The sequence below is a fragment of the Bufo gargarizans genome, chromosome 1 (assembly GCF_014858855.1).
Source record: "Bufo gargarizans isolate SCDJY-AF-19 chromosome 1, ASM1485885v1, whole genome shotgun sequence".
Taxonomy (NCBI): domain Eukaryota; kingdom Metazoa; phylum Chordata; class Amphibia; order Anura; family Bufonidae; genus Bufo; species Bufo gargarizans.
In genome coordinates, this window is record NC_058080.1 from 578,572,365 (window position 1) to 578,694,260 (window position 121,896).

General features: G+C 46.6%; 1 protein-coding gene across 1 annotated transcript; it reads right to left on the bottom strand.

The window, feature by feature from the left end:
• Positions 1–51,968: 51,968 nt before the first annotated feature.
• ALDH2 (aldehyde dehydrogenase 2 family member) lies at positions 51,969–119,200 on the bottom strand. The gene is made up of 13 exons (XM_044275778.1): positions 118,941–119,200; positions 93,881–93,985; positions 75,761–75,901; positions 73,964–74,043; positions 72,965–73,076; positions 72,668–72,796; positions 71,866–71,979; positions 67,829–67,931; positions 58,919–59,103; positions 56,887–57,051; positions 54,393–54,550; positions 53,186–53,300; positions 51,969–52,544 (listed from the first exon to the last, which is right to left on the bottom strand). The coding sequence occupies exons 1-13, from the start codon at positions 119,067–119,069 to the stop codon at positions 52,512–52,514; spliced, it is 1,569 nt and encodes a 522-aa protein (XP_044131713.1). The 5' UTR covers positions 119,070–119,200; the 3' UTR covers positions 51,969–52,511.
• Between the last annotated feature and the right edge of the window lie 2,696 nt (positions 119,201–121,896).

Consider the following 121,896-nt stretch of genomic DNA (forward strand, 5'->3'; position numbering starts at 1 on the left):
CCGAAGACAATCCAATTATCTCTCAGGACAAAGGGGAGATCACCAATACACATGTGGAGACAACAGGACAGACATCACCATTTAAACACACAATGGGACAATGGGACAATGGGACAATAGAACCACACCCAGCATATTCCTCCCAAGCTGACAAGTTACACTTATTATAAGTTGTTACAACTTTGTGAGGTTACATTGTCCATACATATAACTTACATCAATTTAAACAGTATAACTTGGGGGACAAACCTATCCAAAATTCCCTGGAATAGGTTCAGGGGTTTAAAAGTTACTATGGGCCATAATCCTGAGGCAAGAGGCTTTTAAACAGCCCCCTCCAAAACCCAGTGGCGAGGTTGGTTTCGCCACACCGAGGTCATCAGGTGGTTAGATAAAAGTATATAATCCAGACGCTGGTAGGTATCATGCGTCCGTGAGTGGAAGGTGTAGTCATTGTCTTCAGGATGCAGAAGACGCCAAGCGTCCGAGACCCCTAAATCCCTGAAGGAGATGAGTAGTCTCCTCATCTGCCTCTTGGAGTGTGGCCGATTCCTGGATGTTGAGTCTCTGGAGGGATCGAGCGTGAGGTTAAGGTCCCCTCCTATAATGAGATAACCTTCTCTAAAGGTCTTGAGGATCTCCAGGGTGCTGATCAGCCAGGAGATCTGTCTGCTGTTTGGTGCATATAGATTCACCAGAGTATACATAGTATTTGCCACTTTTCCTTTCAAAAACAGGTAGCACCCATCAGGATCAGTCAATTTAGACGTCAGTGTGAAAGGGAAATTCTGGCCTAACGCTATTGAAACCCCTCTTGCCGCTGAGGAGTAAGAGGCATGGTACCATTCAGGGAAGTGTTTGCTCATAGTTTTAGGTATGTGCAAATGCCTAAAATGGGTCTCCTGAATAAGCCCCATGTCCGCACACTCCCTCCTAAGCAATTGGTAAATCTGGCTCCTTTTCTGCGGAGTGTTCATACCATTCACATTACAAGACAAAATCTTCAAATCAGACATGATAGTAGTCTGTAAGTCTGAGCAAACAGGCTAGAGAATCAGATACAGATTGACACAGGGGAACAACATAAAAGAACAGAACATAAACATTGCTGTTATATAGAGCATAAAGATTCATACTGAAAGGGTAATATCTACCTAATGGGTTATAGAACCCGATGTGGGGGATTAGTGTGAAAGCACCCGGAGGCCAGGTCTCACACACTAGGCCCAGCGACACTGCAACAGACAGTAGAAAAACATTGTGAAAAGTGAACATGTAGACGGAGATAAACCCTCTAGGATACCGTGCATTACACCCGCCACCATTTTAAATAAAAACATAACTGGATCTTGCACGCAGTTTTAGAAAAATGGTCGAGTACAACTTTTCTCACTACTGAGAGAGTGCAGCGGCAAAATGAGAGGGGGAGAGAATAGGAGGGATGAGATGATGCGAGAAAAAATGGGAAAGGGTAAGAATGATGAATGCAAAAAGATGCAAGTCTCCCTTTCCGCTAACTTGGGACAAAAAGTTCAATCTTTCATGGACTCAATATGCCCCTCAGCGAATACCTTGGGGTGTCTTCTTTCCAAAATGGGGTCATTTGTGGGGTGTTTGTACTGCCCTGGCATTTGAGGATCTCCACAATCATTACATGTATGGCCAGCATTAGGAGTTTCTGCTATTCTCCTTATATTGAGCATACGGGTAATGAGATTATTATTTTTTTCATTCAGCCTCTGGGCTGAAAGAAAAAATGAACGGCACAGATTTCTTCATTCGCATCGATCATTGTGGATGAAAAAATCTCTGCCAAAAAATGTGCAAAAAAAAAAAAAGAGGGGAAAGGCGTCTGCCAGGACATAGGAGCTCCGCCCAACATCCAAACCCACTCAGCCCGTATGCCCTGGCAAACCCGATTTCTCCATTCACATCAATCGATGTGGATGAATAAATCATTGCCGGAATTATTTAATTTTTTTATATACAAAGTGTTTGCCAAAGCATATGAACACCGCCCCTCAGCTCATAAGCCTCGGCAAACGTATCTTTTTTACTGGAGGAGAAATCTCGTCTTGCAGCGCCGCATACACCGACTTTTGTGTAATCTGACAGCAGCGCAATGCTTCTGTCAGAATGCACATCAGTGCTGCAGCTGGTCGATCGGTTGGTCCACCTAGAAGGTAAAAAAAAAAACCAGGCTGCAACGCAATAAATTCATTAACATTAACTTTATATAACATTTGAAACAGAACATTAACTTTTATAAACTTTATTGAACTTTTGGAACATTAACTTTTTTGCTTACCTGTGATTTTTTATTTATTTTTTACCTTTTTATAGGACAAACCTCTCTTCCCCATGGGACAATGTGCAAAGCGCAAATCACCCAGAAATGTGGCGAAGTACATTATGCACTTTGTCCCAGGTGAAAGGAGAGGTTTGCAGCAGCTCTGTGTGAAAGGGCCCTAAGAGCCCTGTGTGCCTGTCCTGTGTAACGCAATCCCTATACTAAGTGTTCCTGTGTGTGGTACTTCCGGAAATACTCCCCTAAGCATAGGGCAGAGTGGTCAGGGCAGTAAGGACAGAAATAGCGGGTGTCACGCCTTATTCCACTCCTGCTACAGACACATTTTTTTTCGGGGTGACGCTTGGGTTGAGGTACCAGCAACGACATTGGGGAAATGTCGCTTGTGTAGACGACTCACTACACTGGTGGTTGGGGCCACGGAACCTCCTGGATACAGGAGGTTCTCGATGATCTCTTCCTGAAATTTGAGGAAGGATCTTGTTCTCCCAGCCTTACTGTAGAGAACAAAACTATTGTACATCGCCAATTGAATTAGGTATACAGACACCTTCTTATACCAGCATCTGGTCCTGCGGGAAAGTAAATAAGGAGCCAACATCTGGTCATTGAAGTCCACCCCTCCCATGAGCAAATTATAGTTGTGGACACAGAGGGGCTTTTCAATGTTTTCAGTTGCTCCTTTAATTTGTATTGTCGTGTCTGCGTGAATGGAGGAGAGCATGTAAACGTCACACTTGTCTCTCCATTTCACCGCGAGCAGTTCTTCGTTACACAAGGCAGCCCTCTCCCCCCTTGCAAGACGGGTGGTAACGAGCCATTGGGGGAAGCCCCAGCGACTAGGTCGCACGGTGCCACAGTAGCCAATCTGTTCTAGAAACAAATGCCTGAAGAGGGGCACACTTGTGTAGAAATTGTCCACATAAAGATGGTACCCCTTGCCAAATAAGGGTGACACCAAGTCTTAGACTGTCTTCCCACTGCTTCCCAGGTAGTCAGGGCAACCGACCGGCTCCAGGGTCTGATCTTTACCCTCATAGACACGAAATTTGTGCGTATAGCCTGTGGCCCTTTCACAGAGCTTATACAATTTGACCCCATACCGGGCGAGCTTGCTTGGGATGTATTGTTTGAAGCCAAGGCGCCCGGTAAAATGTACAAGGGACTCGTCTATGCAGATGTTTTGCCTAGGGGTATACAAATCTGCAAATTTGGTGTTAAAGTAGTCTATGAGGGGCCGAATTTTGTGGAGCCGGTCAAAAGCTGGGTGGCCTCTGGGACGAGAGGTGCTGTTGTCACTAAAGTGCAGGAAACGCAGGATGGTCTCAAATCGTGTCCTGGACATGGCAGCAGAGAACATGGGCATGTGATGAATTTGGTTAGTAGACCAATATGACCGCAATTCATGCTTTTTTGTCAGGCCCATGTTGAGGAGAAGGCCCAGAAAAGTTTTAAATTCGGAAACTTGGACGGGTTTCCACCGGAAAGGCTGGGCATAAAAGCTTCCCGGGTTGGCGGCTATAAATTGAGTGGCATACCGGTTTGTTTCTGTCACGACTAAGTCAAAGAGCTGCGCAGTAAAGAACAGCTCAAAAAACCCTAGTGCCAATCCGATCTGAGCTGTCGCAACCCGAACTCCAGACTGGGCGGTGAAAGGGGGAACTACTGGTGCGGCTGAAGATGGGGGCTGCCAATCAGGGTTTGCCAGCACCTCAGGGACTCTAGGGGCTCTACTGTGGCTGCGACGGGGCAAATACTGCACGTGCCACCGTACCAGCTTCAGCTGCCCTCCTGGTGCTCGCCACTTGACCATGTTCTACGGCAGTGCTGGTACTAGGTCCAGGATGGGCTGCGCTGCTGGTGTATGCCTCACCACGTAATCCGACAGCGCCGGCTTCACTCTGCTGCCCTTGAAGCGGATCCTGCACAACCTGTGGTCTAGCAACACGGGGCCGGGTACGCCTGGTGGTATCAGGGACCTCAACCTTCTCGTCCGAACTTTGGGTCAGACTGCCACTGCTTTCTACAGGTTCGTATTCTGACCCGCTGGATTTGTCAGATGAGGGTTCCCATTCCTCATCCGACTGGGTCAGAAGCCTGTAGGCCTCTTCAGAAGAATACCCTTTACTTGCCATTTGGTCAACTAAATTTAAGGGGTATTCCCTGAGACTACCCAAGAAAAAAAGCAAGCCTGTCTTACAAATGGGAGGCTAGCGAAGTACAGGAAGACGCTGCGATTGATAAAAAATATCAAAACAGATTTTTTTTTTTATCGCTGCAGCGCTTGTGTAGTGATTGCGCAGTGATAAAAAAAAGAAAGAAAATTTGGCACTGTGGTGGGGCGGGCGTGGGTGAACGCACGTGTGGGTGACCGATCAGGCCTGATCGGGCAAACACTGCGTTTTGGGTGGAGGGCGAACTAAGGTGACATTAATATTATTTATAGATCTGACTGTGATCAGTGTTCTTTTCTTCCGGCATAGAGTTCCGTCGTCGGGGCTCTATGCCAGAAGAATCCTGATCAGTTTTATCCTAATGCATTCTGAATAGAGTGAAATCCGTTCAGGATGCATCAGGATGTCTTCAGTTCCGGAACGGAATGTTTTTGGGCCGGAGAAAATACCGCAGCATGCTGCGCTTTTTGCTCCGGCCAAAAATCCGGAAGACTGGCCTTAAGCTAAACGTTGTTTCGGCGCATTGCCGGATCCGACGTTTAGCTTTTTCTCAATGGTTACCATGGCTGCCGGGACGCTAAAGTCCTGGCAGCCATGGTAAAGTGTAGCGGGGAGCGGGGGAGCAGCATACTTACCGTCCGTGCGGCTCCCGGGGCGCTCCAGAGTGACGTCAGGGCGCCCCAAGCGCATGGATCACGTGATCACATGGCACGTCATCCATGCGCATGGGGCGCTCTGACGTCACTCTGGAGCGCCCCGGGAGCCGCGCGGACTGTAAGTATACCGCTCCCTCGCTCCCCGCTCCTACTATGGCAACCAGGACTTTAATAGCGTCCTGGCTGCCATGTTAACACTGAAAGCATTTTGAAGACGGATCCGTCTTCAAATGCTTTCAGTACACTTGCGTTTTTCCGGATCTGGCGTGTAATTCCGGCAAGTGGAGTACACGCCGGATCCGGACAACGCAAGTGTGAAAGAGGCCTTACAGATACTATAAAAGTACCAATGCTGATCAGCGATACGCTAATCAGCGAATCAGTGACTGCGGTGCGGTGGGCTGGGCGCTAACCAACGCTAACTACCTACCAAAGGTGCCTAAACTAACCTAAAACCTAACAGTCAATACTGGTGGAAAAAAAAAAGTGACAGTTTACACTGATCACTATTTTCCCTTTCACTAGTGATTGACAGGGGTGATCAAGGGGTTAATTGGGGTGATGGGGGGTGATCTGGGGCTAAATGTGTAGTGTTTTGTGCACTTACAGTTATCTGTGCTCTCTGCTGGGACCAACCGACGAAAAGGACCCAACAGAGAGCACAGAAGCCATTTAACACATTATATTTATAAATATAGTGTGTTATATGGCTTGTGACTTGTTTTTTTAAAAGTCACCAACCTGCCAGCGATGATCATTGACTGGCAGGCTGGTGGCGAACTTGTGCTGCGGCTTGGCGCGTCCACGAGGAATAACCTGGCTGCCCACAGGACGCAATCCTGCATTAGGCGGTCGGGTAGTGGTTAAAGAAGTGCTTTAATGTACTAAAAAGGGTATAGTACTTAGTTACAAAAATTAAAAGAAATAAGAGATATACATAAACGTGCACAAAACGGTTATAAAAATAAAAGGAAAAAAACAGAAAGGTTCTTACTACTCAACTAATTGCGTGATAAGAGTCCGTTCTGGTTCTGGAGAGGAGGACGTGGAACACAACCCAATGTTCATCCCCAAATTGTGTCAACGAGAGGTTCAATACGCCTCATTTTTATCCCCCTTCGGCAGAGGGTGGCGCTGAGAGGAGTCTCTCCCCCACCTTTGGCCCAGCCTTCTGGGAAGGCCTTTATTATGGGTGCGTGCTCCACCTTTATCCCCAGCTGGCAGGCAAAAAAAATATTAATAAATGGCTTCCCGCCCACACTAATGGATATTTAGGCCCGACCTGTTTTAATAACACATATTTGAATAGGCTGATCATTCTAATACCAAATATGGTATTTGGTAGGGGTCCTGGAATAGGAGATTCTCATTAAGCGGGAATGCTGTCTGTCAGGAGTGGAATGTTTGGACTCCCTACGATGCCCACATTATACAGAATGCAATTAGTGATGATCAGAGCGAGCTTCGATCGTAGATCCAAAGTTGCTTCCTTAAAAATTTTGGATTAATGTTTTAAAATGGTTTTCCACTTTAATAATCAAATACCAAAGTTATTCAACCAAGTCTCTTGCGACTTTGCGAATAACTAACTTCGCCTCATCGGAGGCTGTACATTTTAATGCTGTACGGAGATGGATCTCCATACAGCATTAATCCGAAGTCTTGAACGAAGTGACTTCCGATCTATGATCGGAAGCTCGCTTCGCTCATCACGAATTACAATTACTATGTGCGTTGTACCAGAGATGAGTTATCACTTATGATATATTTTCTTCCTCTTGTGGTACTCCAGTTGAAAAGCACCTAGATGTCTGCTGTGCACCGACGCCAATATGTCTGACGTGGAAACCTTGGTAACACTACTTTGTTAGCAGGAGGATGCTAATTTTAATCCTGCCAAAAGGTGTTTGCATAATCTCCCCTACAGGTCAAGACTGCAGGGCATCGTACCGACAGTATTAAAGAAAGGCATAAAAATATATAAAATCAGACAACATCGACATAGAACCATGCACAGATAATATGAGCTACGAGAAAGGTTGTCCCTTTCTTACAAGGCCACACAAGTGTTTTGTTTTTTTAGCCACTGGTGTTTTTGTTCATTAGGTAGTGTAGTGTTTTTTTTTATCTTTAATTGCCTCTTTTTCAAAAAATGCAGCATGCTATTTCACGTGTTTCCAAGTGTTTGACAGCATCTTCTCTATAGGGGAAAAACACCATGAAGAAAATGCTGGTGGTCAAACAGACTGGGGGAGATTTATCCAGACTGGAGTACGATATGCCAGTCTTGATCTCCCTGCACTGGCAGGAGATGCGCCTTGTATATTAGGCGGCAGCATAGACTTCAGCTATAACTTCTGCATGTATGCAATGAGGGACAATGATCTAACCCTTTGCGCCATTATATGGTGTAAAAAAGCTTCTTGGCACTTTAGAAAAGGGGGGCTTAGCGTCGCCCACCAGATTTACTATAACCTTCTCCAGAGAGTGGGATAAGTTATATCGCACAGATGCCACAAACACTATTGATCACAGCACCTAAGGGGTTAGATGACTGGGATTGGTGTCATCACCAATCATAGTCATTGCGACTGGGTGCTTGCTGTACACAGCTGGCACCCACCGCGTATGTAGAGGGCTCAGCACATGACCATGCTCCATACTCTTTACACCGCACCATGATGTAACTGTATGTTGTGGTGCACATAGGGGTAAACCTCTTCAGTGTCGGCAGCTTGGTTGTGTTCTAGGCTGGTTCACATATAACAGTGCTGTTGGAAAAAACTAATGACAAAGTTGTGCACCTGGAATCCATCGGGAAATAATCATGCTCAGGAAGACATCTGGCATTAAACTAGTGTCACAAAGATATAGAAAACTAGTCTGAAATCTGTTTTGTGATACTATTCCCTCCCAGGGAAACAAGACTGGAGGTCAGGACTAACTAGGGAGGAGCTACTGGCCATATGCCACAAATGCTGGTTACCAGGGAAGGAAGAGGGGGCACCAACAAGCCACATTGACTAGGCCAGGGTATGCAGATACAAGGTAAAGGCATTAATTTTACGTTTTTACCCAGGTGAAGGAAAGCCTAGCTACTGCAGGAGATCTGAACATATGTGAACGAGCCCTACAATACTCTGTAAGAGCTCATCTATGATCACTGACTGGAGATTCACTGGTGTCTAATAGAAACGACAGGTAGTTAAATCATAAGCCCAGGCTGTCTCCACATGTATGTATTAGAGAAAATCTACCACAAGTTCACCACAAAGGCGTAGAGTGCTTACTACCATTACAAGAAGGGTAGAATGATTATAGTCTACAAGCAACTAAACCAAGATGACACTGATCACTGCTTAGATCTATGACAAAGTCTCATATATGTGTAATACCCCAGAGTGGCATTACCGCCTCTTTTGTACCCCCACTATCTTTGTTGGTGCATCCTGTGTCATCTTGTATATTCATTTCCTGCAATATGTGTGTATCTATTTCCTTGAAAATGAATGTTTAAGTGTAATGTGCCTGGTTCACCAGTAGTTGGCGGGCAGTCTGTGCAGAGCTAGTTTCCCCGGAGAGGAACCGTCTTGTTCTATTCCAGCCCTCTCTAGAAAGGAAGTTAGTTAGTTAGGAGTCAATTGAGAGCAGCCCCTGTAAGGGGAAAGCTGTGTGTCGGTCAGCAGATCGCCGCCTGCTCTGCTGGGCCCGCAGGCCCTGCCTGTGAGTTCTACGTGGTTGCATGTCCCCTCCTGGGCTTGCATTACCTAAAAGACAAGCTAAGTAAGCTTGAAGCCAGGAAGAAGTTCCTAGGATTAAAGTAAGAGACAGACTACTGACAGTTAAGATACAGTTCCAGCAGAAGAGGAAAGGTTCCTATTTAAGCCAGCCAACATAGCAGTGCTGAGAGAGTACAGATGTGGCAAAGCTGAGAGAGTTTGCCTGCCAGAACTACATGTCAAGACCTGCTGATGACCAAGATAAAGTCTGGAAATTGTTTGGATTACCGTTTATTCAAGTAAAGCTGTTAACTACGTTAATAGCGTATCCAATACAATTAAACAACCAATAATAATTGGGTGTGTTTCTGCTGCACTCCTGGTCTGTATGACACTCCAGCATTATGTTATACTGATTATATGATTATTTGGTTGCGGTTATAACATCAGATATTGTATAATTATATGTGTAAGATGTAGGTTCCTTTGTGTACCTGGATCAGTTCGGATGAACCATATGGGCACCAATACTATTATTGTGTATTAGCTGGGTTAGGACATTGTGTTGTTCATTAGATTAGTGAATTTTATGCCGGTAATTTGTCACAATATATGTCCCTGTTGTGTCCCTGTTGCGTCCCTTGTGGGTTCAGGGGGAACATCTAGTGTAATAACACCTCTAACATTGATGCTAATTTTTGTATTTTTGTATATTTGCTTTATGTGTTGTGAAATTTGTGTAATAAAAATTTCTACACCTGGGTACCATCACAACCATCTACAAAGCAGTGGCGGATCCAGGGGGGGGCAATGGGGCAATTGACCCCCCCCCCCCCCGAGCTGGCGGCGGCGGCGGCTGGGCACAGGGAGATGAGCGCTTCCATTGTGAAGCGCTCATCTCCAGTCATCTGTATCGCCGTCCTCAGGACAGCGATACAGATGCCTGCCTGTGCTGCGGTAGGGGAGGGAGAGGCGTGTCCCTTTCCCTTCCTCTGATAGGCTGCCAGCCTAGTGCCTGCAGCCTATCAGAGGCCGGCGCAGGCGGCGCGATGACGTCATCGCTCCGCCTGAGCCATACAGCGTGGGACACAGGCCAGAAGAGGCCTGCATCGCATCGCTGACATGGAGGTAAGTATGTGTTTTTTTTTATTTTATTATATACAATACTTTTACTGGCGGGGGGCTGTTAATACTGGCACCTGGGGGCTGTAATTACTGGCACCTGGGGGCTGTTATTACTGGCAAAGGGGGGGGCTGTTATTACTCGCAAAGGGGGGGGGCTGTTATTACTGGCAAAGGGGGGGCTGTTATTACTCGCAAAGGGGGGGCTGTTATTACTGGCAAAGGGGGGCTGTTATTACTGGCAAAGGGGGGCTGTTATTACTGGCAAAGGGGGGCTGTTATTACTGGCAAAGGGGGGCTGTTATTACTGGTGGGGGTTGTTATTACTAGCAAAGGGGGGCTGTTATTACTGGCAAAGGGGGGCTGTTATTACTGGCAAAGGGGGGGCTGTTATTACTGGCACCTGGGGGCTGTTATTACTGTCAAAGGGGGGCTGTTATTACTGGCAAAGGGGGGCTGTTATTACTGGCAAAGGGGGGCTTTTATTACTGGGGGCTGTTATTACTGGCAAAGGGGGGCTGTTATTACTGGCACAGAGGGGCTCTTATTACTGGGGGCTGTTATTACTGGCACAGGGGGGCTGTTATTACTGGGGGCTGCTATTACTGGCATAGGGGGCTATTATTACTGGCGGGGGGGCTGTTAATACTGGCACATGATTGGGGGCACTATAGGGGCATCTACTGAGGCCACAAAGAAGGGGTATTTTATATGGGCTCTCTGTACAGTACAATTTTATACTGGACACATTATGGTGGGTACTATGGGGAAGGGGGAGAGGAGTACTATGGGGTAATCTACGGGGGCACTAAGAAGGGGTATTTTATACTTGCAAATTATGGGGGACACTGAGGGCATCTATTGGAGCATTTTATACTGGTACATTATGGGGGGCACTAGGAGGAAGGAGGGTGTGGAGCAGTATGGGGTCATTTACTAGGGGCACTATATAGGGGTATTTTATACTGGCACATTATGGGGGCACTATGGGGACATTAGCTCAACTGGGGGCATTACAAGGGGGTATTTTTTGCACTGTCACATTATAAGGAGAATTATTACTACTGGGGGGGGCATTATGGTGGGCTTTATTACTCCCCCATGGTATGACCCCCTAGTAGCAGCACCAGCCTCTCCCTGCTCTGCTATCCCTCTGCCCCTTCTCCAAATCCTTATTACGAAATCTTTCTCATTAGGATAAAACAGAACATCAGCTCCGCCGAGCCCCCGGCCAAAGTGTGGAAGTGGCATCCGAGATCCCCAAGGGCCAAGCCAAGTAACTGTAAGTTTTCATGTGAAATATGTTTGTTATACACATATAGCATACACTGTGCCCCACAATATACAGTATACCGCTACACTGTGGAGTCTGTTCTATAAGCACCATTGTTTTGTGGCGGCGGACAGAAAATAATCTGAAAGTGCCCCTCCCGAGACCAGGCTCTGGATCCGCCATTGCTACAAAGGGGACTCTATGTCCTTGTTGCTTCAATGCAACTGGCATCACGACTACTTGCTCTGTAAGGCTAGGTCTACACGACGACATTTGTCGCGCTACAAAAAGTCGCGCGACAGATAGGGCGCAACAGTTGTCGCGCGACATTTTGTTGCATCAATGTCGCGCGACAATTTTTATAATGGCAGTCTACTGTGTCGCACTGCAACATGCGACATGTTGCGACTGCGACGCGACAGTCGCAGAAAAATCCATCTTGAATGGATTTTCTGCGACTGTCGCGTCGCAGTCGCAGCATGTCGCATGTTGCAGTGCGACACCATAGACTGCCATTATAAAAATTGTCGCGCGACATTGGTGCAACAAAATGTCGCGCGACAAATGTCGTCGTGTAGACCTAGCCTAAGAGGGACATATATCGTAAAAACCTCTTAAAGGGTAAGGGATACCCCAGACGCCGGTATAAGGGAGTTGCATAGCATATGCATGCACAAAGGATTTGGGGAAGGGGTCGTCATAACCAGACAACCCTTTTCAGTATGAGGCTGCTATAAGAAAATCGGAATTGTATTTTGACTGTGCAATCTCCGCATCAACACATGGAGGATGAAGCCGTGTCAATCATCTGCAACATTAACCAGTTATCTGGGGGTGCTTTATAAAACTTAGTAATTTCACGTATTGTTTTCAGGTATAAAGGAGCATGAATAAAAACTAAAATATTAGCAGAAATGTATGGCAATGTGTGCATTATGACAGAATGCTGATGGAAAGTAGTGGAAGTAGGAAAAATGGTGAACAGAGGTTCATTATACAGTGCGATATGATCATCATGTTATAATTGTATAAATGCTTTGTATAAGTTGATATGCAGCTCCACTTTTTCTGGCTCCAGTTCTGACTAATGTACTCTGGCTCTGCATCAAATTTCTATGGCAATGAAAAGTGTTGGGGCCGAGTAGATTGGTTTTTCTTATAACTCCCATTGCATGCTCAAAAGAAATATCTATAATAAATGTAAAGCGATGTAATGACTGGTGTTCCTTCTTAATTTCCAGGCAGGTGGCATTGGGAGGAACATTTGAGTAATTTCCATTGTTGGGACCCTCTATGATCAGTCCCTATTATTGCAGTCATTTCCAAATGCTCATTTTGCCTCAATCATCAGATTAGCTGGATCACTTTGAAGCGAGTAGTCCATGTATTGCAAGCATACCAGCAGTCCTCTAGGGTGTGAGCTGCTCTTGGTGTAGTTCTCTGCTCTCTTTAAGAAAGTTGGGTCCCAAATGGATCCAGTTTCATCACCACTGTGATCAGTGCTTTGCTATCAGTTCTGCTGACATGTCATGTCAGCTCTATGAGCGCGGAGCAGTTTGAATGGAGCTACACTTGGCTGTTTCTGTAGAGTTTCAAAGGAGAGACCATCACTCCATTCAAATCCCCCTCACTGTGGTTGCTGGGTTAAGGAGGAACAGGGGACGTGGGACCTTCATTATTGTGATTGCTGATGTTCCACCGGTTGTACTCCCAGTCAGTGGCGTAAGTAGAAATTACTGGGCCCCACAGCAAATTCTTAAAAGGGCCTCAACCCAGCAGCAACTTCTTTGTAACCCCCTCCTTCTGTGCAACCCCCACACCTGTGGCTAGTCCAGATTGTTCTCTTAGACGAGGCCCGGCAGTCACTCTGTCAGTTTCCTACTGCATCTCTGTATATTATCTAATTAAAAAATAATGTTGAGGGGGCCTTGACAATACAATCTTTAAGTCCTCCTCCTGGGTGGGCCTCTTGAGTTTGGGTCACAAAAAAGCTGCTTCCCCTATTGCTACGCCCCTGCTCCCAGTGATCAATCATTTAGAGAAAGAGACACTTGAGAGTCAAATCAGAGGACCAATTTGGCCCAAAATCGAATTTTAAGAAATTTGCTCATCTCTGTTCAGCTTCCTTTCCACTTGGCTTTTCAATATTGTCCTGGAAAATCCCTTTGACCTTCCATCTGAGGCACCCACAAACCAGACTTTTAGGCTACATGCACACAAACGTAAGGGCTCCGTGCCCGTGCTGCGGACCTTTAAAAATGTGAAAAAGATAAATACCAGATCCATTTTTCCGGATGACAACTGGAAAGACGGATCCGGTATTGCAATGCATTTGTGAGACGGAACTGCCTGACGGAATCCTCTGCTGCAAGTGTGAAAGTACCCTAATGCATGTAGGTGAATCTTTTTCCCAGGTGAAGGAACTTCATGGATCACAGCCTCTTGTTATAGAATTCATTACTTTTTATAAGGTTGAGCATCGTTTTTTTTTTCCCTATGTAGCGCAGCTTTCTCTAATTTTGGTTGATGATGCTAAAATTAAGTCACATTTTAATCCAACAGTGTAGGCGCTGACTAAAATTATAGTCTGCATGACAGGAATGTGCAAGAGCCTCTGGCAGGGCAGGTGTTAATGGGATGCTGGCTTGTCCTTTTCATGCTGGCAGAGGGGTGGGTAGGAGAGAAGGGCATCTTTTGCTTGTGGGTGACTGTGTGCTGCTTTCTAGAGACATCACTGCGCAGAAAGATGCGCCCACTCAGTGTAACTGTGAGCCAAAAACATGATTCACACTGTATGTGAGAACTATTTTGGGGACCTGTTTCAAGCAGATAATTGCCGACAAACGGCTAAACACAAGATGATTTTCTGAGCTATTAACATTACGTCTATTTACCCAGAACTAACCTATCGCACAACCCTCTGCAAATACTGGGGAATTAGCTTTATCCAATTGTAATGCCAATAATTATAGAATGACTAAGAGCATGGAGAGAGAAGGGAGGCCACACGCCACACATCTCATAACATCTGATGTGTGGGTCATTGAACAATAACTATATATAATAATTTGTTGTTTTCATAGATATTAATAAAAGAGGTTTTGCATGATTCAAAACAGACTTTTAAACAGAAATACAGAAATCCCTTAACTTACAAAATTAATTGGTTCCCGGACAACCATTGTAACTTGAATCTATACCTCTACGGAGAACTAATAACTGGTTCCAAAGTCGCAAAATGTCAACCCAAGATAAGAGAAAATGAAGATTTAAGCATAATAAGTAAATATGTAAGACAGATAAATCAAGTCCTTACCTATAACAGTATCAGTAATAGATTTTGGAAGCTGTAAATCACTTTCTATGGTGAGGACAGGAGCTTCTTCAGGAGGGTCCTGTATCAGCTCATCCTGGCACAGACAGAGGGCAGTACAGCAGGCATCCTCAAACTGCGACCCTCCAGCTGTTGCAAAACTACAACTCCCAGCATGCCCAAACAGCCTACAGGTATCAGCCTACAGCAGGGCATTGTGGGAGTTGTAGTTTTACAACAGCTGGAGGGCCGCAGTTGGAGGATGCCTGTAGTAGAGTTAACACACATGCTTTTTGAGACGTGTTATCTAAACTAAATGCGTTAAGCAAACACCTTCAATTGCTTTTCAATGGCTTTTCTTTCAAGATAACGTGATGAGTTGAGTTAGGGTACTTTCACACTTGCGGCAGGACGGATCCGACAGGCTGTTCACCATGTCCGATCCGTCCTGCGGCTATTTCGCTGTGCCGCCGGACCGCCACTCCGTTCCCATTGACTATAATGGGGCGGGGGCGGAGCTCCGGCGCAGCACGGCGGTGCACGGCGAAAGGCCGCCGGACTAAAATTACTGCATGTCAGGCTTTTTAGTCCGGCGGCTTTCGCCGTGCACCGCCGTGCTGCGCCGGAGCTCCGCCCCGTCCCCATTATAGTCAATGGGGACGGAGCGGCAGTCCAGCGGCACGGCGAAATAGCCGCAGGACGGATCCGACATGGTGAACAGCCTGTTGGATCCGTCCTGCCGCAAGTGTGAAAGTAGCCTTAACAGTTTGTGTGTTAACCCTGCTACATCTGTAATGCTGCAAAATATTGTAAAGATGAGCTATCAGAACAATCATACAATACCTATTGCACCACTTCCTGTAGTCCATGTATAACATGAATGGTCTATCAACTGTGTAACTTCTGTAAATGGAAAATCCAGGATACCATAGATGAATAAAATACAGTTTATTCAATTCTTCATTAAAAATGTCAGCTTCAGTGACTGTAAAGAGGAGCTACTAGACACCAATACGAGTGTTTTACCGGAGACGTGGCCATGACAGTTGGTTGGATCTGAGTCTGAGGCTTTGTATGTTAAGTCTAGTTTCATCTTAAAGGGATTCTGTCACCAAGTTTTGGGCTATAGAGCTGCGGACATGCACGGCTAGATCGCCGCTAGCATGTCCGCAATATACCTGTCCTATAGTGCTGTGTGCTTTTATTTTCTTTAAAAAAGGATTTTAGAGATTTGTAAATTAGTCTTGTAAGGTGCCCAAGGGGCTATACGAACCTTCCTGGTGCCCAGCCACACCCGCCAGTGAAGGAGCCCATGCGCAGTGCCGGTATAGTGTTCCTTCCCTGTGCTGGCATCAGCCTCAGCGAAGGAACTGCGCATGCGTGAGCTCGCGCATCGCGAGATTACAGCAATCTATCGGGGACGAAAAGAGGAGATTCGGAGGACATAGGCGGTACTGGGCTCCTTCACAGGCGGGCGTGGCTGGGCACCAGGAAGGTTCGTACAGACCCTTGGGCACCTTACAAGACTACATATCTCTAAAATCCTTTTTAAAAGAAAATAAAAGCACACAGCCCTATAAGACGGGTATATTTTGCGGACAGGCTAGCGGCGATCTAGCCATGCATGTCCATATCTCTATAGCCTAAAACTTGGTGACAGAATCCCTTTAAGTTGGCCCATTGTACTGTACATCCTCTCTCTTACATTAAAAATGTTGTCTGATTCCAAGATCCGAGATGCAGTCAGGTGAACTTGATGTCTGAAACGGCATCACTTCCAATGATGTTTCACATACAAATTCATTGATGACAGAGCCAGGCAAAATGACTATGCAGGAGCCTGGGTCAATCAAGAAGGAGTGGGAGAGGCTGGCAGAGGATGCAGGATGAGCAAGGGTTGACAGAGTGGGCCCACCCTCAGTGCACTTAACTGCTCATTTGCATATGGATTAAAAGTGTTTTTTCTCCAGAATGAAGTAATAGATCTCAAATTAAAAGGCATCATTACACTCAGTTGAGCTAGCTCTACAAAGCACTGTGTGGGTATTGATAGCACCAAAATAGACTCCTAGATGACACACATTGTCTTCCTTACAGAACTCAAAACATATTGTCAGAAAGTTGCTTGATGACTATAGTAATGATTTTACAGTTTGATTCATAATTTACCACCCCTGCATTTATTCTGTATTCATTGGATTATTATCAGTTTACAACGGTTACATAATATTATTCTTATTCAGGAACATCTATACGAGCAGTGTTGGTGATCTCACCCATGGAGCTGCGTACTGTTTGCCCAAGAAGGGATTTAATTTCATATAATTTACATAAGAAAAACACATTTGTGAGGAGCAACACCACAGCCGAGAGCAGTAAGAGGTAAAAGATTGTCCTTATGGGCGGTTAATATGCTCTCTTCAATTATTCAGTTATATCCATATGTCAGGAAGGAGCTATTAGTAGCCCTGGGTATAAGAATAGTCACTTATAATTTCTTGGGCACATGAACCATGTAGAGCGTTCATCTTTACAAACAAGAATAATACAGTAAAATTAGATCATCATTTCAGCTGTACTTGGGTTACAGCAGTTACATGCTTGACATTTTTCTCACCATGTTTATGAAGAGGTAAATCACATTGTACACTCTTTGCATTACTTTCTATTCATTTTTATTGTATTATACTAATGATTACAGTTGGGTTAAAGGGGTAGTCAAGTATTTGGGGACCTTTTGGCCAGACACCCCCATGTTTCTGAACCTGCGGGGGGGGGGGGGGGAGGAAGCATACTTACCTGCTCCCCGCCGCTGGGTTCCAGCTCCTTTGGCCCACTGTCGCTGCTGACACTCTCTGGTTCCCACTGCTTGACGCAGGTCACATTGTCATTGCAGCCAATGAAGGAGCTGGTACCCAGTGGCAGGAAACAAGAACATTGCATTCAGAAAATCTTCTGACCCACAAGGTTTGCAGATTTTGGAGAATGTCTGCTATTCTTCTCTGCAGATCCTCTCAGGTTGGATGGGGACCATCATTGGACAGCCATTTTCAGGTCTCTACATTTTCAGGTCTCTACAGAGATGTCCTAAAGCCAATCCTGTGTTGTCTTGGCTAGGTGCTTATGGTCACTGCCTTGTTAGAAGCTGAACCTTCAGCCCAGTCTGAGGTCCAGAGCACTCTGGATCAGGTTTTAATTACGAATATCTCTGTACTTTGCTCCATTCATCTTTTCTTCAACTCGGACCAGTCTCCCTGTCCCAGCTGCTGAAAAAACATCATGATGCAGCCACCACCATGCTTCACTGTAGGGATGATATTGGACAGGTGATGAGCAGTGGATGCTTAGAATCCAGTGGATGCTTAGAATCAAAACCAAAAAGTTCAATCTTGGTTTCACCAGACTAGAGCAGGCATGGCCAACCTGCGGCTCTCCAGCTGTTGTAAAACTACAACTCCAACTATGCCCTGCTGTAGGCTGATAGCTGTAGGTAGTCTGGGCATGCTGGGAGTTGTAGTTTTGCAACAGCTGGAGAGCCTCAGATTGGCCATTCCTGGACTAGAGAATCTTGTTTTTCACAATCAGAGTCCTTTAGATGTGTTGTTGCAAACGTTCTTCTACTGAGGAGAAGCTTCTTTCTGGCCTCTCTGCCATGAAACCCAGATTGGTAGAATGCTGCAGTGATGGTTGACCTTCTGGAAGTTTTTCCCATCTGCATACAGGATCCTACCCCTCTGTACCAGTCTGTTAATAGTTTCTTGTTTACTGTGTAAACCCAGCTGGATGTACAGTGCCATGAAATTAATGATGCTTTAAAATAAATAAATAACATTAATAACTCGGCTAGAGGAACCATCAGGTTTTTAGTGACCTCTCTTAGCAATGCCCTTTTCCCCCAATTACTTAGTTTGGATGGTTGGCCAGCTCTAGGAAGAGTCCTGGTTGTTCCAAACTTCTTCCATTTAATAATTATGGACACCACCGTGCTCTTGGAAACTCTCAGTGCAGCAATTTTTTGTACCCCTCTGTAGATCTGTGCCTCCACACAATCCTGTATCTGAGCTCTACAGGCAGTTCTTTCCTCCTGATACCTTGGTTTTTGCTCTGATATGCATTGTCAGCTGTGAGACCTATAGACAGGGCTGTGTCTTTCCAAAGAATGTCCAACCAACTGAATTTACCACAGGTGGACTCCAATCAAGGTGTAGAAACATCTCAAAGGTGATTAAGAGAAATGGGAGGTCCCCAGAACAAAATTTCACGTGCCATGGCAAAGGATCTGAATTTTACTTTTTAATAAATTTGAAAACATTCCTAAAATTCTGTTTTCACTTTCTCATTAAGGGGGATGGGGGGAGGGGGTAAGTGCAGATTAATGGGGAAAACATGATTTTTATTTTATTTTAGCACAAGAGTGCAACATAACAAAATGTGAAAAAAGTGAAAGGGTCTGAACACTTTCTGAATGCGCTATACTGTGCACTGTCCATATATACAGAAGTCTTCGATGAAAAACGGACGCAAAACGGATGCCTTAGGCAGAGCCGGTTTTAGACAAAGTGTGGCCCTGGGCAAAATTGAAAGTGGGGCCCAAAATCTTGAAATATTGGACCATAAGGGCCCTTGCACACAACCGTATGCCCTCCAAAACATACGGTCTGTGAGCGGGCCATATGTCCCGGAGCGGCATTGATCGTACGCACGGTACTACACAGCATCATAGATTACAATTACGCTGTGCACGTCGGGCCGCCCGCGGGACTATTGCCCTGCACTGATATAATCTTGTGGGACAATAGCCCAGCGGGTGGCCCAACATGCACAGCGTCATTGTAATCTATGATGCTGTGTACTCCTGTGCGGACGATCAATACCGCTCGGGGACATATGGCCCGCTCACGGACCGTATGTCTCCGAGGGCATACGGTTGTGTGCAAGAGGCCTAAGTCTGACAGGACTTTGTAGGCACAGATAGCGGTTGCAACCACAGCGGCGGAGTGTAGAATGCCACATTATCTCGCTTTAGCCTTTCCACTGTAAGCTGCTGATCCTGCAGCCTCTTTGGGTATGTTAACACAGAGTATTTTCTGTGCTTAAAAAAACCTAATGCAGAATCTGCATTAGTTTTTTTGGGATGTTTTTTTTTCGGACGCATTTTATAACACAATTTTTTAAGCAGTTTTGCTGTGGATTTTCATTCCTGCCTATTTTCAATGGGAATTCTGGACATGGAACCCGCATGAAGAATGGCCAGGGCACTTATTTTTTTCCATGGTGCAGTTTATAAAACCACAAGTTAAAAAAAAGGGGCTGTCCCATCCAGGCCCCTGAAGTGAAGGGAGAGCACAATGTGCATGCATGGCTCTGTAAATAGCTGATCACTGGCAATTCCATAGCAGTGAATGGAGATAATGCTGCACATGCACACTGTTATGGGGGACCTGTGGATGACACACTGTTATGGGGGACCTGTGGATGACACGCTGTTATGGGGGACCTGTGGATGACACGCTGTTATGGGGGACATGTGGATGACACGCTGTTATGGGGGACCTGTGGATGACACGCTGTTATGGGGGACCTGTGGATGACACGCTGTTATGGGGGACCTGTGGATGACACGCTGTTAGGGGGGACCTGTGGATGACACACTGTTATGGGGGATCTGTGGATGACACACTGTTAGGGGGGATCTGTGGATGACACACTGTTAGGGGGGATCTGTGGATGACACACTGTTAGGGGGGATCTGTGGATGACACACTGTTAGGGGGGATCTGTGGATGACACACTCTTATGGGGGATCTGTGGATTACACACTCTTATGGGGATCTGTGGATGACACACTCTTATGGGGGATCTGTGGATGACACACTCTTATGGGGGATCTGTGGATGACACACTCTTATGGGGGATCTGTGGATGACACACTGTTATGGGGGATCTGTGGATGACACTGTTATGGGGGTATCTGTGGATGACACTGTTATGGGGGTATCTGTGGATGACACTTATGGGGGGATCTGTGGATGACACTGTTATGGGAGATCTGTGGATGACACTGTTTTGGGGGATCTGTGGATGACACTGTTATGGGGGGATCTGTGGATGACACTGTTATGGGGGGATCTTTGGATGACACTGTTATGGGGATCTGTGGATGACACTGTTATGAGGGATCTGTGGATGACACTGTTATGGGGATCTGTGGATGACACTGCTATGAGGGATCTGTGGATGACACTGCTAGGGGGGGATCTGTGGATGACACTGTTATGGGGGTATCTGTGGATGACACTGTTATGGGAGATCTGTGGATGACACTGTTTTGGGGGATCTGTGGATGACACTGTTATGGGGGATCTGTGGATGACACGGTTATGGGGGATCTGTGGATGACACTGTTATGGGGGGGATCTGTGGATGACACTGTTATAGGGGGGATCTTTGGATGACACTGTTATGGGGATCTGTGGATGACACTGTTATGAGGGATCTGTGGATGACACTGTTATGAGGGATCTGTGGATGACACTGTTATGGGGGATCTGTGGATGAGACACTGTAATGGGGGATCTGGCTCCAATACTGCCGCAATATGTGACTTGGCTCTACAGATGCCATTATTAGCAGCCCTGTTCTGCTCCGCCCCAAGTACAAAAAGAAAAAAAAGACACTGCTAATTTGGATTCAGATGTGGATCTCAGATTCTTAATCTATACGCCAACGCCCCGCCCCCATTAACAATGCAGACCACCTAAACAATGCCGTCTTCATCAGTTTCAAGGAGCTGCCCGGGTTCAGAGCTGAACCCGGACACATCCTCATCTTCAGCATTTCATGCTCCGATGCGTTCCCTTGCCCTGTACTAAATCACACAGGGCAAGAGCTTGTTTGTTTACCTCCGCACACTGCTAGGCAGAGACTTCCACCCAGCAGTGTGTTCAGTGACGTTACCCGCTCTGATGGGCTGGCTTTGGTGCTGCCCTAGCCACTTTACAGGCTAGGGCAGCACTAAATAATAATATTTATTTATTTATTTATTTATATATGCAGTATGCAGACCTGCAGGGTATTGCGAGTGTGAGGTCACGGTTAATAGGCAAACGAGGGTTGCTCTTGGTTAGTCACAGTTTGTAGGGGGACCCTGGGCAGGCATACAGCAGTGATGGGGAGGCTGGAAAATGGTTCCTCTGGGGCACTCTCTGTATGTAGGGACCAGGCCTGATGTTGGGTGAGGTGCCCTGGAAACGATTAACTTTATACAGTCGTTTGTAAAGTTCCAGGTACAGCAGTAGTAATAAGCAGGTTTTAAATATATGGCAGGTACAATGTTCTTTGCAAGATACTCAGAGGGTAAAACAACACTTACAGACCAGGCTGCACTATTCCTCAGAACTCCTGGCTGTCTCAATCCCAAGGCCCGTATGCCCTAATGCTGGCTTTATCCTTGGTAGCAAACTTCCTCAGATATTTATCCTTGCTTTGGGTAAATCCTTCTGCCCTTCAGCTTACTTGTCTAGCTGGAATAATGACTCTGCTCTGCTTGGTGGGAACTTGGTTCCTCTCAGGAGGCAAACCCTTCTCATGGGGCGAATCTTCTGAGCTAACTCTGGCTCAAGAACTTCAAGCAGGCTAGACTACACTTACTAGCCTCCTGGACTACACTACCCCTTCCTGTCTGGGCCTAACTATATATATTAGGGGTTCCCTAGCTCCCTCTAGCGTCTAGGAGGAGGAACTACACCCTAACAGGCCTGATATACAGATAACACAGGGAAATACACATAAAACATCATATCCCTTACAATGGTCATATTAACCCTTGTGTAGTGCCCACATTTACCTAGTGGGACACTACATACCCCATTGATGTGACGTTGCCCGTCCTCAGCGCAACATAAGGGGCCCGCCCAGCTGGAAACTGCAACCTGAAAGACAAAAACGAAAAAAGCAGGCATACACAATAGTCACCACTTTTGCAGTACAAATATATCAAGCATTTCCACTATAAAGTGCGGTGAAAAGGGGTGTCATTCTCTTCACTCAGGATAGTATAGGAAACAGGGGGCGCTGACCTGGTACAGCGTATCAAGGATAACCAGGATAGTCCATAATGATAATGATATAAAATGCAAATATAACATAAGTTCCTGGAGGCTCAAAGAACAAAATGAGTCCGTACCCGGGTCTTGTAAATAGTTAAACACGGGTTTCCCGGGAGGGGCTACCTGGGCCCATAATGTAGTCTCCAAATCTCACAGGTGGGTGCCCCTTAGTAGACCACGTGGACCTTCTTACTGGCAGAGGTTCTTCCTGCCTTGGTTCAGGAGGGTCAGAGGAGTCCACAGGCTCTGGAGCTCTTTCAGGTAGACTCTGGGACAGGTCATCCTGGGGTTGAGGACTAGCAGGAACTGGAGCTGGTACCACCAAGTTCAACCAGGGTGTGAGGAACCAATTAAGTGGCTCTTCGTCATGTATCAGGTTCTCAACAGCCTGCATAGGATCAGCAGGTTGGGCTGGCAACTCAGATTCTGGGGACTCCGGCTCAATGTCCTCTCCTTCTATGCAGAGTTTTAATCGATTCCTGTGTACAATTTGGGAGCCTTTACGTTCTCTGAAAATTTGATAAATGTGGGCCTAAGCATTAGAGAGAAGAAATGACGTAGGGAGTCCTTTCCCACTTACTGTCCAATTTACTGGTTCGGTGGTTATTTTTCAACCACATCATCTCTCCTAAAGCTAGAGGTTCCGCATGAGCAGCGCCAGGTCATAGTCTCTCTGCTGTCAATCTCGGGCATTTTCCATGCGCTCCTGAACAATCTCCTTAGCATTAAGGAGACGTCTTTGATGCTCCACCACCCAATCAGTCTTTGGTAGTGCATTGATGACCTCAGGCACCTGTACATCCAGGGAGTGGGCAGCAGGTAGCCTCCCTTGACAGCCGAACATCAGATAGAAGGGCGTGTACCCTGGTGGAGCAGTGAATTGTGTTGTTATAGGTGTACATGAGTTGTGGCAGCAGAGTAGTAATTACCCCTTGTCTCAGGGGGTACTGCTCTCAGCATTTCAATGAGAGTTTGATTCATCTTTTCACAGAGTCCGTTACCTTGCGGATGATAGGCCTTTTTGAAAGGAAAAGTTGGTGGAGGTGTCTCCACAGTCTCAATAGTTCTGGGTCTGCACTCTTCCTGCGGACTCTCTCAGTAGTTCTCCCACTAGTAAGGAAGTCGAGCAGTTCACCGAGGACTCTACTTTCGGACTGGAGCTTAATCCACCTTTCTTGTTCGCCCCTGGACTCAGGAATATTTGATGAAGAAGAATCAACAGCTGAGTGATTTTCAGTGCGAATATTATCTTGCTGAGCAAATTTATTGTAAGACGCCGGCATCTTCACTTCTCTCCAGGCATCCTTTGGCTCATCTGGTGCTTCTGTAGTGGGGAGCCGAGACAAGGCATCAGCATTATCATTGGAGCGGCCTGCCCGGTATTTCACAGTGAAGTCATAGTTGGCAAGGCAAGAGGCCCATCTTTGCTCCAGCGCCCCTAACTTGGCTGTATTCAGGTGCGACAGAGGGTTGTTGTCCGGGAAGGCGACAAATGGGGTGGCAGCAAGATAGTCTTTGAAATTTTCAGTTACAGCCCACACTAAAGCAAGGAACTCCAGCTTGAAAGAGCTATAATTCTGATCGTTTTTCTCAGCTCCCCTCAGGGATCTACTGGAGTAGGCAATCACCCTCTCTTTGTTGTCTTGCACCTGAGCCAACACAGCTCCGAGGCCTCTTATACTGGCATCCATGTAGAGGTGAAACGACTTCTGATAATCCGGGTAACCCAGAACAGGGGGTTCAGTCAGCTTCTTCTTTAGGAGCTGGAAGGCAATCTCCCGTTCTTCTTTCAATTCAACGGGGATAGGAGTCTTTGGACTCTTCTTGGGATGCCCCCGTGTGCGCGCGTTCACAGGAAATCTCGGCTATCGCGAGATGATGCACGGATGCGTCCAGGAGGAGTAAATCAACCACCTTCCGGACACATCCGTGCGTTAGGCGGTCCGGAGGTGGTTAAAGTCCTTCATCTCCTGTATCATCTCTTTTACGGACTGATAGGTAGTAGGTGGTATGGGTCTGTATCTCTCCTTGATAGGAGGATGAGAGCCAGTGGGTATGATGTGTTTGATTACACTGACCTCTCCGTAGTCCGCAGAGTGCTTGCTAAAGGCCTTGTGGTGTTCTTTCACCAGCTTCAGGACTCCCTCTATTTGCTCCTTCGGGGTGGATTCGTTCCCTACATGAAGTTCCTTCCACCAGGATACTGAAGAGGCGCTGGCAAGGGCGCTGCTGCTCTGTGCGGTCTGGAACGTCTCCGTGGCAGGTAGACGGACCACATCCTGGAAGGATACCTGGAAAAGCTGAGCAACGGGGCAGCGCTTAAAAATAGTAACGGGGTGATCACCAAAATTAATCAAACGGACAGGCACTTTACCTTGAGATACGGTCACCAGACTCTTGGCTGTTCAAACGAAGGGGTGATTCTCAATTTGGATAGGTTCCACTAGGGCTTGATAGTCCTGGCCCTGGATCCCTAGCACAACACGGCACCACAGGATGATTTGTGAATTCGGAGGCAGAATTACCGTCCGGTTATCCCGGATCCGGACCGTACAGATTTCTCCTTTTCCATTTGCGAACCTTTGCTGAGCACACAGCACACTGATAGTCTTTTGAATGACCCTTTTAGAAGCAAGTGAAGCTGAGGGTATGGATTGATTCAGTGCCTCAAGTACCTCGGAGTAGCAATTTTTAAAGACATTAGTCCCTAAGATCACGGGGTGTCCCCCTTTATCTCCGGCTTGTACCACAATCACACCTTGCTGCGGTAAGGTGGCTTCTCCCACCTGAAGGGGGCTTTCATCTTCCAGTAACAATGGTCTCTCCCATTCCTCTATTTTAATGCACACCTTCTCCAGGCTCTTAGTGAGATGGTTTACCTGCTCCATTAGTGCCGCCACCACATCTGTTACTGGAGCCTGCGTGGCTTGACTGACTCCAGACGGCCTCACATTGACAGTTTTTGACTGACAGGCCTGAAGTTAAAGGGAGGCCGCTGGCCCCGTGGGCGGGTTTTGGCTTAGAATACTGATGGCCAGCTCTTTAAAGTCCAAAACGCAAAATTGGGGTGTTGGGCCGACAGCATCCTCAGCTGGCCTTTTAAGTGTTCAGTGTTTATACCCACAATGAACTGCTCTCTCAGAGTCCGGTCCTGATCCTCGGCCTCCTTGGGGTCCACCTGGACCACAGCCCTCAGGGTCTCTTGCAGGGACAGAGAAAAATCACGGAGTGACTCACCAGGCTGTTGCTTCCTGCTGAAAAATCGCATCTTAACTTTGGACATCGTTCTGGCCTCAAACGTGGTGCCCAGGCGATCAAAAATCTGTTCCAGGCTACTCTTTTCAGAATGGGGCCACGACATGACTTCCCTGCGGGCGGCCCCTTCTAACTGGGCTAGGAGGATCTCCATTTGTTGTTCAGCAGAGATAGGGTAGAGCCGGAACAGGGCCAGGATCTGGTCCCTAAAGTCCTTCAGTTTATGGGCTTCCCCGGAATATTGCGAGAACCAGGGGGCTCCAAAATAATATGGCATGGTCAGTGGCATCAGGCTTGATGCTGCCACAGCGGCTGGCGCCCTATTATACGCTGCGTGCACTTCAAAAGGCACATCTGGGGCCGCCTGCCCCGCTTCTTCAGGTGCGGACATAGCGTTGCTAAGGGGGCTATGGAGTGAGTATGGCCCTTTAAGAAACGATGGAGCAGACCGGAGCTAAGGTGGACGCATTTCTCCCCCAGGTCAAGTCTCTTTTTACTAGTCTCCTGGCAAGGATCGGGACCTCCCCGGTGCGGATATATGAAGAGGACTGTGAATAGGAAAGTTTATACTTACTCCGGCGATGCTCAGTCCAAATCTCGCGAGGTGCGTGGTTACGTAGTACGGGAGTCCCACGCGCAGCGTCAGAAGGTAGGCGTGGCCTCTTGGAGCTCCGGGGTTCAAGGTAGGCGGTATCTTCTTTATAGACCGAGCTGCGTTTTTCCTTCTTGCAGGCTGGGCGGTACCTTCTCTTTGCCTTTTTCGCGCCAAACGGACACTACGAGGCGCACAAATAATCCAGTCCAACTTAGGCGGCCATCTTTGAGCACATCGCTGTCTATTCACTGACAGCAAGCGGTGGCTTAAACAAACGGCAAACAGTCCACAGCAACACAATCTTCACACCGCGATTATTACAGTTCTTTGGCCCAGCAATTTTTCAAATACACAGTTAGGGCTTTTCACTTTATGGGCAAATAACGGCACACCGTTTATATTCCACAATGGCGCAGGAATGATCGGTTCCTGTTCGTGACGCCAAAATATGCAGTACACAGACCTGCAGGGTATTGCGATTGTGAGGTCACGGTTAATAGGCAAATGAGGGTTGCTCTTAGTTACTCACAGTTTGTAGGGGGACCCTGGGCAGGCATACAGCAGTGATGGAGAGGCTGGCACAGGGGTCCTCTAGGGCACTCTCTGTATGTAGGGACCAGGCCTGATGTTGGGTGAGGTGCCCTGGATGTTGCAGGTGTTTAATGTGCCTGGGGCAAGGTCCCTTTAAGATTCGTGACACCAGTGCCTGTAACGGTGGCACACCGATTTATAGTAGTAATAAGTAAGGAACACGTTGTTGTGGTGAACCAAAACTTCTTTTACTGGAAACAATTAACTTTATACAGTCTTTTGTAAAGTTCCAGGTACAGCAGTAGTAATAAGCAGGTTTTAAATATATGGCAGGTACAATGTTCTTTGCAAGATACTTAAAACAACACTTACAGACCAGGCTGCACTCTTCCTCAGAAATCCTGTGCACTATTCCTCAGAACTCCTGGCTGTCTCAATCCCAAGGCCCATATGCCCTAATGCTGGCTTTATCCTTGGTAGCAAACTTCCTCGGGTATTTATCCTTGCTTTGGGTAAATCCTTCTGCCCTTCAGCTTACTTGCCTAGCTGGAATAATGACTCTGCTCTGCTTGGTGGGAACTTGTTTCCTCTCAGGAGGCAAACCCTTCTCCTGGGGCGAATCTTCTGAGCTAACTCTGGCTCAAGAACTTCAAGCAGGCTAGACCACACTACCCCTTCCTGTCTGGGCCTAACTATATATATTAGGGGTTCCCTAGCTCCCTCTAGCGTCTAGGAGGAGGAACTACACCCTAACAGGCCTGATATACAGATAACACAGGGAAATGCACAAATAAAACATCATATCCCTTATAATGGTCATATTAACCCTTGTGTAGTGCCCACATTTACCTAGTGGGACACTACATATAGTGCCACCATATTCCGCAGCGCTTTACAAATAAAGCCCGCCCATCAGTGCCGGTGACGTGACTGGGCTCACTGCTGGACTATCATGACCGGCGTGCCTATCACATACGTGACACAAAGGGAGGGAAAAGGGAAGGCTCTGTCCAAGGGAGAGGGAAAGGTGGTGACCCCTATCTCACCATGAGGCTGGCACCTGACTGCCCTGACGTCCCTAGACGGGTTCCTCACCCGTACGCCGATCGCGTGCCTAAAATCCTGGCTTTCCCTAAGATGAGCCCTAGATAGTGAATAGGGTGGTGGGAACACTAGTCCGCACCACTAACTCTAAAGGAAAACACCAAGGGGAGGACAGACAATACAGACAACATATAATGCCAGGTGGGCGACAACAGAAGACAACAAAAAGCCCAACAGGGATCCGGAGGGTAACACTCTGGAACAACAACCAGGAATCACAGCTCCAGTGGGTCAGTATAGAAGTCCAGGCAGGAAGCTCTATATCTGGCAACCAGAGAAGTGAGAGAGGAGAATATAAGGAGATTGGGAGTGACAGACAAGAAACAGCTGAGGAGGAGAAGCTATGGATCCCTGAGTGAGACAAAAAGGATAGTAAGGCCAACACAGAAAACTATCATTAAGAAACAGCGTGATCTTTAGACATGGACTCACAAGCACCACACAACGCCTTTTGGTTGTGCCATAAAAGTGCTGCAGACCTAGCTCATACTGGAGCCCACAGGACACAAGGAGCGCACGCAGTGGGCACAGGTAGCTTACATAGGGGACATCGAGAACACACACAGCTTACACAGGGGCCCACATTAGGAGCACAGGGGGTAGAGGGAGCTCACATATGGGGCACAGGGCACACACAACTGACACAGGGGGCACAGGGAGCGCACACAGGAGGTACAGGGAGTGCACACATGGAGCGCACACAGAGGGGGCACACAGGAGACACAGGGAGCGTACACATGGGGCCCACACAGAGGGTGAATAGGTGACAAGGGACAGGGCCGATGCAAGGACTTTTGGCAACACAAGCGAAGCTACATTTTGGCGCCCCCCCCCCCCTTCCTCACAGCTCACCTGGCCATGGTTTGAGGACCGTCTCTAAGCCGCACCTAGGTTTTAGAGGAGGATAAAAAGAAAAAAAATATATTTTATATTACACCTCAGGTCAGACCAGCAATCAGACCCCTAATGTTAATCAGACCTCAGGTCAGACGCCCAATGCCTCAGATCAGCCCCCCTCCATCATGCCCCTATGTCAGCCATCATGCCCCCATGTCAGCCATCAGCCCTCCATGTCACATAATAATTTCTCCCCCTTCATGTCAAATCACCCCCCTATGTCACATCATGGCCCCCCCCCCCCCCTTCCATTTATGATTGTTGTTTGTGTAATAATTTTTTTAACACATTTATGCCATGCGCTCTGGTGTAAGTGTGCTCATCAGTGATTGCCTACCCACTTGTCCTGCTGCTGTGGCAATCTGGCTGTGTGTGAGTCAGACTCACAGACACAGTTAGCTCCAGTCCCTGCTGCCGCTGCCCCACTCGGCAGTCACCTTCCCCTGGCCTGACCCCATGACCGTGTTGCCGTGCCCGTGCCGCTCTGTGAGTGAGGGCCGGGGGCGCACGCAGGCTGGGGCGGGAGGCCAGTGGCGCTGCGGTGCAACTCACAAGTGAGTGATTTAAAAAAAAAAAAAAGAAGGTTAATTTTTCTGCCCTCCCCCAGGGTGCGCCCTAAGGCAGCCGCTTGGTCTGCCTTATGGTATCACCGGCCCTGACAAGGGAAACTCACTGAGGGGGCACAGGGAAAACATGGAGCTCAGAATGGGAACTCACAGGTCAGTGTCCATCAGTACTTGAGGGCAGTGCAGGGCTGCCACAATAAGGCCTCTTTCACACGAGCGTGTCCGGATTAGGTCCGGATACGTCCCGTAGAATTGGAATTCCGCGCGAGTAGCTACCCAATTGCAGTCAGTTTTGACTGCGATTGCGTTCCGTTGTTCAGTTTTTATCGCGCGGGTGCAATGTGTTTTGCACGTGCGTGATAAAAAACCGACCCGAAGTTCACTTTTGGGTTCAAGGTTGTGTAGCATTCTGAATACAGAATGCATAGTACAGTAGGGCTGAAGGGGTTAAAAAATAAATAAATAATATTTTAACTCACCTTAATCCACTTGTTCGCGCAGCCAGCATCTCTTCTGTCTTCTTTCTTCAGGACCTGGGTAAAGGACCTGTGATGACGTCACTGCGCTCATCACATGGTCCATCACATGATCCATCACCAGAACGTCACCTAGCAACCGTGCTTACGGATGCTTGCGATTTTCACGCAACCTCATTCATTTCTATGGGGCCTGCGTTACGTGAAAAACGCACAAAGAGGAGCATGCTGCAATTTTCACGCAACGCACAAGTGATGCGTGAAAATCACCGCTCATGTGCACAGCCCCATAGAAATGAATGGGTCCGGATTCAGTGCGGGTGCAATGCGTTCACCTATCACGATCGGCGTGACTATCACATACGTGACACAGAGGGAGGGAAAGAGGAAGGCCCTGCCCAAGTGAGAGGGAAGGTGGTGACCCCTGACTCACCTTGCGGCTGGCACCTGGCTGTCCTGACGTCCCTAGACGGGTTCCTCACCCGTACGCCGATCACGTGCCTAAAACCCTGGCTTTCCCTAAGATGAGCCCTAGATAGTGAACAGGGCGGTGGGAACACTAGTCCGCACCACTAGCTCTAAAGGAAAACACCAAGGGGAGGACAGACAATACAGACTCAACATATAATCCCAGGTGGGCGACAACAGGAGACAACAAAAAGCCCAACAGGGATCCGGAGGGTAGCACTCTGGAACAACAACCAGGATTTTATAACAAGACACGGAGGCTTCGTATTGCGTAATACTTTCTTTACTTCACTCCCAGCAGCAAAGAGTTAATATAAAAAATTAAGGACAAACCCCCAAATAACCCCTCCCATAAACAGTCCATAAATAGGTCTTCCTCCCACATATCTTCCTCTTTCTTTGCTGCTCCCCAGCAGATGAGTACCCTTTTTATTGTGCTTTATTATATGGTTTATTGCTAGAGGTTTTTTATTCCTACGACCTTTGATCTTTTATCTGTGATATTTTGCCTTAGTTCTCATTGTCCAGTATATATTTCTGTCCTTTATAATTTTAGCCTTTTTCGTTTTATTGTTTCTCTTACTCAGTTCAAGTTTTTCCTTCTTCCGCTCGTTGAGCGCTGTTTTTCCTTTCATTCGCTCCCCCCCCCCCCCTTTTTCGCCTTGTGTTTTCTCACCATACCTTGTCTGGTTCCGGCGCCATTGCCCCTTGTTCTTCAGTGTTCGCGCTTCTTGCCGTCCGAAATCTCGCTATATCTTGCTTCACCCGTCGGCTTCTTCTATTGCTGGCGGCGAAGGCGGTTGTGGCCGCCATCTTTTTACACCTAGATTGAAGAGGAGGCGTTTTTCCTCTCCCTCTTCCTGTTCCGGTTTCCGTCCCTGTACGCTGCTCGTCACCTGAGGCTGCCTACTCTTACCCTCTGCTGCTTCTCTTCTTGTTTTTCTGTGTGTCCCACAGGAGTGACTAACTCCTTATCATGTCTCTGCCCAGTGACATCCCCTTGCCCCTGGTGAATCCCACCCCCAGCCCACCTACTGATTCGAACCCCAGGCAAGCTGAATCTCAGGTTCTGGATTTACATCAATCCATTTCTTCAGCTATTGCCAGCGCCATGGGTAATATGTCCAGTATCATTTCTCAATCAGTTTCTCAGGCGCTTAGAGCGCAGAACCCAGTCACCACTCCCGCTGTGGCCACGGCTCCTAGTACCTCCAGAACTGTTGATGCAGATGGCCTAGTTCCATCAAGAGACGACGTGCCAAGGTCACGTAAAAGAGCCTGCCCGCGCCAGGCGGAAAAAGCGCGTCACTGGAAGTCCGCTCGGTCTCGCCCCGAGCCTAGTTCTGACTCTGATGTTGAGTCGAATGAGGAGGATTTGAGTGAGGATCTTTACGCCTCTGATACGGACCTGGAAGGGGTCCAGGTGGCTGATGAATTTACGGGTTTCTCCCCCCCTCCCCCCCCTTCTGGCACAGGTCCAGAAGCTGGTACCTCGGGTCCTGACTCCCTTGTTGACCCGCAGGGTGAACCCCTGTTTGACCCCGACAGCCTACACCACCCCAGGTCGGCTGAATGGTTGCCCATTCCTCACGTTGCCCACTATTTGGAAAATAGAGTGAGGAAGCCGCTCTCAAAAGAGACCCGGAATAAGTTGAAGGCAGAATGCCCCCGGCCCCTAATACCAAATAAAGTGTGCGAGACACCAAACGTGGATCCCAAAATGATCCAATTCCTTTCGAAGTCGGGCTTTAATCCCCGCAAAAGCCTTGACTCGGCCCTCCGGGCTTGTCAGGACAAGCTCCTAGACAGCCTAGGACCCCTGACAAAAAATTTTGAAATGGCTGAGACTGCCAGATCTGAGGGTACGGCCATAGACCCAGAAGAACTAAGTGGCTGGGCGCAACGCGCCATTTGTTTAATAGGGAATGTCAATTCCTCCCTCTCCATCGAACGGAGGAAGGCTCTTCTTATGAAGATCGAGCCCAAATTATCCAATATGGCCCTGACTGAGGCGGGCAAGGAGGCTCAGGGACTCCTTTTTGGAGATAATTTTATCAAAGATTTAGGAAAGTTTGTGGGAGCATTTACCGCTCTTGACAAAGCGCAAAGCTCCATGCGCAGGGTTTTCCAGGGGCGTGTCTCTGGCAGGGCCGGCAGCTTCAGGGGCCGTCTGTCCGGCCGTGTCCATTTCCAGTCGCGCGGAAACGCTCGAGGTCCCTACCATCAACGTTCGTCATTCCAAGACCAGAGGCAGCAGTCCTCCTTCTTCCCTTCTAGGGGCCAATCTTACCGTCCAAGAGGATTCAGAGGCGCTGTTGGTTCCAGACGTCCGCTCGGTAAGTCCTCAAAATCTATGGTTTTCTTCCAGCCATTGTATCGGGGGCAGACTCCGACATTTTTTGCCCGCCTGGAACCGTGTCACATCCGATCCGTGGGTGCTGGCCACGGTTCAAGGTTTCCAGATAGAACTGGTGGTTGCACAGTTATCGCTCCCAGAGCCTCATCCGCTGGTCTTGGCGGACTCGGCCCGGTCTCTCTTGGACCTGGAACTCCATTCCCTTATGGTCAAAGGAGCAATAGAGAGAGCTCCTCCCCATTCGGTCGGGGTGATCAGCTCTATCTTTTTAGTAGAAAAGAAAGGAGGCCAGTTTCGTCCGGTAATAAATTTACGGAGTCTGAACAGATTTGTATGTTACCGCCATTTCAAAATGGAAGGGATTCATCTTCTCAGGGACCTTCTTCTTCCAGGGGACTGGTTGGCGAAGTTGGACCTGAAGGATGCATACCTGACGGTGCCGGTTTCCCCCCAGTCCAGACTTCTCCTGCAATTTCGCTGGCACGGCCTCCTCTGGCACTTCACGTGCCTACCGTTTGGCCTCTCATCAGCCCCTTGGTGTTTTACCAAGTTGATGAGACCAGTGGTAGCTTGGCTCCGCAGCCAGGGTGTTCGTCTTGTGATTTATCTAGACGACATCCTCTTCATGGCTCAATCCCCATCCGAACTCCTTTCTCACCTGCACTCTGAGATGTCCCTCATTACGGGTCTTGGTTTTGTCATCAACACCGAGAAGTCCTGTCTGCAGCCTTCCAGGTCAGTGGGTTTTGTTGTGGACTCCACCGAACTATCCCTCTTCCTGCCACGAGCCAAGGTCAAATCCATACGGAAGGAGCTTTGTCACGCTCTGAGGCTCCCTCAGTTGTCCCTTCGGCACTTGGCTCGCATTATCGGTCTCCTCTCCTCCTCCATCCAAGCGATTTTCCCGGCTCCTCTTCATTACAGAGCGTTGCAACGGCTGAAGATTGCCCACTTGCAGGCGGGGGCTTCATATGCGGATCTAGTGTCTCTGGATCGCGAGACGAGGGACGAACTGGCGTGGTGGATATCCAACCTCGACGCGTGGAACGGCAAGGCCATCGTGGGACCCCAATCCGATCTGATTGTGGAGTCAGATGCCAGCCTTCTCGGCTGGGGTGCATACTGCAATGGGGTCTCCACCGGAGGTCCCTGGTCAGGCAACGAGACTCACCTCCATATAAACGCTCTGGAGCTATTAGCAGGATCTTTCGCCATACGCAGCTTCACCAACGACAGGATATCGGCGTGCATCAGGCTCAGGATGGACAACGTGTCTGCTGTGCGTTATGTGAATGCCATGGGGGGCACCCATTCTTCGATACTGACCCATCTGGCGAAGGAGTTTTGGACCTTTTGCCTCGACAAAGGCTTCACGGTGGTTGCGGAGCATATCCCAGGGCTTCACAATACCTTCGCGGACTGGAGCTCTCGCCACTCGTTGGATTTCAGCGACTGGAGGTTAGATCCGACGGTGTTCTCCTCTATCTTGTCGATTTGGGGACCCCTGTCTGTAGATCTCTTTGCCTCTCGATGGAACGCGCAGCTTCCGCGTTTTTACAGTTGGAGACCAGACCCCCTTTCGGAAGCTGTGGACGCCCTCCTACAGGATTGGTCGGATCATCGAGCTTACGCTTTCCCTCCATTTGCTCTCATCCCGAGGGTGCTGTCTCAGGTTCGGCGTCAACTGGCGGAAGTGATACTGGTGGTACCCTTTTGGCAGGCCCAGTCGTGGTTTCCTCAACTCCTGGAACTTCTAGTAGAGGACCCTCGACTAATTCCATCGTTTCCGGATCTCCTTTGCGGACCCCTGGACCAACGTCACCCGCTGGTATCGGACGGCTCTCTCACTCTCCTCGCGTGCAGAGTTTCGGGGATCAGTGGAATGTCTCGGGCTTATCGAGAACGGCTCATTTCCTTTTGGAGAGCGCATGGGCCCCCGGCACCCGACGGGCTTATCAGTCAGCCTGGAGGCGCTGGTCTGATTGGTGCATGGGCCGGGGTCTGGATCCCTTTTCAGCACCTGTGACGGACATGCTCGAGTTCCTGTCGTCCCTTTTTGAGGAAGGTAAAGCCTATAGGTCCATTAACCTCTTCCGTTCCGCCATATCTTCGCGCCACCTGGGTTTTTCGGGCTGTCCGGCAGGTCAACATCCCATGGTCTGTCGTCTTCTTAAGGGTTCTCGCCTTTCTCGTCCGCCCAGGCCCCGTTTCACGTCTTCCTGGGATGTTATGCTGGTCCTTCATTTTTTCTCGGCTTGGCCTCTTAACTCGGATTTATCCCTTCGCCAACTTTCGGCCAAGCTGGTCACTCTTTTTTGCTTGATTTCCTGCAAAAGGGTCTCGGACGTGCGAGCCTTGGATTTCGATGCCTTGTCTTTTACTCCTGACGGGGTGTCCTTTAACATATCTCGCCGCACCAAAACTAATATCCGGTCGGTTTCCTATCCGGCCTTTCCGGATAACAGTTCCCTTTGTCCGGTGCAATGTTTGCAAGAGTATTTAAGCCGCACGTCTTCCTTACGTAATCCGCTTTCCCCACAACTCTTTGTTTCTTTCCGCAGGCCTTTTCGGCCAGTTGCTGCTGTCACCCTATCTCGTTGGGTCAAGTGGATTTTGTCGCTGGCCGGCGTGGATACGTCGATTTTCACGGCTCATTCGGTTAGAGGAGCTTCTGCTACCTCCATGACTGTTGCCGGGGCTCGCTTGGAGGATGTCCTTCGGTTGGCGGATTGGTCTAGGGCTTCAACGTTTAGGGAGTTCTACTTCCGGCCGCCTCCTCATGCCTTTTCTTCTGTAATGTCTTCACTTTAAACTTGCAATACGAAGCCTCCGTGTCTTGTTATAAAATTGCATGATTTTCCTATTGTATGACGTAAAGTCATGATTTTATTAAAGACACGGAGGCGAGTATTGCCCACCCTATTTTTTCGCCCACCCTTATTTAATTAGGTTCGGAGGTTCATATTGTAGTATTATTTATTTAATGTATTTATGTTATTTATTACTGTATATATTTCTTCTTCAATGTGGATTATTTTGGTATTTAGTGTTTTATTCCTTTTGTGTTATATTTGATTCCTCTCGCCACATGATTGGTTACGATTTCAGGTTCCACGTATTACCGTCTCTATTTTTCTGTTGTTTTCTCAGGTTGATTCCTGATCTTCATCCTGTCATGGTTCCGAGAAGTTCATCGTTCTGCTTGACCGCTGTTCCGGTTCAGTTCTGAGGTTCAGTTTTCAATTCCGCGGGTCCCAGCCGGAGTTCACTTGGAAGAGTGTTCGTTTTCGTGTTTGGTTGGCTAGTCGCGTCAAAGAAAGAGGAAGATATGTGGGAGGAAGACCTATTTATGGACTGTTTATGGGAGGGGTTATTTGGGGGTTTGTCCTTAATTTTTTATATTAACTCTTTGCTGCTGGGAGTGAAGTAAAGAAAGTATTACGCAATACTCGCCTCCGTGTCTTTAATAAAATCATGACTTTACGTCATACAATAGGAAAATCATGCAATTCACAGCTCCAGTGGGTCAGTATAGAAGTCCAGGCAGGAAGCTCTATAACTGGCAACTAGAGAAGTGTGAGAGGAGAATATAAGGAGGTTGGGAGTGGCAGACAAGAAACAGCTGAGGAGGAGAAGCTACGGATCCCTGAGTGAGACAAAAAGGATAGCAAGGCAAACACAGAAAACAATCACTAAGAAACAACGTGATCTTTAGACATAGAGCGCGCAGCCACCCGCTGCGACTTCCTGACCCCGGGTATCACGGAGTCAGACGTGGCTCTTGACACCCTCGTGACATCACCTCACGCATTGCACCCGCGCGGAAATCTCGCCTGTGTGAAAGGGGCCTAAGAGTGTGACCCCCAGCAGCCCTGCACCCCCCTCCTCCACAGACACTGCTGCGATTTTGACTGGATGGACTTACCAGCTGGAGAGGGAACAGGCCACCTACTTTGATAAGAGGATCCTGGGAGCTCCTACAGTCCAGCACCTGAGGTCAGAGTCTAGGGGTCGTCAGATGGAGCAGAAGGCCCAGTCATTCCAGTCTGGTTTGGGCCTTTCAGCCAGGAGCAAGTGCAGGCAAAGGATAGGGGCCGAGCTATGTTAGCTCCACCCACAAAGAACGTCCTGATGCCGGTCTGTGGCAGCAGGATTGTGAATAATGCTGTGCAATCCTCTGGTGAGACAGGGAAATGGAAGGGGGGGGGGGGGTCGGGGGCTGGACCCGCTGCAGCATGTTAGAGAGGCACCTGGGGAGCACGTGGAGGAGAAAAATCCAAGTCATGTCTCAAGGCATATTAGAGGCAGAGCTTGTTAAGAGCTCATTTGCATCCCTTCACTCCCAGAATTCCAGAGGAGCATGTAGGCCTATTAGTCTCCTCACACCGATTAAGGTGCTCTCTCCATAAGTAAAGTTAGTTCCCCCCTGACCTGAACACAGGCCTCTCACCCAGTTAAGCCAGTACTCTCTGCTCTGCACTGATGAGGGGCAATCACCCTGAAACAGCTGTCTGCAGATGAGGTGCTGGCTTATTTAATATCCAAGTCGTGTCTCAAGGCTTATTTTAAAAGCTGAACATTGACTTATAGGATAGCTGCCTTACATCTGGTGGCATTAGAGGCAGAGCTTGTTAAGAGCTCATTTGCATTCCTTCCCTCAAGGAGAAAAATAATGCAGTTGAATGCAAAAAAAAAAGACTCCCACTGCAGGGGACCCCTTTCAGAAATGGGGCCCTGGGCAATTGCCCTGTTTGCCCCTCCCCTTAACGCCGGCCTTGGCCTTAGGCCTCGTCCACATTTTGTTTTTTCACTGAAAAAAAAATCATGGAGACATGCACTACTTTGATCCGTAATGCGGACCAAGGATGCCCATCGAAGTCTATGGATTGGCATTCTTGTTGCGTCCGTTTTTCACTGAAGACTGATAGGAGATTCTTAGGAAATAAATTTTCAGCTGAGCAACATCTGTGAATCATGGATGACACACGGATGGTAAAAAAGACACACAGACCAACCACGGATCCTTCACGGACATCTTCACTGATGAAACACGCTTTTTTACACGGACATAACATTGACACAGAAATGTGGATGAGGCCTTAGGGCTCACAACTGGAAGATAATCTGGAATTTCAACTGATTATAAACAGGAAATTGGGCAAAGGAAACAATACTACCTTTTAGGCTTGATTAATAGAGGTTATATATCAATAAAATTTTTAATGAAAGTGGGAGAAAATAAAGTGGGATGGTTTTAAATGCAGTGAGCTCATATTGCACAAGTGCCCGCAGATGAAATATTTAGGCCTAATATAATGTAGAGTTCAATAATCTGGACCAAATAAGGGCTGTGCTCAGTATTAACCATAAGACAATGTCTGTCTAGTAGAACAAGCCTACCACCTTGTGGTGTTTTTTTGGTATTTCATGCAAAGCTCATTTAGAAAAACTGTGAAATTAATTGTGCCGGTAAGAAAATAGCATTTTTATTGAAACTCTTGGCATAGCACATGGGTACCCTGTAACCACGTGGTATGCCAGGTTTAGCTGTCCGCAGCGGGCTCTTGCTTCTGCCTGCTCCTCTAAGCTAAGAGGCGACATGCAGTTCTCTTAGCTTAGGAAAGCAGGCAGGAGCAGCTCCGCTCAGCTAATCCTGGCATAGTACATGGGTACAGGGTACGCATGTGCTATGTCAGCAGTTAGTAATCATCCAGGGAGCACGGGCAGGAGCAGCAATATGCGCTCCTTCCCGTACTCACTGCGATGCTGTGGCCCCATTGATAAAATGTACTCCATACATTGCTGAGCTGTCAGTGAAAGGTGAGCTTTAGGCAGGGAAAAGTGTAATAAAAATAGAAAATGAATAAATAAAGTATATTAGATCGTTTTATTAGGGCATTAGGGACAACATATTAAAAGTTTATGTAAAGGTTTAGTTACTCTTTAACTAATGAAGAATTCTGCTTTCTGCTTCCAACAAAATCCTCCAGAACTGCTTGAGTTGCTCTTTTTTCTTTAGTACATGGCTCAGGTCATTTTGGAGCAATACTTTTATCTCTTTGCTGGAGGACAGTGACCTTTTATGGTTCTCATGCTTTTCACCACGAATCTTCCTTCTTCATCAACTTCCCTAACATTCTTAAAGGGATTCTGTCACCTCGTTTTAGCTTATAGAGCTGCGGACATGCACGGCTAGATCGCCGCTAGCATGTCCGCAATATTCCGGTCCTATAGGGCTGTGTGCTTTTATGGTGTTTAAAAAATGATTTTATAGATATGTAAATGACTCTGGTAAGGAGCCCAAGAGGCTGTGCTAACCTTGGTGCCCAGCCATGCCCCCCTGTGAAGGAGCCCAGCACCGCCTATGTCCTCCGAATCTCCTCCTTTCGTCACAGTTAGATTGCCGTAATCTCGCGCACGCGCATTTCCTTCCCTGAGGCTAATGCCAGCACAGGGAAGGAACACTATACCGGCACTGCGCATGCGCGAGCTCGCGCATCGTGAGATTACGGCAATCTAAGGCCCCTTTCACACGGGCAAGTTTTCCGTGCAGGTGCGATGCGTGAGTTGAACGCATTGCACCCGCACTGAATCCGGACCCATTTATTTCTATGGGGCTGTGCACATGAGTGGTGATTTTCACACATCACTTGTGCGTTGAGTGAAAATCGCAGCATACTCTATATTGTGCGATTTTCACGCGACGCAAACCCCATAGAAGTGAATGGGGTGCGTTAATCGCAAGCAAGTGCGGATGCGGTGTGATTTTCACGCACGGTTGCTAGGAGACGATCGGGATGGAGACCCGATCATTATTATTTTCCCTTATAACATGGTTATAAGGGAAAATAATAGCATTCTGAATACAGAATGCATAGTAAAACAGCGCTGGAGGGGTTAAAAAAATTTAAAAATAATTTAACTCACCTTAGTCCACTTGATCGCGAAGCCCGGCATCTCCTTCTGTATCATTTATTTAATAGGACCTGTGGTGAGCATTAAATACAGGTAAAGGACCTTTGATGACGTCAGATCACATGCTCCATCACCACGGTGATGGACCATGTGATTGGAGCATGTGATCTGACGTCACCACAGGTCATTTAGCCCACAGCTAGTAAAGAAGAGACCGGGAACTACGCGATCAAGAGGATAAGGTGAGTTAACTTTTTTATTTTTTTTAACCCCTCCAGCACTATTATACTATGCATTCTGTATTCAGAATGCTATTATTTTCCCTTATAACCATGTTATAAGGGAAAATAATACAATCTTCAGAACATCAATCCCAAGCCTTTGGGTACCAAACATGCGCGATTTTTCTCACACGAGTGCAAAACGCATTACAATGTTTTGCACTCGCGGGGAAAAATCGTGCCTCTTATCCGGGCAAAAAAACTGACGCCCATGTGAAAGAGGCCTAACTGTGAGAAAGGAGGAGATTCGGAGGACGCAGGCGGTGCTGGGCTCCTTCACAGGGGGCGTGGCTGGGCTCCAAGAAGGTTAGTTCAGCCCCTTGGGCTCCTTACCAGGGTTATTTACATATCTATAAAATCATTTTTTAAACACAATAAAAGGACATCTCTTTACGGGACAGGTATATTGCGGACATGCTAGCGGCGATCTAGCCGTGCATGTCCGCAGCTCTATAACCTAAAACCAGGTGACAGAATCCTTTTAAGACCATCTGGCAATTATGTCCTCAATTTGAAAATACTAAGAAGTTCAGAAGGACTTACTGCTGTTGTATAGTGACAAGCGGCAGGGGTCATATTTCACGAATATTTTGTAGAATATTCGCAAATTCAAATATTCATTATATTCTACCATTTTTTTTACTTGAAAAATCGTCAAGGTAATGATCGCTTAATATGCGAATACATTAGTTTTTTTTTTGAATATTTGTGTTATTTTTCCATCTGAAGTCATGATAGTAATTGCGAATTTTCGTAAAGCAAATTTTTCTGCAAATTTTTCAATTGCCGATTCTTCCCTCATTGGCCCACAAGCAACTTAAAGGGATTCTGTCACCAAGTTTTGGGCTATAGAGATGCGGACATGCACGGCTAGATCGCCGCTAGCATGTCCGCAATATATAGGGCTGTGTGCTTTTATTTTCTTTAAAAAAAGGATTTTAGAGATATGTAAATTAGTCTTGTCGGTGCCCAAGGGTCTGTACGAACCTTCCTGGTGTCCAGCCACGCCCGCCTGTGAAGGAGCCCAGCACCGCCTATGTCCTCCGAATCTCCTCCTTTCATCAACGATAGATTGCCGTAATCTCGCAATGCGCGGTTCTTTCTCTGAGGCTGATGCCAGCACAGGGAAGGAACACTATACTGACACTGCGAGATTACGGCAATCTATCGTTGATGAAAGGAGGAGATTCGGAGGACATAGGCGGTGCTGGGCTCCTTCACAGGCGGGCGTGGCTGGGCACCAGGAAGGTTCGTACAGCCCCTTGGGCACATACAAGACTAATTTACATATCTCTAAAATCCTTTTTTAAAGAAAATAAAAGCACACAGCCCTATGGGACAGGTATATTGCGGACATGCTAGCGGCGATCTAGCCGTGCATGTCCGCATCTCTATAGCCCAAAACTTGGTGACAGAATCCCTTTAAGCAGGGAGGAATCATGACTTCAGGTGGAAAAAACTGACGAATATTCTAAAAAACGAATATATTCGATACAGTGCTACATACGGTATTTGATTTTTAGAATACTCGTAATATTCTAAAACAAGAATATACAGCAATATAGCGAATATTCAAAAAAAAACTAATGTAGAGCAATTTAGCTAATATAGTGCTATAATGTTCACTATATTGCTCTATATTCTTGTTTTAGAATATTACGAATATTCTAAAAAAGGGATCGGAGATCGATATGGTCCGGAGTCCCGTGAACCAGGACCTCCTGGGCCAGAAGGGGGCAATTAGGATTACTGTGGCCCGCTCTTCCCTGATTTTCTGTAAAACCCAGGGAATCAGGGGAAGAGGGGGGAAGGCACAAGCCTCGCGCTCTTCTCATAGGCGCCCGAAGATGACGTTAGAGGCCGGTCATGTGACTTTAGGAGCGTTCCACAGCCTGCTCATAGACGGAGCCGCTCCTCTTCCTCCCCCTGGTGGCCGGCGTCTTCTTCCGGCGTACACGATGCCGTCCGTCTCCAGCACCCCCGCACACTGACCGCCCCCTCCAGAGCCCAGCTGTGCCTCTGTCTGCCCTCAGCGCACCGCCGCAACTTACCAGGGACTCGCAGGTTAGTGGGGAGCCAACAGAGGGAAGGAACAGGCATGTCGATACTGCAGGCTTCCCATCAGAGACAGGAAACCACACTGAAGGGGAGGAGAATGTCCGCCCATTTTATCCTGCAGGTTTCCTGTCTCTGTGGGGCGGATCCTCCTCTCTCCGGTGGTGCTGTCACTGGGCGATAGGAAAATAGGCCTTACTATTACATTGATATCTCTCTGCCTTTATTTCAGGTTGACATGGTAACTATACCTGAATTGGCTGCACAAAACTGACTAGGGTCTAGTGGTCACTGGTCTCTGCTGCACTTGCTGATATTTTCAAGGTGACATGGAAGAGGAACTGCAGGTCATTCTCCCTCTCACTCCCTCAGATACTAGCTGAAACTAGATGCCGACAACCCACCTAACCCCTCAGGCTGTCATGTTTATTTCCATTGGTGGGGCAGTGAGACCTAACCAATCCCTCCCTCACAAGCCCTTTTCAGCATTTTTATTGGTGGCATGGCTGGCCGGCATCACAGTTGGAAGGAAAGAACGCTCTCCTTCCTTCCCGCTGTACAGCCGCTTGCTGTGTGTGATGTGTGAGTCTGGCACGCATGCGCCTTGCGTCTCCGCTCCTCTGTATTGCCGTGGCCCAACAAACAATCTTCCAGGGCCCGGTCCTGGGCCGCGGCCCGCCCGTTGGGGGCCGCTGCCCTAAAGGGCAGAGTTTCAGATTCGAATAATTTGAGGGGTGTAGTTTCTAAAATGGGGTTATTTATGGTTGCCACAGAAAAAATGCACCAAACGGATATGCCACTGACTATACTAGCTAGCCATACAAGCAGATATTAAAAGCTGAGACTTTTGCCAATATATTCCTGTCAGGAACATATCGGAGCCCATCATGCACCACGTCACGGTCTCTCAGCATGGCAAGGGTCCTACCACTACGCTATGGTGTGAACACGGTCTGAAGGTGATGAAATCCAGCTCACAGCCAAGCTTCCACACAACCGCATAGCAGGACAACTAATGCAATGTGAACAAAGCCAGACTGTAAGCCACACCCATATCAGACCATGTGATGGAGGCTACCAGGTGCAAAATAATGTTTAAATGTCAGGTAAAGGCACATTTAATACATATAAAACAAAAATCACAGAAATATAGTGGCAAATATGGGGGAACTGCTCAAACCCCAAACACTGTAGAGTGTTTCTCGTTGGGGGAGCGTCCCACCACATGTAGACCGCAGCAAACGACCATCCCCAGCAAAAAATGCGTACAATGGAGGATGCCGGCGCGGTCCACATGCACCACAAAGGCATCCTACACAAAACGGAGCATTGTGCGGATGAAAATATAATATAAATCACATAAAAAATGCAATATTTTTGCGATTTTGTTTTATATGTATTGAATGTGCCTTTACCTGACATTTAAACATTATTTTGCACCTGGTAGCCTCCATTACATAGGTCTGATATGGGTGTGGCTTACAGTCTGGCTTTGTTCACATTGCATTAGTTGTCCTGCTATGCGGTTGTGTGGAAGCTTGGCTGTGAGCTGGATTTCATCACCTTCAGACCGTGTTCGCACCAAAAAGAGGTAGCGTAGTGGTAGGACCCCTTGCCATGCTGAGAGACAGTGACGTGGTGCATGATGGGCTCCGATATGTTCCTGACAGGAATATATTGGCAAAAGTCTCAGCTTTTAATATCTGCTTGTATGGCTAGCTAGTATAGTCAGTGGCATATCCGTTTGGTACATTTTTTCTGTGATTTATATTAGATTATTATCCGCACAATGCTCCGTTTTGTGTAGGATGCCTTTGTGCTGCATGTGGACCGCGCCGGCATCCTCCATTGTACGCATTTTTGGCTGGGGATGGTCGTTTGCTGCAGTCCACATGCGGTGGGACTGCTCCCCCAATGAAAAACACGCTACAGTGTTTGGGGTTTGAGCAGTTCCCCCATATTTGCCACTATATTTTTGTGATTTTATTTATGGTTGCTACTATTGAAGGTCCCAATCTTTCTATTACATCCAAATTGCTAACATGGAAAGTCACATGACGAAGCAGAGGATCAGAAGGGGGTTATAACTCACAAATATAGCCACTGGTAACAAGATTACCTTCACTACAGTTTACATCATGTACCTTTTTAACAGGTCAGAGAATACAAGTTTTTGTAGGAGTGCTTCTTTAAATTCCATGTGTCCCTTCATTGTTTTAACGTCTTCAATATGAAATCGACAACATAGAAAATAATTTAAAAAACAAACCATGGAATGACTTGTGCATTCAAACACACCTTCCTCTAAAGTGAGGATTTTTTCTCTAAATTGAGGAAAACTGGCTTCTTTCTACCTCATGGGGTTTTGTGCCTCCCTAAAACTCATTTTCTGGGTCCCCGTCCTGTAAATTTCCAAATATAGAGCAGGGGATATTATATTTTTTTTTCAACAGGTAGAGCACACAGCAATCGATAGTTTAAAAAGTACAAAAACTGGAGCACACCTTTGGTGTGTAACACATATAGACATGTGGGATAACATATCACATTGTAGGTTTATTACTGGTGTCTTCACAGTAAACAGTGCAACTTAGGTTGTATTGCTACCGTAACCCATAGCAACTGACCTGTAAGGTACACTTTTCTGTAAGAGTGTGGTTAGAACATTTCAGTCCTCTGACAGAGTGGGGTAATTTACAAAGTGCACTATGTCTGTATAGATATGTGTATGTGTGTGCCAAGATTATTTTTTATTTTTTTTTGCACCAATGTTGACCCCCCCACCAAAAAAAAAAAAATATCAGATGGTGAGGGTCATTTACTAAGACCAGCTTTTTTTACAGTGTGCTACCATATCATTTGCCGTCTACAGTGGCTATGGAGAAAAATAAAACACTAGGCGAGTGGGAGGAACGAGCTGTTCGCAACACATAGGTCAGGTGACCATGTTGATGTCTGGTGATGCGGAGGTATGAACATGTGATTGCGAACGAGATATCGCTGATTCCCGCAATGCTGCCATGTACACGCAGGACGCTTTGCAGTCAGACATGCGCAGTAGCACTTGATGGATGCCAACATGCATGTATTGCGACATGATTACTTCTGTTTCCAGGTGTAAATATTGGTGAAAAACGACTCCAGTCAGGGAATGTAGTGTTTTATTTTTCTCCATGGCCACTGTAGACGGCAAATGATACGGTAGCACAGTGTAAAAAAGCTGGTCTTAGTAAATGACCCTCACCATCTGATTATTATTTTTTTATAGTGTGGGCTTAACATTGGTGCAAAAAATTAATAAATCTTGGCATGTGATTTAATGTGCATTATATCACAGCTTGGGTAGGCAGACAGTAGATAAAAGCCTTATGCTAGCCATACAATTTATATTTTAGGTTTCTAAACAACTTGTCTTTCAGGGCTGGTCTGAGAAGTTTGTTGGTTTGAACACCACCACTATAAGTTAAAATGGTAAATACATGATGTGGCTTCTGGTTCTGTGTTTCCATCTATAGTAATACATGTTAAATGTTTGGCACAAACAACTGCATGTACCAACAACCAAAATAAATACATGAGATTCTCTCAGTCATTCTTGTAGTTCAACTATAAGGAGTCACTGGGTACCACAGCTTACTGACATCTTCCCCTCCTCTTATCCAATGAAGAGGTTCTTCTAGGATATGCTTTAGAGCATAAAAAAAGGCACTCATGTAAACACAGTTTGTCAAAACCATAATACTTCCCAAAAAGTGAGCACTTTATAAGTGCAGCCTGTGGCCTACAAATGGTCAATTATCTTGTGTATGAAAACAGGGCATTTCGATCATGGACTATACTGTTAAAAATTATATTCCAGGTAGATAAAAGTTATCCCCCATCGACAGGACCCAAACAGATTACGAGAACACAGGTCCCGTACCCCCTGCAGCAGCTTCATTCATTTCTATGGGAATTCTGGAGATAGCCGAGTCCATCACTGGGTCGTCTCCTGAACTCCCATAAAAATTAATGAAGCAGCCATGCACACATGCAACCAGCTGCTCTGGTCATTTCAGGGGAGCTGCAGGGGGTACGGGGCCTGTGTTCTCGCAATCTGTGGGGGTCCCAGTGGTAGGATCCCACTTATCTATGCATGGGAGATAACTTGCCTACCAGAATAGCCCTTTAACTTCAGTATTACTGTAGTAGATCTTGGCCTCATCAAGGTTGCCTACCCCTGCATTACAGGACAGTCTGCAGAATTTCACCCATATTGCAGACTACCAAGAGGAAGACAAAAATCCACCGGGAGGAAGTCACCAACTTGTTTTCATGTTAGGACAGAGGCAAATAAGCTTAATGAATTGACTGACCTTAATGAGAATTAGAACTGGAGGGGCTTTCATATAGTCACATTTTTATTTTATTTTTTTTGAGCACTATTTTTTTTCAATCAAATATACGATTACTGTGGATGAGGTACAAAACATCCTGCTAACGTCACATCATTACACAACCCATTATCTGTCTTTCTGCCCGATTACTCAGTTATACATGCAATCTAATCATGTTCCCGTTTATGCACACAATCCCATAATGCATTTATTAATCTCTTCACATTGCATTTTTCCTTATCAGCAACAGTAGAGACATTGACCGACACTGCAACGCGGTAACACAAGAATCTGCACAGCAACCAACTCCAACCACATTCACCTGGACCTGGACCGCGTGCACAAAAACAGCGGTATAGGTGCTCCGTAATGTCAGCATAGTAAATGACAGTAAATATAGGACAAGGAGAAAAATAAAATAAAAATTGCAGCACTCACCATTGAACATCATCTTTATTACAAATTAAAAGAGTCATTGTGGTACAGGACACAGGGTACATGGAAAGGAGACCGCCGTTTCACGCACTTGTGCTTCCTCTGAGCCTTGCAAGGCTCAATGGAAGCACAAGTAAGCAAAACAGTCGTGTTTCCATGTACCCCACGTCCTGTACTGCAATGGCGCTTTTAATTTTTATTGTGAAAAAGACTCTGTGGCAAGTGCAGCAATCTTTTTTTTTTTTTTCCACATTTACTGCCATTTTCCCTTAGGTTAGTCGTATCTCACAGGAAAGCTCCTGGCACATGTGTAAAATGAATCCTGATAGAGGCCAATAGAGCTACCTTTTAGCTTGTATGCATTTATTATCAGACTAGTTTTCTGCACTTTACTAAACTGAGCCCCACAAATAAAAAAGTAAAATACTTTTTTTTTTCACCATCTGACTAGCTTGGCCTACCAGTGATGCAGGCCATTGTATGGCATACATCGGAGCGAAATTTCCAAAGTATATGTCCATAGACTCCCCCAGCATTTATAAAGGAAAATACAATATGGATAGAGCCAAACAACCACTCCACCAGGAAAAAAAAAAAAAAAAAGTTCATTTTCCTCGGATTTAAATCCTCTTCCGTTCTGTTAATCCACAAAACATATCCGTATGGTTTCCATATTTGATCCTTTTGCAGAAAGGTAAACTGTAACTTATTAATCACCAAACATGCGCAATATGGGCTGGGCAAAGAATTTCTACAGTATGGATACACAAAATACGGATGAAATACGGATGTGTTCCGTATTTTTTGTGGACCCATTGACTTGAATGGGGACTCTGATAGTGATTTGCGAACAATAGGACATGCACTACTTTTTGTGGAACGGCCATGCAGACAAACTGAATGCACACGGAGAAACTTAGTATTTTCTACAGCCCCATTGAAGTGAATGGTTCCGCATACTGTACGTAAAAAAGGAACGGAAGCGGAAAGAAAATACGTTCGTGCACATGAGCACTAAATGAAAGCAGTACAAATCTTAGTCATAGAATATCTTTTTCCCTTGCAAAACCCTTGTAAATTAAGGCTACATGCACACTCTGTTATTTATGGCCCTTTTGCATCAGTGTGCGCATCCATTTTCTGCACATGTTTTTAAATGTCAGTTTTCCATGTCCCTTAGAAACAGACAAAGTGAAAAAATTTGGTTGGCAGCTATTTCTAGACCCACCCTCCTGAGAACACCCACAGGATGTCCCCCATAGTGTAGGAAATGTTTTTTTTCTGCCCCATGTAGGCCCCCCATCTTAAATAATGTTCCCCCATAGTGTATACTTTTTTTTTTTTACCCCCACCTTTAATAATGACCCAATGTAGGGCCCTATCTTGAATAATTTCCCCCATGGTTTAAATAATGCTCCACCATTTTTTATTTTATTTTTGTCAAAAAAGGACTAGAGATGTGCGCGATGACTTCACTGATCGCTCCCACATGGTTACATCACCACGCATATCGCAGATCCTGCTAAATGAAGAGAGAAGAGACTGCTGCATTGCAAGCAAGTGGATGAGGTGAGGTTTTTTAACCCCTAAATGGCCATAAAGTTTACCCGTTTTGAATGGCAGTTACACGGGTGCACTCCTGTCAATGGGCCGTTAAACGGTCCCATTGATTTCAATAGGGTCTGTCTGGCCATGGAAACGGTAAAAAAATAGGACAAGTCCTATTTTTGGACAGACGCTAAACGTGCATGAGGCCTTATAGCCTGACAAAGTGAGAGAGAGAAGAAAAAAAAAAAAAAAAAAAAAAAAAAACGACTGACAAAGGCTTAATTAGAGCAGTTCACCTGTACAGTCGTGGCCAAAAGTTTTGAGAATGACACAAATATTAGTTTTCACAAAGTTTGCTGCTAAACTTCTTTTAGATCTTTGTTTCGGTTGTTTCTGTGATTTAGTGAAATATAATTACACGCACTTCATACGTTTCAAAGGCTTTTATCGACAATTACATGACATTTATGCAAAGAGTCAGTATTTGCAGTGTTGGCCCTTCTTTTTCAGGACCTCTGCAATTCGACTGGGCATGCTCTCAATCAACTTCTGGGCCAATTCCTGACTGATAGCAACCCATTCCTTCATAATCACTTCTTGGAGTTTGTCAGAATTAGTGGTTTTTTGTTTGTCCACCCGCCTCTTGAGGATTGACCACAAGTTCTCAATGGGATTAAGATCTGGGGAGTTTCCAGGCCATGGACCCAAAATGTCAATGTTTTAGCCCCCAAGCCACTTAGTTATCATCACTTTCACCTTATGGCACAGTGCTCCATCGTGCTGGAAAATGCATTGTTCTTCATCAAACTGTTGTTGGATTGTTGGAAGAAGTTGCTGTTGGAGGGTGTTTTGGTACCATTCTTTATTCATGGCTGTGTTTTTGGGCAAAATTGTGAGCGAGCCCACTCCCTTGGATGAGCAGCAACCCCACACATGAATGGTCTCAGGATGCTTTACTGTTGGCATGACACAGGACTGATGGTAGCGCTCACCTTTTCTTCTCCGGGACAAGCCTTTTTCCTGATGCCCCAAAGAATCGAAAGAGGCTTCATCAGAGAATATGACTTTGCCCCAGTCCTTAGCAGTCCATTCATCATAATTTTCTGCAGAAGATCAATCTGTCCCTGATGGTTTTTTTGGAGAGAAGTGGCTTCTTTGCTGCCCTTCTTCACACCAGGGCATCTTCCAAAAGTCTTCGCCTCACTGTATGTGCAGATGCGCTCACACCTGCCTGCTGCCATTCCTGAGCAAGCTCTGCACTGGTGGCACTCCGATCCCACAGCTGAATCCTCTTTGGAGACGATCCTGGCGCTTGCTGGACTTTCTTTGATGCCCTGAAGCCTTCTTAAGAATTGAACCTCTTTCCTTGAAGTTCTTGATGATCCTATAAATTGTTGATTGAGGTGCAATCTTAGTAGTCACAATATCCTTGCCTGTGAAGCCATTTTTATGCAACGCAATGATGGCTGCACGCATTTCTTTTCAGGTCACAGGTCACCATGGTTAACAATGGAAGAACAATGATTTAAAGCATCACCCTCCTTTTAACAGGTCAAGTCTGCCATTTTAACCCAATCAGCCTGACATAATGATCTCCAGCCTTGTGCTCATCAACATTCTCATCCGAGTTAACAGACGATTACTGAAATGATCTCAGCAGGTCCTTTAATGACAGCAATGAAATGCAGTGGAAAGTTTTTTGGGGGATTCAGTTAATTTTCATGGCAATGAAGGACTATGCAATTCATCTGATCACTCTTCATAACGTTCTGGAGTATATGCAAATTGCTATTATAAAAACTTAAGCAGCAACTTTTCCAATATTTATGTAATTCTCAAAACTTTTGGCCACGACTGTACATTACTGAGGAGAGCCTGGTTTCCCCATTTGTCAGACATCTTGAACACCAGTTCTGTGTCACCACTACAAAGTCTAAGACTGGGTTCAGACCTGAGCGTTTTACAGCGCGTTCCTACTTGCTGTAAAACGCTCAACAGGCAAGAACCAATGATTCCCTATGGGAATGGTTCTCACCTGAGCGTTTTACAGCGTGTACGATCGCGCTGTAAAACACCCAACGCCCCAAGAAGTACATGAGCTTCTTTGGGGCGTCTTGTCGCGCGTTCCCGTACATAGACTTCCGGGAAGGGTAAGGCCCCTTACAGACGAGAGTCCCACGCTCTGGACTCGCAGCGCGAGTACGCAGCATCTCCCGTCCTCACCTCCCAGCATGGTACTGATTTATGATGCTATGTCACCCTTACAGTTCTGGAATGTATTGGATAACACTGACATAATGCTGTCACTGTTATCCAATACATTCCAGAACTGTAAGAGTTCTCCCTTTGAACACAGACTAATGACCATTCATACAAGTGTTTGGTCACCCGGTCGAGCCCCATGTAAACATGGTGACGGTGACCTAACTGGTTTGTTGTCTGATCGCATCCTATATGGAGAACTACAACTAAAACCGAACCATTGCATTAAACTATAGTTTTGACACATGCATGCCAAAGATAGTGTTTTTAGCTCAATTTACATAAAACTATGAAAGAAAGGGGTGTACGGATGCACAGATCTACTGCTTTGCTCCAAATACAACAACTTTGAAATATCTGCTCTGACTATCAGTATGAGGCCATTATATCTCCTTATGGAGAGCTCCTAAAATGGCATAAGGACTCTTCTGGCCTGGCAACAATCCTCTGGGAACAAGGCATGTAAATGAGCTTTGCACCGACTAGTGGAAAATCGCCCTGAACCAGTTGTCTGCAGATGAGATGCTGGCTTATTTATTATCCAAGTCATGTCTCAAGCAGCAGCAGTGATGGCTAACCTCTGGCACTTCAGCTCTGGTGAAACTACAACTCCCAGCATGCTCCATTTATTTCTATGCAGTTCTGAGAACAGCCAAGCAGGTGTTCATCTTGGGAGTTGTAGTTTTTCCACAGCTAGAGTGCCGGAGGTTAGCCATCACAGACTAAGGCCTCATGCACACAGAAGTATTTTTCATTCAGTGTCCGTTCTGTGGAACCATTCATTTCAATGGGCCCGCAAAAAAATAAAAAATAAAAAAAACACAGAAGGTAATCCGTGTGCATTTCGTTTGTCCGTATTTCCAGTCTGCAAAAAAATGTAACATGTCCTATTATTGTCCGCATTACGGACAAGGATATGACTATTCTATTAGGGGCCAGATGTTCCCTTCCGCAAAATACGGAATAAACATGGACGTCATCCGTATTTTGGCGGATCCCAAAATACAAAATACATACGGTCGTGTGCATGAGGCCTTACAGGATAGCTGCCTTACATCTGGTGGCATAAGGGGCCAGTCATACTTCTACAGAAAACTTGATACCTCTTGGTGGACAGAACCCTGGGGTCCCCCAAATAAAAAAAATAAAAAAATAAATAAAAAATTACCACAAAAGGCATTTGTCAAATGAGCTTTATTGTAACAATATAGTTGCTCAGGATGAAGGAAGCTGCAAGGCATCTGAAAACCTTGTACAAAGCTTTAGAGAAATAAGTGCTGAATGTTCTACTTTACTGCACAATCTTATTACTGAATAAATGGGGCACAGCAACACCAACAACCAATAGTATTCTAAGGGCGCACTTACATGGGAGGTTTTTGACCATTAAAAAACATCTATATGTAATTTTACCGCAGGTTGCCTTAGTTTTTGGCTTGTACAGATGAAGTACATTGACATTATAAGCCTCAACTGTACAAGCCACATGGCTGAAAGCCGTATCAACCCAAGGGAAAGCCATACAGTGTTAAATGCAGAACGTGCCAAGTTAATGCACCTTATAAAACACACAGGAAGAACAGACAAGCGGAGGAACTTCGTTCCATTTAGTAAAAGGTTAGCAGTTTTTCCAAGATAACGTCTCAAAATGTATAGTCTAAGACAGCTTCACATTGCTAGAAGGAGCAAATCATCATCATCTTGTGACTTCAAGACTTTTATGAATTCTTCTGAGGAATTTTAATGGTCACCTGTAAAAAGATAAAGACAAGTTGGACATTGCTTGAAATCCTGCATGAAGCAAATGAAGGCCTCTTTCACACGAGCGTGACGGATTGGCTCCGGATGAGTTCAGCGAAACTCTGACCCTATTGCAAGCAAGTTCAGTCAGTTTTGTCTGCGATTGTGCTCAGTTTTTTTCTGCGCGAGTACAATGTGTTTTGATGCGTTTCACGCGCGTGATAAAATGAAGGTTTACAAACAACATCTTCTAGCAACCAGTGAAAAATGCATTGCATCTGCACTTGCTTCCAGATGCAATGAGTTTTCACTTTAGCCCCATTCACTTCTATGGGGCCAGGGCTGTATGAAAAACTCAGAATAGGGAACATGCTGCGATTTTCACGCAGCGCAGAACTGATGCATGAAGAAAAAAAAAAAAAAAAAAAAGCTAATGTACACAGACCTATTGAAATGAATGGGTCAGGATTCAGTGCGGGTGCTATGCATTTACGTCACGCATCACACCTGCACAGAAAACTCGCTAGTGTGAAAGGGGCCTTAGGGTGGAGGTTGTGGTGTGAGCAGAGGTTTAACAATGGGAGGAGAATATCAAAACTGTATCAGAAAGTGCCACTGCGTCCACAGAAGTGATCCTAATTGCCGGACTTACATTTTTCACTTCTGTGTATGCCTCCAAGCCATACTCCCCGAGCTCTCTTCCTGTGCCAGAAGCTTTATAACCGCCAAATGGTGCTTGAGCTCCAAAGACATCATAGCAGTTGACCCTGAAAAGGGACACCCATAGAACAGTTTAATACAGTTCCTTCCCAGTCAAAGAATGGGAAGGAAAAAAAATAAAAAAAATATATATATTATGGTGTGGGAAACAATGCATGTGTGAACATTTCCTTTAAACAAAAAAATATAAAATTTTGCACTCTAGCAGTGTTGGCGAATCTATGGCACGGGTGCCAGAGGCGGCACTCTGAGCCCTCTCTGGGCACCCGCACCCTTGAAAAAGTCTTTGGTGTACTAATATGCCTTTGATTTTTCCTGTCCATCAGCGCAGTGCGTACCATGAATGGCACAGGCAGTGCATTGAATGAAGGCAGGCTATTATAGCTAAATGATACATGGAAGATATACTATATTGCTATTCAGGTTAAATTGCTGGCTTGGCACTTGGCGATAAATAAGTGGGCTTTGGGTTTCAGTTTGGGCACTTGGTCTCTAAAAGGTTCACTATCACTGCTCTAACGTCTTCATGTTGTACAGTATAGTTGGCATCCGTGCAGTCAGCCATACACACATAAAACCTTCAGATTTCGAAATCAGATATCAATGCTATAATCAGGTGTCAGTACAGAGATCTATCCAATCCTCTATTTATCCCCAGGACTGTGACGAGGGGACATCCTCTGCGTCTGGAGGAAAGAAGGTTTGTACACAAACATAGAAGAGGATTCTTTACGGTAAGAGCAGTGAGACTATGGAACTCTCTGCCTGAGGAGGTGTGATGGTGAGTACAATAAAGGAATTCAAGAGGGGCCTGGATGTATTTCTGGAGCGTAATAATATTACAGGCTATAGCTACTAGAGAGGGGTCGTTAATCCAGGGAAATATTCTGATTGCCTGATTGGGGACGGGAAGGAATTTTTCCTCCTTTAAGTGGGGAAAATTGGCTTCTACCTCAGTTTTTTTTTGCCTTCCTCTGGATCAACTTGCAGGATAACAGGCCGAACTGGATGGACAAATGTCTTTTTCGGCCTTATATACTATGTTACTGCACAACGGAGGAGAGGTGGGGCAGATACATTCTTCAGTAGATGGGGACATAAATGAAACCTTTAGGTTTTTACAGGCAAAGTAAACTTACCAAACTGTTCCAGCTCGCAGTGACTGGGACACATAGTTAGCTTTATCAATATCTTTTGTGAAAACCGCTGCAGCCAGACCATACATTGAGCTGTTTGCTCTCTCAATAACATCTTCAATTGTTTTAAATTTTAAAATTTGCATTACTGGTCCAAAAATCTGCCAAAAACAAGCAAAAAAACATGGACATGTTTTACCAACAAAATATAGGCCAAAATCGTTTTAATTGAAAAAAGGCCCAACTATGGATTGAAACCATTTTACAAATACATGCATCAGCTAAGGCACAGTGCCAAACTGTATTACAGCTTTATACATTTAGTGATAGGAAGAATTGGGTATTTTCCTAGAAGATCAAAAATCTTGTTTTGGGAATGGTTTTCTTGATCTGACAAGTGCTGATCCATCCCTGGCACTAATATCTCTCTAGATACTTACAGTATAGTGAATGCATTCAACCAATTAAGAGAATCTATCTACATACACACACACACACACATATACATACACACACCTTAATTGGTTGAATACATTTCACTATAAGTATCTAGAAAGCATACAAAACAAGAAATCCTATGTAAAGTTAAGAAAAAGCTGTATGAACATCTAAATTTCCCGTAGAACCAGGGCCGGATTAAGAGCATCATGGGCCTGGTGCTGAGGATTTTGCTGGGCCTTTTTATGGAACTGCACTCAGTGTCTTAATTGCATATATATTTTATCGATACCATTAAAGTATTTTGTTCCTGCAACTACCCCTTCATTTGGCGTCTATCTTGGCAACATGGAGGGGGACCACGGGAGGGGGACCCTGAGGGTGGGGGCACCCTCAGGGCACTATAGTGTCAGAAAAACCGCTTTGTTTTCCTGACACTATAGTGATCATTTAACATGACTATGAAGATACTGTTTTCTAGCTGCTGTGGACTGTGGACAACAGCAGCTAGAAACAGTAATTTTCATAGAGCTGTGTTATGATTTATGGACACAGCACTCAGCATGCTTAGCCAGTCAGATAGAAGGCTGAGAGCTGGGTCTAAATAACATAACACATTAAAGGGATTCTGTCACCAGGTTTCACCCCTGTCAGCTAAAAATATGCTGATGTTCAGGGCTTCCTAATGTGGGCTTATAAATGTCATCTGTGGGCTTATTTAGCTAAAAAACAGTTTTTACTAACCTGTCAGTCAAACAAATCCCCCAAGGGGATGTTAATTGATGCAAGGTGCCGGCCGCACCCGCCGCCGTTCATGCCCAGCGCCGCCTTTCCAGACTTCTGCGCCGCCTCCTAATCCTCTGTGCCGCCTCTCGCTCTCCCTCCCTCCCCCCTCCTCCTGCTGTAAGATCTTGCGCATACAGGGGTTGAGCGAAGTGCCGGCGCATGCGCACTTCGCTGTAAGAAGCCAAATGGAGAAGTCCGCACGGGCGCATCAGGCAGAGCCCTCAGCATGCTTAGCCAACCTTCTATCTGGCTGTGCTTCTTGACGCTGGGTTCACACCTGAGCGTTTTACAGCGCGTTCAAACGGGCTGTAAAACGCTCAACACATGAAAACCAATGCTTCCCTATGGCCCTGGTTCACACTTGAGCGTTTTACAGCGAGTTTGAACGCGCTGAAAAGCGCCCTACGCTCAAAAAAGTTCTTGAGCTTCTTTGGGGCGTTTTGTTGCGCGTTCCCGTACATAGACTTTCGGGAACGCGCGACAATGGGCGTTCGCTTGTCTCTGTATGCGCGATTGCAAACGCCGGTACAATCGCGCATACAGAGCGCTCCATCGCAAACGCTCAGGTGTGAACCCAGTGTGAGAGTCACAGTCCACAGGCTCAGAAACAGCCTGTGGACTGTGACTCTCAAGATGCAAAGCCAGATAGAAGGCTGGCTAAGCATGCTGAGAGCTGTGTCCATAAATCATAACAGCACTATAATTGCCCTCCCTTCCAACTGGATGAGTTTATCTGATACCTGCTCCAGAAGCTCCTGCTGTCTCGCGGGCTAGTGTGGCTGAGCGCTGCGGGCCGTGTGCTGGTCGAAACTGCTGAGCAGGTTGTACACAGCGCAGCGTGCAGGAGGGATAACCGCGGGCGCACTGAGGTCATATCCAGCGGGCCGGCATTACAGGAACCGCACCAGCTGCTCTGATGTCCTGCCGCCGGATATCCTGTGACGTATATCCGGCGGCAGGACGTCAGAGCAGCTGGTGCTGTTCCTGTAATGCCGGCCCACCGGATATGACCTCAGTGCGCCCGCGGTTATCCCTTCTGCACTCTGCGCTGTGTACAACAGAGGACTTTTAGCGCGGGCCGCTCCCGACGGCCTTTTGGCTTGCTGATGGGCCTATTTTATGGTAGGGGCCTGGAGCTGCAGCTCCATCAGCCCCTACGTTAATCCGGCCCTGCGTAGAACTGCAATCTCCCAAATGAACACCTAGGATTAATACCCATGAACAGTTTCAGAAATCACAATCCCAGCGCATTGAATTTATGAAAAGAACTTACCTCCTCTCTAGCAATGGTCATATTGTCAGACACATCTCCAAAAACTGTTGGTTGAATAAAGTATCCGCGGTCTGCAGCAGGGCTCCCACCACACAGCAACTTGGCACCTTCTTGTTTTCCAGATTTGATATAGCCCAAGATCTTTTTAAACTGTTCCTCATCCACCTGAAAGTGACGAAAACAGTGTGAACAGTGGCGAACTGTAGCTTTAAGGCCGGACAGATTCTGTTCCGGCTTTCATATGAGGTTGCTCAAAAAAAAATAAAAAAAAATAAATAAAAATTCTGCAGTACCTTCTTGCGACGATGCAGTTGGTCCGGACGTATTGCCTTCTACGAATAACTAATCAAATTACTAGTTTAGATTACCACCCCCATGGCGACGTGCCTTCTTTGTTTTAATTACCTAAAAAACTATGTTCTTTATAATAAATGGGAAATTGCTTCAAACCATAGTGGGTCTTGTGTGCTTTTCTCCAAGCTCTTATATGGCGATATATACAAAAGTGTCATACCAGTTCCGAACATAGGAATTTGCCCAAGGTAAACTGCAGTAAAATATTACAATTCCCATTCTGCAGAAGACCTTTCAGAATAAAGCAGGATGTTTATTTTAAATTTGAAGCATGCCCTGTTCTGGATTACAACCTTGGCATTATCAATTTCTACAGTATGTATGGCATAAAGTTTTGAAGGGAACGCGAGTGCAGCAGAAAGTGACGACAGACCCGCTGATTTCAGTCGAGTGTCATTCATGAGCTTAAAGTAAGCGGTTGCCGAGAACTATAAACATTGCAGTCCGGGCCTGGAAAAGAGTCATGGCTGCCCGAGAACAGTCATGGTTTCTAATCCATCTGCTGGCGATTGCCAGTCCAAGGAAAGAACTGAAAATCAGCAGCAGGTGGGTGGGGAAAGCAGGAGTTTATGTATAACCGTAACTCTTTTTCCAGGACCGGGCTGCATGGATTATGATGCTGGTTCTCAGCAGATACGGATTTCAGCCAGGTGTTAATCATGAGCAAAAGTATGTGTCAGTCTCTACTTTAAAGGGGTTGGCCGGGTTTAGAGCTAAACCCGGACATACCCATAATTTCACCCAGGCAGCCCCCCTGACTTGAGCATTGGAGCAGTTCATGCTCCGATGCTCTCCCTTGCCCTGCGCAGGATCATGCAGGGCATGGGCTCTTATTTACTATAACACACAGCAGCGTGTTCAGTGACGTCACCAGCTCTGATGGGCGGGCTTTAGTGCTGCCCTAGCAGTTTTACATGCTAGGGAAGCGCTAAAGTCCGCCCATCAGTACCAGTGACGTCCCCAGGCTCACTGCTGGGCGGAAGCCTCCACCTGGCAGCCCGAAGGAGAGGCCGGTACGTCACCGGAACTCCACAAAATGCCTTTGCTCTACACTATTCAGGCAAGGGGAAAGGAGAGCGACGGAGCATGAACTTCTCCGATGCTCATGTCAGGGGGGCTGCCTGTTATGCCCGGGTTCAGCGAGGTCAGCATAAAGTGGATGACAGGTTACCTTTAAGAACTTAACAGCAACCACACTAGCAAAACGTCGGTTATATCATAAATCAAAAGGCTGAAGGATGGAGCACCAAGAGCCCTGCCAAATCACTAAAATAGGAAGCACCAATTCTCCATACTGCTGCTGAAGACATCATCTTCAGCATCAAGGAGAGAGAGCGCTTAGCTGAGTGTTTCTTCCTCCTCATGTGACTGATTGAGGTCTCAGCACCGAGATCACCACCTATCAAAACCTCTAATATGACACAGACATATCAAACTCTTTAAAAAAGGTACACAGAACCAGTCCAGTGTATTTAAATGTGTAGGATGGGAATACAATGGGCAGACTTACTATTGAAAATGAAATAGTTTTGTGGTATAATTTGCACCACAAAAATTGGCATATGTTTGCACTGCATCTATCAAGTATCTTAGACACTTTGATTTTGCAGCCCATCAAAACCTATTATTTTTTTTCCCACAGGAACACCCTTTTAATAAATACATTTAATCATTTCACCTGTGGTCCTTGTTCAGTTTTGAAGTCAAATGGGTTCCCCACAACTCTGTTCTTTGCGCGATGGACACTCCTCTCCACAAACTCGTTGTAGATATCCTCCTGAACGTATGTGCGAGAGCCAGCACAACAGCATTGTCCTTGGTTAAAGAACAGGGCAAAATGGGCCTGCTCCACAGCCCAGTCCACTGCGCAGAACAAAAAAAGCGTTTAGTCAATTTTTCTGACACAGAACAGGCAGGGTGTTTCTGCACATCGTGGATTGTCGAATATAATCAATTAGTACCGAGGTGGCACCATCATGAATACATACAGGCTTGCATAGTAAAATATCAATTTTTGCAGAGGACACTAAACTGTGTAAAGTAATTAACACTGAAGAGGACAGTATACTACTACAGAGGGATCTGGATAGATTGGAGGCTTGGGCAAGTAAGTGGCAGATGAGGTTGAACACTGACAAATGTAAAGTTATGCACATGGGAAGGAATAATGCAAGTCACCCGTACATACTAAATGGTAAAACACTCGGTAACACTGACATGGAAAAGGATCTAGGAAACTAAGCTGCAGAAAAGTGTCAGGCAGCTGCTGCCAAGGCCAAGAAGATAATTTGTTGCATCAAAAGGGGCATAGATGCCCGTGATGAGAACATAATCCTACCACTTTACAAATCATTAGTCAGACCACACATGGAGTACTGTGTACAGTTCTGGGCTCCTGTGAACAAGGCAGACATAGCAGAGCTGGAGAGGGTCCAGAGGAGGGCAACTAAAGTAATAACTGGAATGGGGCAACTACAGTACCCTGAAAGATCATCAAAATTAGGGTTATTCACTTTAGAAAAAAAGACGACTGAGGGGAGATCTAATAACTATGTATAAATATATCAGGGGTCAGTACAGAGATCTATCCCACCATCTGTTTATCCCCAGGACTGTAACGAGGGGACATCCTCTGCGTCTGGAGGAAAGAAGGTTTATACACAAACGTAGAAGAGGATTCTTTACGGCAAGAGCAGTGAGACTATGGAACTCTCTGCCTGAGGAGGTGGTGATGGTGAGTACAATAAAGGAATTCAAGAGGGGCCTGGATGTATTTCTGGAGCGTAATAATATTACAGGCTATAGCTACTAGAGAGGGGTCGTTGATCCAGGGAGTTATTCTGATTGGAGTCAGGAAGGAATTTTTTATTCCCCTAAAGTGAGGAAAATTGGCTTCTACCTCAGTTTTTTTTTTTGCCTTCCACTGGATCAACTTGCAGGATGACAGGCCGAACTGGATGGACAAATGTCTTTTCTCGTGCTTTTTTCCATTGGGGGACACAGACCATGGGTATAGCTTAGAGGTATTAGTAGGAGGGACACTATGCAAATGAAAGAGCTCCTCCTCCTCGGGCTATACCCCCAGACTCCACCAGGAGGAACTCAGTCTTTGCTTAGTGTCTGGTGAAGGAGGTTGACACTCTCTGATTCTACTCCTTTTTGTTATTTTTATTCTAGATGGGGACACAGGTCGGCATGGCGCCTTCCTGGTCCCCCATGGAGTGCCCGCCGCCGTCTTTGGGACGTTGCCTGGCTGCCTCCATTTCCCCCCAAGAAGATAAGTGGATCCGGGCTCGACCTGTTAGCTCCGGCATCCCACCAGCTGCTGGGACGCCTGCTGCCTACCCTCCTCCAGAGCACTGTTCTCCTGGATTGGAGTCAGAAGTCTGAAGAGGCGCATCCCTGCTGGTCTGGACATCGAGGGAGCATGCTGAGCAGATAAGTGTTGCAATCCCTCCCCCTCCCTCTGTGTCTATTTGTCTGTGGCTGCCTGGGTGAGCTTGAAGAAGGATCCTGATGGGGCACTTTCTTCATTTTGGCACTGGAGTACTGGCATCTCTTCCCCTTAAACTGTGGGCTTCAGCGCTTCTCTCGTCGGGCCTTGGCTGCTGCGCTCCCTCAGCGCCCGCCGGCAGGCCGCTCCTCCACGTGGTGCACATATATATTTTCGCGCGCTTTTTTCGCGCCATAATGACGCGTTAGGGGAGGCGGAGCCTCGGCATGCCGCTCTGACTCTCCTTACACTGGAGACTCTGTTTGCTCATGGCCGTGCAGCTCCTCATCACTCTACTCCGTTTTGTGCCAGGCAAGCTGGTAGCTCAGTGGTACTGCTGCTGTTGCCCCATGTCCAGGCTTTCTGAGTTCAAAGCCCCTTTCAGCCTTCAAAAATTGTTTATATTATTCTAGATGGGGACACAGGTCGGCATGGCGCCTTCCTGGTCCCCCGTGGAATGCCCGCTGCCGTCCTTGGACGCTGCCTGGCTGCCTCCATTGCCCCCCAAAGAAGACAAGTGGATCCGGGCTCGACCTGCAGCTCCGGTATCCCACCAGCTACTGGGTCTCCTGCTGCCACCCTCCACCAGAACACTGCACTCCTGGACAAGGAGTCAGAAGCCTGATGAGGTGCATCCCTGCTGGTCCTGGAGTCGAGGGAGAAGTTCTGCAGGAGCAGATAAGTATTACCTGCATCCCTGCCTTACCCCCCTCCTCCACCCCTCCTCCACGTCCCTGGGGGCCTGCGGTCCCCGCTTGGGCATCTGCCATGTCCAGCGCGGCCGCTAAATTGGTCTTAGTCACCAAGGCAACCATGTCCTTTAATCCTGTGGCGCTAACGACTCCATCTCTCTCAGTGGTCCCCACAGTGGGTGACTGACTACGAAGAGGCAGCGTGAGCGGCAGCATCCCACCTCGGATGTCTCTGTCTCTCCACCCCTCCCTAGGGAGAGTACTCCGAAGGAGAATTATCCGGCTCGGACGAGCCACGTCCTTTTTGGACTATAGGGCATTTTCAAATCCTGTGACGCCAACCACCTCTCTAAGTGGTTTTCCACAGAAGACGCCCGAATACTAACAGGGAGCGTGAGCAGCAGCATCCCTCCTCGGATGGCTCTGGCTCTTCCCCCCCCCCCCCCCCTCGTCTAGAGGCGCGTTCGGGCGACTCTCCCCTCCCTTAGGGAGCGCAAGTCTGAAGGAGAATTTCCGGCTCTGATTAGGTCATGGAGCGGGACCCCTCGCCTAAGCTCTCCACCAGGGTGGCTGACTTAGTGGTGACTGTCCGAGACACCTTTATTCTCCAAGGGGATTCTCCTCCTTCCACTGGTCAGGAGTTCCCCCTTTTTCCGTCCAGGCAGTCGGAGACTACCATGTTCCCGGTCCATGAGGGATTTTTCCGCGGTCATGTCCAGGGCCTGGGGTGGTCTTAATAAGGTTCCCTCCCCTTCGGTTTTCCATCTTGATGGTACTGTCTTTTCTTCAGTCTGGGCTTGTGCAGGGACTGTCGCTTAGTTCCCTGTAAGGTCAGGTTTCGGCGCGGGCCGTCAGAGGTCCCTTGCTCTTAAGGGTCCGGTGGTGACCTTTCTTCGGGGGTGGCGCATTCGGTTCCCCGTATGTTCCCCCTTTGTCTCCTTGGGATCTCAATTTGGTTCTGCGCGCTCTGCAGTCGGCTCCCTTCGAGCCTTTGAGGAGGGTCTCTCTGACTGTTCTCATCTGGACTTCCTTGTGACCATAGCTTCTGATACAGCTACATAGCGTAGTGATTAAAGTTCTGGGCTATTATGCAGTGGCTGTGAGTTCACGTCCCATCACGAGCTTTTAGGTCAGACTGGTGTCGAAGCTGGCCGCTCTTTCCTATCAGGAGCCTTAATGGTTTTCCTCCAGGATTAAGTTGTGCTCCGTCCAGTCCCCTTCTTTTTGCCCAGGGTGGTCTCTCCCTTCCGCCTTGATGAGGATCTTGTCCTGCCTTCCTTTTGTCCTTCTCCGGCTAACCCCAAGGAACGCACTCTGCATTCCCTGGATGTTGTACGGGTCCTGAAGGTGTGTCTCGCGGCTACTGCTTCCGTCCGCCGTTCTTAGCGCTCTGGATCTGCTTGGCTATTTCCGCGGCTTGTCACGCTTGTGGTGGAGTTCCCCCGGCTAGAATTGCCGCTCACTCCATTGGGGCGGAGGGGGCTTCCTGGGCAAGACGCAGTCGTGCCTCTGCGTCTCAGCTGTGTACGGCGGCCACCTGGTCGTCCTTGCATACCTTTGCAAATTTTTGTCAGTAGCATTCACTGGCTTCGGCTGATGCGGCTTTGGCCGCAGGGTTTTGCAGGCTGTGGTTCCTGTTTGACCGTTGGGGCGTTCCTCCTGGCGGTGCTGATATTTTTTCCCACCCCATGGACTGCTTTTGGACGTCCCATGGTCTGTGTCCCCCAATGGAAAAAAGCACGAGAAAAGGAGATTTTTGTGAAACTCACCTGTAAAATCTTTTTCTCGTCTTTTCCATTGGGGGACACAGCTCCCACCCATTATTCCTGTTGCAGGAGGGGTCTTTAGTTCGGTTTTTCTGTTTCTGGTTGGACCTTATGGCTTGGTCCGATGGTTTCCATGATTTTTTCTTGCTCCTTCTCCTACTGCTTGTGCAACGCCTGAGTTCCTCCTGGTGGAGTCTGGGGGTATAGCCCGAGGAGGAGGAGCTCTTTCATTTGCATAGTGTCCCTCCTACTAATACCTCTAAGCTATACCCATGGTCTGTGTCCCCCAATGGAAAAGACGAGAAAAAGATTTTACAGGTGAGTTTCACAAAAATCTCCTTTTTTTGGCCTTATGTACTATGTTACTATATATGGTCTCATGTAACTAGACTTATACCACAATGCTGTGCCGTCACTACATTTCCTATAGCTCTACCTGCACAGTCCACTATACATTACTCATGTTATGCCATATCTATGGCTCATTTTACATTTAGAGCAATTCTTCTTAAATGATTTTATTTACTTACATGTAGATTCTACTTCTATACCTTCTTCCCATGTTCATATTATTAGGAAGCCATTCACATTGTGACTACATACTATACTTTTTTTTAACTGTGTTATGTCTACTAGTATTGTTTACTCCATATATCCAATATCATTCTTGTAAAAATATATTTTATATAATTTTAAGACATTAACAAAGCTTTAACATAAAAATGCATAGAATAATGAAAGAGGGAATCTGATTGCTTGCTATGGGCATCTAAACCAGTTTTCCTTTACACCAGTGTTGCTAAATCTCCCCCTGCGAGTATAACTGTAGGCTATAGGGCTGAAACAATTATTCGATTGAATCAAGTAATTCTACACAAAAAAAAAAAAAGCGTGCACTATTAACAGACGCTGTGTGACGTCAGGATCCAGTGCAGCACGCAGAGAAGAGGAAGGAGCTGTGGAGCAGCGCCCCTACAGGAAAGGAAAGTATTTTATTTCACTGGCGTTGGGGACATGGCACTGAAGTGGGACAGCTGGCAATGGATGGCATGGAAGGGCAGATGGGAGTGGAGGAAATGGAGGGGCTGATCTGGTGGCACTGGGGGAGTGGGGGACATGGCAATGGATGGCATGGAGGGGCTGATGGCACTGGGAGAGTGGAGCTGAAGGCACCGGGGGAACTGATGCACTTGGGCTGATCGCACAGGGGGGAATGAAGGGTGTTGGACTGATGACAGGGGGGGGTCTGATGAGTTTTTATAAAGGAAAAAAACAAAAAAAAAAACAAACAGTCTTAATTATTTTTAATTAGATTACTCGATCGTAAAAAATAATCTATAGAATACTCTATTACTGAAATAATAGTTTACTGCAGCCCTAGCAGGCTACAGTGAAAAAAAATAAAAATAAGTAGTTTGATCTACGAGGGTAGGGGGATCAGTCAGAGGGAGGATAATATTTAAGTAGAGGCATGCAATGATGATTTCCTCATCTCAAACAATTTATTAAAACAAGAGCCAACAACCCCCATGGAAAATGTCAATGTTTCAACAACTTGTCATGTGGCCTTGAGCATCAATTACAGCTCGACAATGTTGTCTCATGCTGTTCACATGTCAAATTATTGTCTGCTTAGGCATAGCATCCCACTCATCTTGAAGGGAAGCCCTCAGGTCAGAGGTTCTGGGGTACAGAGTTTCGAGCCTCTCCTCGGCGACTCAGCTGATCCCATAAGTTTTCAATGGGATTCAGGCCTGGAGAAAGTGCAGGCCACTCCATTTGAGATACCCGTCTCCAGCTGCCGTTTCCTAATGTGAACTCAATGATGCAACCTCGTCCAGGAAGATGAAGTTAGGCCTGTGTTGTTCATGCAGAGGCATAATGACTGGATTAATGATGTTATTCAAATAGTATGGGGGCTTGTCACTGTACCATTCACAAAGTGCAGAGCAGTTCTGTACCGACTAGACACCTGCCCACACTAGCACCACCATGAAAAGTTCGTCTGGTGACAGTGGCTGATCCTTGAGGTCTCCAACATACAGGGAGTGCAGAATTATTAGGCAAGTTGTATTTTTGAGGATTAATTTTATTATTGAACAACCATGTTCTCAATGAACCCAAAAAACTCATTAATATCAAAGCTGAATATTTTTGGAAGTAGTTTTTAGTTTTAGCTATTTTAAGGGGATATCTGTGTGTGCAGGTGACTATTACTGTGCATAATTATTAGGCAACTTAACAAAAAACAAATATATACCCATTTCAATTATTTATTTTTACCAGTGAAACCAATATAACATCTCAACATTCACAAATATACATTTCGGACATTCAAAAACAAAACAAAAACAAAATCAGTGACCAATATAGCCACCTTTCTTTGCAAGGACACTCAAAAGCCTGCCATCCATGGATTCTGTCAGTGTTTTGATCTGTTCACCATCAACATTGCGTGCAGCAGCAACCACAGCCTCCCAGACACTGTTCAGAGAGGTGTACTGTTTTCCCTCCTTGTAAATCTCACATTTGATGATGGACCACAGGTTCTCAATGGGGTTCAGATCAGGTGAACAAGGAGGCCATGTCATTAGATTTTCTTCTTTTATACCCTTTCTTGCCAGCCACGTACTTGGAGTACTTGGACGCGTGTGATGGAGCATTGTCCTGCATGAAAATCATGTTTTTCTTGAAGGATGCAGACTTCTTCCTGTACCACTGCTTGAAGAAGGTGTCTTCCAGAAACTGGCAGTAGGACTGTGAGTTGAGCTTGACTCCATCCTCAACCCAAAAAGGCCCCACAAGCTCATCTTTGATGATACCAGCCCAAACCAGTACTCCACCTCCACCTTGCTGGCATCTGAGTTGGACTGGAGCTCTCTGCCCTTTACCAATCCAGCCACGGGCCCATCCATCTGGCCCATCAAGACTCACTCATTTCATCAGTCCATAAAACCTTAGACAAATCAGTCTTGAGATATTTCTTGGCCCAGTCTTGACGTTTCAGCTTGTGTGTCTTGTTCAGTGGTGGTCGTCTTTCAGCCTTTCTTACCTTGGCCGTGTCTCTGAGTATTGCACACCTTGTGCTTTTGGGCACTCCAGTGATGTTGCAGCTCTGAAATATGGCCAAACTGGTGGCAAGTGGCATCTTGGCAGCTGCACGCTTGACTTTTCTCAGTTCATGGGCAGTTATTTTGCGCCTTAGTTTTTCCACACGTTTCTTGCGACCCTGTTGACTATTTTGAATGAAACACTTGATTGTTCGATGATCACGCTTCAGAAGCTTTGCAATTTTAAGAGTGCTGCATCCCTCTGCAAGATATCTCACTATTTTTGACTTTTCTGAGCCTGTCAAGTCCTTCTTTTGACCCATTTTGCCAAAGGAAAGGAAGTTGCCTAATAATTATGCACACCTGATATAGGGTGTTGACGTCATTAGACCACACCCCTTCTCATTACAGAGATGCACATCACCTAATATGCTTAATTGGTAGTAGGCTTTCGAGCCTATACAGCTTGGAGTAAGACAACATGCATAAAGAGGATGATGTGGTCAAAATACTCATTTGCCTAATAATTCTGCACTCCCTGTAGTTTGCAATCATTTCTGCTCAGCATGCATCAACTTTTATCAGTGAACAGAACTAAAGCCCACTAGTCCCCTGTCCAGCGTAGATGCTACCTGGCCCATGCAAGACCATGACACCCGTGTCTGGTGTTATCGTCTAGCACGCAGACCATGCTGATGTAAATGGTTTTGAATGGTATGACATGACACGGGTGCCTCCCCTCCCTTAAATGTGCCAGGAGTTGTGTTGCATTCATCATCCGGTTCCGCAGGGCATTGTTCACAATAAATCAGTCATCAGTGGGATGTGGCCAAAGGACGTCCACTTCTATGCCTTTCTGTGACTCTTCCAGCCTCTCTGCATCTCTGTAGCAACCTGCTGATGACGCTGACACTCTAAGCTCAGTGGCCACTACCATCTGAGAACATCCTTCTTGAAGCCTCGCAATGGCATAGTACTGTTGATCAATTGTTAGGCGTTGTCTTGGTCTCATGATGTCAAAATGTGAACAGCATGATGAGGAGGACTGTTTAAATACCAATTCTAACTGAACCAGGAAATGTATTGGCCGATTCATGGATCAAACACCTGTTGTGAATTGTGCCCTTAAGCTCCTTGTTCGGGAACAGCAAGTTGTGAAAAAATGTACTGAAAACATTAAACAGTTGGACATGTGCATTCAAAAGGTCACATTATGTTCACCTGTAAAGGTTAAAGTGCATTTTAGGTTTATCTCAACATAATCCAAATATCTAACTTTGTGTGCGCATGGAACAGAATTTTAGACCTAGATGAATTTGCACTTTTTTTCAACAATGTTCGCTTGATGCAAAATTGTATGAAGGTGCAATGTGAAAAATCTGGATGGCATTTTTCACAATGCCAGGTCTGCACTGTCAGATCATATATGGGCATTGCAAAAAAGGTGTTAAGGGTTTATCCATGAGGCACTATCATTTGTGCAGATTATTAATTTCATAATCCAGAGATTACTAAGCCAGGAACTGATTTACATACGATTTTTATTTTTTACTTTTTAAGATAGGAAGTGATGATTTAGACACTTACAGTCAGCATCTGAGAATATGATGTTGGGGCTCTTTCCTCCAAGCTCAAGTGTTACCTTCTTCAGGTTGGATTTCCCAGCTGCCTGCTGGATTAAACGGCCCACCTGCAGAAAAATATTATATACAATTCATTTAACATCCTCCATGTTTTCTATGTATTGAAAACAAAGAATTTAAGCATTTGGAAATGATGGGTGCAGTTTTTCGGTTAGCCTGAGAACAGACAGCACACAGATAATCTAGAACTGCACAGTTCCTGGAATTTTGTATGCATTCAGGCTAGTCAATATCATGGGAGGACTGACAGACGTTTGAGATTTTCAATCTAAACATTCCTGCAAAATGTTCTCCAAGCTGAACATTTTCAGGAGCATGTCTGGAGCCTTAAAGTGTAACAATCATGTTTTCATAAAATAGAAAAAATATATAATTATGCAATATTTAGTTTCTTCACATACCATTGTTTTCCTTGAGTCATGATTGTTTAAACATTTACAGTATGAGGAGCTTCTCAAGATGGCTCCTCGCCAGTTCTAAGGCCAAAACTGCTTTCCCTTAGGTCACACACACTTGCTGTAGTCAGCAGCTCCCTGACAGCCAATCAGATTGGATTACTGAGAGACACGCCTCCTCACTCTGAAGCCTAATGCAGGCATTCAGTGTGAAGGACTGCCCCCTCCATCTTCCTGGAGACAGATAAATCATAGCAACTGTCTTAAGGGAGCAGTGGTAAGGGACTGTTACACTTTAATAAATTATACAATTCTTTGACTAGATGGAAGTTTTTTTTTTTTTTTTTTTAAATCAGATTATTTTTATTGAGATTTTCAAAGCATTTTATGAGACAAACAAAACAGTCCCCCTCCCCACCCAATACCCAAGCGTCCTAGATCCAGGTAGAACCCCTCCAAAAGTCTGTTCCAGAAAGAGTTCAATACAGAAATGTATCAGTTATACAGTATAGCTGGACATCCGGCACAAACATCTCAAGCACATATTGCATGTCATTAATTCAAATATATCAGTACATTACATTGCAGCATAGCAGAACGTGTATACCACTCCACACCCCAGTAGACTATACCCCATACCCTTTGGCAGCACACCTCCCATACCTCCTCCCAGTAATCCACGACACCCCTGTCTCCTATGTGAGACCTCTAAAAATATGAGGAGTCAGGACAATGTGGATTCCGGTAACTATTTAAGCGACATTAGTCTACAATATTGTAGTGTTGTCTCCACCTTCCCGAAATCTTCTCATACTTTTTACTGTTGTTTCTCTTCTGGTACACAAAGTTTTCCATTTGTAACAGTGCGTGCACCTTACCAACAAGTTCCCTCACCTCCGGAGGATCATGATCCACCCAATGGTACGCAATCACCTTCCTCGCTTGATACATTATGCGGGTTACCGCCAATTCCTGCTCAGCAGCTAGTTGTACAGACTCAGTACAGCCCAATACACATAATCTGGCATCTGCCTCCACCCTTATCTCGAACACTTTTCATATTAGATCTATTATGCCCTCCCAATATCTCCTCAACCTAGGGCAGTTCCACATAAGGTGTATCAGCGTAGCATTGGGTGCACCACATCTAGGACACATGTCATCCGACCTGTACCCCATTTTCCTCAAGAGGACAGGTGTCCGATAAACTCTATGCAGCAGCAATTGTGACATTCTGTGCGTTTCACTAACCGCAACATCTGTGAACCCTTCCAGGACTGCACGCCATTGCTCCTCTGTCAGGTCGTCAATATCCTCCCGCCACTTATACAACCGAAGCGGTTGCTTTTTAATCTTCATTTCCATAAGACTGCTATAGTGCAATGATATGACCCCACTGGTGGATCCCCCAGAACTAGCTAAATCAATCATCGGATTTCTGGAGGCCGGCGCAGAACCCCCCCCCCCCCCCCCGAGCGCGTATAGCTTGCCGTATCTGCAAGTATAAATAAAATTGGGAGTGTGGGAGCATAAATTCCTTTAGTAGGTGGGCATATTCTTTCAGGGTATCCCCCTCATATAGCTGGTGCATGTAAGAGTCCGTACCTACCCCAAACCTGGACACCAGACACTTTATGCAATTCTGCATACAGAAGGTTAGGCCAAATTGCGGTGAACCTGGTATAACCCTGTACCCCAGCTATTGACCTGCCTTTCCACCAGACTTTATGAATCACCCGTAGTAGCGGGATGTCACTTCCCATTCTATCCAATGATCCATCTTCCAGTGCAGTCATCAGATTCTTGCCCTTAAAAGGGAACCTGTCACCAGGATTTTGTGTATAAGGCTGAGGACATGGGCTGCTAGATGGCCGCTAGCACATCTGCAACACCCAGTCCCCGTAGCTCTGTGTGCTTTTATTGTGTCAAAAAACTGATTTGATAAATATGCAAATTAACCTGAGATGAGTCCTGTATGTGAGATGAGTCAGGGACAGGACTCATCTCAGGTTAATTTGCATATGTATCAAATCGGGGTTTTTTACACAATAAAAGCTCACAGAGCTATGGGGACTGGGTATTGCGGGTGTGCTAGCGGCCATCTAGCAGCCCATGTCCTCAGCCTTATACACAAAATCCTGGTGACAGGTTCCCTTTAACATAGTGACCCACTATTCTTCCTGCTTTATCAATTCAGTCCTCCATTCCCCATCCCCGCAATTGTTGAAGTTGGGCAGCTAAATAGTAAATTCACGGATCCAGAACCCCGAGTCCCCCAGACTAGATGGAAGGTTACCGAACACTAAATTGTTAGGATGGGGGCCAAAAAGTCAAATGGCCATATGCCAATAAGTATCTGGTGTATGGACAAAGTTACCAGCTATGCCAACCTTTGGGGTAAATAAAAACTCTAGATATGAACTGTAATGCACTTGAAGAATAAATAGAAAAAAGTAGTTGATATAAACCAGTCATACAGAATAAAAATTAAACAGCACAAAGCAGTTTAAAAATAATCTACACTTCCCTTCACCGATCCCTCACCGCTCCCGTTTAGATGCCAACCAAGTTCCTGCTGATGTCTCTTCCAGAGTCAGTTTTGACACACAGGAAATGCCAGAAGAGGACCACCAATCACTGGCTGAGGAGGGTCACCGTTGTGGGCAGCAACCTGTGAATTCATCATCTCCTACCATTTCCTGTGTGCAGTGCCCGCTAGATAACCCCACTTAGTAACGTACTAGCATTTCTATTTTCACATCTTCTGTGCAATGTCGCAGGTCATTTTCCTCTTCATCGAACTGACCTACACATTGCATTAACATGCTTAACATATTCTAGAGGCTAACAGCCATCCTGTAAAAGGCTCAAAGGATAACAGGATTGTCCTTAGTTATAAAAAAGCCTAGTCCAAATCACATTGTGCAGATGGTATTAAAGCCCTCAACAACTTAAAGTGTTTCTGTCACCTGAAAAATGGGTATTAAGCTGGCAGACATTTGCGATGTGCTAACATCAGCTGAACAGAACTATATTAGTGCCATCTCACTGCCTGAAGCCTTTATTGAGAAAAACAAACTTTAATATTCCAATTAGCCTTAGGAGCAGGGGAAGGGGGGGGGAGGGGCGTTGCACCTGCCCCTAGAGGCTCAGTTTACTCACCTCTTTTCACACTCTTCTTGTCTTGATTGACAGGGCAGCGCTGCTCTCCTCCAGCCGGCCATGTCTACTAAGAAAATCTCACTCCTGCGCCGTCCCATTCAGTATTCGGCGCAGGCGCGGTGAGGGAAGGACATTCTCCGGCAGCCGTCTTCCTCACTGTGCAGGTGCAGTGAGGAAGCCAGCAGCTGCCGACAGTCCTTCCCTCACTGCGCCTGAGCCGAATACTGAATGGGACAGCGCAGTAGACATGGCTGCTGGGAGGAGAGCAGCGCTGCCCTGGCCCTGTGAATCAAGAGAAGGGCGTGAAAAGAGGTGGGCAAACAGAGCCTCTAGGAGTAGGTGAATCCACTCCTGTTTTCAGCTTCAAAAACTTAATCAAGAAACCTGCACATGTGGCAGCACTTATAGGGGATGGCGATTTTACCTCTGTAGAGCCAGTGAAAGCAACTTTGTCCACATCCATGTGAGAAGAAAGGGCAGCACCTGCTGTGGGACCCATGCCAGGGACGATATTAACCACACCTGGAGGGAATCCAGCCTGAAAGATACAATAGGTTAATCAAATTATCCCATACATTAGCAGTAAAAAAAATAAAAAAATAATGAAACTGGTTCAGTATAAATCTTTATTGTGTGATAAAAAAAAACAGTCATCCATCTGCAGCTTGATATGCTCATATAAATACTACAACCAGGACAATCCGGGGCCAAAATGGTCTTGTTCTTACACTACTAGGTTGTGTAGTCAAATGACCGACTTCCATGACCATTTCTGTGCTAATCCTCTGACCATACAAACAAGCTTCTTTCGGAAACTGTTAATTGGTTTAGTAGATAAGTCTCATCCAATTTGTCATCTATAATGTAAACCCATATTGGAATGCAAGCCTATTAGTAGGTCTACTGAACATACAGGTAATTTCTGCTGTACTTAGCCACCCAGGGAAGCTTTCCCCTAGGTGCCCATCATTACAGTTGTTCACTAGGAAAAATGCATTTCACAGAAAGGATATCTCCAACTTTATCCCTCTATAGGTTTACACAAGCTGCACTGAGTTAATGTTTAAAAATCAAAGGTCAACCATGTCCAAGTTCATGTTCCCTCTGAAAGGGTTTATACATATATTGAGCCAATTGTAGGACTAAAGCAAACAGGAATCTCCAAAGAAAATGGTCATGTGTATGTGGGAGAAAAGGCAAGGAAAATGCGCCTAAGAGAACATTACCTCCTTCACCAAGCTGGCAACATGGAGAGCTGTGAGGGGTGTCTGTTCAGCAACCTTCATGACGATGACATTCCCAGTAGCCAGTGCTGGGCCAAATTTCCAGGCAAGCATCAGAAGAGGGAAATTCCACTGCAAGAAAAAATATATATAAATTAGATCTGCTGACTGAACGCGTACCACCACATCTGCTTGCACTTGTGGATAACCCAGAGTGTTGTAAAAGGTTTATTATATTTGCTTCAGGTTTTATTATGTTGTAAAGCAAGTTCACGACAAGTGGGGCCATGGAAGGCTTACCGGTATGATCTGTGCACAAACCCCAACTGGTTCATGCCTGGTGTAGGTGAAATAGTCTCCATCAATTGGAATGGTTTTTCCATGCCACTTGTCGGCCCATCCAGCATAATATCTGAAGTAGAACATGAAGACATTATTGAAAACTACCCTTGGAGCACCAGTGGGCAGAAGATAGGTCATCAGTATTTAAGTCTCGGAAAACCTTTAATCCCCCACAATTTCCAACGCTCCTGCTCTGGTACTTACCTCTGCGTTCAAAGGTCGCAGTGGTGATGCAGCCATTGTAACACATGGCACAGACTGTTGAGGCCAGCAATCGTCTTCAGTGGTCACAAGCAATATACAGCCATGTTGCCACTGCAGCTTGTAAACACATAGAGTGGCAGCCCTGAAAGTTGTTCAGAGTTACGTGGGGAGTATGGGGCACATTTATTAAGACTGGCGTTCTAGACGCCGGTCTTAATAAGCCCCAGTGCTAGCAGTGGATCGCCGAAGTTATGTAGAGGCGCCAATTCTAAATGTAAGACAGCTTCCTAGCAGACTTATATTTAGACTGTTTTCTACACCTATACCAGGCGTAGAAAATGATGAATGAGACGGGCCTGCCCTCCTTCCCAGCAAGGCCCCTTTTGTAGACCTGCCGTGAGCAAGGAAGTGGCAGAAGTGATGTATATCTGTATATGACCCCCCCCCCCCCCATGTGATTATTCTAAGGGTCTGAAGTTATTAGTGTTGCTATTTTCTGGAGAGGTCACCGATATTGCAGGACACTTGTCCAATGAAGAAATGCCCAGTGGAAACATGGGGATTCATTTGTAGGGCGTTTTTCTACAGTACTGTGCGTTGTATGACTGATGGCTCACATGTTCAGAGAGGTACCTCGTCTCTGATTTAGAGGGCATAGCAGTTTGGGTGGTTTATTCAAGGCATGTTGGACAGTCTAACCAGTTCAAGTACATTTTATGAGTAGGAAACAAAAAAATCCAAAATGGCTTTTACCTCAAACACTTTATTACAAGATCCAGATCCACTGCATAGGATATGGCATAAGGCTTTCCATTGTCCAGAGTTTCCAAATTCTACACAAAAAAAAAATTTTTAATAGTAATAATCAGTACTGTTCCTGTATAATAAATTCAAAGTGAGATTAACATCCCGACTTTCATTACAATGGTTTAGTAGTGTAACAGGTACACACTGTTCCCCTAGCATACTATAGTGACAGCTATTTTCCTTGGAGTGCAGCATACAGGGAATTTGATTTCCCCTTCATCTTCCTTGACCTGTAATGTGTTAGTTTTGCACGTATATCTAAAATGGAAGGGCAACAGCTAAATAAAAAAATAATTCTGTGAATTAGTGACTCTGGTAAGGGCATATATGCAATTTCTTACATGGGGGTTCCCCAGCTGCCAACAGTCAAATCAGTGGCGTAGCTAGAAATGACCGATTTGAATGGGGCCCCCTCCCCCAGTAATTTTTTTCACAACCCCTTCCTTCCATGCCGCCCCCATTCCTGTGGGTAGTAAAGATCTCTCAGACCAGGGCCAGCAGCTGTTCCATCAGTTTTTGACACGGTCTATAAGGTCACTGTATATAATCCTTTAGTCTTCCTCCTCCTGGATGAGCCCCTTCTGGGTCAGGGCCCCAAAGCAGCCGCTTCCCCAATAGTTATGCCCCTGATCCAAATTTATGCCTCGGCAGCCAATAATTGGCTGCAACGGTGACCTTGCCTCCCTTATGTCACAAGACCAATTGACCGTGTGGGAACTGAAGTAGACATGACCCAGAAATAGAGCGCAACCAAGTTTGCTAAAAGACCGCTAAAAGACCATTGCAAGATCTAAGACAGGAACCTGTGTTTTAAGGGAGCAATACTGAATAAATAAGCACACTAGGCCAAGCTGAGAGGACATAGTAATGGGGAGACCGCTTTAGGGCTACATTAAAAGTCCGTATTCGAAACCAAGGTAATGGGTTGAGACCTGCCCTCCAAGACGTTGTTGCATGAATTTGTGTTACAATAAAATTCTCGCTTTAATAAGAAAGGGGTTCTGCAGTTTGTTTTAACTGATGATCTATCCTCTCAATAGACCAGCATCTGACCGTTAGGGATTCGACACCCGGGACCCCCGCCAATCAGCTGTTTGAGAAGGCAGCGGTGCTCCGGGGTTCTCACCGTTTATCGCTGGCCCAGTGACGTCATGACGAGTATCAACTGGCCTGGGCGTGGCTAAGCTTTGTTCACTTGAATGGAGCTTAGCCGCGCCCAGGCCAGTTGATACTCGTCGTGACGTCACTGGGCCAGCAATAAACAGTGGGAAGGCCAGAGCGCCGCTGCCTTCTCAGACAGCTGATTGGCAGGGGTCCTAGGTGTCGGACCTCTCCTGGTCAGATAATGCTGATCTATCCAGAGGATAGATCAGTTAAAACAAACTGTAGAACCCCTTTAATTTGAGTGCTGTAGTATATTGCATATTTGAAACCAAGGTAGGACACAACCAACACCAACTTGAATGGAACGGAGCTGCAGTACTGGCCACAACCACATGTAGGCACAAGCCACTGTGCCAGTGTAATAATGAAAGGCCCACCGAGCATGCTGGAGTACTGCAGCCTTTTCATTCTGCTGATCATAGGAAGTCTTGATTGCCAAGCATAAGCCATCAAGGTTTTACTCCCAGAAAACCCATTAAATACAAAGGTGTTGAACCTGACTTTCACCGTTCTATACGAGATCCTGCAATAATGGATTAGGTAACACTTAACCAACCCTTTTATCATTAGTGTACTTACAGCGAGGATAGCCCTGTCCCTCTCGATAAGATCCGCCAGCCTATTTAGCAGGACTCCTCTTTGTGAGGCATCCAATCTCCTCCATGGTGATCCCAGCTTAAAAGCTTCGCGTGCAGCTTTCACAGCCTTGTCAACATCCACCTACAAGGTACAATGATTACACAATAACCAGTTACCAAGTAATGCAAGCGGATTTAATGGCACTATTTACATGACAATATGGCTTTCATTAGAAACTGGAATAATATGTTACATATTCACAGTAAACTCCTACTGTACCGTTATCTACTGAAGTACAGCTACATGACGATTGGTAAAAAGATCTGTACCTATGACCTGCCCTGTTAGATGTGCGCTTGGCAGCTGAAGGCATCCGTGTTGGTTCCTTTGTTCTTATGTGCCCACATTGCTGAGAAAAATTCAGTCTTTATATATGCAAATGAGCCTCTAGGAGCAACGGAGCGGTTGCTACTAGAGCAGAGGTGGGCAAACTGACTCGTGGGCCACAAAGGGTTCATATATATTAGACCCGGGGGCCGGACCAAGAGTAGATGGATGGGCCATTTGTGCGAATTAATATAAATTAAATTGAAAATTTCGTAACATTAACAGTTTAGTTTAATTCACGGTAGAAAAGCATAAAAAGTTATTTTACAAAACTCTTATGCATGTATTGCTTTCATAACATAGTATGTATAACTCACCTTCAATTTTAGTGGGAACAGTGTTTGTCTTCCATTTTTGCTAAGGCATCAAAGTCTGGAGTTAGCTTAGTTGTTGCAATTCGCAGAATAGATACTGTGCCAGTATATAGGGCCCCCATAATGTGCAAGTATATAGGGCCCCCATAATGCTTCCCCCTCTTCTCCATAGTGCCCCCCCCCATATTGTGCCTGTATATAGGGCTCCAATAGTGCTTCCCCCTCTTCTCCATAGTACCCCCCCATATTGTGCCTGTATATAGGGCCCCATAGTGCCCACCATATTGTGCCAGTATATAGGGCTCCCATAGTGCTTCCCCTCTTCTCCATAGTACCAATCCATATTGTGCCAGTATATAGGGCCTCCACGCCACTTCTTGCCACAGTATACTATAAATAATAAAAACAAACTCATACTTACCTTATGCTGCTGTCAGTGATGCGATGCAGGCCTCTTCCAGCCTGTGTCCCGCGCTGTACGGCTCAGGTGGCGCGATGACTGCATCGCTCCGCCAGCACTGGCCTCTGTAGCCTATCAGAGGAACGGGCAAGGGAGACGCCTCTCCCCTGCTCCTCCGCTGAGGACAGCGATACAGATTAATATGGAGATGAGCGCTTCCATTGTGGAAGCGCTCATCTCCACTCCTGCTGCCTCCGGAAAGCTCTGCCGGACGGATAAAAAGGTCCACCGGGCAGTAGTTTGCCCATCACTGTACTAGAGTCTCTGTTCTCTCTGCAGCCGTCTATGAGGACAAGAGGAGCCATATACCACAGCTACATGCTACAGCAGCATTACATCTTTCACTGAGCTACAATTTTGATCTCTTTTCTGTCCCATTTGTGTTCTATGACGGCTAGAGGTTACACAGTTACCTACATTAGCACTAACAGTCCAAATGTAGAGGAAACCGGTGTGTTTATGCACTAAAGAGGATTGTCGGATTTCAATCATAGTATAATGTATCTAATTCCTCATAGTTGTGCTTTGTCCACCGCTTGCCCAACGAATTTCATTCTTGCGCCACATGCTGATGAGGTGAATAGAGTATAGCGTTTTTTCTAATCTCCGCTATAGTCACTCCCCCAAATAGCTCCTGGTGTCCTTTCCACCTTCCGACTGCACAAACCACATGCGCCAGTTCTTCCCCGCTTCAAATTTTTAAGGCGCTGTGTCGTCACTTCCTGGACTCGCATCAGAGCATAGGGTCAGGCTACTTTCACACTTGCGGCAGAGTGATCCGACAAAGCAGTTCAGTCCTCGGAACTGCCTGCTGGATCCAGCAAAATGTATGATAACTGATTACATTAGTAAAACTGATCAGGATCCTGATCAGTCTTAAAAATGCCTGGTCAAAAAAGCATTGAAATGCCAGATCTGCGCATGCACAGACCGAAAGGACGGATCCGGCATTTTGAATGCCGGATCCGACACTAATACATTCCTAAGGCATTCAGGCAAGTCTTCAGTTTTTTTGCCAGAGATAAAACCGTTGCATCCTGCGCTTTTATCTTTTGCCTGATCAGTCAAAATGACTGAACTGAGGACATCCTGAACGGATTACTCTCCATTCAGAATGCATGGGGATAAAACTGATCAGTTATTTTCCTGCATTGAGCCCCTAGAATGGAACTCTATGCCGGAAAAGAAAAACGCTAGTGTGAAAGTACCCTTATCTTGCTGCGATCTGCACTGGCACATGCACGGTGTACACTAGAAAGATGGAACGTACAGGATACTGGTACTACTGCACATGCGCTGGCCAATATTATACACACACACACACACACACACACAAGAATACTGTTGTCAATTATACAAAGGGCAAGTAGGTTCATGGTGTAAAAATAACATGACAGGTCCCCTTTAAAGAAAGTCACAGTAGTTGGACATGCTGCATTTTTCACGCAACGCAGAACTGATGAAAAAACAAAACAAAAAAAAAAAACGTTGTTCTATATTCTGCGTTTTTCACGCAGCCCTGGCCCAATATAAGTGGATGGGGCTTCAGTGCGGATGAGATGCGTTTTTTACTCTGATGCTCGCTAGAAAAGGTTTGTAAACCTTCAGTATCACATGAAAAACGCATTTTTCGTTGCAAAAGATGCATAACAGAGCCAAATGTAGCTGAACAGACTCCGCTGACTACAGATGGAGTCTGTTGAGTTTCTGGTTGAAATCCTGTTTAACGGGCAAAAAAAGTCCTGCACGCAGGACTTGCTTCCAGTCTTTTTGACAGGATCTGTGGGGGAGTCCCCAAAGAGAGCCTCCAATGCAGATGTTCACATTCGCTGTCTGATCGTAGACAGCATGCACCATTTTGGTCAGATTTTGGCACAAGACACTGCCATTAAAGTCAATAGGTGAGCGATGAACTGCACACAAACTATCCATGTGTAGTCAAAAGAAAAAACAAGTACTCACCTTTAGCAACAAAAAAAAACAGAAAAAAACTGTGGATAAAAGCAGTTTTTTTTGGGGGGGGGGGGGGGGGATTTATCAAAACTGGTGCAAAGGAAAACACCTTAGTTGCAATCCGATCCATTTGTTTTCCAAATAAACATTGAAAAATGAATGGTGGAATCTGATTGATTGCCATCGGTAAAAAGATTTCAATTACTTACCGGTAATTGGTTTTTCCTCTAGCCCCCACAGCGGCACGACAGGAGGATACCCTGCCTCCCCAGGGACAGGAAACAACGTGGAGATCTTTAAATACTCCCCTCCCCTTACCTGCTCCAGTAAATAACCGAGAAAACTCTGGAATGGATGCAACAAAATTAATCTTTATGTATATTTGAGAATTAGACAAGGATACTCTCCAAGAAAGACATAACTTTTTCCTTCTTTCATCCTTTTTTTTTTTTTTTTTTTTTAAATAAAAGTTAGAATAATCATTGGGAGGGAAATTCCCCGTGCCGCTGTGGGGGCTAGAGGAAAAACCAATTACCGGTAAGTAATTGAAATCTTTCCAAACACCCCCACAGCGGCACGACAGGAGGAATAACATAGGAATCCCATATCAGGGGGGGACAACAGCAGATAACACTCTGCGAGCAAATGATAATTCCCTGTTCTTCAACACATCTAACTGATAATGTCTAAAGAAAGTAGAAGGTGACGACCAGGTGGCTGCCTGGCAAATTTGTTCTAACGGAACCTCCGCTGATTCAGCCCAAGAGGCTGCTACAGATCGGGTTGAATGGGCTTTTAAGCCTGCCGGGGGAGGAACCTCCCTTAAGTCATAACAAGCCAAGATTGTCGATCTAATCCATCGACTAACGGATGCTTTGCTTGCCGCGTTTCCCTTATTTGGGCCTGCAAACTGAACAAATAGTCTGTCCGTCTTCCTGAGATCTTCTGTAGCCTTTAGGTAGGTAAGAACGGCTCTTCTTACATCCAGGTTATGGAAGCGTCTTTGTTCCTGACTGCCTGATGGGGATCCAAAGGAAGGGAGGGACACTTCCTGAAGACAGTGGAACTTAGAGACCACCTTGGGTAAAAAAGAGGGAGAATGTCTCAGTACTATCCTATCATCCTTGATGGACAGGTACGGGGGCCTGCACGAGAAAGCCTGTATCTCCCCCACCCTCCTAGCCGAGGTGATGGCTATTAAGAAAACTGTTTTAAAGGTAAGCATCTTTAGAGATATCTCAGATAAGGGCTCAAAAGGGTTGTCTGATAAGGCTGCTAGAACTAGATTTAAGTCCCAAGGAGGGACAGTGGACCTCACTATTGGCTGTTTTCTCCGAGCTCCTTTCACAAATCTCTTAACAAGGTCTATGTCTGCTAATTTTATATCAAGTAAGGCACTCAAGGCTGATATATGGACCTTTATAGTGCTTACTCTTAGCCCCTTCTGAAGACCTGACTGGAGGAATTCTAGGACCTTAGTGACTATAAGGGGACCTCTGGTATCCCCCCCTGTAAATCTTCTGAAAGACTGCCAGATCCTGTCATAGATCCTCGAAGTCACCTTTTTGCGACTAAAAAGAATTGTGGAAATTACCGCGTCCGAGAGGCCCTTTCCTTTTAATATTTCCCGCTCAGTCTCCATGCTGTCAACTGAAGTTGTGTTGTCTTGGGATGCCATACTGGGCCCTGGTGAAGGAGATCCGGGATGTTTGGTAGATGCCACACGTCTCCTGCTGACATCCTCACTAGGAGAGGGAACCATGACCTCTTGGGCCAGTAAGGAGCAATCAGGATCAGATTGTGGTTCTCCTGAAGTACCTTTTGCAGCACCTTGGGGATTAACGCAAAGGGAGGGAAGGCATACAGGTTTACTCTTGGCCATGGGTGGGAGAGAGAGTCCACTATAAGAGGGTGATCTGAATAAGCCAGAGAGCCGAACTTCTCTACTTGTCTGTTTTGACGCGTGGCAAACAGATCTATTTCTGGAAGGAACCATGTTTGTGCTATCCGATGGAATATCCTTGGGTTTAAGGACCATTCCCCTTCTTTCAAGACATCTCTGCTGAGAAAATCCGCCACTGTATTGTCTTCTCCCCTTATGTGAACTGCCGATATTGATAGTATGTTTCTTTCCGCCCACTGGAAAATCTCTCTTGAGACCCTTGCCAAGGATGGGCTTCTTGTGCCCCCTTGTCTGTTCAGATAGGCCACCGCTGTGGTGTTGTCTGAGAGTATTCTCACTTCTTTCCCGTGGACTTCTGAGTGAAGGGCCTTCAAGGCCTCCCATACTGCCCCTAACTCCTTCAGGTTGGAAGAGGCTAGGATCTGATTTTCTTGCCAGCCCCCTTGTATTACGGACCTGTCTGAAAAGGCCCCCCAACCGTTCTTGCTGGCGTCTGTAGTGATAGTGACCACATCTGTTTGCTGCCACGGGACGCCTGTGTTTAGGTTTTGGTTGATCAACCACCAATTTACGGAGTCTCTTACATATTGAGGGACTCTTACTCTCCATTCTAGAGAAGCTTTGCTCTTGTCCCATTCCCTGAGCATGAAAGCCTGGAGGGTTCTTGAGTGAGCCTGAGCCCACTTTACTGCTGGGATAGCTGAGGACATTAGACCCAAGATTTTCATTATTGACCTGATTGTCACTCTTGATCTGCTGCGGAACAGCGTAAATTCCTGCTTGATAGTCTGGACTTTTTCCTGTGGGAGGAAGGTCCTCATGAGGCCTGAATCCAGCAGCATTCCTAAAAAGATCTTCCTTTTTTCGGGCTGGAGGTCTGACTTTTCTATGTTTATTAGCCACCCCAGGTCTGTTAGGCTCTGCTTCACTATTTCTATCTGTTCTAATAGGAGACTTTTTGATGCAGCGGCTATAAGGAAGTCGTCTAAGTACGGCACAACTAATATGCCCCTTAGATGAAGATCTGCTATCACCTCTGCCATCACTTTGGAGAAGACTCTTGGTGCTGACGTAATGCCGAAGGGGAGGACCTGGAATTGATAATGGAGTACCACCGAACCCCGCTGTACTGAAAATCTTAGGAATTTCTGATGCTCTCTGCAGATTGGAATGTGGTAGTACGCGTCGGTAAGGTCTAGGGTTGCCATAAAGGTGTTTCTCTGTAACAGACCTATAGTGGATTTTATGCTCTCCATCTTGAACCGTTTGTAGAGTAGATGTTGGTTCAGTCCCTTTAGGTTTATAATGGCTCTGTATGAGCCGTTCGGCTTTTTGACTAAAAATAAGGGGGAATAATAACCTGTTCCCTGTTCTGCTAGGGGAACTGACGCTATGGCTTCTTTTTGTAAAAGGATTTTTACCTGATCTAGTATTAGAGCTTGGACTGGACCGGCTTTTTTGGTGATGTGGAACACCTCCTGGGGAAGAGTGGAAAACTCCAACTTTAGGCCTGAGGAGACTACGTCCAAAACCCATGGGGAATTGGAGATATTCTCCCAGGCTGGAAGGAAGTACTTCAGCCTTCCTCCTACCCTGCATCTGGCGTCATTGCTTTGATGACCTTTGGGAGGAGTCAGAGGGGTTGAATAAAAACCCTCGACCTCTTCCTCTTCCCGAACGCCACCGGGGGGAAAAATCCCTTCTCTTTTGGTCCTGTCTGCCCCTAGATGTGGGAAAAAACCGTCTCTGACGAAAATTCTTTTGTTCCGAAGGAAACCCCTTCTTTCTGTCTGTGGCTTTATCAAGGATGTCGTCCAGTACTGATCCGAACACCCTATCACCTTCGCAGGGGATGCCGCAGAGTTTGTTTTTGGATGCCGCATCACCTGACCAGGACCTAAGCCATACTGCCCTTCTGGTAGAGTTTGAGAGGGCCGCTGACCTGGCTGCTAACTTAATAGAGTCGACCGAAGCATCGGCCAAAAATTTTGCCGCCTGTTTAAGAACTGGAAGAGAAGCTAAAATATCCTCTCTAGGGGTTCCTGATACTAGGTGCTCCTCCAGCTGGTTTAACCAGATAGACATGGACCTGGCTGTATATGTAGCGGCCACGCTAGGTCTAAGGATGGACATGGAAGCCTCCCAAGATTTTTTTAGTAGGGCCTCGCTTCTCTTATCCATTGGGTCTTTTAAGAGACCTAAATCCTCAAAGGGTAAGGCTGACTTTTTTGTAATCTTTGCTACGGGGGCATCCACCTTAGGACACTTGTCCCAAGAGGACGTATCTTCCTCAGCAAAGGGATATTTTCTTTTTAGGACCCTAGATACGCTTGGTCTCTTTTCCACATCGGTCCACTCCTTATTAATTAACTTTGTAATATTAGAGTGGAGGGGGAACACCCTCTTCCTTTTTTCTCCTAAGCCCTTAAACATTAAATCTTGTATAGTTTTGGACGGTTTAGACTCCTCTAGGTTTAGAGTTGCCCTAATGGTCTTTAATAATACTTCGGTCTCCTCAATGGAACAAAGAGGCTTCCCGGACTCATCTTCAGAGGAAAGAGGTTCAGACTCTGAGAGTTCCCCTTCATCAAGATCCACTTCCTGATATTCTGCCTCTAAAGTCGCAGGCATCTCAGCCATAGAAGTAGAAGGCTTCTGGGACGTAGCAGCTAGTCTTTGATCCACAGCGCTGCTTACTTCATCCTTAATAATATTTCTAATATTATCCAATAAGGAAGGAGACTCTTCTGCCACAATCTTTTCCAAACACTTGGTACAAAGGGCTTTTTTATACCCTGACGGTAGGGCCTTTTTGCAAATGGAACACTTTTTGACACGCTGGGCCTCAGATTTCTGAATTTCCCTGACCTATATTAGATATAAGTCAGAAAATTTGTTAAATAAAAAAAGGGGGGCTGCCTAGTCTGTAGAAAGGGAGAGGCAGTCCCTTATCCAGTGCAGAAGGTCAGAAAACCTAAACCCCACAGTGAATCACAGGCAATATACATTCCTCATTTCCCTCCAGAGGAGGGTAGCTTACCGGGCTGCCGGTCTTGGAAGGATCCGAGGGTCTGCGCATTGCGTCCTCTCCTGATGCCGACATGCTGCAGGCTGTTCTTAGGACACCGCCGATTCCCGCCGTTTTTTTTAAATCTGCGCAGGGAAGTGACGTCTAACTCCCGCGCTTGTGAGCTCCCGCTCACGTGACCCGCGATCCTGTGGCTTCCTTCTCGCGATATCAGCGAGGAAGCGCTGCCCGGGGCTGCCTCCACCGGAGGACTTGTGCCTGGGAGACAGGGAGAACCGCACCGCAGTCCCGCGATCCTGCTCCCCTAACGACCTGCCGGCGATCCTGCTGATGGGCGAAAGAAATCCCACCAGCGAAGAGAACTCCACGTCTTGCTCCCAGAGGGACAGGAAACAACTGGAGCAGGTAAGGGGAGGGGAGTATTTAAAGATCTCCACGTTGTTTCCTGTCCCTGGGGAGGCAGGGTATCCTCCTGTCGTGCCGCTGTGGGGGTGTTTGGAAAATGCCAGTTTTTCTTAGCACCAGTTTTGATAAACCTCCCCCATTGGGTGGAATGATTTTTGAGTACTTTTGTGGAGTTCAAGGGGTTGCGTGCAGGTTCTGCAAACCCACCCTCTTGGGCAGACCTGCAAGTAAAGCCTAAAACATACCCGCTTCCCGGCAATGGCTCCCAGCATATAAACTTCCATTTGACCTGATACCCTTGTATAACACGACCATGACATGACCCAAGGGGAGTAGGTCACCGCTGTGGCCAGCAATTGGCTGTAGCAGAGCCAAAAGCTGGAAATACAGCGCAGCAGCCGCCACCATAACCCCCACTAAAGGCGCACAACCCCTTTAGGGTGCATTCACACCACCGTAGTGTTTTGCGGATCCGAAAATGGGCAATTCCAGCCAAAATCATCATTCATCAGATGAAATTTAACAATGGACAATCATTTGATTGTGTGCCGCCACCTTGAGACTCTTTGGCTGGGTTCACACGAGCGTTGAGGGAACATGCGCGATTTTTCCCCGCGAGTGCAAAGCATCTTAATGCATCCACGTTTCCGGAGCACGCCCCCGATCATCCGGTCTGTCCTATTCTTGTCCGCATGGGAGTGCCGGCCAGGTGTATTACAGATCCGCAATTTGCGAACCCCATGTTCTATTTTTTTGCAGAACGGAAACAGAATGCACATGGAGTATCTCCCTTTTTTGCAGATCCATTTAAATGAATGGTTCTGTATACGGTCTGCAAAACAAAAGACAAACAAACACGGAACGGACACTGAAAGAAAATACATTCGTGTGCATGAGCCCTTAATCTGCTCACGCATTTCCATCGGGAATAACAAACGCCACAATGTAGAGAACTGTTACTTTAGGAGGAACAGGTATTTAGTAGAACAGGAAGTCCGACAGCAGGTCCTCCAATGTCAACCTCCCTTAGCAGTTATGCTACAGTAAGTCAATGTTATACATTCTTCAACTACTCCGATTGAATCCTCAGTCTCTCCAAATGTGGGGATCAAAGTTGTTAGACGAGGGCCAACCCCAAATATCAGTGTTCAACTTCTTGCAGGTCACATTTAGGGCCTATTCACATTTTGGAGTTGGAGGATCTCCTGATTTATACCGGACAGATGCCTTTTTTTTTTTTTTTTTTTATAATTCAGTCTGATTCAGACAACAGCTTAAATTTTTGTCCACAACGTAGATGCATCTGGATGTAGTTCAGTCCTATCCACAAAGCAGCTGACCCATAATACCAGGCAACCTGTGGACAGTTCTGGTGCAGTCTGTGGAAGAAGCAAGCTTCTCCAATGAAAAGCGCAGCTCACATAAGAGGTGAAGAACAAAAATATAAATAAAATCAAGCATAGGACAAAGCAAAATTTAAGGATTTTTTTCATGGCTCGTCCCTAAACTATTGCAGAGTGATGAAACTGTTCAGTAGGTTTCACAACTAGGGATGAGCGAACTCGAACTGTATAGTTCGGGTTCGTACCGAATTTTGGGGTGTCCCTGACACGGACCCGAACATTTTCGTAAAAGTCCGGGTTCGGGGTTCGTCGCTTTCTTGGCGCTTTTGTGAAGCTTTCTTGGCGCTTTTTGAAAGGCTGCAAAGCAGCCAATCAACAAGTGTCATACTACTTGCCCCAAGAGGCCGTCACAGCCATGCCTACTATTGGCATGGCTGTGATTGGCCAGAGCACCATGTGACCCAGCCTCTATTTAAGCTGGAGTCACATAGCGCCGCCCGTCACTCTGCTCTGATTAGCGTAGGGAGAGGTTGCGGCTGTGACAGTAGGGCGAGATTAGGCAGATTAACTCCTCCAAAGGACTTGATTAATTGATCGATCTGCAGCTGTGGATCATTGAGCTGCTGATACTCAATTGCTCACTGTTTTTAGGCTGCCCAGACCGTTTGTCAGTCACTTTTTTCTGGTGTGATCGGCGGCCATTTTGTGTCTTGTGGTGCGCCAGCACAAGCTGCGACCAAGTGCATTTAACCCTCAATGGTGTGGTTGTTTTTTGGCTAAAGCCTACATCAGGGTGAAGCTGTCACACCAAGTGCATTTAACCAGCAATAGTTGTTTATTTTTTGGCCATATCCCAGTCTAATTCTGTCAGTAAATCCATACCGGTCACCCAGCGCCTAAATACTAGGCCTCAAATTTATATCCCGCTAAATCTGTCGTTACCGCTGTACTGTTCTGGCTGGGCAAGTTATTTAGTGGCCGTCAAAGCACATTTTTTGTTCTGGGTTGAAATACAATTCCCAATTTAGCAATTTCATAATTTAGTGGTTTCTGCTATATCAGAGCTATTTGAAATCTATCCCTAAAAGGGTATATAATATTCAAGGTGCACATAGGGTCATTCAGAATAACTTCACACACACGCTACTGTGCATTTCCAAGTCTAATTCTGTCACTAAATCCATACCGGTCACCCAGCGCCTAAATACTAGGCCTCAAATTTATATTCAGCTGAATTTGAATACAATACATTGGGCCAAATAATATTTTTGTTGTTGTGGTGAACGATAACAATGAGGAAAACATCTAGTAAGGGACGCGGACGTGGACATGGTCGTGGTGGTGTTAGTGGACCCTCTGGTGCTGGGAGAGGACGTGGCCGTTCTGCCACATCCACACGTCCTAGTGTACCAACTACCTCAGGTCCCAGTAGCCGCCAGAATTTACAGCGATATATGGTGGGGCCCAATGCCGTTCTAAGGATGGTAAGGCCTGAGCAGGTACAGGCATTAGTCAATTGGGTGGCCGACAGTGGATCCAGCACGTTCACATTATCTCCCACCCAGTCTTCTGCAGAAAGTGCACAGATGGCGCCTGAAAACCAACCCCATCAGTCTGTCACATCACCCCCATGCATACCAGGGAAACTGTCTGAGCCTCAAGTTATGCAGCACTCTCTTATGCTGTTTGAAGACTCCGCTGGCAGGGTTTCCCAAGGGCATCCACCTAGCCCTTCCCCAGCGGTGAAAGACATAGAATGCACTGACGCACAACCACTTATGTTTCCTGATGATGAGGACATGGGAATACCACCTCAGCATGTCTCTGATGATGACGAAACACAGGTGCCAACTGCTGCGTCTTTCTGCAGTGTGCAGACTGAACAGGAGGTCAGGGATCAAGACTGGGTGGAAGACGATGCAGGGGACGATGAGGTCCTAGACCCCACATGGAATGAAGGTCGTGCCACTGACTTTCACAGTTCGGAGGAAGAGGCAGTGGTGAGACCGAGCCAACAGCGTAGCAAAAAAGAGGGAGCAGTGGGCAAAAGCAGAACACCCGCCGCCAAGAGACTCCGCCTGCTACTGACCGCCGCCATCTGGGACCGAGCACCCCAAAGGCAGCTTCAAGGAGTTCCCTGGCATGGCACTTCTTCAAACAATGTGCTGACGACAAGACCCGAGTGGTTTGCACGCTGTGCCATCAGAGCCTGAAGCGAGGCATTTACGTTCTGAACCTTAGCACAACCTGCATGACCAGGCACCTGCATGCAAAGCATGAACTCCTGTGGAGTAAACACCTTAAAAACAAGGAAGTCGCTCAGGCTCCCCCTGCTGCCTCTTCTGCTGCTGCCGCCTCGGCCTCTTCTGCTGCTGCCGCCTCGGCCTCTTCTGCTGCTGCCGCCTCGGCCTCTTCTGCTGCTGCCGCCTCGGCCTCTTCTGCTGCTGCCTCGGGAGGAACGTTGGCACCTGCCGCCCAGCAAACAGGGGATGTACCACCAACACCACCACCACCACCTCCGTCACCAAGCGTCTCAACCATGTCACACGGCAGCGTTCAGCTCTCCATCTCACAAACATTTGAGAGAAAGCGTAAATTCCCACCTAGCCACCTCGATCCCTGGCCCTGAATGCCAGCATTTCTAAACTACTGGCCTATGAAATGCTGTCATTTAGGCTGGTGGACACAGACAGCTTCAAACAGCTCATGTCGCTTGCTGTCCCACAGTATGTTGTTCCCAGCTGGCACTACTTCTCCAAGAGAGCCGTGCCTTCCCTGCACAACCAAGTATCCGATAAAATCAAGTGTGCACTGCGCAACGCCATCTGTGGCAAGGTCCACCTAACCACAGATACGTGGACCAGTAAGCACGGCCAGGGACGCTATATCTCCCTAACTGCACACTGGGTAAATGTAGTGGCAGCTGGGCTCCAGGCGGAGAGCTGTTTGGCGCACGTCCTTCCGCCGCCAAGGATCGCAGGGCAACATTCTTTGCCTCCTGTTGCCACCTCCTCCTACTCGACTTCCTCCTCCTCCTCTTCCACCTGCTCATCTAGTCAGCCACACACCTTCACCACCAACTTCAGCACAGCCCGGGGTAAACGTCAGCAGGCCATTCTGAAACTCATATGTTTGGGGGACAGGCCCCACACCGCACAGGAGTTGTGGCAGGGTATAGAACAACAGACGCAATCTCGTTGCAGCTCTGGGACTAGCCAGTTTGACGTACATCCCTTGCTTGGCGCATGTGCTGAATTTGGTGGTGCAGAAGTTCATTCACAACTACCCCGACATGTCAGAGCTGCTGCATAAAGTGCGGGCCGTCTGTTCGCGCTTCCGGCGTTCACATCCTGCTGCTGCTCGCCTGTCTGCGCTACAGCGCAACTTCGGCCTTCCCGCTCACCGCCTCATATGCGACGTGCCCACCAGGTGGAACTCCACCTTGCACATGCTGGACAGACTGTGCGAGCAGCAGCAGGCCATAGTGGAGTTTCAGCTGCAGCACGCACTGCGGAACAGCACCACTTCACCACCAATGACTGGGCCTCCATGCGAGACCTGTGTGCCCTGTTTCGAGTACTCCACCAACATGGCCAGTCGCGATGACGCCGTTATCAGCGTTACAATACCACTTCTATGTCTCCTTGAGAAAACACAGGAGGAGGGAGGAGGGATAATTTTAGCACTTTCAGGCCAGTCTCTTCGAAGTGACTCAGAGGGAGGTTTTTGGCAACAGCAGAGGCCAGGTACAAATGTGGCCAGCCAGGGCCCACTACTGGAGGAGGAGGAGGAGGAGGAGGAGGAGGAGGAGGAGGAGGAGGATGATGAGGATGAAGCATGGTCACAGCGGGGTGGCACCCAACACAGCTCGGGTCCATCACTGGTGCGTGGCTGGGGGGAAAGGCAGGACGATGACGATACGCCTCCCACAGAGGACAGCTTGTCCTTACCCCTGGGCAGCCTGGCACACATGAGCGACTACATGCTGCAGTGCCTGCGCAAAGACAGCAGAGTTGCCCACATTTTAACCTGTGCGGACTACTGGGTTGCCACCCTGCTGGATCCACGCTACAAAGACAACGTGCCCACCTTACTTCCTGCACTGGAGAGTGATAGGAAGATGCGCGAGTACAAGCGCACGTTGGTAGACGCGCTACTGAGAGAATTCCCAAATGTCACAGGGGAACAAGTGGAAGCCCAAGGCCAAGGCAGAGGAGGAGCAAGAGGTCGCCAAGGCAGCTGTGTCACGGCCAGCTCCTCTGAGGGCAGGGTTAGCATGGCAGAGGTGTGGAAAAGTTTTGTCAACACGCCACAGCTAACTGCACCACCACCTGATACGCAACGTGTTAGCAGGAGGCAACATTTCACTAACATGGTGGAACAGTACGTGTGCACACCTCTCCACGTACTGACTGATTGTTCGGCCCCATTCAACTACTGAGTCTCTAAATTGTCCACGTGGCCAGAGCTAGCCTTTTATGCCTTGGAGGTGCTGGCCTGCCCGGCGGCCAGTGTTTTGTCTGAACGTGTATTCAGCACGGCAGGGGGTGTCATTACAGACAAACGCAGCCGCCTGTCTACAGCCAATGTGGACAAGCTGACGTTCATAAAAATGAACCAGGCATGGATCCCACAGGACCTGTCCGTCCCTTGTCCAGATTAGACATTAACTACCTCCCCTTAACCATATATTATTGTACTCCAGGGCACTTCCTCATTCAATCCTATTTTTATTTTCATTTTACCATTATATTGCGAGGCTACCCAAATTTGAATGAACCTCTCCTCTGTCTGGGTGCCGGGGCCTAAATATATGCCAATGGACTGTTCCACTGTTGGGTGACGTGAAGCCTGATTCTCTGCTATGATATGAAGACTGATTCTCTGCTGACATGAAGCCAGATTGTCTGTTACGGGACCTCTCTCCTCTGCCTGGGTTCTTGGCCTAAATTTATGACAATGGACTGTTGCAGTGGTGGCTGACGTGAAGCCTGATTCTCTGCTATGACATGCAGACTGATTCTCTGCTGACATGAAGACAGATTCTCTGTTACGGGACCTCTCTCCTCTGCCTGGGTGCCGGGGCCTAAATATCTGAGAATGGACTGTTCCAGTGGTGGGTGACGTGAAGCCAGATTCTCTGCTATGGGACCTCTCTCCAATTGATTTTGGTTAATTTTTATTTATTTAATTTTTATTTTAATTCATTTCCCTATCCACATTTGTTTGCAGGGGATTTACCTACATGTTGCTGCCTTTTGCAGCCCTCTAGCCCTTTCCTGGGCTGTTTTACAGCCTTTTTAGTACCGAAAAGTTCGGGTCCCCATTGACTTCAATGGGGTTCGGGTTCGGGACGAAGTTCGGATCCCGAACCCGAACATTTCCGGGAAGTTCGGCCGAACTTCTCGAACCCGAACATTCAGGTGTTCGCTCAACTCTATTCACAACCCTATGAATTGCTGCCATTGCCAAAAGCCTTGCTTCAGACTTTGGCTGTTGCTGGTATCGAAATATCGATACTTTTGTCCCGGTATATATCAAGGGGAGAAAAACAGAACTGATCACACATCCACAATGCTATGCTTGGATCTTATTAAACTCGCTATTCAGCGCAATATGGAAGTGTACGGTATCGGTATTTGCCTTTTATCGATACTAGACCGCACTACTGCGCAGCCCAGTATCAGAACATGGAGCGCACTGCTGTCAGCGTGTGCCATGTTCCCTCAGCAGCACAGGGGAGAAGGAGTCACTCTCCGTCCCCCTGTGCCACCGCTGCCAATGAGGAGAGAGGGGCGGAGGGGGGACAGGCGCACTGCACCACCAATGAAAATTAACATCTAATACAGATACAGCTGGCTGCAAAAATCACAGCTTGCACCCGACCTCTGTAACAGGGAGCTGGGTGCCACACCTGAGGGGTTAACTGCTGCACCTGCCTCCTGTATCAGACATTAATTATCATTGGTGGTGCAGAGAGCCCTCCCCCCTCAGTATTATAATCATTGGTGGCACTGGCCACAGGGTCCCTGCCCCTCCTCATTGGTGATACAGTGGCAGTTGTGATCGGAGCCCCAACAGTGAAGTCGCGGGGCCCCGATCGGTTACCATGGCAGCCAGGACACTACTGAAGCTCTGGATGCCATGGTAATTTACCTGCTGCTGTGTGCACAGAGCACAGGGTAGCAGGGAGAGTGAAGTCCTGTTTACCTACAGCCAGACCCCTGGCCCTCCCCATTATTGTAAAATTGAGCTGGAGCTAGTGGTAGCACAGTTCCGACAGGCTATACCCCCGCCGGAAAAGGTTACCTCAAGTGTTAAAGTAGCCTAAAAGAAAAAGCTTAAAATGGGTTGTCTGGTTCTCATACAGACGAGCTAACAGGTGATCAGAAGACCCCGAGGATGGCTCATTAATATGAGAAAACTGGACAACCCCTTTAACTCACATCTGGAGTAAATGACAGCTTTATTACATTGCTGGAGGATTAGATAAGGCAGGAAAGAAAAAAAATGCTTATACACATCAAATGCAAGTTGGCCAAACCAGCTGACTAATGAGTATGGGAGGATCCCCCCAGATGTCAGGTTAAAGAAGGATCAGGCATGATGAATTTCAATATGTCTGATCCTTTTTGAATGCAGGAGATAAGCAGCCACCAGAGCACAGCACGTGTGCAAAATAAAATAATCCATGTCTATGGGGAGTTGGGTGGTCCAATAGTGCACAGGTGAGCTTCACTTCAAAACCCACCTGCTAGCTGTGCCCTCTGCAGCGGCAGCACAGTGTAATTACAACTGCTTTTTACATTCACTTGAATGGGACGAGCAGTTGTAACTACACTGCTCTGCTTCAACAAAGAGGACGCACAGGCGCTGCTACATCTTCAAACAGCTGATTGGCAAGGGTGCTGGGAGACGGACCCCCACAGATCTGATATTTATGACCTACCATGAAGCCAGGTCATCAGTACTGTAGCCCTGCATGGAGTGCTTCTTACAGTCCCAAAAACACGATACATAAAAAGTAATAATCATGGGCATAGCCAAGTGCGATAATGCCTGTACTATAAAAATATTTATCCCATGTAGTAAACAGCGAAATAAAAAAATAAAAAATAAAAAAACACCTGATTCGCAGTTTTTCCCCCCACAGTATTCAAATGCAAGAAAAAAACCATACATATGCCTCATCACTATAACCATACTGGCCTAGAGAATGAAAGTTAGGCCTCATGCACATGGCCGTTCAATGGGGCTGCAAAAGATGCGGACAGCACTCCGTGTGCCGTCTGCATCCGTTGCCCTGTTCCATGGCCCCGCTTTGTGGACAAGAATAGGCAGTTATATGTAAAGGCTGACCGTGCCGTTCTGCAAATTGCGGAACGGGCACGGACGCCATCCGTGTTTTGCGGACTGCAAAACACCACAGTGATGTGCATGTGGCCTTAAGGCAAGTTTTAACCCATAAAACAGTTGTGGATTTTTATTTATTTATTATTTTCGCAATTTCATTTCATTTGGAATTTTTTTTCCAGCTCCCCACTACATTTTGATATTAAAAGGTGGTAAAACAAAGTCCAATTTGGCGGGACAACACACACTTTATAGGGCTACGTGAACAGAAAAAAGTAATGGCCCCGGAAAGGCGGGGAGTGAAAAGCAGAAATGCAAAAAAGTGAAAAAACCTTCCAAGGCTGAGAGTTCAGCTCTGTATGCGTCTTACCTTTCACCTCCTGGTCTCTGGAGAGGGTGCTGTACACAATCACATCCCAGAGACCGTAATAATCTAAGACTCATCTCTGTATATGGCCACCATAAGGCACACACCCGACATGGGAGTCTGTGCCCCCTCAGCAGCCTATAGTCTGGCACCATGGCGTATACACCCTTGCTTGTGCAGTCTTACAGGGCGGCATTAATCCTTCAAGAGTAGCACAATAGCATCTGCAGAGCCAAATGTCTGGGGGCCAACTAGTGAAGCGCTGGGTGGAGGGATCAGAGGGATCAGAGACATCAGTATCTTTTTATATCTTTCTCTATAGCCTTTCGCAGTGGAAAAAAAATAAAATATATAAAAATAAAAATGTAACCACTGTATTACTGAATGCAACCCCTAGGACTACATACACAGTCATCTGCTAGCATGCAGACATTCCTGATGATGTGCCAGCATTACTGGTAGTAATACAGATTAAAATATATATCACACGGGTTATGTCTCTGGTAGTTCTAGATCTTATTACAAGGCCTCTTTTGTATTAAGATGATATCTGTTTGCAGCTTATGCAATGCTGTTAAACAGATTTCTCCGATCTGCCACTTCTTACCTTATCGGCCTCCGCCACGTGACAGATGACCTCTCCAGTGGAAGGGTTGATGGTGGGGAAGGTCTTCTTGCTGGCTGCATCTTGAAATTCATTGTTTATGAAGAGCTGAAAGGAGAAAACACCTTAATAACGTCTCTCACATCAGACATTTCATTTCAACCTGCAATTATATGTTTGACACGGACAGCACTGATCGGACAATGTCACATGTGACTGGAGACGCAGTGATCATTTATCAACATTCATACATTTCCAGGAGGAATAGGTGAACAATTTAATGAGCAGGAGATAAGGGAATTGAACTTAGGTCCGAGGTATCCTGATGCTGGGGAGGGGGTGGGGGGGGGGGTCGCTCCGACATGCAGCCAGCTATTCCCCGCCTGTAGACTAGGGCTGTGACGGAAAGCGCCATTAGGCTAATGTATTAGATAGGAGACCGCAATATTCAGCAGATCCTTGCCTCATAAGAGTGATACCCGGGACCGTTACATTCCTCCCAGTGCTCTGAATCATTCACTACTACCTGACCTTTATTGAATTTTAATCAAAGACAAATAAAAGTAATTTTTTAATAAAAAGGCATACTCAGCAATAACACTAATAACTACTAAGTCTCTGGGTTGGAGACAAGCAGTGGTGTTAAATAACCAACACCATTTCTGTCAACATTAAATCAGAATATAGAACATGCTGCGATTTTCACGTAACGCAGAACTGATGCGTGAAAAACAACGCTCGTGTACACAGACCCACTGAATTTAATGGGTCAGTGCGGGTGCTATGCGTTCACGTCATGCATTGCACCCACGCGGAAAACTCGCTCGTGTGAAAGGGGCCTAACTGCACCGATTATGCTAACCCAGCAGTGCACTTCAGAGGCTTTACAAAGCTCAAGGACCCATGATGAAATCACAGGTCCTGTTCCCTGTAACAGTAAAGGAACTGCACTGACAATGGTGTAGCACTGAGGTTAGGAGAGAGCAGGACCAGTGAGTGTGGAGAAGCTCTCTCCCTCAAGCCTCCATGGTCTTCCCCTGCAAGCCCCCAAGAGAGGTGAGACATTTAAAATGGGGACAAGGCAACCGACAATTTAGGGAAGGTTTGTCAGGGGACAATGCTACCGTCAGTGTGAGTATCCGGAGACAATGCTGCTGCCAGTATGGGAGGGATTGTCAAAGGACGATAATGCTGGGTATTTTGTACTTTATGGGGGTATTCATTTGGTGCTATTGGGGTAAATGCACTGTGGTATTTGTTACTGCTGGGGTAGCAATTTTTTCTGCAGGATGGTGTTTATTTGGTATGGCTAGGAGGTATTTTGAGCTTTATTTGGGCATGTGATGTTATAGGGGAGGTAATGCATGTCTCAGACCATGTGATTAAGCATTTCAGTGTTCCTGTTTATTACATAGGGGCATGGCCAAGTAAAGCAAGATTTATGGCTGCGTGCATTGCTCATCATTTTTATGCAGTATCATATGTAAGCTCATGGGATTTGTACAGGGGCCAGGCTGGGATTACAAAACAACCCTGGCATACTAAGTTGTATCTCTTTTCATAGGACGCAGATATAATTATTTACATGCCATCGACCGGTTGCTGCTGTCTGAAGCAACAGACGCGGAGCAATGACGTCATTGTGCCTGCTTAACTGGGCAAGAGACTAGAGAGCTGGCTCAGCAAACATGAAGAAATCACTGCATCACGCTTGTTGCTGGGGTAAAACCGTATGTTCTCCATTCATCACTAACAAGGCACCACTCTTATAAGGGGGAGTTTTACTGTGTGGGGTCATAACTACTGTGTGGGGCCACCAACATGACATACTTGCTGTTAGTGGGGACTAAGGGGGTACAACGACTGAAAGTGCTGCAAGGGTCCCTTCTTGGGCTTCTAAAAAGTGGGGAGTTATGCATTTGCCTTAGTGCTGATGGGACATGGGATGCCATGCTAACAAGTTTCATTGTTAGCATGGCGTCCTCAGGGGTTATGGCCGATCAACCCTGGCTGGACCATGAGGGTAGAGCTCCATAAGCTCCTTAAAGAGGACCTTTCACCACTCCTGACATGCCCGTTTTAATAGCTCCATGCATCCCCATGTAATAATCCTGGAGTGTGACGAATACCACACCTCGTGCCAGATTGACATCGCCTACATTGAGCTCATGAGACGCGGTATGGTCATGGGTTACCAAAAACGCGATGTTACGCCCTCAAGAGGAGCAGTTAAGGTCAGCTTAGTACAGTTTACACAGACACCTTCTGTCCGCGCGGGCACAGAGGCAACAAGCTGAGAAAACCTTTTCACTGCCGCAGTGAAAACAGCGCTGTCTCACACCGGGTATCTGCCACCAGCTTCTCGTTTGATATAAGCCCGGTGCGCTAACGGGTTTATATAGGGCGAGAAACCAACCTGCGGTAGCTTATAATTAAGCTAAACCACGTGCCATAAGGGCACACTGGATATAACAATATACACAGTGGTCTGAGGTTACAGATACAGGTTATATGGGTACAACAGGGTTAAAGGGGTATTCCCATCTTAATGATCACTGTTAAATCTGTTAATTATTTAACAGTGATTATTTTTCTAAATATATTTAATTAACAAATTCCCACCTCTTAGAAGAAAATAAACATATACTTACCTGACTGTTGTCTTCCGTTTCCCCTGGTTACGGCCACCGCTCTTCTCAGGAATCGCGGTGGTCGCACGTGCTCAGACGTCTTCTCTTCTCCCGGCCGGCAGCGCGCTGTACTAAACGTGCAAGCCGAGGCCGCGCATGCACTATGGTGATTTTTCTAGCCAGTATAGTATACTTGCCAGGAAGAAGTCACCAGGGCGCATGCACGGCCTCGGCGTGCGCGTTCAGTACAGCGCACAGCCCGGCTGGGAGAAGAAATCAATCAAGATGGAGCCCGCCCCCTGCCGAGTGCAGAAACCAGGAAGTGGACAGCGCGTCGGGAGCAGGTAAGTATCTAGTAAATAGCGAGTTGACAATACCCCTTTAAGCAGAGTAAAAGTCAGTTACCGGGTAAGATGAAAGTTCCTTTGGGTTGTGAGGTGTTCTTTGCTGTAGTCACATGAAGGGCAGTGATCTCAGCTAGTTCCTGGGTCCCCCTAAACACATTACACAATGTGACCCTTCTTCAGAGAAAGACACGCCTACTCGCTGGCACAAGCCTGTAGCCGGCCCCTCCACTCCCGTCCTCTGCTGGACTGGCTGCAAATGACCCACAAAACCCATTAGGGTTTATAGCTCCAGTCCAGAAGGTCACGGAGATTGTTCTGGGACCAACGGATCCGCCTGGGTTCCAGCTACAACAACTAGAGTCCAAACATGGTGCCGCTATTGGGTTTCTGTGGGGAGATATGGATCTCCCTTCCCTGGGATGCCACCAAACAAAGCCTATGGGCATGTTCACCGTGGCCAAAAATATGCATCTGCTTTGCACCTGCAATTCATAATTCCTTATGAAATGTAGGTGCCAACATGTCTGGGAGGTATCATTGATCTTGAGCAAGAGCCGAGAACCCCTGCTGGGAGTTTTCCTGCAGATTTGGTTGCCTCCAAACTGGCTTGTTGAGGTGTGACATTATGCACCTGGGGCCTCCTTGAAGCCTGACCCCTGGGGCTTTCTCCCTTGCTAGCTGACAGATGGCTGGGAGCATATTTTGCATGTACACCGACTGTGTACAAGTCAAAATGTGAATCAACTGACAATCAGGGTTGCCAGTAATAAGCCATATTCCTGACATGGCGCATCTATTCTTATGGCTTTATGTTGTGTCATTCCTTTATTATTTGCACTACAAGTTATGAATACATTGCCATTAGCCTTCAGTAAAGGTACAAAGAGGAGGTACCAAGTTGGGGGCGTGTACCTGCACAGACTCACTCTATCCAATCAGTGCTGCCATTTTCAGACTGAGCAGGTACACCCCCAACCAGTTACCACCCCTCTGTACCTTTACTGAAGGCTAATAGCAATTCATTCATAACTTCTAATAGAAATAAAGGAATGACAGAGACATAAGAATAGAGGCTCCAGAATGGTTATTACATGGGGCATGCAAGAAGCTATTAATACAGATATGTCAGGAGCGGTGACAGGTCCTCTTTAACCCCTGAGGATGCTGTGCTAAGGGTGAAACATATCAGGGGAGCTTTATTTTTTATTTTTTAACTAGCGAGCCTTCTCAGCTAACCAGCACCATAGGGCGCACTGCAGACGCTTAACACTCACAGTCCAGGCAGGGTTGCTCTAAACCAGGTCTGATTCTCAGCAGAAATATTTACATCTTCTAGTGGCAGACAGACCAACTGTTACATTAGTATCCAAGTAATAAGATATACAAAGATCTGAAACATTTTCTACATACACAAATCTATTACTCAAATATTGTTCACAAATCTGTGTTAGTGACACTTCTCCTTTGCCGAGATAATCCATCCCACCTGTGAGGAATATGGATTAAATATTTACCGTCAGCCATGTCCTCTCACCCACCATTCGCTGAAAGACAGCAGAAGAAATAAAGCTCCACAGGGGGGCCCTGCTTCAAAGCCACAGCCAGATAGCAGAAAACTCCTAGCAGGCCACATTTGGTTACATTTCACACCTCCAGTCAGACAGCACGGATCCTGTAGGAAAATCTCCAGCAGGAGGAATCAGCCTTTGCCAGGATCAATGATACCTCCTAGATATGTTAGCACCTACATTTCATAAGGAATTATGAATAGTCTGTCCATCCCAAGGCATAATTCAGTGATCTATTTGCGATCCTGGGGCAAAGCCAAACGTCCACATCGTCCTGGCTTGAGGCTAGGACGCCCGGGAGGGGAGATATACATATCTCCCGACAGAAACCACATAGCGGCACCATGTTTGGACTCTAGTTGTAGCTGGAACAATTGGGCCCGGAACCATCTTCCCACGACATTCTGGTCTGGGGCTATGAGCCTTAAAGGGGTTTTCTCAAGAGAGTTTTATATTTACCTGCTCCCGACGCGCCGTCCACTTCCTGGTTTCAGCAGGGGGCGGGCTCCATCGTCATTAATGTCTTCTCCCGGCCGGGCGCTGTACTGAACACGCATGCAGAGTCCGCACAGGCGCCCTGGTGACTTCTTCCTGGCCAGTATAGTATACTTGCCAGGAAGAAGTCACCAGGGCGCATGCGCGGACTCAGCGTGCGCGTTCAGTACAGCGTGTGGCCGGCCGGGAGAAGAAATGAAGAAGTCTGCGCACGCGCGGCCACCGCGATTCCTGAGAAGAGTGAGGATTTGTTAATTAAATATATTTAGAAAAATGATCACTGTTCAATCATTAACAGTGAAAGAGAAGAAAGAATACCGAAACAGGAGCCGCACATCTACAAAAATGTACAAGTTTATTTGGGTAACAGACACAGCATAAAAAAGTTTAAAATCGTTGTATACAACAAATCCGGGCCATGTAAGCCGTGTATCGGCGCATGCCCATCTGAATCACCACAATTTCATGTATGAACCCCCACATCCATCAGCATATCATAATATAAAGTGCATGAGATCCATCAACAATGAATAAGAGTTAATAAATACTTATCATGGTATTAGCATGATGGGGGGGTGTCTGTGGCGGTCAGAAAGAAAGCCCCACGCGTATCGCCAGGCTTGCTGGCTTCCTCAGGAGTGCCTGGTTCCCAATAGCAATCATCAAATATATATGTATCAAATAATCAAGTAATGCCTTGTACCTGTGCAGGGATACCAGATGGAAGAAGGGGGCGGTAACTACCTCACTGTCGTGGAGCGACATAGAGGCGAATGGGGAAGTCTCCCATAATACAGGTGTGGGTCCGTTGTGGGAAGCGAACGGCGTCCGGATGTGCCGTTCGCGCATGCGCCCATCCAAGCCGGCCCGCGCTGCGTTCCAAAGACCGGAAGTAGCAGCACGCGCCGGCTCGCAGGGTTCCCACTGCGTGTCAATGGTCGGAAGTGACGTAGATCCCGGCGTGTGACGGCGACGGGGGGGAACTGCAGATGTACACGGAGGAAAAAGGACAACAAGAGCAGGCCTTTTGCACCAGACTTGGCGCATAAATTATAAAAAACAGTGTATCAGAGTCAGAGAGAGACCAAGAATTGAAATAGAGAATAAGGAACAAGTGTTGCTCTGAAAATAAAGGGCATAAGAAAAATGTCAGGAAAGGAATAGATTAATTTCAAGAACACACCAAAAGAAATATCAAAATAATGATAATTAATATGCTCAAAATCCCAAATTATTTATATGTTTCTGAAACAATTTTTCATGTATTATTGTTTGTAATTATTATACTTATTTATTACTTATTTTAAATCTATTTTTTAATTATTTTTTATTTTATTATTTTCGCCTATATTTTTATATTTTTTTGTTACTATTGTTTTATATAAATTTTTCATTAATTTTTGATTTTATGATTTTTATTATATTTTTTAGAATTTATTATTTTTTATTTGCATATTTTTGAATATTATTTTTTATTCTTTTTTATTATTTATATTTTATAAAAAATTTTGAAGTTATCAATTAGTTGGTGCACTAAGAAACAATGTATGTGCCCAAAAGTAAAACCCAAGGTGAATATTTATAATTAAATCATGTGCAGAATTAGCTACCTGTCAAATGAATGACCTGGTCTCTCAATTCGACCACATGGTATCACACCCAATCGTGTCTAGATAACCATTTTTTCTTTAATTTTAATTACTAGTTATGAATTAAATCGCAAAAAAAAAAAAAAAAAAAAAAAAAAAAAAAAAAAGGGGAAAGAGGGAAAAAGAAATGTAAAGCTCCATGCCAAGATCTGCAGCACCCCGCATCGAGGTCACAGGATCAAGAAGGTCACTCTCAGGGGTAATGACCATACCCGGGGTTGCGGCGTCCAAGGGTTATCCAGTTCAAATGATATAAAAACACACATAAATTGCAGTAGACTGGTCATCACAGGTCCAGACAAATGAGAAAGTCCTTAAGGAAAAGGACATGATAGTCCAGTAGAATTCAGTGTCGTGAACGATGATCAAAAGATTCCCCAACCGAAGAACCGAAGTGCAGAAGAAAAATGATCCAGTCCCGAAATAGAGGACCACGTGATCACATGTAGTGTGAACAACATGTATATCCCCATGGTGATCCAAGAAATGTGAAGCCACAGAAGTAAGAATCTTCTCCTCATCAGCCCGGTCCCGGGCGGCCAGGTTGATGTTGGACATGTGCTGCTGGATTCGTTTTCGCAATTCCTGTGAGGTCTGTCCCACATATATTCGCCATTTATGAAATTATCCTTTCCCAACATGTACGGACAAACATTGCACTGGCCACAGGGATGTGTGCCTTTGAGTTTGATGCCTCTGTTCAATCCCCGTGTTGGACGCTGGAAGTGACTACAGACAAGCTTGTCCTTGAGTGAGGGTGCTTTACGGGCAATAATTCTCGGTTTTTCATCCATGTGTGGTATCAGTCTACGATCAGAGGTGAGCAGGAACCAATGGTTCTCCAAGATCTTATACAATGCTGGCCATTGATTATTATAGCGTGTGATCAAATGCACCCTGCCATCCCTGATTTTTGGTTTTGGGGTGAATAATTGCATCCGGTCAGCATTTTTGGCTTCTTCATATGATCGTGTGATGAGTTTCCTATTAATTATCATTATTTTGATATTTCTTTTGGTGTGTTCTTGAAATTAATCTATTCCTTTCCTGACATTTTTCTTATGCCCTTTATTTTCAGAGCAACACTTGTTCCTTATTCTCTATTTCAATTCTTGGTCTCTCTCTGACTCTGATACACTGTTTTTTATAATTTATGCGCCAAGTCTGGTGCAAAAGGCCTGCTCTTGTTGTCCTTTTTCCTCCGTGTACATCTGCAGTTCCCCCCGTCGCCGTCACACGCCGGGATCTACGTCACTTCCGACCATTGACACGCAGTGGGAACCCTGCGAGCCGGCGCGTGCTGCTACTTCCGGTCTTTGGAACGCAGCGCGGGCCGGCTTGGATGGGCGCATGCGCGAACGGCACATCCGGACGCCGTTCGCTTCCCACAACGGACCCACACCTGTATTATGGGAGACTTCCCCATTCGCCTCTATGTCGCTCCACGACAGTGAGGTAGTTACCGCCCCCTTCTTCCATCTGGTATCCCTGCACAGGTACAAGGCATTACTTGATTATTTGATACATATATATTTGATGATTGCTATTGGGAACCAGGCACTCCTGAGGAAGCCAGCAAGCCTGGCGATACGCGTGGGGCTTTCTTTCTGACCGCCACAGACACCCCCCATCATGCTAATACCATGATAAGTATTTATTAACTCTTATTCATTGTTGATGGATCTCATGCACTTTATATTATGATATGCTGATGGATGTGGGGGTTCATACATGAAATTGTGGTGATTCAGATGGGCATGCGCCGATACACGGCTTACATGGCCCGGATTTGTTGTATACAACGATTTTAAACTTTTTTATGCTGTGTCTGTTACCCAAATAAACTTGTACATTTTTGTAGATGTGCGGCTCCTGTTTCGGTATTCTTTCTTCTCTTTTGCTACATTGTGCTTTATATACCGAGGGCCGGCACTCTTTCTTTTGACTTTCGGATGTGCCCCTATTTTTCTTTGATTGCACAATCATTAACAGTGATCATTAAGATGATAATACCCCTTTAAGGGGGTTTAATGGGTCATTTGCTCCCAGCACCAGAGAAGGAGGGGTGGACCCTACCCATAGGCGGGGAGGGGAGCGGCCAGCTACAGGTCATAAGCCCATGCAAGCCAGAAGGCGGGGTGTTTCTCTGAAAGGAAACGAGGGGGGGGGGGGGGGGGGGGGGGTCACATCGTGCAATGTGTTTGGAGGGACCTGCAACCGTCTGACATCACTGCCTCCGACGTGAATACAGCCAAGAACTCATCACTACCCAAAAGGACTTATATCTGGTAAACTGACTTCTTGTTCTGCTTAACCCTGTTGTACCTATATCACCTGTATCTGTAACCTCAGACCACTGTATATATTCTGTGTGTATATTGTGTCATCTAGTGTGCCATTAAGGCGATTAAATATATAATTTAACCTTGCGCTTTCTTGTATCTCGATCACAAATCCCCCACGTCCGTGTTTTGGCCTAGTTATAAGCTACCGTGGGTTGGTTTCTCACCCTATATAATCCCGTTAGCGGACCGGACTTATATCAAAACGAGAAGCTGGTGGCAGATACCCAGGCTGAGACAGTGCTGTTTTCACTGCGGTAGTGAAAAGGCTCTCAGCTTGTTGCCTCTGTGCCCACGTGGACAGGAGGTGTCTGTGTAAACTGTACCAGCCTGACCTTAACTGCTCCTCTGGATGATGTAACGTCACGCTTTGGTAACCCGTAACCATACCGAGTCTCGTGAGCTCGACATGTAACGTCAAGCAGGCACAAGGTGTGGTATTAGGCTGCTTTCACACTAGCGTTCGGGTTTCCGTTCGTGAGCTCCGTTTGAAGGAGCTCACGAGCGGACCCGAACGCAGCCGTCCAGCCCTGATGCAGTCTGAATGGAGGCGGATCCGCTCAGACTGCATCAGTCTGGCGGCGTTCAGCCTCCGCTCCGCTCGCCTCCGCACGGACAGGCGGACAGCTGAACGCTGCTTGCAGCGTTCGGGTGTCCGCCTGGCCGTGCGGAGGCGTGCGGATCCGTCCAGACTTACAATGTAAGTCAATGGGGACGGATCCGTTTGAAGATGCCACAATGTGGCTCAATCTTCAAGCGGATCCGTCCCCCATTGACTTTACATTGAAAGTCTGGACGGATCCGTCCCAGGCTATTTTCACACTTAGCTTTTTTTAGCTAATATAATGCAGACGGATCCGTTCTGAACGGAGCCTCCGTCTGCATTATTATGGGCGGATCCGTTCAGAACGGATCCGCCCGAACGCTAGTGTGAAAGTAGCCTAAGTCACACCACCTCACAGGTGTGGCATATCAAGGTGCTGATTAGATAGCATGAATATTGCACACAGTCTGCAAAGGCGTTTCGGAGAAAGTATAAATTAACTTTTACCGGTAATTGGATTTTCCAATAACTTCCACAACTACACTGACAGGACGGTGTCCCCCAGGACAGGAAAAAACGTAGGAGCAATTTAAAAAGGCCTCCTTTCCCTTACCTCACCAGTCAGTAAGAGTACTTGAAGATACAAAAAGAAAATTGTATTAAATTACATCATTTGACAATATAAGAAGCATAATACTTGCAGAAATCAATAAACATACATTTCAATTTGTGGAGGTTACTGGAAAATCCAATTACCGGTAAGTATAATTTATACTTTTCCCCGACACCTCCACAATGGCACTGACAGGAGGATTAGAAGAGTAATCTACTAGGGCGGGACAACATCGGCAAGACCTCTACGCCCAAAGGATAAATCCAGATTATTTTGGACATCTAGTTTATAGTGATTGTAGAAAGTCATGGGACTCGCCCAGGTGGCCGCTTTACAAATCTGGTCTAAAGAGACAGAGGCAGATTCTGCCCAGGAGGATGATAAAACTGCCCTAGTGGAGTGGGCTCTTATTCCTACAGGAGGTAAAAGGTATTTCTTGATGTAAGCAGTGGAGATGACATCCCAAATCCACCTGGCTATGGTAGACTTGCTGGCAGCTTTTCCTTTATTGGCCCCCTGGTGTTGAAGGAAAAGTTGGGCCGATCATCTAAACGCCTCCGTGGCTGTTAGATAGGCCAACACAGATCTTCTTACACCCAGGTTCTGAAATGTCTTTTTTCAGAGGAAGGATGTGGGCAAAAGGATGGCAGCGAGATTTCTTGACCACAATGGAAGGAGGAGATGACTTTAGGAAGAAATGAGGGACAGTGCCTTAGAATTAGAAGATTGTCTAGAATAGACAAATAGGGAGTCTTACAAGAGAAGTCCTGTATCTCCCCAATTCTTCTGGCAGTGGTTATTGCCACTAAGAATACTGTCTTGTAAGTTAATAGTTTGAGAGATTTCATCCACCGGTTCAAATGGAGGCCCCATTAAGACAGAGGACTAGACTCAGATCCTAAAGGTGGAACCATGAAACGAACAGTCGGAATCTTTCTGGTAGCCCCCCTGGATAAAGCGTTTAATAAGAGGGCAATTGGCCAGTCTTTAATCCAGAAAGGCACTGAGGGCAGATATCTGAACCTTTAGAGTGGAAGGACGAAGACCTTTGTTTAGACCTGCTTGCAGGAACTCTAGAATTTAAGGGATGTCAAGATAGAGACTTTTTAATTTTTAGTTTTATTGAAGTTTAATAAAGAGGCACGGTCATTACAATATGACTGATGTATCCCTCGCAGGGGAGCTTCGACCTTTATCACATAACAGTAAAAGGTAATTGCTTTGTACATACATTTAGCAAATTCCACAACGGAATCCCTGTCAAGGCTAATTAAAGAAGAAGAAAAAAAAAAAAAAAAAAGTGTCCGGAACACAAGAGTCAGAGTTTCATTGAGCTGCTGGCGGACAAGTGTCATCCGACGCTGAATACATATGTAATGGATGTAAGGACAGAGGGGGAAGAGCACCACTCTCCCCATACTTTTTGAAACTTCTGAGGGCACTTCCTGTGTATAAAAACGAAGTTTCCCATGGAGACTGCATGGTTAACCAACGCTTTCCACTGGCCTATTGTGGGTGATCTATCTGCCATCCACCTCAGGGCTATGGCCTTCCTGGCATAGAATAGAGCCTCCCCCAGGAAAATCCTCTGATAATGCGGCCACTTCTCCTCGTCCAATATTCCAAGGACACACCGATACCAGGATGGGAACCATAGTGGACAGAACATCCACCACTCTCCTACAAAAAGCCTGTAAGTGCTCACACTCCCACATCAAATGCCAGAAGTCCACTCCAGGAGTATGACACCTACTGTGGGTTAGCCTGCCCATTTTATAAAGTCTAGTGGGAGACAGGTAGCTTCTGTGCAGTATATACAGCTGAATCAGTCTATTATTGATAGAAGGGGAAACCCTAGTGGGGGTCAACAAAGCCTCCTCCCAATCCTCTGCAGATAGTGACGGTATGGAAACTTTCCATCTATTCTCCACCACAAGGGACTGAAGCAACATACGATTGCCAAGGAGATGTGTATACAGCACAGAAATGACTCCCCTAGGTCCCCGAGATCTTAGTACTCTGATACTCTTAGTACTCAAAGGGAATTTGGAGATGCCGCGACCCCCCCCCCCCCCCCTTCCCCACCAAACTGAGCCCTAAGGGCATGACACAGCTGAAGATAGTGGAAAAATAGAGTGCAAGGCATCCCAAACCTCTCCTGAATCTGCTGGAAGGAGCGCAGGACCCCCCCCCCCCCCCCTCATAAAAGGTCCTCAAGGGTTAGTACCCCATGTTGTCCCCATACAGCTGTACCCTCTAGGGCTGCTAAATGTGCAAACATGGGATTATCCCAAAGTGGGACGACGTCAGGCACGTCCTTAAGTGTGTAATTTAGCAGCATTCCATACTTAATTAGCCAGTTTATGTATAGGTAGCAATCCCCTAGGCAATGAACGCAGGTTTTCCAATACTGGCCATAGGGTGGACATGTGAAGATACTCCCGTAGACAATACTCCGCACCAGATAATTCTCCCGGTGACATCCATGAAGATAAATACTTCAGCTGGCTAGCAATGTAGTATAGGAAGAAATCAGGCAAGGCGGCTCCTCCCTGTAATTTGGACCTCCGCAGCACACTAAGGGAAAGCTTTCTTCTAGCATTCTCCCCGACAAAAGCAGCAGTCATGGAGTGTAGTCGATCAAAGGCAGCTCTAGGGACAGGCACACAAGCATGTGCTAGAAGGTACAGGCCCTTCGGAAGTAGTATCATCTTGACTAAATTTATTCTTCCACGTTTTGAACTCAATAAATAGAGATTCTAGGGGGGCTATATTTTTGGCGAGTGACATGCAAGGGTCTTTGGTGATTACAATACCCTAATATTTGAAATGATCAGCCACTGGCAGATTATGGAGCCGTGGCGGCCAGTCATGTGACCATAGGGGCATGATGGCCGATTTCATCCAGTTTATGTGTAAGCCCGAGTAAGTGCCGAATTTCTATTACATCTATTGCACCTGGAAGTGTGCTTTCAGGCTCACCCATAAAACAGGAGGAGATCATCAGCATGCAGGCCTATTCATTCCTCTCTGCTACCTATAGTTACTCCCAAAAAGGACCTATCCTGTCTTATCCTCAGGGCCAGATGTTCTATCGCCACTGCAAATAGCAGTGGAGACAAGGGGCAACCCTGCCTGGTTCCTCTGTAAAGAGTAAATGACTCAGACTGCGTCCCATTAACTAGGATATTAGCTGTAGGTTTCTGATATTTTTATCCATCTTATAAATTTAGGACCGAACACAAAGCACCCCATAATCTCTAGCAGAAAGGGCCATTCAATAGAATTGTTGGCCTTGCCCGTGTCAAGGGATGCCAAAGCCCAATGCTTCTCTGCCGCCACTCCTATCTGGGCCACAACCTGCGCCCTTCTGACATAGTCAGTGATCGTTCTGCCAGGGATAAAGCCTGCCTGGTCCTTATGTACAATAGAGGTCATTACCTTATTTAGGCGAGTGGCAAGAAGCCTAGTTAGAATATTGTAATTCAGATTCAATAATGAAATCAGCCTGTAGGAGCCGCATTCAACCAGATTTTTATCTGGTTTCAGAACAACAATGGTGGCGTCATAAGGAATTGGGAAGTTGATGCTGCCGAGTATAATTTAAGGAGTTGAGGCCCTAGAATGTCATATTTAGAGTACACCTCCACAGGGAACCAGTCAGGTCCCGATGCTTTCCCAGCGGGCAGCTCCTTCACAGCCAGCTGAATTTCCTCCAGTGTTATATCTTCATCTAGCAGGTTCCTGTCCTCCGGACTCAGCCGAGGGTGGAGGACCTCTGATAGGTACTCTCGCAGCTCCCCAGCATTATATTTCACTGCAGAGCTGTAAAGAGTCTGATAGAAGCCCCTAAAGCTGTTCAGGATGCCATCCACTGAATCTACAATCAGGCCCTCAGGCGTCTGTATACGTGTGACAGGGGGAGACATATGGTTGGTTCTAGCTCTGTGGGCAAGAAGCCTTCCAGCCCGATCTCCAGACTCTAAGGACTGCCGTTTCAAAAAGAACAACCTGCGCTCACTTTTTTCTTTTAGATGAATCAAGTATGATCTACCTCTAGCGATCCACTTGCTTCTGTTCGCCTCTGAAGGGTCAAGATCAGTGAAGATAGCAGTATTACCCAGAATGAAATCTATTTAGATAGAGCGCCTCTAGCAGGCGTGAAACAGGCGTATTCTCTCTGGTGCGGATGTCTGAGTCTCCACATGTCCAGCCAACCCATCTTTGCAGTAATTCTATACAGGGTAGTAATAGGAGAAGAACCGTCAACCCTCTCCCCCGCTTGATGAAATCTGTCCAGGCTCTCCTGCATCACCATATTAAAATCCCCCATGCATCGCAATCGGGCATTAGGGTATGGAGCAATAAAGCCCAATGTCATCTGGAGCAAGGAGAGATTAGCCGGGGGAGGGTTGTACAGGTTTACTACATAAGGAGCATTATTAATAAACCCATATACAAATATGTACTGTCCCTCTGAGTCTACCACTGATTGGGCCACTCCTCTGGAATGTGAGGTGCCATATGCTTCCAATGACCACTGAACCCACGGTTTGATAATTCTCCTCCCAGTATCGGGTGTCATGCGAGTTTCTTGCAGACCTAAAATATGTGGGCTATATCTCCTTATATGTGAGAATACAGCAATCCTTTTGTTCGGTGCACCCAAAACTCACGTTCCAGGACATCACGGTCAGGGACTCCATGGATAATACGCGAGATCCCTATCCATACACAGCAACACCTTCTATCGTGAGGAACAAATGCCCCCGTTCATCTCTGGCAATTTCCACTCCCTCTCACCCGAGTAATGAGTATTGGTAATCCATGCCTTCAACACAAAAAGTAGCATATAACTTTGTATACAATCAACTATCAACCAGGAATATACATAAAGTGCAAGCACAACTCTAGTCTGCACCAAGGTTAATTGTTCGGGGACCTGCATAGTGTAGAAGATGGTAAGCCCATGCAGGTAGCCAAACGTTCCCAAACTTACATAATATCAAGCTGTAGGGGCAGTTAAGTAGAGATGGGCATGAAACATTTAGAAAAGCCCCCCCCCCCCCAGTAAACAAGAGTTAAACACGACTGTCAAACAGATGAGCCGCAAGGCCTGGGAAGTAAAGTGTCCCAATATATGCAAAGGATATGCGTATAAATCGGCAACATGGCGCCGCAATGGCGCACTGCAGCAACTGATTATATACTTTATATACTTGCAGTGCTGTCCGGCAAGAAGTATCAGCGAGGTCTTGGGCGCCTAGAGATCCAGTCCTCCTCTTCTTTAGGATCAGTGAAGAAGACCGAACAATCGCCATCTGCAACACGGAGGCGTGCAGGGTAGGCCATTGAATACTGCAGATTCAATTCTCGAAGGCTTCTTTTGACAGAGGTGAAAGTAGCCCTCTTCTGAAGCTCAGCAGAAAAATCAGGGAAAAGCGATACATTCGCGTTGTCATGCTTTATCTCCCCCTTGCTTCTTGCTTGGCTGAGTATAAGGTCGCGATCCTTCCAGTTGAGCAAGTAGGCAAGTGGCGGGGCTCCCGGTGGAGGGGGTCTGGCGGGAACCCGATGAGCTCTCTTAACAGCATAAGCAGCGGAACATGTGGCTCCAGGGAACTGTGCTTTAAACCACTGTTCTAAGAAGTTAGCTGGGTCTCGACCTTCTGCTCTCTCCGGGATGCCTAGAATCCGCACATTGTTGCACGGAGCCCGGTTCTCCAGGTCGTTGCACTTCTGGCGCCACAAGCTGACAGACCTTTCCACATCTTGCAGTCTATTATTAAGTGGTCTCGTAAGATCCTCCAGAGCAGAGACTCGGTCCTCGGTCTGGCGCACCCTCTCTGAGCTGTTGCACATCCTGCCTTAGGAGACCCAGGTCCACCCGTACCTCTTCGATATTGCAAGTGAGAGAAGATTGACAAGATGATATCGCTATTAGGAGCTGGTCAGAGACAGCCTTCAGGGCGAGTTCAGGGTATCCTCAGGCTCCACATGCTGTGCAGCCTGGCCTCACGTAAGGCTAGTTTCACACTAGCGTTCGGCTGTCCGCTCGTGAGCTCCGTTTGAAGGGGCTCACGAGCGGACCCGAACGCTTCCGTCCAGCCCTGATGCAGTCTGAATGGATGCGGATCCGCTCAGACTGCATCAGTCTGGCGGCGTTCAGCCTCCGCTCAGCAGGCGGACACCTGAACGCTGCTTGCAGCGTTCGGGTGTCCGCCTGGCCAAGCGGAGGCGTGCGGATCCGTCCAGACTTACAATGGAAGTCAATGGGGACGGATCCGTTTGAAGATGCCACAATATGGCTCAATCTTCAAACGGATCCGTTCCCTTATTGACTTTCAATGTAAAAGTCTGGACGGATCCGCTCAGGCAAATTTCACACTTAGCTTTTTTTTGCCAATATAATGCAGACGGATCCGTTCTGAACGGAGCCACCGTCTGCATTAATATGATCGGATCCGTTCAGAACAGATCCGATCGAACGCTAGTGTGAAAGTAGCCTAACTGCCACGCGAGGAGTGGCGGGAGCTCCGGCGCCATGTTGACTCTCCTGCCAAGCATATTCTTTAAGTTTATCAGCCGCAGATTGCGCCTTGCTAGGACCCATCTCGGGCTTCCTCCTTCTACTTTGTACTTGCCACTTGGAGTTTGGAGTAGACAGCTTTGCAGTATAAGTCAGGATATTATACAGGGAACGGAGCGGCTCCTAAGTGCGTGCGCGCACATCGGCAGTCAGCCACACCCCCCCAGAGACAATTTTTTTTAAAAGGTCTGGAAGGCTTTCCAGGTTCTTAAGCATATTTGAGGTAATTGGTTTGCGGCTCAGCATGAGTGTAGCAACCAGCTCATCTGACAAACCTTTCTCTTTTAGCGCTGACCGTTCAATTTCCAGACCGTCAGGTCCAGTTGTTTTAAGCTTGGATGCCACATGGGACCCTGATGAAGAAGGTCCGTGTTCTGTGGTAATGTCCAGTAAATCCCCTCTGACAGTTTCAGCAGTAGAGAAAACCAAGCTCTCCTTGGCCAGTAAGGTGCGATGAGGATCACACAAGCTCGTTCTTCCTCCATTTTCATCAGCGTTCTCTGTATTAGGCTAAAGGAGGGAGGGGGATGCATACAATAGAGTGCTCGGCCAAGGTTGGGCCAGAGCATCTAACCAGAACGGCTGGCCCTGCCCGGAGACTGAGCAGAACTTTTTGGTTTGTTTGTTTTCCCTTGTGGCAAATAAGTCTATTTCCGGACAGCCCCATTTTTCGCAGATCTTTTTTGAATACTTGGGGATCTAAGGACCAGTCTCCTTCTTGGACTGTTGTCCGGCTATAAAAAGGCAGAAGCTAATTCTCCCTCATCAAATTAAAAGGGGGAACATCAGAGGTGTGGGATCTCTGTGAGGTTGATGGCCGTGGTGACTGAGGAGCCATTTTTAAAAACAGCGGAATTAACTTCCTCCTTTATAATTGCTCTCAGACTCCAGGAGAGATGGCGATTCCTCAGATACTATCTTTTCTGTGCACTTTTGACATAAAGCTTTGTTGCTCTTTGAAGCGAAGGACTTTTTACAAATGACGCATTTTCAGCGACCCACTTCGCTGGCTTGTGAGTCATGGTCTCCGTGCCCTAAAAGGGAGACATAGGGGTAATAAGACCATGAGACACCATATTATAACCAGGGCCACCACCTCACCAGATGTGAACATAAGTACCCAATATAAAGGTCATTATTCTAAAACATCTGTGCACAAATAATAAAACATTTTTTTCTCCCTTGGGGAGGAGGCTTACCGGGCTATGGGCAGAGGCAGGATCACCAGGCTTCCTGGCGGTATCTTCTCCAGACACAGGCATGCTGAAACGCCAGGTGAGTGAGAGCTGGATGGCCGGCTGTGATCAAACGCCAGCATATCAGCTCCTCATCTTTAACCCGGAAGTGACGCTGAAATCTTGCGAGATTCTCTTGGCCAAGGAGAATCTCGCCTGGTGATCTGAAATGCTGTGCGATTTTCACATGCGCACAGGACTTATGAAGCCCGGGGATGCCGCTTACTCCAGAGACCGGAAAGGGCGGCACACGCGACTGCAGGGGACCCATCTCCTGGACCAGCCCTCCCAACACATAGGGAATAGATCCAGGCTGGGAGCAATAGATCTTCCTGGCACTGCAGGAGCGCTCCTACGACCCGAGGACAGGAAACAATGACTGGTGAGGTAAGGGGGAGGAGGCCTTTTTAAATTGTTGCTCCTATGTTGTTTCCTGTCCTGGGGGCAGGGATACCCTCCTGTCAGTGCCGTTGTGGAGGTGACGGGGAAAAATTAACATTCATTGCACGGGCAACAGCTCTGGTAGACATTCCTGCAGTCAGCATACCAACTGCACGCTCCCTCAAACGTTGCAACATCTGTGGCATTGTGCTGTGTGATCAAACTGCACATTTCAGAGTGGCTTTTATTGTGGGCAGTCTAAGGCACACCTGTGCAATATTCATGCCGTCTAATAAGCACCTTGATACACCTGTGATGTGGGATGGAATATTTCGACAAAAGGACAAGTGCTCACTAACATAGTTTTAGATAGATTTGTGAATAATATTTGAGTAATGGGTCTTCTGTGTATGTAGAAAATGTTTCAGATCTTTGAGTTCAGCTCATGCAAAATAGGAGCAAAACCAAAAGTGTCGTGTTTATATTTTTGTTCAGTGTATAAAAACTCCATTTGGAGGCATGATGGTAATACCTTTGGAGAGCGTTGGCAATGTATGCACCAAAGACCCCTAATATTTGAATATTCCAATTATAGCTGAGGGAGCGTGTCTGTTTTTTTTTTTGTTTTTTTTCTTTGTTTCGAGAGCATTTTAAACCGTACAATGAAGGTTATATTTTAAAATGTATTGGCCAGAAATAGAATCATATAGCCCTTGTCTATTAACCTCTACAATTTTGAAATATCCTGGGCCACCTGTCGGTTCTTTTGCCTTCAGTATCTATAGGGGGAACTACCGTTAAATGCACTGTGTAAACGGTGCTTTATTTTCAGGTGACATATTATGCAACATGACTGTATTCAGGCACACCGTGTATGTTGCCATTATAGTCGGGGTGCAACTTGTGGCACTAAGAAGAATTTGTGCGAATATAAAAGGTGCATGCGTGTTAGTTAAGCGAAAAAGCTGAGGACATCTGGGCGGTAAACTCTGCAGAAAAGTTGTGTAAGGCAGAAGTCATCATAGTGGTCTGAACTAGATAGAAAGATAAAGAAAACATCTTCAACCATAAGATCCCTAAATGTAAAATGTTTATTTAGCCACTAACTCTGTCTGATCAGTGCTGTAGTCACACGTATGGTTTCCAGCATGAGGATGGGTGGTAGCACTCTTTTGTGAAGCTACAGCTCCCAGCATATATGGCAAGGGCTAACCGGACTATGCAAAATATATATCTGTATTAAGATTGGTTCCAAATGCCATATCTATGGACCGAGCTTAGTTCTCAGTGCTGTATGTATGGACAGATGTAAACCCCTTTCAACATTACCTGTGTATTCTTTTCTCCATTAAATTAAAAGAATATCTTTTGCCATCAATACGGGAGTAGGGAAGTCATCATACACATTAGATGGTCAGCCAAACATACCAAAATCTCTGGGAATCACACGATACGCATCCACTGTGCGGCCTGCTTTAGCTTTCAACAAGCACAAACCCATCTTGCCCTTACTATCCACGACCCAATGAAATAAATGAACCCTTGGCAAATAAGATTTCTCAAGAGTATCAATGTCCTTTCTGAAACATGCAAATGATGCCGGGAAGGCCGAGTGTACATGGGTGGTTGACAGCAGCTAGAAAGGGTATGGCCTGCATTGGAGCTAAATATTTCCACAACCTTGCCTGCCTTCCACTAGGCATCATGCAGATAACTAAAGAACTGGTCAAACTGGAATCAGAGAAACAAAGTCCAAAAGACACAGCACAGAATTGCAATGCAGATATCAAATTTAGGCAAAAGGTCACCACTATGTAACAAGAACATGGTGAAGATCATTACCTTTCAGTAGATGAGTGACACTAACTGCTTGTTCACATGACCGTTGCCATATTGTGGCCCGCAATACACAGGTCGTGTGCATTCCGCATCACGGATGCGAACCTATTCACTTGAAAGGGTCCGCAAATCCGGAGATGTGGTACGGATGTGGTACGGAACAGAACCAACACTACGGAGTGCTTCCGTGGGTTCCGTTCCGTGCCTCCGCACTGCAAAAAGATAGAACTTGCTCTCTATTTTTGCAGAACGGACGGATCACTCAAATGGGGTCCCGATCCGCATGCGGCAGCCCCATGGCCAGTGCATTGCAGACTGCAATTTGCGGTACACAGCACGGGTACGTAGCGGCAACAGTCGTGTGAACAAGCCCTAAAAGGGAAAAAGGCTGGGGCACAGGGTTGCCAACCAGAATTTTTTTTCTGGACAACTTATCCCAAAGTCATGGACACCCTACATTTTTTTTATGGACAAATTGGAAAACCATAATGAACGATAAAGACAAGTAATAAATGTCTATAGCTCAAGTCAACCATTTTTACAGACGGGCCAGAAATTTCTGGACGGTTGGCAACCCTGCTGGAGCATTGCACACAAACATTATCCATAATGCCCGAGCACGTACGACCGCTTCCTTCAAATAAGAATATTCATTGTGGGCACAATGGCTCATCTATCACAAGTACGTTTTGAGCAAGTTCTTGACATGATTTTAGTTTATATACATGTCATATGCAACATATTACTGTTGTTCCATGGTTATTAGACCCGACAACTAGATAATGTCAGACCATGTTGTCCAATCCAAGTAGTCTGATAAGTTAGGGTACTTTAACCTTTGCGTTTTTCTTTTCCGGCATAGAGTTCCGTCCTACGGGTCTATACCAGAAAAGAGCTAATCAGTTTTATCCCCATGCATTCTGAATGGAGAGCATTCCGTTCAGTCTTTTAGACTGATCAGGCAAAAGATAAAACCGTAGCATGCTGCGGTTTTATCTCTGGCCCAAAAAAACGGAAGACTTGCCTGAACGCCGGATCCGGCATGTATTAGTGCCGGAACAGACATTCAAAAATATCGGATTAGTACTTCTGGTCTGCGCAGACCTATAAAAATGTGAAAAAAAATAAATAAATGCTGAATCAGTTTTGCCGGAAGACATATATGGTATTTCTATACATTTTTCTTACTGATCAGGCATTTTTCAGACTGATCAGTTTTACAAATGCCATCAGTTGGCATACGTTTTGCCGGATCCAGCAGGCAGTTGCAGCAGAGTGATCCTGCAAGCAGTTCCGTCGCCGGAAGTGTGAAAATAGCCTTAAGAAGCTTAACCACAGGAGATACAGAAAGTCCAAACTGAAGAACAGTGAAACCTGTCCAACAGACCACCTCATATTGAGAAGACACCTTCATTATCCAGAACAGATTTCCTATGATGCATTTTCAGTTCCACCATACTGTATGTTATGTCTACTGGCCACCTTCTTTGAGAAGAACACCCACTAGAAGACCCATTTTTAGTCTAAAAGTGGTTTCACTGTATTTGCAGATTAAAAAGGGAGAAAGAATTTAGCGTTTCGAAACAAATGATCAGCACTGGAGCAAGGAATATTAGGGTTTCATTGAGAGATAATGAGTGACATACCACATTACTGCAAGCACTACACTATAAGGACCTGTACTTACAAAAGTGGTCTCTGGCATTTATTTGCTCACTAAAGACATAAAAACTGCTTTTTTAAGCATTGTTTTTCTAAACAACTGCCTGGGCCTGGGCTAGAAGCCTGGGTACTGCCGAGGGTACCAGCACTTGACATCCCAGGAAGATTTATTGCATTCATCACAGAGAATGGGACAAGTGTGCATAGGTAGGAGGAGAATCTGTGGGAAGGGATGCTTGATGTACAGCAAATAGAGAAATTTAGAGGGGATCTTGCAGCCAGCACAGATCTGTGACGTGCTAGCTAGAAGGACAAGTAGCAGACCTGATGTTGCAGACTTGGCCCAGCGGTCGGATGAAAATAGGAGGCCATGTGGTAGATAACGCAATATAGATGGAGGACTCAAAATCCAGTGAAAACCAAAAGCATCAGACTTTTAGAAAGGGGTAAGGCAGTATACTTTTTTTGGTGGGGGGGGGGGGGGGGAATAAAACAAGTGCTGTCTGGAGTGCTGTCTGCATCTTTTGCGGCCCCATTGAAGTGAATGGGTCCGCACCCGAGCCGCAAAAGCTGCAGCTTGGATGCGGACCCGAACAACAGTCGCGTGCATGAGGCCCAAGGTACAACGCTGTGTCTCGTTGTGACACCACAGTACCTTCCTGAATCATGGTGGTATACACATGGCGCAGTTGTAGATATTGATAAAAGCTACGTCGTTGAATGCCATATTTCTCCTGAAAGCCGGTAAACGGTTTGAAAACTCCGCCTTCTACAGTTTCTATCTTATTTATACGGTATTTGAGGTGACATTGCGTCTGGAGGATCTGATGTATTTTAAGTTACCAGTATATTGAGGCCATTTACACTAGTACTGATCTTCTTAAAAAGAGTATTCCGATCTAGGACATTGATGGCTTATCAATAGGCTATGCCCTCAATGTCAGATATGTGCTGGTCCCACACCTGGGACTCTTATCCATCTCCAGAACAGGGCTTCCAAAGTGAAGGACAGCACACCATGCAAGCATGGCCACCTCTCCATTCACCGCTATGGCACTGCCAGAAACAGCAGAGCCAGTGCTTGGCATTTTAGAACAACTATAGTGGTAAATGGAGGGAGGCCGCACTTGCTCAGCTGATCTCCCTCTAATTTGGGGTCCCCATTCTGGAGATCAGAGCAGGTCCCAGTGATGGAACCCATACCTCTCCGACACTGATGGCGTACCTTAATGATAAGGAGGGGGCAGCAATTGGACAGTGGGCATCACAGGACTGTAACCATTGTATATTTGTAGCGCACATTGTGCATTTAAGGTGTGCACCATATTTACTGAAGAGTACCATATTTAATTCTGAAGAGTATTGCAGCACATATTTCAGAGCGTTTAATGCATTGAATTACAGCTTGCATTTAGCCGTGTGAACATGTCCCAAACTTCACCCACCTTGCGGATTTAAAGTGGCAGTCCGAGTTCAGAGCTGAACGCGGACATCCCTCTAGTTTCACCCCGGCAGCCCCCTGACTTGAGCATCAGAGCAGTTCATGCTCCGATGCTCTCCTTTGCCCTGTGCTAAATCATGCAGGGCAAAGGCATTTTTTGGAGATCCAGTGACGTATCGGGGCTCTCCATACGGCTGCCAGGAAGCCCGGTGACGTCACTGGCACTGATGGGCAGGATTTAGCGCTGCCCTAGCCAGTAAAACGGCTAGGACAGCGCTAAAGCCCGCCCATCAGAGCCGGTGACATCACTGAACACACTGCCGGGCGGAAGCTTCCTCCCGGCAGTGTGTTATGATAAACAAAAGAGCCTGTGCCCTGCGCGATTTAGCACAGGGCAAGGGAGCGCATCGGAGCATGAGATGCTAGCCTCAGGGGGGCTGCCTGGGTAAAAATAAGGGAATGTCCGGGTTCAGAGCTGAACCCGGACATATCTCCATTTTCACCCAGGCAGCCCCCCTGACACGAGCATTGGAGCAGTTCATGCTCCGATGCTCCCCTTTGCCCTGCGCTAAATCGCGCAGGGCAAAGGCATTTTTTGGAGATCCAGTGACATACCAGGGGCTCTCCATGCGGCTGCCAGAAAGCCCGGTGACGTCACTGCCACTGATGGGTGGGATTTAGCGCTGCCCTAGCCAGTAAAACGGCTAAGGCAGCGCTAAAGCCCGGCCATCAATGCTGGTGATGTCACCGAACACACTGCCGGGTGAAAACAAGAGCCCGTGCCCTGCGTGATCTAGCGCAGGGTAAGGAAGCGCATTGGAGCATGAGATGCGAGCCTCAGGGCGGCTGCCTGGGTGAAAATAAGGGAATGTCCGGGTTCAGCTCTGAACCCAGACAACCCCTTTAACGGTATACATTATGAATCCATAGTGCGTCAAGCAAAACACTACAGCAGTACTGCCTTGAATTAACATGTCTATCATCACGATCTCAGATTGCCAAGGGAGTAACAGGGCGGTATAATTGCTGAGTGAACTGTATTATGTGTGGAGAGTCTCATGCTTGGATCAGCAGAGAAAATACCCATGCATGAGGCTCTTCTGATTTTGCAAGTTCCATCACATTGCTTCTAGGGACAGATACAGGGTCATACAGAGGGACCACACACAGGTACACTCTATAAGCAGTCATACACACAACCAGATCCAGGATGCTGCACCACAGGGATAATTGGGTCACCGATACAATCCACAATCTGATGAAATAAATCACTTTTTGAGGGCCCCACCATCATAGCTCTTAGCGCCTGTCATCTCATCATTGGAATGGCTTATCTTACAAGCACCAATCTTTGGCTAGGATTGAAAAAAAATATTTAAAAAAAATAAACTTACCCAGAAAATACCATTTTCAAAGCTGCAAAACACTTTATTTGGAACCGCCTGATATATATATATATATATATATATATATATATATAGCGCAAGACGATGATCTATGGCCACGGGTGACCAGGACAGGGGCAGGCATACTGCTGTATGGGGGTCTCAGTACATACACCACACTGGTCTTCCATTTCACAACATTGGGGGGGGGCAGATCCAGGAAGTGAGGAGGAGAATGCGCCCAGCCCTGCAGCTTATCACACTGCATAACAAGCCCTCTACCAATACTGACATGGCCCCGATCCCTGACCCCCAGCACACAACACAATCATGGGGTCGTTACCTGGTTATAGCGAACATCTGGATTGGGGTTGGGGGCTGGAAGGGCTGCAGCAGAAAACCTGCCGATCTGGACGCCCAGAGGCACGTGCGACGCCCTGGCGCAGACTTTCCCCAGCACAGCTCTCAGCATGGTGCAGCCGATGCCTCGTCCACAGCCCGTCAGCAGAGGTCCAGCAGCCTGTCCGCAGCCCGTCAGCAGAAGTCCAACACAAGGAGTAAAGTTCTGCAAACTCCCGAAGGTTTTTCTAACAGCGCGGACCACGCCCCCTGTCACGGTGAGGAGAAGCTCGGGCCAATCACCGCGGACATCAGAGCTGAGCGCGACCAATAGGAATGCAGAAATAACCCCTCCTCCCCAGACAGCGCCTGACGCGAGGCAGAGCCCTGTGTGCAGGCAGCCTGGCTATGGACGTGGCCATGGTGTTATCGGTGTATGTGGTGGTCCTCTGCCAACTGACAGGCTGCCCCTCAGGCAGCACCATGCCTGAAGAGCTCAGCCTAGCTTTATGCACCCTTAGTGCTCTGCTCACAGTGGTTGTAACCGTACTGACCTGGAGAGTGAAGATAACAGGTCAAGTTTACCGCATAGTGTGCAGTGTAAAAAAATAAAAACCTTTATCAGAATTGCGTTTTTTCCCAATTCTACCCCATTTGGAATTTTCCCCCCGCTTCATACTACATGGTATGCAACCGCAAATGGTGCAATTAGAAAGTACAACTTGTCTCGCAAAAAAATAAGCCCTCATAAGGCTATGCGAGGAAAAATAAAAAAAAGGACTATGGGAAGGTGGGGAGTGAAAACCAAAAACGCAAAAATGGAAAATCCCAGGGTCCTTAGCCACCTCCGGACCGCCTAACGCAGATTCGCGTTCCAGAGGTGGCAGCTCTGCGCAGAGTCACACATATATGCGTCATCTCGCGAGAGCCGTGATTTCCTATGAACGCACGCACACAGGCGCGCGCGTTCACAGGATCGGAAGGTAAGCAAGTGGATCTCCAGCCTGCCAGCGGCGATCGTTCGCTGGCAGGCTGGAGATGTGATTTTTTTAACCCCTAACAGGTATATTAGATGCTGTTTTGATAACAGCGTCTAATATACCTGCTACCTGGTCCTCTGGTGGTCCCTTTTATTTGGATCGACCACCAGAGGACACAGGTAGCTGTGTAAAGTACCACAAAACACCACTACACTACACTACACCCCCCCCCCTGTCACTTATTAACCCCTTATGAACCCATGATCTCCCCATATAGACTCCCTGATCACCCCCCTGTCATTGATCACCCCCCTGTCATTGATCACCCCCCTGTAAGGCTCCATTCAGACGTCTGTATGATTTTTCCGGATCCACTGATACATGGATCGGATCCACAAAACACGTACGGATGTCTGAATGGAGCCTTACAGGGGGGTGATCAATGACAGGGGGTGATCACCCATATAGATTCCCTGATCACCCATATAGATTCCCTGATCACCCCCTGTCATTGATCACCCCCCTGTCATTGATCACCCCCTTGTAAGGCTCCATTCAGACGTCCGTATGATTTTTACGGATCCACGGATATATGGATCGGATCCGCAAAACACGTACGGACGTCTGAATGGAGCCTTACAGGGGGTGATCAATGACAGGGAGGTGATCACCCATAAAGATTCCCTGATCACCCCCCCGTAAGGCTCCATTCAGACGTCCATATGATTTTTACTGATCCACGGATACATGGATCGGATCCGCAAAACACATACGGACGTCTGAATGGAGCCTTACAGGGGGGTGATCAATGACAGGGGGGTGATCACCCATATAGACTCCCTGATCACCCCCCTGTCATTGATCACCCCCCTGTCATTGATCACCCCCCTGTAAGGCTCCATTCAGACGTCCGTATGATTTTTACGGATCCACGGATACATGGATCGGATCCACGGATACATGGATCGGATCCGCAAAACACGTACGGACGTCTGAATGGAGCCTTACAGGGGGGTGATCACCCATATAGATTCCCTGATCACCCCCCTGTCATTGATCACCCCCCTGTAAGGCTCCATTCAGACATCCGTATGATTTTTACGGATCCACGGATACATGGATCAGATCCGCAAAACACGTACGGATGTCTGAATGGAGCCTTACAGGGGGGTGATCAATGACAGAGAGGTGATCACCCATATAGATTCCCTGATCACCCCCCTGTAAGGCTCCATTCAGATGTCCGTATGATTTTTACGGATCCACGGATACATGGATCGGATCCGCAAAACACATACGGACGTCTGAATGGAGCCTTACAGGGGGGTGATCAGGGAGTCTATATGGGTGATCACCCCCCCTGTCATTGATCACCCCCCCTGTAAGGCTCCATTCAGACATTTTTTTGCCCCAAGTTAGCGGAATTTTTATTTTATTTTTCTTACAAAGTCTCATATTCCACTAACTTGTGTCAAAAAATAAAATCTCACATGAACTCACCATACCCCTCACGGAATCCAAATGCGTAAAATTTTATAGACATTTATATTCCAGACTTCATCTCACGCTTTAGGGCCCCTAAAATGCCAGGGCAGTATAAATACCCCACATGTGACCCCATTTCGGAAAGAAAACACCCCAAGGTATTCCGTGAGGGGCATATTGAGTCCATGAAAGATTGAAATTTTTGTCCCAAGTTAGCGGAAAGGGAGACTTTGTGAGGAAATACAAAAAAAATCTATTTCCGCTAACTTGTGCCAAAAAAAATAAAAAATTCTATGAACTCGCCATGCCCCTCATTGAATACCTTGGGGTGTCTTCTTTCCAAAATGGGGTCACATGTGGGGCATTTATACTGCCCTGGCATTTTAGGGGCCCGAAAGCGTGAGAAGAAGTCTGGGATCCAAATGTCTAAAAATGCCCTCCTAAAAGGAATTTGGGCCGCTTTGCGCATCTAGGCTGCAAAAAAGTGTCACACAT

Bases quoted from the DNA above. Each gene is read 5' to 3' on its own strand.
- ALDH2 (XM_044275778.1), bottom strand. From the start codon at position 119,069: ATGCTGAGAGCTGTGCTGGGGAAAGTCTGCGCCAGGGCGTCGCACGTG. The intron at 59,104-67,828 runs GTAAGTGTCTAA...TGTTCTGCGCAG, and splicing joins CATATTCTCAGATGCTGACT to TGGACTGGGCTGTGGAGCAG. The intron at 57,052-58,918 runs GTGAAATGATTA...CGTCACTTTCAG, and splicing joins AAACTGAACAAGGACCACAG to GTGGATGAGGAACAGTTTAA.